Genomic DNA, 144,179 nt, shown 5'->3' with positions numbered 1-144,179 from the left:
AATGAATAGCATCAAAGGCCGAGATAACCAAGATTTTATTAAATTTGTTTCACCAGGAGAATTCAGTACATCATCAAAAGACTTAACATCAGGAAAGCCCGAGGTTTTGATGGAATAAACAATCGAGCCTTGAAAGCCCTCCCCCACAGATGTTTCGTATTACTTGCTAACATTTTTAATGCGTGCATAAGAAACTGCTACTTACCCTCTCAGTGGAAACACTCTATAATTATTACGATCTTAAAACCGGGGGAAAACCCATCGGAAGCTACCGGTTATCTTCCCATCAGCCTTTTACCGGCGATTGGCAAAGTATTCGAAAGAGCTCTTAACTCAAGAATCACAAGTCACCTAGAACGCCTTGATCTGATCGACCCAGCGCAGTTCGGCTTCAGAAAGCACCACAGCACGACTCACCATGTACTTAATGTTGTACAATTTATTTCCAGAGTTTTTTTCTACAAGACAGGAGTTGCGGCGTGTTTCCTAGACCTGGAGAAAGCGTGTCCCCATCAGTTTTGTGAAGCTCATGATTTCTTATCTGAAGAGAAGAACTTTTCAAGTTCGGGTTGGAGATACTCTGTCACAGAAGAAAGTAATACAAAGTCGGGTCCCGCAAGGCTCAGTTATCGCACCAAAGCTTTTTAATATTTTTATAAATGACTTACCTAATCCATTGGGGTCTAAACACCAAAATATGCAGATAACACAGTGATTTTGTTGCAATCAAGAAGCCCGCAATTAGCTCTAAACAACCTCCAACTCTACGTGAACGTTGTCGCCGCCTGGTGTCAGCTCTGGAAGGTAAAAATTAATACCTTAAACTGCAGTATTGTTCACTTTCGTCGTTACAGGAAAAATGAGAGAACAAATAGTGACATAAAAGTTGGAAATGATATCATTCCAGTCTCTTCGTCCGCTAAATATCTCGGAGTGATTCTTGATGAACGACTTAGCTTTAAAGACCATGTAATTAACCAAGTTACCAAAGCAAATAGAGCTTACATGTCCCTCTATAATCTCATAGTACGGAAATCTAAACTTAGCTTAAAAATTAAACGTACTCTGTATTTAGCACTTATTAGATCAATTTTGCTTTATGCAGCCCCGGCCTGGGCCACGGCGTTAAAGACTGAACAAAAGAAAGTTAACTTCCTGCAAAATTAAACACTAAAAGCGATGGTTAATGCGCCTTGGTATGTTAGAAATACGATCATTTATGAAGATTTAAAATTTAAACCAATACCGGAGCAGATCCTAATGGATGCTCACAACGTTTTTGAGAAAATGGAGAATTCGCCAGTCAATACTTTGAGAGAAATTACGAACTATGATCCCACTGTGAAAAGCGTCGTGAAACGACTTAGGTCAATTCACCACAATGTAAAGTGTTAGTTGTAAATATGTATATAGTTTTATCCAACTTATCTCATTTTATTGAAGTATTTAATCAAGCATTTAATCCTAGTATTTATCCAAGTATTTAACCAAGATTTATTTCGTGTTTGTGAATTTGTGTTTGTGTTTACTACTAAGAATATGGACTTAGTGCCTGGACAAGCAAACACTTTTAGTGTTATTTGTACAAAGTGTAAATAATTGCACTCACCACGCCTACCACTGTGGATCCAACCGTATTGGCTAGTACCGGTCACGTGATACTCATACCCTGAATTCTCAAGAATTAGATATTATTATCTCGACTCTCTCACTAAGCAGTTTTATGTTCTTCAGTCAGGACTCAGATGATTTTCATGACTTAAAAATTGAAATTTTCAAGTCATTTGAAATTTTATTATGCTAGTGTGCGCCACCTTGACTTGCCACCTTAAACCTCTGATTGCCTGATCTCTCAGACTCTTATTTTCGCCTTCGGGTGAGTGGCGTGATAGCGCCCTAAATTTTTCTACAACCGTGAACGGCCGTATGGCAAGTTAGAATAATCAGGTTTAAACTCTAAGTTGATGCCTTTAGTGAGCGTAAAGTATAAGCCATAAGAGAGACAATCTTTCCTGTTTAGAATTATGGGCATGTTGGCCTGCTAAAAACAATCCTCGTGTATAATGGCAATAGAGTATTTTTCCCGTAACAAAATTCTCAAATTACGGGACTAAATATATCCAAGTCCCATACTATCAAGATATGCAACCGTTGCGATTATCATCTTATTAAAATGCATGTTATTGTTAAAAATTGAGTTTGAAGTTCATTTCAACCCTATGTCCGAACTCAGGGTTTGCGTAGCGATTTTAGCCACTGCAGTAATATTAAAAACACAGCAGTAATATTAAAAATTGGTGGCAGCGATTGGATTGTTCCTGAGAGTTCCTTCCCAATATTGAAGAAGTTGTAGAAAAAGTCAGCGCAGCTCCATTTATCAAATCTAACCAAAGGATACTTCCAGATACCACTCACAGAGCGGGCACAGAGGTATGCTGAATTTGTGACGCCTTTTGGATCTTTCATCTCGAAGAAAATTATGTTTGGGCTTTTAAATGCGCCTTTCTATTTTTGTAAATTGATCGCTCAAGTTTTAGGAGGTTTGGACAATTTTGTTCTACCGTATATTGACGACATTGCAGTCTTTTCGCCGACTTTGGACAGGCATATGAAGGATTTGGATGTGGTTTTAGGTCGCTTTCAGGAGGCTAAATCGACTGTTAAGCCCTCGAATACAAATTAGCCCAAGACCATGTGAAATTTCTGTTCTGGGTCATGAAGTAGGGTCTGGGAAAAGGTCGCCTAGTGAAGCCAAGATTCAAGCAATCAGAAATTTTCCGACCCCCCTATTAAAACACAGATACGTAGCTACCTTGGTACTGTAGGCTACTACGCAAGGAACATAAAAGACTACGCGCGTATTGCGGTAACTCTGACAGACGCTTTAAAGGGAAAAAACAAACAAGAAAAATTGATTTGGACAAAAGGAGTGCGACGAGGCTTTCAATGTTTCAAATGTTTTCAAAATGTTTCCAATTATTCTTTGGCTATGTGCATTTGCGATACTTCCCTGATTAGTATTGAAACGTTCAGGCACATGATCAAGAAATCGAAACGTACCATTTTTCTGTCTTAAATATTTATAATTATTATTCATCAAAAGTGCCCGATCTGATTCAGAAATAAAACTAAAAGAATTCATTTTCCTTTATTCTTACTAAAACACAACGCTTTAAAATGGCCAGTTTTAACCATTATAATTAAAAGAGTTTACTACTGTGTACAATATATAAAATATACACTCGTGCTAAAACAATAAGCAACATACACTAAAAGAGAAGGTACAAATGTAAAAACGGCAATCATGTACAATTAATATGTGAGGTACAGGTTCTAACACCGAATGCAAATGGGCAACCGAAATTCCCATGAAACGTAATCCCGCAGTCACATCACTACGCCTTAAAAAGGGGCATGTCGGATCTAGCGTCACTTCACAAGCAGCGATATTTCCATATAATCCGAGACTGTCAAAGCGGAAAACACCATTTCCACGATGAAATTCGTTAGGGAGCTGTTGAGATGTTGCACACTAGAGCAAGACAATCAACCCGCTGTTGATTATTCTAAAGAATTTATTGTGCAGACAGATGCCAGCTTATATGGTGTAGATATTGTGTTGTCTCAAATTCAGGATGGGGAGGAACACAATATTCTGTACCTTAGCAAAAGGTTTTCTAAGGCTGAGCGAAATTATAGCACAATTGAAAGGGAACTTGCGGCCATTATTTATGGACTGAAAAAAACTAAATTATTTCTTAGACGGACAAAAATTCAAGATCCAGACGGATCATAACCCGTTGACTTTTTTAAACAAAATGATGGGATCAAATTCTCGGTTGACTTGCTTGGCTTTGTGTCTCCAACAGTGCAATTTTGAATTTGTTCATAGGCCAGGCAAATTACACGGTATTGCGGATGGCTTGAGTCTTGCTTTAGTCTAGTGACGGAATGTCACTAGTGGATACAATGTAACTGAAAATTTGTGGAAATTGGTGAAAATGATTTTTGTAGTGTTTTGGCTTTATATTTTTGTAGATTCAAAATTGTTTGCATTGTGTGTTTCATTTTCAAAATTGTTAGAATTAAATGTTTTATCTTAAGTATTAGCATTTTGTAAAATTTGAGGAGTGTACTTAGTATTCTGATGTAGATGAGAGGAATGCATTTTTGTTTTATTCTTGTTTTTATGTTTATCTGTCTCAAGGTGAGGTTATCTTATAAGGCATTTCTTCCACTTTTCCTAGCGTGCCTTCCTGATATAGTGGTTCTACTCGCTGGGTCGGTATTCCAGAGGTCCGTGGTGCGATTTCCGGCGAACGCGATTGCTAATTTTTTATCTATCCGGCCTTCAATAAAATACCTAATGTCACTACAGTGGCGCCCGAACTAAAGGGTGGCGGATGATGATTTCTCCCCACCCAGGATTTGGCGATTGGGTCCCCTAAAATCTCCAGTCGCCCTTTAAAAAAAGGAGGAGTACATAAAGTATTTCTCCCACTTTCCTAGCGTAACTTCATGGTGTAGTGGTTCTGTACGCTGGGCCGGTATTCCAGAGGTCCGTGGTTCGATTCCTGGCGAAGGCGGTTGCTAATTTTTCATCTTTCCTGCTTTCAAAAATACCTAATGTCTCTACATACTTGCTTGTAAAAAGAAAATGTTTCCAATTATTCTTTGGCTATGTGCATTTGCAATACTTCCCTGATTAGTATTGAAACGTTCAGGCACATGATCAAGAAATCGAAACGTACCATTTATAAAATATACACTCGTGCTAAAACAATAAGCAACATACACTAAAAGAGAAGGTACAAATGTAAAAACGGCAATCATGTACAATTAATATGTGAGGTACAGGTTCTAACACCGAATGCAAATGGGCAACCGAAATTCCCATGAAACGTAATCCCGCAGTCACATCACTACGCCTTAAAAAGGGGCATGTCGGATCTATGCGTCACTTCACAAGCAGCGATATTTCCATATAATCCGAGACTGTCAAAGCGGAAAACACCATTTCCACGATGAAATTCGTTAGGGAGCTGTTGAGATGTTGCACACTAGAGCAAGACAATCAACCCGCTGTTGCGAGAGAGCTGAATGTGCATCGTAGTGTCATCAGTCGGCTACGGAACCATTACCAAAGGGATTAAAACCCCTCAACAAGACGTGGGCCAGAATTAACACATCGGCCAGACGATCGCTTTCTGTTGCTATGTGCAAGACGCCGTAGATGACAAACAGTGCGACAGCTTGCGTTCCATCGCTCCGATGCTTCAAGACGGTACATATCCCGCCAAACCGCATCGCGTCAACGGAACTGCATGACAATGGATTGTACGCCCGACGACTTGTGGTTTTTGTTCTTTTGTCCCCATTGCATATCAGAATCCGGTTGAATTGGGCTCGTGACCATCGCAGTTGCTCACTAAAGCAATGTGGCCTCGTACTCTTTGCAGATGAGTCTCTAATTAACATCCAGAACGATTCCCGAAGGGCAGTGACATGGCGAGAGCAAATAACACACTCTCGGACTCCAAACATCGTCGAAAGACACTATTACATAGGAGACTTACTTGTATGGGCTGTGATAGCAACGAACGGGTGCACCAACTTTTATCTGATTCCTGGTGGTTCCGTGACAGCCGTCCGATGTCGCAACACCCTCTTGTGCGTCCTTTTATCGCTGCAATGGGTTCTGATGCGATATTAATGGACAATAACGCCCGCCCGCATAGAGTTTGGCTTGTGCGGAGTTATCTGGAGAGTGAAACCATTCCACATCTGCGTAGCCTACTAGGACACCGGACCTGAGTCTCATACAGCATGTTGTGGGATATGATGGGACAACGAATAGGAGGTCTCAGAGTGCCACCAGGCACTCTACACGAGTTCCGATATACATTACTACATTAATGGGGGCTACTATTACAACAAGTGATCAATGATACTATTTATAGCTTGCCCTCCCGTTCTCAAACACGCATTTCAGGTAGAGGGCATCATACCTCTTATTTGCGTCCATTGGACATTCTTCCGATCCATTTGGTGTTTCGTTATGTGATGATAGTAATACATATGTTTTTGTATATCTTTGCTTTATTGTTTTGCTGAGTGGTCTAGTAATGTCACACCGACCTCTTGGGTCGATTTCACGCGTATGCATACATATCCATATAGTTTTTCTTTTATTGCGTGTTTTGCCTTTGTTACTTACTTTTTGAGCACGAGTATATATTGAAACTTACACACCTATACTTGACCTAGCCATAAAAACTGGTCAAATTAGTCTAAAGAAAGAGATTATAAATCAAACCAAACATCATCGTAAGAAAGCTTCGACTAGCAATTCTTGCACAACAGGCCATAGCTGTACCCACGGCTATTTCTACTATTTAAAGCGTGAGACAGATACCCAGGTAGTATAGTGTTTAGATGAGCCTACTGCGGCACACATGGATGATTGTAAATATATAGTGTCTTTTCGGCATGAGGGCATTCTAAATATATGGCGAGCCGAAAGTTCTCTCGTGTGGTGTGATGGTAGGGAAGAGGGGAGGGACCCTGGCTCACTACACTGGATGCTTTCTCTCAAAATTAGGATGAAGTAGACGTCCAACCTTCTTGAGGCTCTGGCAACCAATCTTCCATGAAACATAGACTCGACAACAAAAACAAAGCGTGAAAGTAAGAAACGTTTCAAATATTTCACATTATAAACAACGCGATTACATTGCGCCTCCTCTAGCACCATCTATTAGTGAGATGCGAAATTCATAATAGCAAATTCCTGTTCAGAATGCGATTTCTAGTTTTTTTTTTTTTTTAATTTTACTTTTTGCTTCTTATTCTTTAATTAATGAATTTTAATTTATTTATTGTCCTGAAATGACGCCAAAGACCCTGGGAAGTTGACGCGAAATCCTTTGGGCTTCGTGGACACAGATTGAAAACTGTCGATTTAATTTGTTTCAACTATTGAGCTTGCGTTAACTAGCAAGTAGTTTCGTTTATGTGATTACTAATATGGTCACGCTACTTACAGAACAGGTAATGTGCATCGGAACAGCGCAAAGGAGAAATATGAAGTTCATTCAAAACATAATCTAATAGCTCTCTAATAATTTTCTGTCAGTATTACTTTTCTTGAAGCAGTTTCAGTGCGATAACTATTGGGAAATTAAATTTTGAGATAAATGAAAAATCCTATCTCTTTTAAAAACATCTAAAATTGACCTAATGGATAACATAACTGTTCACTGGGAATTTGGTTCCTGCCAAACAGGTTGGCTTTTTTCCCTGTGGACAACATGAATACAAGTTAATTTTGCTATAATTTTTTTCACGAAAAATGTAGGATCTAGTCTTCTTGGCTATCATAACAGGTAACTAGATCTACTTAAGTGTTGCACCTTGCGAATTATCACACAGTAGTGATGATGAACACAACCAGGGAAAGGGTGTAAAAGATCCTTTTATTTAATAATAAGCATATTATAATATTTCACATACATAGCACAATATATACTTATCATAAGATTTCATTTATTACATATTTAACAGTTAGCCCGGACTTACATGCTTACACAAAACACTGACAACTTGCAATGAGGATAATGTAATACTAAATTTAAAGGTAAAGAGTAGTCCGAGACTGCACAATTCATTTTAAACTAACAAGTTGACTCAAAACCTACACCGGCAGAATACTAACTGGATGGCCAGAACGCGTAGCCGCTGTTAAAATTAACAGCAGGTAGAATTTATCAAACGTGCGCTCGATATAGCGAACACATTGTTTAACCTTTTCGTGCCAACAGTTTAAATTATCTTGCTAACTTTACTTAGTTTACATGGTGGTGAGGAAATGCGAGGGTAAATAAGAGAATTCAGGAAAGGCTCACGAAATAAAATAACTATTAGTAAAAATAAGCAGAACCCTACAAGGATTCCTCGTAATACAGGTAGCTTTATATGATTTACTATAAGAAACTTATCAACTTATCTTCTCAGCATATGCAGGTTGACTTTTAATTTTTGAGGCTAATGTCTTTAAAAAGTCTAGCAGTAAAAATTCTTCAAAATAAACTTTTCATCGTTCATTCAAGACTCAATACATAATATAAATCATATATCTGGGAATACAAATATTTTCTATTTTATCTTTCAGCTTATCAGTATATGACGCTTATCAGTATATTTCAGCTTATCAGTATGTATTGGATATCAACACACTTCAACAGCAACAAGAGCGAATTCTTCTTACCTGTTGACATTCAGGAGCCACAGTTATATATCTGTTACAGAATATGTAAGTAAAAAACTGTTTCAAACATAAGTGCTGTTTTATTTAAATTACCAAATAAAAATTTTATATTATTATTCTTCCCCAAGCAAAAATTCATATAGTAAAAGGCCTATCGTTCACTTCATCGAAAGTTATGGAATGTGATATTACAGAAATATTACTTTAAGCAGTTTTGTTTCACTTGCTTTCTTTATCTGCTTCTTTGTGTCAAATCTTGAAATTAAATGTTGACCCCTCTTTAACCACATGATTTTCCAGGAACTTTTTATACGTACATATTTATGATAAGTGCCCAATATTCAAAAGTTTTTTTTTCTTTCCAAATTTGAAAATTGTACTCTTTACTTAAAATGAATTATCCTTGCATTTCCTTGTTAAACAATCCAACTAATCAGCATGGATTTGCAACCTTTGCTACGTGAGTATATTAAAAAGTAATCTTTCAAAAGAAAATTTTGTTTTCAAGAAGAGTTTGACTTTCTTTTCTCGTTCAGATCTATTTTTAACGTTGCTAACAAGGATGTATTTTTAAATCAAAAGATTAATATTTTCATTATCTCAGTAATTTAAATGACAAGGAAATCATGTTTCTAAATCAAACGAAAAGTAAAATGTTGAATGTAAATATACGCCATGAGATAATTTGTATTAAGACTTTTAGATGATCTAAGCACTTAAAACATTTTTGGTGCTCCCGTATAAATTTAAGCAAGTGTTATTTTCCTACCCGTTGATGCCGTAAACGCGTGCTTATTTTGCTTAATGGCTAATCCAGCTTTGCTTGGGACTGATCGGCAGACCTCCAGAAAAAATGACGTTTATTACGTTGATTAAAAGGAAGAATTTTCCTTCATTTAAATTAACTATTTTTTTAATTTTATTATAAAATAAATTGTATAAAATTCTTTTTAAAGCACATGATTTTAACTAAGTGCCCAAAGAAGTAAAAATAATTTTTTAGCTGAGAAAATATTTTTAATTACATGCGATAAAAAATTTTTTATACTCTAAGAGTTTCTCGAACCTTAACTTTTTATTGATTACTGATGAATAGCAATAACAATATATTAAAATGCATTATTGTTCAATAATTAAGATTCGAATTTAAATATGGGTATAAGTAGGAAATAATCAGCGTTCGTGGCAGCTTAATGGCTGTTCTTTAATATTTTATTATTCCATAAACTAGAAAGGTCATCTGTAAAAAAAGTGCATGTAAGTTTTTATACATTACATCATTTCACAGTGAAAACAATTGTCGAATGTCAACAAATTGTGGAAATATTATTCGTTCGACTTTGGGCCTAAATGTCACTTGTATTCTGGCCTGTTACAGGAACAGATATTCTCCAACTTACGCAGCGTGGTATGGTCTGTTAAAATGCGTACTTGAGCAAGGCTTTGACCCAATAAGGTCCGATTTTGCTTGTGGTAGCGCGGTCGTCAAAGCGATAAAAAAAGCGGTCTCATTTTCGATTAGTCTAAAATATACTGTTTTTTAAATGCTTAAAATTTTGTTTAAATCTCTCTGCTAATCCGTTGTTTTGATAACTGTATATGCTTTGAGCCATTCTGTGTAAAAGCTGTTAATATGTTTAACTATTGTGTCATAGACCACTCTCCATAACTTGGAACTGTAAACATACAGTTGCACGTTATCGGCGTGTTGCGCTTCATTCTTATTATCTTTCTCAAGAAAAATTATTATGCTAAGAAAAATGTTTGAAGATCTATGCATGAAATTGTTGTTGTCATTTGCAAGGAAGAAACTGCGGCCATTTCAATCACACATTTCCTTAATTGGAAACTGTGCATACGTAAAATTTCGAACAATTTAGAGTAAAAAAATGAAAGTTTTTTACTTTTGATTTTTCTCAAAATTTAAATTAGCGTTAAGTGTTTTTAGATTCAGAGGACATGAATGAAGCTAAGTTTTATGAGGTAGGTTAGAATTTCTATGAAACCTTTCTAGAGTATATCAGTAAGTGGAACAGCAATTTAGGAAACTGAGAAGTTAGTTTAACTGATGAGCTTACCTAAATGGAAAGAAGTGCCGGAGAGCATGACTGTAGATCTCATTGCTCTTATCGAAATAGGAAAAATTCGTGTATTCATGCAGTGGACCCTTAAAACAACTATCACTCTGTGCACAGCTGGATTAACACTTTTAGACTGTCTAAGCATTTAAAAGATTTTTGGTGACTCCACATATGTTTAAGCCAGTTATTTTTGCCATTCCTTCTGTCTCTCGGTTTTTGTTCAGCTGCATTATGCATTCTATGATAAAACCAGCAATGGGAATTATTTTACTGTCCTCTTTCCTAAGAACCTAAGGAATTTAGTAAACGTATTTTAATTCAGGAGCAGTTGTGCTGCAGTCACTCTTCAACTCTCTCCTTCCCTCACTGCTACGTCAGTGGACAAGTCGTTGGCCCATGTGTACACGCTCTTCTGCTAATATTAAGAATCTGTTTTGTGCTGTAAACCTAAATACTGCTTACAGAAATGAATTAGCCTTCATTCTGTAGCAGCTCATCTGTATCTAAAATCACAATATGGTCACCGGAACTGTAGGCCAACTTACCTTCATTTCTTATTCCGTGGAATTTTTAATTTTGTTTTAGACTTTCATTTTGAGTTGAGCAGTAAAAATTCCAGTCCTCATTAATGCTGATCATGCATTGTGGTTTCTCATATGTGAAGCTACTTTCGATTTGGCTTCTCGTAAGCTTATCATCGAATCGAATATAAAATATAACTATCGTATTTCTCATCTCCCACCTGATGCAGCGTTCATGGTTCGCACCGGGCCGAGTCGCGTACTATTGCCGACTTTGCTACCTTAGAGTTAATTTTTACAGGAATTACCTGCAAGCGATCAAGCGATTCTGGAAACCATTTCCCTACTATCACCACCACAAAAAGCCGTTGAGGTGCTGATCGAATTTTGGAAGTTATTTCATCCAAGGTAAGAGCAGTTTAGAATTCTTCCAATGTTAATATTACTAGTAATACGGAATCTCGACTTCTAGAGTTAAAAGAACTCTGTAAAGAAGTAAGTTCTTTAAGAAGGTCGAGAAGTCATTCTCGTAAACGATATTATCAACGTGCCTGTCATCGAAGTCATTCAGCCTCAGCTGCTTCGTATATTTTCTGGTATCATCAGCAGTTCAAAACGGAAGCAAAAAGCCATGTTCTGGCATTTCCTTGGAACGAACATGGCAAAAAAACACTGCCATGTTCGTTCCAAGGAAATGCCAGCGGGTAGGTGTAGTGGCGACATATATCTTACCAACGTCTCATCGCCTGTTTATACGAGACCGAAAATTAAAAGTGAATTTTTTTATCAATACATCTTCTGATGCAAGTTTAATTCCTGCTAATAAATATGAAAAAAGACAGATTCCAATCCAAACTTTTAATGCCACCAATGGCATACCCATTCAGATTTATGGTCAAATATTGTTATCACTTGATTCTGGTTTAAGAAGAAATTTTATTTTTCCCTTTTATGTTTGTAATATTTCTACTGCTGTAGTTTCTCCTGATTTCTTGCAATATTTTAATTTAAAACCTGATATTAGAAATCATCATTTAATTGCTGAATATACAATACTGAATTGCCATGATATTTTAAAACTGATATTTTTCTGTCGAAATTGTGGATGGTGATAATGATTTCTTTATAGTGTTAAATGAATTTTCTAATAATACGAAACTCCTATGTGCAAATGAACCTATAAAACATAATGTCTTTCATCGTATCAAAACTTCTGGTCCACCAGTATTTGCTAAAATATGTCCTCTTGCCCCCGACCGGTTAAAATTAGCAAAAACAGAAACTCAGTGTATGCTTGATTTAGGTCATATGCGCCATAGAACAGCAACTATTCCTCACCGCTTCATATGGTTCCTAAAATGGAAAGAAGCGACTGGCGTCATGTTGGCAATAATCGCGCCTTAAACGCTCAGACTGTAAAAATTCGGTACCCCATGCCCAGTATAGTTTACTTTACGAGTGAACTTCATGGTACTAAAATATTTTTTTACATAGACTTAGTAAAGGCTTTTCATCAGATTCTTTTTGCATCTGAAGATATCCGTAAAATAGCCATTTGTACTGTTTTTGGACTCTTCGAAAGTGCTCCAACGCAGTTTTGCCTGTGCAGTTCTTCCAGCACATTTCAACGATTCATTGATGAGGTTACTAGAGGTTTAGATGGTTTTCATGCCTTCATTCATGACATATTAATTGCACCCAAAATTTATAAGGAACATATTCATCATTAACGACTGTTATTTGAACGCCTTAATCATTATGGTCTTTCATTATAACATGGTAAATGCACTTTAGGAGAATCCTCCTTAGATATTCGTCATGTAAATGGCAAACAAAACATCCTTACTGATAGATTACCTATGATAGAGATCAATATTATCTCGCTACCGTCTGCTATTGATTATAAAAGACTTCCTGAACAAGACTTCACATTGCTGAAATGCAACAATTACTTCAGTCAAATTCATCACTGAAGTTGGAAAAACATTATTTTCCAGTTGAAGATATATACCTATTTTGTGAAATATTAACAACATCCTTGTGCTTTCATTCCTAAATCTTTAGACAAATAGTTTTCTGAAATTTGCACTATCTTGCGCATTCTGGAATTTCAGCTACCATTGATTTAATTTCCAAAAGACTCGTTTGGCCTTTTATGAGAAAAGGCATTAAAATGAAAGTTCGAAGTTGTGCCATTTGTTAGCAAGCTAAGGTCTTTAAGCATACTAAACCTCCGAGTCGCACATATGATCTACCTGACGCGCGTTTTTCTCACATCCACCTGGGCTTTATTGGACTTCTACCACTCTTGGACGGCAATTAACATTACCTGATTATTACTGAAGGGTAGCCTGACATTTTTCGTACGTCAGCTATATTTGCTGAGACCACTGCACATACCCTTTAGCACGGTTGCGTCTCTAAATTTGGAAAACCTGTCACAATTACAACAGATCAAGGACGAAATTTTGAATCATCATTGTTTTGAGAACTTACAAATAGGCTAGGCAGCCACAAAATTCATTCAACTTCGTATAACGCTCAAAACAATGGAATGATAGAAAGATAACACCGGCATCTCAGAAATGCTGTTACAGCTCATGAACATACTAAACTGAAATCCTACCAATTCTGTTATTAGGATTATGTGCAGCTATTCAAAATGATCTAAATGCAACAAGCTCTCAACTGTTATACGGCACTTCTTTGCGATTATCATCCGATCTTATTTTTACAGATTCTCTCAAACACCCTAGTGCCACTACTTAGGATTCTAATTTAATTGAAATGATGAGAAAACTTATAAGGTATTTCTTCCACTTCCCTAGCGTGCCTTCGTGGTGTAACTGTAGCACGCTGGGCCGGTATTCCAGAGGTCCGTGGTTCGATTCACGGCGAAGGCGGTTGCTAAATGTTCATCTCTCCGGCCTCCAACAAAAACCTAATGACTCTACAAACATAATCCTACTGTTTCTACCAGTTATGGCAACACCAAAACTTATGTCGATTCGTCATTATAAACATGCACACACGTATTCTTACGAATCAACAGAATTCGCCCTCCACTCAAACCCCCATATTCTGGACCAAATCCAGGAATAAAGCGAACAGACAAAATATTTGTAATAGATTTAAATGTGAAGCCAACTACAGTAATTATAGATAGAATCAAAGGGGTCTAGTCAGGACGGTTATTCTACGCTACGAGAGTCGACAGCAAGTTGTGGGCCGCCAGATGTCGCTGCTAGTGAAAAACAGGTCTGCCCGACATCCTATATTCTCTGAGTACGGAAGTTGTAGAAAGCGCGCAAAAAAGTGTTGCCGCGTCGTCGATCAGGGTTGTGCAGTTGACGTACTAAGTAGACAGTGGCTTTGTATATGTTTTCGCCGCTGATTTTTTTCATATTTAAACGAAGAATACGGTCGTAGATCTCTGAATCGGTGACGAATTTATAGAAAATATGTTGATGCTTTTGCTCTGCCAGAAGATGTTTTCATTGCGTATTTCAGATAGCCAAAATGTATAGTTATTTTAATTTGCGATGAACTGATAGAGTATTTGGAGCCACATTCAGAAAACAAGAACGCAGTTTCTACTGAAAGAAAGGTTATTTATACTATTCCTGAAATTATAGATATAAATTGTAATTATATGCTTTAAAAATGTAGAAGATAATAAGTTTATTAAGCACATATAGACATCCGATAAGCTTCTACTCCATTTATGTACAGCAAGAATTACGTTTATTTTAAAATCTAACAGTTGAATACCTTACGAACAATACTGTACACAAAAAGGAATGTCGTTCATTATTACGCGAAATTCACACTACTATAAAATAAAAATTAAAAAAAAATATTATAAAACAGCTTTATAATATTTTTTCAGTAGCAGTACTACTACTAGTGCGATACTTTTAAAAATAAGTTTTAGCCCAGAAGGGCTATTAACTTCGTTTTGCCATTTTGTAGCGTTTTACTTTTCAAATCGTTGCCACTAAATATCATCGCACTGTATTATATTTAAAGATATTAAATAATGAGAAATCTGCATAAATGTATGAATGTTTCTCGCACTGTAATAAAACAACGGTACCTAGAGCCACGAAATTTTGAATAACGTAATCCTCCATCCTAATATAGGCATCTTGGAGGCCAAAATTTGGAACTGGGAATTTGTTTTATTATCTATTTCATATTTTGTAAAGCATTTATGAGTGTTTGATAAAGAAACTGAATGATTTCAAAGCGAGCAATGGCAACATTGTACGGAAAAAAAAAAAGAGGAAAAAAACATTTTCATCTCTAGCGCGCGAAACTATGTATCGGAAATTCTAAAGATATGCGCTTTTTAAATTATATGATTTTGCTGTTGAATTGAATTTCATGGTTTAAATGCGAAGAACATGATATTTAATAAATAAAGGTAACATGCAAAAAATTTTAAAAAAACCGGTCTTTTGTGAGTAATATAAAATCTGAAAGCTTTCAGTTTTTTTTTTTTTTTTTTTTTTTTTTTTTTTTTTTTTTTTTTTTTTTTGTGTGTGTGTGTGTGTGTAATTTTATTACGCTTTAAAATTGGTTTCTAAGGGAGGACTTTCTGAGGGAAACTGGCTTGTATACACATTACATATGGGGAAAGCCACGAAAACGCCGATGCGTACAGCTCCTTCGTAGGATTCGAACCTAACTACCTGCGTTCAGCAACTCTACCGCTCGGCCACTGGTTGGCTTATTAGCAGCATTATACTGTATTATTATTTTATCATGCTACAAAGTAACAATGCTATAAAACTGAGACATACCTTTAGAATTTTCGATACAAAGTTTCGCGCGCTAGAGACGAAAATGTTTTTTTTTCCTCTTTTTTGTTCATGGAATAGTACTTTTGTAATCCATTAGTATTAAAAAATCATTGTTTCTTTGCAAACTTAAAAAAAAGATACTGTTCATAGTAGAGTTCTCATTTTTATATTGTAAAAGAGATATTGATTATTATTAGTTTTCTATTTAATGTGTCGAAACGCTGGTTTGACAAGGACTTCAACTGAAGAAAAATATTTAAAGAAACAGTGCGAATCTGGAAAAAAATCACCTTCAGTATATTTAAAAACACTGATAAATTTATAAAATAATCTGAATTAATATAAAAGATTTTCTTATATGAAATTATCTAAGTGCATTCAGTTACAATATTATTAACGCGAATATCGTTTTGTGTAAAGGTAAAGAAAATATTTTTTCGCGCTAAATTAATTAATGGATTATTTATTTTGAGAAAAAAAAAAAAAAAAAAAAAAAAGCACGAAAATCCGAGTTTAAATTATCGCGAAAAGTCAAAGAAACGTTTTTTTGTCAAAGAACGATTCATCTTAAACCCTGTTCCTCAATTTCCTATATACGTCGTACATTGATTATTTTTACTTTGGTACTTGCATTGTGAAAATAATATTACTATCTTCTAATTATTTTCACAGAATAAAATCTTTTGAGAAGGAAGAATATTTTAAATAAGCAGTTTATATATATATAAGAAATTAAAATAACAGCAATGTAATATTAAAAAAAAGTATTAGTAATTGTGTGACAAAAATTACAATACGAATTAATCACACATACAGGATAGATTAGTATAATTTTGGTATATATTTTATATTGAAAAAATATTTTTTTTCATGTTAATTATAGAATAAATTATTTAAAATAAAACATTTTGATGCGTGTGTGATAGCTGAATGCAGCAGCAATCGGCCGTACTGTAATAGCGAATGAATTTTAGTCCTTTTCCTGAAAGAAATAATTTTCATAGAAAAGAAAATAAAAAAAAAGGAAGAAATATTTTCTTTCTAATTTCTTATTTAAAGAAATATTTTTCTACTATTAACTGTAAAATAAAATGCGTGAAAACAGCTTAATGTAAGCATATTAAAAAAAAAAAAAAAAAAAAAAAAGAACTTAGTTTGCATTTAGATTGTAATGCAAGTTAATCATATTATAAATTTAAATGAATAGAATTGTTTATTTCTAAAAAGATTTGAAGTAAGCTTAATTCATTTACTCTTATCTTTTTACCGTTGCTTTCATGGTATCCCATATCACTCTACATTTCCTAGTCCTAAATTCCTGCATTAACTTTCCTCTTAAAAAACGGATAACATAGCAGCATATTCTGCTGCGTGTTGGTCATAATACTGTTTTGTGCCATTTTTTTCAAACTACAAATGCAGCATGTGAGTTAGTGAAATAATATGAGAATATTCCTAGAACTTCAGCCAGCGCGCGCTATAAATTTCGTCACTCGTCTGTACTGCGATTGGTCTAAAGCTCCTTGAAGCCTTGTCCCCTTTCAGTAAAGTCAAATGGACCCACCCGCCCACCAACTGAGGACCACAGAATGGCTTTCTCCGATAAGTTGTGATGGGTTGTCTATACCGGTTTTTTTGAGTCAATATTGTTCACTCAAGTTGTAGACAGATCCAGTGATCATAGAATAGGCGTCCTGGACACCGTTCGACATCGACGTAGGGAAACCAGTTGCGATTCTCTTTCCACTCGACAGCAGACGGGAGAGCGAGTCTAACCCCTTCAAGTTCCTTTGGCGGAAAATGAAGCATAAATTACGTGCGGAAGTGACGTGTATTGCATAACAACCAGTCTGTCTCACCTCTACGTTTCTCAAGGCTCAGAGAAAAGGGGTAGTTTGTTGTCAAAAGCCCTATTTCGCACATGCTTATCATTGAGGATGGCAGTAGCAAAAAAAAAAAAAAAAAAAAAACTACCAAGTTCGAGTTAATGGCGACATTTTCCGAAAAGTATCCGCAGCTGTTAAGCGGTCAAATTGACAGCGCATTTAATAAAGAGAACAGGAGAAAAGAAATGAGTTAATGGATATTTTAAAGGCAGAAGGGAACTGGCCTTTCCAAAACTGCAGATATGTGAAGAAAAGTGAGTATAATTTTACATATGATATTTTGCAAAATGGAAATTTTCTAAAAGCTTACATGTTTGTAAACTATTCGTTAACAGGAATTTCATGTTAAAAATAGTTTTTTGTCTTAAAAGGTTATGCAGCAATGTCATAAATCAAGTTGAAGTATAGCATCGTGTACGCGCGTTTAATATTCCTATTGAATTTAAATAAAAAAAAAAATTAAAGTTTTTAGCAACTGGTGAGTATATCAATGATTTTATATATTCAGGAATTGTACCTATCACGTAACAACAGGTAAACTATGCATTGTAGATATCAATAAGCAGCAACTTTTGGAATGATGTATTAAGAAATATTTACTAGTAAGAAAAAATATAAAATTTTTTTAACAAAGTAATAGAAAGGAAAATAAAAAAAATTACGTACCTGCAGGTTAAATCGCAAAACATATCATCTTGCGTGTAAATGCACACGCACATACACACACACACACACACACACACATATATATATATATTGTATAAAATGAAAATCAAAAAAGTTATATACCAACTGCACATTAAGCGAATGGAAGGATTTTCTGTTCATATAAATAAACCCTTGACGTTCTTCTATGACATTAGGTGCAATTATAGATACGTGGGTGCAATCTACAGCCAAGCCCATCAGTAGCCGAACGGTGGAGTCGCTGAACACTAGTGGTTCGATCTGAGGTTCGAATCCCGCGAACGGGCTGGCTGCATAGGCATTTTCATGTTTTTCCTCGTGTGTAACGTGTATACGAGCCAGTTTCCCTTATAAAGTATTTTACGAAAGCATTACGTTTTTTAGGCAGGGAGCCCTCAAACGCTTTGTCATAATCGAATAAACCAACCATCTACAGCGCCGATGACACCAGGAAATCCAAACTTTCGATTGAATCTTAATTTTTTTTTTTTTTGAAAACTATTTGCTGAAAATTTTATCATTTGAAGAAAATACCAGAACAAATAGCTTATATATATAACTGTAATACCTTTATTATATGCGGCTTAAGTGTCTGTTTGTCGCCGATAGTTTATTGGTTGCTTGCGTAACTGTACTAGCCAATGGGGTGATGTTTCCAGGGCATTCAAATAGTTTATATACACTAATACCATACATGCAGTTATCATTGTTTTAATTAAATTATCATGGTATTTAAGAACATTTAAATATTTTTAATTCATACAATTGTTGCTTATTATGCATTTAACTATATTTACATATGAATTACATGCAATGAATTGATGGTTCCTGGAGTTTTGTATATTATGTTCTGCATGAAACTGCAATTGAACACTTGTGTAACCGAAAAATGTGTGCATGGTTGCAAACGTTGAGAAATTAAAGGAGACGAAACCAACTAACGAGTTGTGCGTAGTACATCTCATCAGGTAAGTTTACCCAAATTCCTATGCTAAATATCCTTTTGCGTAAAGAGTTAAAATTTTGCCCGATTTTATTCCGACATTCTATTTTAAACTAAATTTTCAGCTGAACGCAAATTGAGCGTGTCAAGGGGAACGTGAGCATTTGTTTGCATTAGCAATCATCAGGTGTTGAAATGGTTTACAACTGAACGCAAATTCAGCGTGTCAGAGGGAACGTGAACATTTGTTTGCATTAGCAATCATCTGTTTTTGAAATGGTTGTCAAATTTTTCATTGGTGGGGTTCCTGAAGTTTTATTCTGTATGAAACTGTAATTGAACACTTGTGTAACCGAAAAATGTGTGCATGGTGGAAACCAGAAATGCTTACAGCGGAGCATAAAGGTGTGTTCCTTTACTGCTTTGACTTTCCTGAGCGTATACAATAACCTTTGCACAAATCATTTTAATTACAATTTATAATATCTAGAGCAGCGGTCATTTCGTATGACCGCCGAGCTTTCTAGTAAATATATAAACATATACAGTGAAAGAAACTGCAGTACATATTCCTATTTATGCCCTTTTTAAACCTGAATAAAAAGTACACAAAACTGGTATAATATCTAAAAGCAAACCATATAAACAATCTGGTAACTAATTACAAGTTATGCATTAAAATATTCACAAGAATTTAATTTAACTAAAAATTATGCAGAAATTTAAATTTAATTATACAGGAAATTCTGGAAATTGACATTGATATCAGTACAGTTAAAACTACTTAAATAATTTTTTTAACTCAAAGCAATTTAATATGAATGTTGAATTTAGAACATGCATAATGTGACTACATACCGCATATTCTTTAATGCATTTGTTTATGTATTACATTTTTATACACTGCAAATTAAAATAAAAGTAGAAGCAAATATATTTTAATTTCAAACATAAACTTTCAAAATTTTTAAATTACTCATCAAAACATGAAATTAAGTACGTTAATATAGATATTAGTTTAAAAATTACACTTTAAAATTAAAAGTATGGACTCCTACTTGTGAAACTGACAAACACCAAATAGGTTATTTTCACTAAAATTAAGGCAAGGAATTGCTTATCTGATAGATCAATAGCCAGGAACTTATATCATACAGATATAAAAACAAGCGAATTATTTCTTACCTTTAATTGCGTAGTTATTGCTGTCTTTGATGTGGATGATCCGGTAAAGCATGGCCTTAATTCATTGATTTTGAGAAATTAAAATTTCAACTCTTCCGAATTTGCAAGAGTTGAATTGCTCTTGAGATCGCTGCATACTCCCCTCCCAAGCATTTGTGATGCGATATGAAACGTTCTGTTTGTGGGCGTGATTGCCAGCCCAGTGTGAGGATATTATTGATCGTTGCGCTTGATGGCTGTGACTGCGACGTGTGGATGTGCGTAGTTGGGATCCGTTGATGGCTGGCGGAGCATGGTTGAGAAACTCCGTTTGTTGGCATGCGTGTCGCCGTTAGGTTGTTCGATGGAGCATGTGTGTGGAGGAGCGCCTTTGAATCCGTGATGTAGTTCGCCTTTGTCATCAATGGAGGGAAGTGTTTGTAGTTCTGCGGGTTGCCAGTGCAGAATTCACGTGGTGCGAGAGACCTCGGTGGCTTCTGGTATGTAGTTACGTATTCGTGTCGCCATCTATTATTACCAGTGAGAAGTGTTGCAGCGCACGAGTCTGGCATACGCTTAAAGATGGTAATGACCTTGGGTTTTGATTCTGGGTCTGCTTAATATGAGTCGAATTCTCTACCACTCGGGCAAAAGATCTCCCGAGAAGAATTTCAACTCTTCTGAATTCGCAAGCGTTGATTCGCTCTCGAGATCGATACAGGACATTTTTTTGGTGCTCTCTTTCCTTGATGCCTTTAGCACGCGCTTAGGTTGATTAATGATTAATGAAGTCCTGATTCTGATTCAAATGAATTCATAAAATAAAATCATTTATATTATTGGATAGGTGGGTACAGATTTTACTGGATTTTGAAATACTGTAGATTTCAATTTCATTTTCAGGAAGTACGGCACATTCAAAAATTAGTTTCAATTACGAACGGCATATAACAGCGATTCTCAACCTTTAGCACCATCACTACAAAGTACTACTACCACCACCACTCTTGAACAAAGCTCAGGTCGCATAAATTTACGAGTGTTAGAAAAAACTGAATCAGGATGTTAGGATTTTAATTTTTGAATTTAATAGTTAAAAATATTTTACTTTTTTGCGTACCATCTATTTTTCTCTTGCGTACCACCAGTGAGTTCCAGTGTAGAACCCCTGGCATATATGTCAAGAGAGAAAGCTAGGCTGAATTTTGAGACTGTAAAACCAATGGCACGCGTACCACCGGTGTAGAACCAACACCGACCCTACTACAAGCCAGATGGCGGTTTTGTGACGTCACAAGTTGTGGTCAACGGGGATCTGATGCGTCGTCCGTTGTAACCAACGAAGCGTGGTTGTTGCTATCGCTATTGGATTAGTGTTCTTTTGTTGACATATTTGTTGGTCGATTCCGACTTAATTTTAGAAGTAGAGTCTGTGTTGGTAGAACCCCTGGCATATAAGTCAAGAGAGAAAGCTAGGCTGAATTTTGAAACTATAAGACTTCTGTTAGTTACAAACAAAAGTGTTTCATAGAATATGATACGTTTCATGATAACATGGTGAAAGACTAGTGTTTGTTTGTGAAAGACTAGTGTTTGACTAGTGAAAGTTTGCTGTGAAATAGCATAGCCAGAAAAGCAGTCAAGATGAAATTGCTGAGAAATTCAATCTTTCCCTAAACGACCATTTACACTGGGGTTTATCTGAACTAGCGGAGTCAGTTCCATTAGATCCATTATACGTGATGCTCAAATTTAAGTCAGAAAAACTGATTTTACGTCGCTCAGGAGATATGTCGGCTGCACAGATATTTCCGTTAGCTCAGATAAACTCTAGTATGTTTGGGTCTTTAAGATATGCTCAAACATTTGTGAGTTTTATGCCTGAAGAACGATAAAAGCTGAACACACACACTCTAATATTTTTCTGTTTTCTTTCCCTACCTGTTTTTGTGCGACGAAAAAAAAAAAAAAATCAGCTTACGATAATTGAAGAAGGTAATAAATAAGATGTTACTTTTCGAAGTAATATTTAGGGTAATTCATTTATATAAAGCAGAAGTTTTTAATTCTTTTGTCTCAAGTTATTAATTTAGCTTTTAAGTTTAACAATCAAAGTGAAAATTTGTTTTTCATTTCAGATACGAATTTTATTCACGAATTTTAAGTTTCCAATAAATACGAAATTTGTTGGCAACTTCGGTAGCTATATGTTTCTGTCAAGGAGGTTAGAATAGAAGGAGTAAGGCTCCTATATACCAGGCTGAATCATCAGGCATTCGCGATCCCAAGTGGGAGATTTAATGGCGGCTGTGTAGTTACGGTGCAACAATTTTTTGTGTTTTTTTGTGTAAAATGGGCGGATGTGCAGCTATTAATTGTTCAAATCATTCACGGAAAGGTCATACATTGGTAAAATTTCCTAAAAATGAAGAAAGAAGAAAAATATGGGTAAATAATTGCCGAAGAGACAATTGGAAACCTGGTCCAGGCGCTGAACTTTGCTTAGTAAGTATAATGTTAATTACGCCTTCATTTAGAGTTTATATCTTCTCTGATGTTTATAATGTGCAAGTAAAGTGAAATTCTTGTGTACAATAACCTGAGTATCTGCTAATTTCTGTAATAATAGCTATAATTAAATTAGTCTAGGGTTAATGTACCCGTCGCCAAACATCGCCAATGTGGATGTTTTGAATGTGGAAAAGAAATTTCTCTTCTAATATAAAGCGCAGATTTTGTTTTCCTGTGCTAATTGTGGAATTTATACTAATGTAACATGAAAATCATTAGCATATTGAAATTTATTAAAAAATAAATAATAATTTGGAAAGTCAAGATAAAATCTGAATGTTTGCTAAAGATATATGTAACATTATACTATAGTTGCAATATCGTTGGAATGATATATAATTTTTTTCTTTATTTTATAATCACTGTTGTTAAAAAGTTAGATGAGTTGCTTATGCACGGTGCCCACTACTGTTTCTTGGTTAAAATAACTTCCAGAATTTTGACATTGACATCTGAAGTCAATAGAATAAATTGAATAGTATGAGACAAAATATATATAATCTGACTTCAATAATTGCAAGTACCATATATTTATAATCACAGTATTATACAATTTGGCAATTTTAAAAAGATAATAAGAGTAAAGATTTAGAAATGAATGCAGAACATTCAAATAAGCACAGAAAACTTGTGAAACTGCATGTGTACTTTTCAAAAATAATTGTAGTGTTTTTAATGCATGTGTAGTGTTTTTAATGCATGTGTAGTGTTTTTAATGCATGTGTAGTGTTTAATGCATGCATAACAATCAAATAAATCTGCCTGTAATGATGAATTTCAAAGGCCAAGCCAAAATTCTTTCATGAATTTGATACTTCTAAAGAATGTGATCTCCTCAAATTAAATCCTCATGACATTGATAAACAGTTATTACTGATCTGTGTTACAAAACAGATTTTTATACATGATAAATAATATTTTCTGAAGCATTATTTTGTGTTGTCATCTCTAAATAAAAAATTGCCTACAAATTCAGAAAGCTACTGAACTACGTTCTAGAGTTTTTAATAACGTTAATTGGATATGTCTGTGCCAATGTAATTTAAAAAATAGTCGTTTAAACTGGCCTTGATGCTTTTTAAAATGCATGTTGGCACTGTGCTCCGAAATTAGGGCTATGTTTTGAATGATTAGAGAATTAAAAATTAAATATTTCAGTTAGAGCAATAAACATTACTACAATTATAACAAGAATCATAGTCTGCTCTAATTATAAATGTATTTATCGGCCTAGTATCTTAAAAGTTGGGTGTAGTGAACTCTTATTTTCTTATCTATTGTAAGAGCACTATAGCAAGAAATATAAAGTTTTATTTTAGTTGTTTTTAATGTTATAGCAAAACACTATTTCATTTAATTTTTGGATAATGTTCTAAAGAACACCTTAAATTATAGGCAAAAAATAAATATTGGATAATTAAATTCTGTCCAAGCTTACAAGATGCTGCTGCTGATATGTTAGACATGGTTTGTTTATTGTTTCACTTTTTTATAATACTGGGCCTAATTTAATTACCTGCATATTTATTTATTGCCTATACTTACTTACAGTTCATGCTTGCTGCCTTTGGCACAACCTCACTGTGTGGTTTGTTTTTTTGTACTTTTATTTATTTTGTGTACTTTTTTTTTATTACTTTATGTATTTACAGGATCATTTTGAGGAATCTCAATTTGAGTCACTATGCAAAGATAGAAAAAAACTAAGAAAAACTGCAGTACCAGCACTCTTTAGCATTCCAAATCCACCACCATCTGTAACTGACAAGAGGATAAGAGAAGTAAGATGTCCTAAGCCAAATACTGAAGTGGTAAATTATTTAATATTCTCCAAAAAAATTGTTGAAAAAATCATTGTTATTACAAATATATTAATTCATCCAACCATTGTTTAAAAAAATAATCACAGCATAACATGTTTACTATTTCTTTTTGAATTTAGGAAACTCTACCTGCTTCAAATGAAGAGTTGTTAAAAAAAATAGAATTCCTTGAGCAACAGCTTCAAGAAAAAGATGCAAAATTGACATCATTTTTGTCCGATGAGCAAGTAGGAGCCCTTGCTGTGCAGTCAAAAAGGAACTGGTCAGAAAAGTCCATTATAAAAGGACTGAAGATGCGATTTGCTTTGGGCAAACATGGATATAATTACCTCAGAAGTACTGGATATCCAGCACCATCGTACAGTACCTTGAACAGGAGGATTAGGGAAATAAAAATAAATTTCGGCATTTTAGAAAATTTGTTTTTTTTCCTCAAGACAAAAGTTCATTCATTGGATGCTCTTGATAGGAATTGCTGCCTTTTAGTTGACGAAATGGAAATAGCTTCATATCAAGATTTTGATACATCGTCTAAGTCATTCATTGGAAATGTTACGTTAGGAAAACCTGCAGTTGCTAAGCATTACACTATTGTAATGCTTAGAGGCCTTAAAACATCATGGAAACAGATTGTTGCCAATGAATTAACAGGGCCTTCAACATCAGGTTCTGACATGAAAGATCTAATTCATAGAACTGTAGTAGCAGCTACAGAAATAGGTTTAACTGTAAGAGCCTCTGTTTCAGATATGGGAAGCAATAACAGAGCAATGTGGTCGTCATTGGATGTATCTGTCTCTAGGACAGATAGGAAGACAAATTACAATATTGGAGGACCTGATGTTTTCATTCACAGTATTGCAGATGTACCACATCTCATTAAAAACATGAGAAATGCATTTCTTTCAAGTATTATGATATTACCAGAGGAATTTCGCCAGCAGCATGCCTTGCCATCGAGGATAGTATCTTCAGTGTATGTGAAACGACTCTGGTCAAGTGAGATAGAATCAGATGCTGCCCTGAGATCTCTACATCACTTGAACAGAGTTCATCTCTTCCCAACACACTTTTCCTCGATGAATGTGGCATCTGCTGTGCAATTGTTTTCTGTAAAAACAGCTGCTGCTATTGAAAAAGCAGTTATTTTACACTAAGTTGCAAAAGAAGCATTAACTTCTGCATGGTGGCTGAGACTTGTAGCAGAATGGTTTACAATTATGACTGCAAGGCATCCAAAAAAAGGCATCACTATCAAAAATCAAGATGAGAAATTTAATATTTTATTGAAATTCATTCATGTGACTGAAACTGTTCAATTTGGAAAAGCATGGAAGCCATTTCAAACTGGCATTATTATGAGCACATTGAGTGTTGTGAAACTCTCAAAAGAATTATTTTCCGAGGGGTTTACATTTTTCTTACCAGGCAGGTTGACACAAGATGCGCTGGAAAATGCCTTTTCACAGATTAGACGAAAGTCGGGTGCAAAGCCTACTGCTTTGCAAGCCAAGAGAGCACTGAAATTAGTGTGCCTATCACAGTTCATTTCGGATATCAATAATCCAAATTATTGTTCTGAAAGTGACCACAGCCTCTTTGATGCTTCTGAATTAGAGGTTGCTATCAGAAAGGAGGTCTTGCATCCTATCTCCAATTCTGTAGTGCCATCTACCTCTTCTGCAGTGGCAGTGAAACGTCGCTTGCCCCCAGCTGTGGAAGAAAATGATATACATTACATCGCAGGAGCCATATATAATAAGATGTTGAAAAAAAAAAGCATATGTGAAAATTGTAAAACAGCTATGACCATTTCAGAGGACATGCTGGAACCTGACATACCCGAGCATCGCACAATTCTTACAAAACACAGCAATAAAGGTGGACTGAAGGTCATCTCTTCAGGAATGTATCGAATATGTAGGGAAGCTGAACGAGAATTTCAAAAATGTAAAGATGTACTCCTTCGTTTACAATCAGCCATCACAAAAGAATTAGTTGAAAGAATAATTGATAAATGTACGCATGTGGCCATGCCAAAATGCTGTAATCTTAAGAAAGTAATTATTGATAATTTTTTTATTACTAGATGCAAAGGCCTTACACAGCATCTTATCAACAAAAGAGCCCATAACGTTTCATATTCATCAGCATCGGCCAATAAGAAACAAAAAGTAAAATAATTTTAGAAGGTATGTATGTTTTATATTAAATAATTTATGTGTTTTATGTAATATGTATTACTTTTTCCTAGGCTACGAGTATATAAATTTCTGTGTTTGATGTTATATATGTTACTTTCTGCTAGGCTATGAGTATATTATTATGGTATTATTTTCTTGTTTCTAATATATAGAAATATAGCATATTTTCCAGTATAAAATTTCAGTTAAGTTTTACTTAAAAGTATGGGAAAGCAGATTTGTTTCATGCATGATCTTTATAATACTGGTATGAAATAAATGAATTTTAATCTGTAAACAATTTTTTGTTAATATTGAAATGTGTTTCTTTGGATACATTTTTAGGCACTTGTGGATCATGTCAGACAACATGCAATAGAGAAAAGTTGTCCATGTGCATAAATTTTCCCATTGTGTTACTTCATTTTATCTAAATTTCAAGGATAATTCTTTTCATTTTTATATGGCATGTTATCAGTATAAAGGCTAGTGAAAATAAATTGGTATGTGTATCTGTTTTTGAAGTGTAATGCTTAAATAAAAAGATGGTGTGTGTTTCTTCATTTAAACAAAATTTCAAGGATAGTATTTTTCAGCATTGTACTGTTTGTTATTTCTCAATGTAAAGGGTAACAAGGGGAAAAAAACTGGTATGGTACATCTGTTTTTTAAGCATGATAATTTTATTTATTTCTTTAGTGATGCATATATATAGAGAGAAGGTATTTGGTCCAACTGAAGTTATAATAAATCTAATTTTACTAGATCTCTTTCTCCCGTCAGGTGTAGAAAATTTTCAAATGCAGAAAGTTTGTTTGCAGAATTAATTCATTTCTGATAAACTTATTATCATTAATTTTTTATATAACATGTTATTAAGTTACACATTTGACTACTGTGTAATAAACTTGTATTTAGGGCAAAAAATTAACTATTTTGCAGCTGGTGACTAATATCATATGCTTCTAAGAATATTACTTTTAACTTTTTTCATAATTTTTGTATTTCAGGAACATGAAACTGTTATTTTGATATACTTAAATAATAAAAGTGTGTATCTGAATCAATTAATGGATACAAATATTTTACAGTTATTTTTAGAAGATATTTGCCATATCGCTTCTAATAATTCATAAAGTATGTTAAAATATAGGTAAATAATTTGGTGCAGAATTCAAATTTAGGGTTTGAAATATAGTGAATCATGAGACTAAATGATTTTTATTGTCATGATTTGCCTGGGCTTAAGAATGTACTTTTCGCCCGGTGGAAATTGTCATCAAACTGTCCTGAACAGGCTTTTTGTTGATAATAACTTCCAGGCTTATCAGTACCTCCATTTGAGTGGAGGGTATACAAATATAGTACCCAATTTAAATTACATTGTGATTATAATAATATTGTGGTATTAAATAAGTGATTATAATTACAATTTAGATAATTGCATTGTAATTATATTACATTGTATCTGTGAACTCTTAATTTCATTACTTTATGCAATTATGTTGTAAGTGCATAATCTAATTGCAATAATATAATCTATTCACAATTACAAAATAATTATAAATGCAGTTACATCTTAAATAGAGGCCATTTTAATACTTTTAAATTTTTGCAAGATAACTTCCCATTAAGGTTCATTTGGAGGAAACTATGCAAATACTAAAAGAGAAATTATGCTAAATTTACATATTTTGTACAGTAGTTTCTTGTTATAATGCTGTTCAATATATCTTCAATACTTTTGTAAATTTAACGACATTCATTGCAATCACTGTGGTGCTTTAAAAAGAAGTTTCTTAGTTATGCTTTCTAATAAGAATGTGTTAAAAATTAAGTATTATGTATAATAACTAGCAATTAAAAAACCTTGACTGCATGAAAATGCTGTTGCTGTGTAAAATAGAAAATAAACTTATGAAAGATAGAAATAAGCTATTTTATGACTATTAGAAATTTTGAATATTAGAAAATAAGCTATTTTATGCTTTGAAATGAATTACGTGGGGTTAAGTCGTCCTTTTACAATTTAAGAATGTGGTTAACACACATTCTTAAATTGGACAGGTTTTATCTAAATTATTAGTATAAAATATATAAACTAGGAATTATTTTGTAACATAACTCAAATTACAAAATTCATTCTATATACGTTCAAATTTATTATCTTTTATGGAATAACTGTTTTTTAATTTAGGTAAAAATTGGATTTTTAGAAGTATTACAAATACAATGCAACACAAAGGTGATCTGATTGGAGAGGAAGGACTTTTTATTACGGTTTCTAGTTCGTATTTATATTACATTTGGTGAAAATCATCCAAAACACAGAATGCTGTACTTTCTTCTTCCATATATGTTATGAAATATTTCACACATTTAAAAGAAAGTGTTTCTTCAGAGTCTTGCACAATTATTTCCATATACCTCAGACTAAAATGACAACATATTCTTAAGTTATTTTTTTAGTATGAATTTAGTGTTTTTATGGAAATTTTTGTTAAAATGTCATTAAGATAAATTTATTTGCACACTCTACGCTTTAACTATTTCCCCATTTGACACTATTGAAAGTTTTTATTCATATCTTATTTATTTTAGTCTGCTAACAAAACTGAAACATCTAAAGAATAAGTTATTTTGAATATGTTTACAAAATATACGCGAAATTTTTATTTAAGTGAAAACGTCTATATACTATTCGAGAATTAATAAATTATCCGAAAAGTTTATGTGCGCTGAATGCCGCGCGTCTATAAAATAAATCTTTAAAAAAACAGCAGACATTCAGCCAGCGTGTGCGATAAACGCGCCAAAATTGGTAGCGCGGTCCCTCCCTCGCCAAGAGAGAAAAGTTAGTGATTCAGCCTGGTTTAGAGGAGCCTTAAGAAGGAGGGAAGGTTCAACTCAAACGGTGAAGCTTCGCGGCCATCTTCCTGTTATCACCGTGACTTGTGCAAGGAAGTCTGTCATTGCAACATTTTTTTCTTTTCTTTTTGAAGCATGTCAGCTTGTATTGCATATGGATGCATAAATAGATTCTCGAAAAAAATTCCGAGCATTATTTTTCCCACGTAAGTATTAATTTTCTTTTTTTTATGTAATATGACAACTATGTCAAAAAATATCACAATGTCACGTGGTTTTCTTTCCAGATGTGAAAAAAAGGACTTAAAATAGGTTATTTAATATAACTATAATCAAAATATATTAAATACATTTTAATGTTTCTGTTTATAGCTGGTATCTTCGTTCCTTAAGATACAATGCTATATGGTAGGATTTAAATTGTATAATTTGAACGTTTTAGTTAATTCGTTTTATAACTTTCATGAAAAGTAAGAAATCAATTGTTACTATTTTTATTAATTGTAAAGGTGTTAAATAAAGCAATGCTTTTCTTTATATATTCATTATTATTCACTTTTTTAAGTTAAGATAAACTGTTCTGTTGTTAAAAATTTTTTGCATAAACTTACAAATTTCTGGGCAGTATAGTGATAAAATTAAGTAAAATATTTACACAATTGAACATGTGGAAAAATGTATCCAAAAACTTATATAGGTGTATTTCTGTAATTCAACTTAATTAAAGGCAGTTTCTTTGAGATTAATAAATATGAAATGCGCATAAACTGAAATCAATGAATTCTGTTTTATTTTATTAAGATTTATTTTCTAACCTAAGCGAATCCCTGAAATATGCAGAAACATCATTTTTTAAAGGCTTTAATGTTATGCGCATGCATTTAGATTTCGAACTATTTCTTAACAATTTGCTGTACATAGTAAATTATGGATATCATCTTTATTAATTTAAAACAAAAATTCAACAATAGCGGGGGATTTCATTATAAATTTAACATAATTTTACTGGAAAATAAATGCACGGAACAGCTTAGAAACACGTACATGTCCCTGCCGTAATGTAATGTTTTGAAGTCACAAACATGGACGCCGCTTGTTCGGCGGAGTTTCATTCCCCGCTAGTGGAGGAAACTGCGAACGCTCCCTCCTTATATTCTAACCTCCTTGGTTTCTGTTTGGAATTGAGTGAAAGATCAAAACATAATCGTGGCTTTGCTTTTGTGAGAAGATTGTTAAGTAGAGAATAAGATTAGATTTTAAATGCGGTGTATATTTTGGCAATTTTACTGTTTTGCCGTGCCGTTAATGTACGTTAATACAAGGCATTTCACGAACGATGTTAAATTTAAGGCTTGTGATTTCTACTATTGTAATGATAATTGAGCTTGGAATCTGTAAGCTATAGTAATTTAAACATTTTTATTAATTTTATGTGTTAATCATTTGACAGAAGTTTTAATAATGCTGCAAATAAGTGCCTTGTATCAGCCATTGTACCTTATTTATTTGCAGATGACTGATACATTGTGCAATCGTGTAAATTGTACATACAAATTTAGATAATCATTAGGAATGTATATATGTATTGACAGGATCCTTCCAAAATATTCAGACATATACGATCAGAAAGGTTTGAGTTTTTATATGTGCTGTCAAATCTTTGAGAAGTTCCTGTCTTCCTTATATCTAAACTGCGTACTTTTAATGACAAATCTAAAAATTAATGATATGCTGGCTATTTTTCTAATATACAGACTGTATTTTGAATTCATCCAAAAAAGTCTGAAAACCAATTAATCATTAATCCTCAAAAATATAGTATACTTTTTATCCATTGAAAGAATGTGTGCGGAGTTTCCTGCAGAAAATATCAACGTAAAATGTATTAAATACAGAGCACCATAAGGATAGCAATTAATTGAGCAAGTTGTTGAATCATGTGCTAAACATAAAAGGAAATAAATATGTTAAAATACGGATAACATTCTGTGTTATCCATATGCCCCATGTAAATGTTTTCTTGACTTTTGAGCGTGGATAATCAAAGTATCATTTTAGCTATATATTTTTGCAGATCAAGCTAGTGGCTTTCTCAACTATATTATGCCATATCTTTTCATTCGTATTTCTGTATCGAAACCTTTGTTCCCATCTTACTTTTTAAAAAAGTTTTTTGGTTTCCTTGCTAGCTTCTTTAGGGTGTACTGTGAAAATTCTATGTTGAATCTGTAATACATAATCATCCATAGCAGGTAAAACAAAATTACAATAAAATGCTTCAATTGGCTAATATGTAAAATGTGCTTTTACAGAATATATTATATCATTTCTTTCATAACATTTTAAATTGTCATTGTTTTTAGAAGGTGTTAGGGGCATGTTACTTCTTTGTTTAAAAATGTCAGGCAGTCAGAATCATAGCATGTTTTAGAGTCCGTATGTGTAGTTAATACTGTATTCACAATTTTTCATAATGCTGAGTGGGCGAAAAGCAAAATACATAACATTTTTTTGAAGTTGAAACTATTACTATTCTGGAATGATTTATAAGCTGTCAGACAGTGATAGAACAGTCAAATCAACATCTGTTGCTGTTCTTAATATGAGAGTGGATTGAAGAAAAGCTTAGAAGGGTTATTAAAAATTATTTATTAACAATAGTCAGAAAGTACAAAAGGAAATTAAGAGGCGTATTTGCCTATCATTTTCCCACAATAATCAAATCTACAGAGAATATTCACATATTTTTGTAACGACTTTGATTTTCTCCATGAATTTAAATATTAGTTTTAAAATACAAATAAGACTGGCTTCAAATTGGAACAAGGTTTAATTATCATCTGCAGCATTAAAAATATTCTTTTCTTAAAATTATTCTGTCTCTGAAAAATACACAATGGATCGAAGGCTATGTTTCTGTGGGTGAAAATATGTTTCAGGGTGCCACTTGGGGATTTTTGGCAATAGGCCAACAAGGCACAATTTGAAGATGACTGCTAGACAAAACCAAAATAAGAAGTCAAAGAATTGCACAAACTCGGTGATCATGTACGAATTGATCTATTTTCACTTAAAAAAAAATCAGAGAATTGCACAAACTCGGCATTGGCACTCCCTTGACTTGTCCATGTACACATTGATCTATTTTCATTTTAAAAAACTCAGGAGAATGATGACATCATATAATGTTAAAACAAAGTTACGCTTCAGCAAAATTTGTAGCCAACTGAAGCTTGGTAAACTGCATTTTAAATCGCACGATGAAATAACCTAAAAAAGGAAATGCATGTTATTGCATATACATACTACAAAAAGGAAATATCGACTTTCCATATTTAGAAATTTCTGTGTCTTCAGTCTGTGACACACAAAATTCCTTAACAGCATCCATAGACTTTCTAAAATTATCTCAACTAGAATATACATATTGCTTTCACAAAAATAAGTGTAAAAAATATCCTCCCTAGTGCCAGACTGTTCGTTGCATTTCCTGCATGAACCTTTCTTGTGACAAACCCATTCAAAGCCATCTGAACGATCTATATGTTCGACCATATGCATTTCCTTCGCATAAACAGGACACTTGTAGTGACTACTAAGTAAATCTTTGTTTACACACCAATCAATTAATGCTTTTTTTCCTTTTCATTCCAAATTGTACAGAAACCTCATATTAATCTCATCACGTCTAGCCATTCTATGGTGTACAGCACAAAATAAGACATCTAACACAAAAATAAGCGGTTAATCTTTGGATTATGGTAACTTGGCGATTTTTTGGCGAAACTTTGGCGACCAACCCTGCTACAGCAACCTGCTAGTTTTTGTTTGGATGCCATTTTGTTTTCACAAAGTAAAGACATGGTTTTTTTTTTTAAACCTCAAAATTTTTTTCCAACTATCTGCTAGCCGAATTACGCTTATGCTAGAAATTTTATGGAACAAAAGTGCTTAATCATGACGAAGATTAGGTGCAAAATTGGGAGAAAGTGCAGAATTGCCCACTGTTTGCCGCGTTTTTAAGAATTGCACATACAGGGTATCGTCCATGTACACGTCAACCTATTTTCACTTACAAAAACATCCCAGAATCGCACAAAAATGCCATTGCGCACACTCTTGACTTTATCCATGTACACTGCTAAAATCCTAGCTAGTAACTTTTATCACCTTGCCAAAATGTCGCCAAACTACCTGTTACCATATTCCAAAGATTAGCCAAATAAGCCCTTACAAATATTTTTCCGTCAGTCAAACTCGCTGCAATCACGTCATAACAGGGTTCGCATAACATTCAACTACTCAGGTTACCATAAATGAAATAACAGTTTTGCAATAAATGAAACAACAACTTGGCAATAATCTAAGGGGCATCATAAAATATAGACTAATCATTTTTGCGCTGTCTGAATAGAAATATGTTCTTTCAATTATTAAAAAAAGATGTGGAAAGCATGGTTTTAATGTTCTACACGTAAAATAAGTGACATAATTTATATGAAAAGAAAGAAACATTAAAGTTTACATATGACTTGGAAAAAGGCAAAAAATTCATACCCAACAAATGTACATACAGCTCTAATTAAATAAGAAGCATCTCATCTTTAAAGCAAGATCCGACCTCTCCCCCCCCCAAACAGCTATTAAAAATTTTTTAACTATCTCTGTAGGAACTGTGAACAGAATTATAAAATCTGATTTAAAGTTAATCAAAACCAAAAAAATGATGTTCATCGCTTAACCGCTTGCCCGAGTATCCCGAGGTATCTCGGGTTCGTATATATTGCAGTTAATTATCATCCCGAGAAAACTCGGGGAAGCAGAATTTGTTGGTACGATTTGTTTTATCACAGTTTTACTCGGCCTGGAGGAAATGAAAGGAAATATTCAGCTTTGATTCGCAGTTTGCCAAGTTTTGTTGGTTGCGTGGTGCTTTTGACGGGACTGGTCATGTGTTTCCCTATTGTATAGTATACGTCGGCTTGTGGATTAGTAATGTATAAAAAAGGTTACTTGCACTGAAAAAAAGTAAGATAATGACAATGATGCAAGATAGCGAAAGCGATGATTTTTCAGATAGTGATTATGAAGAGGTGAAAAAAATATTTTTTTTTTTTTTTAAATCAAATCCAAAGAGACTGTGTACTCTGTTCTCCCGTAAAAGAGATTCCAGCGGTAATTCAGTAAGAAAAGAGACCAGATGCCAGTGTACAGAATGTCAGGTATCACTTTGTGTCCTCCATTGTTTCAAAAACTATCATAAAAAGACTAACAGGTATTTTTCCGTTTTGCCGGTGCAAGCGATAAAGTCACCAGTAATGGTACGACCGATGCCAAATGAAATATCCTCACTGGTAACCTTTTACATTTTCAAAACAAGTCACAGCCATTTCTATTCAGATTGACTGTTTCTTTCAATACTGGCGTACAATTACATATAATTTTTACCAGATAGTTCAATTTTTTGCCCTAAGGCCATTCGCGGGTGGTAATTAAGTCAATTATGATGCAATTACATTGCTCATCCGATGGCGAAAATATAGAAAAGGCAATGTCAAGGGTTAAAATCATCAATTCTAATGAGAATGCACTAGCGAAGTAAAGCACTGTGGCTTTAATTTCTGAGTAAGCTATTCGTACGAATTGAAATAGTTCTTGCATTTAAACTTGTATTCCAAATTAAGATTTAACTTGAAATAATGTAGATAAGTACTGAGAGAATTAGATTTTTGTAGTGTAGTTTACGTGAGATGAGATCACTTGGGGGTCACGGGATATGAACCGGCGAATCAGGATGTTGTACAATGAAAGCATAGTAAATTCTTAAATTAATGTCTTTTTACAAATTTATTGTCTTTATTTATTGGCTTTTTTACAAAATTTTAAACGACATTAAAATATTTATACCTTCAAAATAAAAAATTCTTAGGACTAACTTTTGTCAACACTTTTTATGTGTATACTGTGTGTTTCTGCCAATAAAGTTTACTTGGCGAGATTTGAGGCGGCGAAGCGGAAAAGTACCGACTAATATTTAACTTTTTTTTGTTTGCCTTAGATAACTTGGGATAGTAAACCAATATTAAAACTAAATTCTTTTACACCTTCAAAAAATTAAAAATTCAACTTAAAACCTACATATTTTGATTTATTTCGTTTTGTTGTATTTAATAATAAAATTAAAATGTAATGATTTTTTGCAACTTTTTTCAAAAAAAATTGGTAAGGAAGCGGTTAATGCCAAAACATATTTCTCAGTCTTAGACAATGTATAGATATCTGTATGAAAATTATTTGGCAGGTGGGAAATGGAAATATATAGTTACAATTTATGACGCTTGGATATACTTATCTGATTGCAGTAGAAAAAAAGATCGATTTGCTACCAAAAAAGAGGAGAAAAAAACTTAATATGTTGGTTCGGAGAAAATGAGGAACATTTTTTTAAAGGTTTTTTGGCTATTGCTGGATTTTTTTATAGCGAAAAACTTGAAATAAGGAAAGTAGAAAAATATTAAATTATGAATTAAATGTCAAAATTAATTCCGATTTCTATCAGAAGTATGTTTCAACTGTTTTTATAAAAGAAATTCCATCTCATTATCCAAACAATCTTCACTGTATTAAGTTTCATCAGGATAAGGCTCCAAACGATACCTCTAAATCTACTGCTCTATTTTTTGAAAAAATGAGAAATGAAGCTGGTATTGAAGCTATTCGCTTTAAATGCATACCGCCCTATTTCCCTGATGTGTCTCCTATTGGTTACTGTGCATTTGGACTTTTAAAACAAACTATTTATAAGTGGCATCCCAAAACATTGAATGGACTGTGGAAGATTGTGAAGGAGTAGCTTAAAAAAAAAAATCAACCTTGAAGGAAAAGGAAAATGACATTTATCTTGGAAATCAAGATGTAATAGGATAGTTCAACAAAAGAGCTGTCAGATTGAATATATTAGGAAATAAAATTCTGAGGTTTATTTATATACAAATCTTTGTAAAATCAATACAAAAATTTTTAAACACCTTCTGTATTTAGGCATTTATCTGAATGCAGGACCAACTTGTTTAACCTGGCGTGGAAGAAATCACAACTCTGCCAGTTGTTGGTGGCTGTTTTCACATCACTATCTGAAGAAAATCTCATTCTAGATAAATGTGTTTTCAGTTTTGGAAAAAGTAAATATTCACTGGATGCTAAATCTGGGCTGTATGGGGAAGTGACTTCAGACTTCCCACTTAAACATTTGCAGCAGTTCTTGAGTTTGGCTAGCTGTATGCGACCAGGCATTGTAATGCAAGAGGATGATATTGTCATCCAACATGACAGGGCGCTTTCATCTTGTAACCTTGTCAAAGTGGCGTACTAATGATTGGCAGCAACAGTTTTTCCACACTCCAGATACTTGATCAGGATAAGGAATCACGGCTCACACCTCCAAGTAAAACCTCTTTCCTAAACATCTTACCATTTCAGTCACTCTGAAGCATCTGCGAACTTAACTCTACGTACTGTAACAACCACTGCTAGACAAGTAGTGCCATTTGTCAATAATCTGAGGGAAAAGTATTCCCTCCACAATAATTACTTTCCAAATGCTGATGCTTGTAACCTCTTCCTTTTGATCCACATATGTATAAATGTCTGTTAACTTGGATTTAAATATATTTCTTTCTGAAATTTTATATGCTACATATATGACTAATTTTCTGAGAAATTATATAATCTCATCCTCAGAATTCAAACACTTCAGATGGTGGAAAGGGGATAAACTTTATCCGTAATCAGTCTGATTGTTGGTTTGGTTCTAGAGTTAAAAAATGTTGTTTGAATTTTATCTAGGTGTTAAAAGTGATGTTCCTTAAATTTTCTTTAACTATTTATTGTTAATTTAGGTTAAAATAAAATAACGTACAAAATAATGATTATTGGAGAAGTAAAACAACAAAAATCAGTATTATATTTGTAAACCTCCAGGACTAGTTTTGATGGGTTAACTACAGAACCATCTTCGTCAGCTGCCAAAGTGCAAATATAATGCTTTGTTTTACTTCTCCAATAATATTTATTGTCAGCTTGTTTTAGGATTTACTTTTTTTATTAAAATAATTTTCATTTTTTATAGCTTCGACACACTATCAGCTGAAATACTATGAAATTTTAAGAGCATCTGATTTTGGACATAGTATTGCAAAACGAGGAATACATCCAAGCTCACACCATTTTAACACAGTTAAAGAGTTGTCTTTTAAAGCTTTGGGGAGGTAATGTATTAAGAAATACTTTTATGTCTGTGGTATTTTTTCTCCATACAATTTATGGGAACGTTAATTCCTTTTAACAGTCCTATAGCTATCACTTTACCTTTCCATAATTTCAGTGAAATTTTGATTTCCCTATTCATCATTTAGTACAGATGTATTTTTGTGTACTTAACATTTTGTAAAGTAAGACAAAATATGAGAAGCTGTCATATCTTTTTAAAGAAGTAATTTGGTAAAAATATATTTACGGGTGCCCGTTGGCAATAATGGCGATTTTTGGCGCCAATTATTGCCAAGGGGCACCAAGTTTGTGCAATTCTTTCACTTTTTCCCGCTACACAAATCCAAAATCAAAAGTCAAAGAATCGCACAAACTTGGTATCCATGTACACATCGACCTATTTCCACTTAAAAATGCATCAGAGAATTGCACAAACTAGGCATTGTGCACTCCCTTGACTTTGTCCATATACACATCGATCTATATTCACTTAAAAAGTGAAAGGAGCAGCCAACAAAAAATATATAATCTCAATAAACTACATTTTAAATTAAACAGTGAAGCAACATAAAAAAGGAAATTCATCTCAGCAGTACACAAAGGAAATATCGACTTACCTTATTTATAAATTTCTGAGTTTTCAGTCAAACAAAATTCCTTAACAGCATCCAAAAACTTCCTAAAATTATCTGAACTAGAATGTGTGTATACCACATAAAATCACAAAAATAAGAGCAAAAAATATCCTCTGTCGTGCCAGTATCAGCCGACATTCGACCATACGTATTTCCTTCCTACAAACAGGACACTTGCAATGGCTACTAAGTAAACTTTCATTTACACACTAGTCAATTAATGCTTTTTTTCCCCATTCATTCCACATCATGCAGAAACTTCAAATTAATCTTATACCATATTCAGCCATTTTACCATGTAAACCACGAAATAATCACTGTACTTCCTAAGCTACATCTAACACACAAACAAGCCCTTAATTTTTCCCCATCATTCAAATTCACCGCAATCACGAAACCAATTTCGTCAAAATAAAGTTTCCATAGCATTTAACTACTCAGGTTACTATAAATGAAACAACAACTTGGCGATAATCCAAGGACCACCCTTAAATCTACTCTAACCAATAATTTTTATAAGAATGGTAGTCAGATAATTTTATTTTTGATGATATTTTAATCCAAGGGCCACCCTTAAATCTACTCTAACCAATAATTTTAATAAGCATGATAGTCAGATAATTATATTTTTGATGATATTTTACTTTCTTTCCTGTGTAAAAAAATAGAGATTCCTAATACATATTGAAATTAGATGCATTCAGAGTTATAGTCATATATTTTCTAAATATATGCTAATTAATGTGAGTTTATTTATTTTAAAATCTAGCTTATGAGTTATATGTAATGTAACTGTCTGTTCCTAAGGTACATGGTTTCATGTATTGAAATTTTAATAATGTTCTCAAAATCCTTTTGGCCTGCAAAAGAAAATTTTATAATCGCACTTTACTGACATTTAAATTTTACTGTAAATATTTTAAAATACTGAAACTTCAAGAAAGTACCAAAAAAATATATTGCGCTTGAATTGCAAGCAAATAAATGCATATAAAAAATTCAGTCAGCTATATATAACTTAATACAATTAAAGATACTTGCTTAAAAATTATTTTTTATGGCAGCAGTTATCTACCATTTCTCTTTTGCATACGACGTTGTAATATAGGCTACTTCTAACATGTTCATTTTTTAAATATCCAAAATTTCATCCATTACTACTTGTATAAATAAGTAACCTTTAGTTTTACATGTATGATAGCTTAGTTTTAAAAGTTTAAAAATTCTAAAATCAGATTCTGCGGGAATATCAGGATTCGGACATATTTTAATATTCCAGAAGATATTTTAATCCTGATGACTAGCAAAGATCTTTCGTAATTATTTTTAATGACAGTTTGCTGTAATTTGGTGAAATTCCTTAAATGGTTAAGATTTGCATGCTTGCTTTGATACCTGTGTTTTATTAATTTTTTCTTTTAAGGGTTGTGTTCTGTAGCACTTTGGTAAAAAAGCAGAGTAAATGGTAATTATCATACGATCTGAGAAATACATTTTATCACTTTTTAGAAAGAATAACTGCAGCAAATAGTATGAATTGTAACATCAGTATTCAGGAAGACATAACTGCCAACTCTTCCAGTTTTTCATCATATCTTCCACTATCATGGTACATAGAATCTCCTTTTTTTTTTTTTTTTTTTTTTTTTTTTTTTTTAATTTTTAGACTTTACTAAGGAAAATGTTTACCAGCAGAAAATGAAATTACATTCCCCCACCTCTAATGATTTTTAAAATAATTTTTCTTATTAAATTTTATTTCATCTGAATTTTATTTTTTGCTTATTACATTTTATTGATCTTATTAAATTTCATTTGATCTGAATTGTCTTAATCTGCCAGAGAGATTTTAATAATGACGATTCAAGCAATGTTTAATCAGTTCACATTTGTATTTAATTTTGTTTAATTCAAGATATGGTATATTACTGAGTTTATCCACTCAAATTATTATGTACATTAATTATTAATTTTATTTTCATCATATTTCAACAAGTAAAAGTTTTCCTTCACTACTTCAGATTTTCTGAATATAAAAGTGTAAGAAAATTAGATGAAATTCAAATTAAATGTTAATAATACATTTAACATCAGAATTAATTTGCAAATAGTTTAGTAACTTAAATCTTGCATTGAAAAGTGAATAAAAGTCATTTTGGAGGTTCCATTGAAAAAGTGTCACCATGCAGTGTGCCCTACTAGTTTCTCCCAGTTTTTAAGATTTTAAATTTGGCAGCTATGGGAAAGATATTGTAAAATACTTCTGTTTTTTCAGTTTCAGTACATTATTTCTTGTTGACAGTTCCCTTTCTCAAATATAATTTAAGCACTAGTTGGCTGTAACAAATTAGTATTTAGTGAGATTCTATAGTAAAGGATTTATTTATTTGCTATTTTTATGATTTACAAGGATGTAAAAAAAAGTCAGTAGTAAGAGCAGTACAAAGTAAAACTTGCTTTAGAATTTGCTAGATGCTGTAGTTACTGAGTAATAAAACTATTCTGTTCTTAAAAGTACTACCCATAATTTATATTGCTATCCAGTCTTGTAGTTGTTCATTGTATTTAATGAAATTGTGCCTAAATGTAGTCATTGTGATAGTTGAAAGCTTTATAAAATAATGCAACTATAATATGTATTATTATTAACTTTTATAGAAAGTTTCGTCTGATATTAAATCCTGCTCAAGGGCTGTTGTCTCCCCGATTTAAAGCATTTACAGTGGATAAAACTGGTCGTAAGCAATCTCTCTGGGTGGATAAAGATACATTCTTTGAAGGAAGAGTATTTGGTAAGAAATATGTGAATGAGTTATTTAAAATCCATTAGATGCATATATTAGCATTTTTAATATATCATTAGGATAGAAATGCAGTGAAAATTCTGTTAAAAGACCATCCTTGAATGATTATTATTTATTTATTTATTTATTTATTTTTCTGTAGAGATGGTCTTTCTAAAGAACATGATTATGTTACTATCAAAAATATTTTAAGTACTGTTCTGTTATCAAGACTGAATTCAGAAGTATGTGTATATATTGCATCTATGTATGGATGGATGTTTTCATGTATGCATGTAATTATGTATGTACGGATGTATTTGTGTGTGTACATATTCACATATATGCACATGCATCCATACATACACGCATACATATATACATTTTTGAATCTGGTCCCGATAACAGAAGAGTACCATATTTTATCATTATTTAATTATATTCTCAGAAATCGTGGTTATTTTCAAAGGGTTTGCCATGAAGGTATAGCTGTTCATGTAGTGTAAATGATATTTTAAGATCTTCATAATGTGGTATGTCATTTCTTTGTTAAACTAGGAGTAGTCCAATAGGATCCTGAGTCACTCCAAGCTACAAATACGTTCTATCATAAAAACTAATTGGCCATTATCAGTTAATTACCTATTTAATAGTGTTATTCTCTTAGTCCTTTCAGTCAGTATCACATTTCAGAAAGTATTTTTCTTTTTTCTTTCTTCTATTATGAACCAGTCATTTATTGAGGTCAAAGGGAATAATATGGGAATCTTCACATGTCATTAACGCTCCAAAACGTCTCAGTTTACTTCTCAGATCTCATGGATAATGAATGTGTGATTATTTGGAATTTCTTAAAAATATTGTACAAGTGAAAAATGACCAATTATGAAAAAGAAATTGTGCAGTCCAGAGTATTATTGGGTTCTGTAAAGAACATCAGATGAAGTAGCTTCACTTTATAAAGATAAAAGTGATTTTCATTTTTTGTTTGTTAACATGTTCATTTACAACTTCACAGTTATGATAGTAAATTTAAAGTTTAACCTTAATAATAGTAATAAACAAGTTAAGCGAATGAATAAATAAATAAATAAAAACTTTAAAAGAAGAAGTGACACTTACATCAGGATTTGTACGGTCCTTAAAAGTCCTTAGATTTTTTGGAATTGATTTTTGGTCCTTAAGGTCCTTAATTTTAGCCAAACTCGGCAGAAGGTCCTTAATTTTAATCATCTGAAATTTCTGTCTGGTTTTACGACTGCCATTTTGAGTGTGAATTAGCATTTTGGAGGAATATTTTTGGCAATTCACTGACATATATGATTATCTTTTGAATGGGTTCATGGGTTATAATTTGTTTCTATTTCTAATATAAATGATAGGATACTTGAGTTTCTAGGCAAGAAATGAAATATAAGCATCTCGAAATTTGTTTTTCGCTTTTGGGGATGTGAATTCTTTTATTAAACGGTTCTAAATTTGGCGATTTATCAACATTTTGGTGATTTTGAGATCAGTTTCTATAGAACATTTTTAATTCCGAGATCTGAGAAATTTTCGATGATTTTTTTTAGAACATTATAACATTGATAAATATCATTAAAATAATGGTAATATATTGTAATTATTTTTAAGAAATAACATTAAAGTAAAGCATTTTTATTTTTCGCTGCCATATTATAAATTCCGTTTTGGCCACTTATGCAATATCTTGAATCTGAAAAAATAAACAAGTTATAATGTTATAAAGCACAATTTACAAAACATTTCTTAGCAAAAGCAAAATAGCTATGTAATTAATTTAAAATATTTTCTTTTTAATTTTTTTATGGTAAGAGTCTTCCCATGTTATTGGCTCATATGCATCAGTTTTCTCTGAAATTAATTTTACATTTTCCCCCTCTGATTTTTTTTCTCAAAATATTTCTGGCTTTTTGCTGTTATAGAATTCGTAGGAGTAATTTTTCTTTAGGATTTTAGTCATTGCAGCTTGGAAGGTTTAGAAGAAAGCAAGATTTATAGACCTACGATTCTAGTAGATTCGAGAAATATGTGACAAAATTTGAAATGTCTGTATGGTATCAACACGTAATGGATGCATTTTACAGAAAGTTTGCAATGAATTTCTTACTTTTTGGAGAACATCTGGAAGAACTATGAAAACATAATATTTGAATGTTTTACTTCTGATACTAGAATCTTTCAACATGTTTATCTTCCCTTTATATTCTCTACTTTTCACTAGACTCAAGCATGGAAAATATTAAAAATGCTTCTAATCTTAGCACATGGGCAGGAATTATAAAAAGGGATTTTTTTATTAATAAAGAAATTGAAAACTTACAATTTAAAAGATTCATCTAATATGTCCTAATGCATCATACATATAGCTGGCTGGCATTAGGCATTTTTCCCACCTGATGCAATCTCTGTGGATCCTAAATTCTGCTGCCTAGTGTCTTTGTAAATTCTGCTTCCAGTGCCTCCTCTAAATTCTAAAAGTTCTGCCATTTCTAGATTTTGTTGTTTGGTGTGCCACTAAATTCTAAAAATTTTGCCACATCAGCTCTGTAATCGCCCTTTACCGTATATATTTCATATTTCTTCTAAATGTTCATATTACTGAAGAAATAAAATTAGCCACTTTTTCTATACATTCTAAATGCATTTAGTGTTTTTTAGAATAACAGAAATCCTTAATTAAATCCAAAAATTCTAAAATGAAAAGGAAACATGTTGAAGAAAGAAACGGTATACATAAAGAAAATTATTCTTCAAAGATATGTGCAGTTATTATTATTATTTAAATTACCCAATTGTTTATGATCTCAGCCTTTACTATATTTTCCCGTTTCTGTTTCCTTATATGATAGAGTTACTGAGCCAGATTAAATTAAATTGTATTGTCTTTGACCACTACTCCACATTATTAGTTTGAATTTGACTGTCCTTGTTTAATTACGTCACCATGAGCTGTACTTGATTTTGTTAGCATCAGAACGTGCCTTTATGTTCTAAGTTCTTTTTAAATAAGCCTCTTATTTAAACCGTTGTCTGATATTATAGTTACTTTCAGACATAGCGATAATATGCTTCACGTCTGTCAGAGGTTTTGGACTATTTAACTTTTAGCAGATAAAGTAAACCCTCGTAGGTGGGACATGTTAGGAGAATGGAGAGGTTGACATGTTAGGAGATAAAGCATGCAGAAACTAGTGAGGGCAGTGGTTTGCATATTAAGACAAATCTGTGATTGTTAGAAAAGATGCTTAAAGAGAAGGAAATTGATATAAACTAGCCAAAATGTTTGGGAAGGCTTAAAATTAAAATGATGGATAAATATTTTGTTGAGTGTTTTTGTTACAAAACATAAATGTTTTGTAGCTTTTAATGTGTAATAATCCTAATATCGTTTAAGAATCAATGCCATAAATTACATGTATTTTAAACTATGAAATTTTATTAAATTTTGATTTTAATAGGGCTTTTTTAATAAATTTTGTTAAAAAATAAAATTTAATAGTAGTCATGTAAATCCATAATGACTAAGGATATCAAACTACCTAATTTAATCATTTATAACTAACTGCTTACCCTTAAAAATTATCTCTACACATTAAAGCGAGTTATTGCTTTTCATTAATACCCACTGTGGTCACAAGATAAAATACAAAAATGTAAAAATTTGAGTAAAACTTATTCTTTGCATCTATGAGACTTAAAATAATACAAAATAACTTATCACCTCTGGTGCTTTAATGGCTTATTGGAACCTTAAAGTATATTAACTGGGTTATAATCCCTGGAACTCTACACGAACCTATGACACTAACTGCATTAAACAGAGCCTGACTAACTTTCAACACTTGCTAACCATGCCTACATCAGGCCTGTCAAGTTTGTTCTAATCAACAGGTCTCTCTCTAAACAAGCAGCAGCGGTGACAACATTCAGTCTTTCGTTATGAATCATGCTGATTATGATCTTACTTCTCATTTTAACCTATGCCATTTGACATAAAATCTACCTGCTATTTACTAAACCTCTAGACTGACCAAGTATGTGACATAATGAGACATTAAAAAAAATCAACATAAAGCTAACTGTTAGTAAAACCTAAATGTCACTTCTTTCAAATATATCCAATAAGTGTAAAATATTAAATGCTACTTGATCAATTCTTAAAGTTTATTTTATTTTCAAACTTATTAATAATTATGTTAATTCATGTTTAGTAATAATGCATGCTACTTAGGGATCTACTTTATTTTTAGGATGGTATTACAAATGTGAAATGCAGGTATCGATAGCTTGTATTTTTAATTGAATTTGTTCAGTTTGCATTTGCTCATGGATCCTTAATTTTTTTCATTAATTGTCCTTAAAAGTCCTTAAAAGTACTTAATTTCCATGTGCAGAAATGTGTACGAACTCTGTTACATGCAAAAGTGGAAAAAAATTAATCTAACCGAAAAATAAAGATTAGTGCATGTAACATTCTCACTTCTTTATCAAGGTTGAAGTTTCTTACTCTGGACATATGAAGCCATTTAATAGAATTGGTTAAGTGGTACAGAAAACTAAAAATGATTTTCCTTTTGAATTTATTGTAAAATATTAGTTTATAGCTTCACAAGCATGATAGTAAATTTTAACTATAAAATAATTTAAAAAAAAAAACCTTTTAAATTCAAAAGAATGATATTTATGTGGGGGAAAAGATAAATCTAACCCAAAGGAAAACATACATGCATCTTATTTCGATACATGGAGCCATTCAACAGAATTGAAATCTCTTATTCTGGATGTACGGAACCTTTCAACAAGAATTTTTTATTGACTTTAACATTAAAGCTAATATGGTGAAATGCATTAGCACTTAAGGAAATGTCTCCAAATTATCAATTAAAAATTTTGGTAGAAGATAAAATGCTAAAAATACAGATGAAATGGAGACGAGATCATTTTTTCCCCCTTATCTGCATAAGTTATCTCATGCTAATGCAGATATTTGTGGGCCAATGATGTCACCAGAATTGTATTATCGTAAAGTATGTTGGCTTACAGAGAGGTGTACCATGAACAACTGACAAAGTGAATAAAGCTTGATAAAAGAAGGTGAATGTTTTGTGTTTGAGCAATGGACAGGGACCTAAAATTCATTGTTTTTTAATGTAAACATTTCATTTATGAGGATAATTCAGATTACACCTATGAAAAACGCATTTGAATTTGAATGAAGATATTTTAAGTTGTTTTTCAAGTGGCATTAAGTTGAAATCAGTGGTAATATGGTGGAACATTTTGGGAAAAAAACCAAAATAATTATATATCTAATATACACTTCAAACTATGTCTAAAATACATTTCATTTATTTTTTATATTTTCATTTGTCTAATTTTCATGAAAATAATGGTGTATTGGTGTCATACAGGCACACAGTGTATCCTCATGTTTTTGCCATTTTTTTATGCATGCCTTCCACCTGGTTAAGCAGTGAAAAATTCTCTGTATGCAGTTCTTCCTGCATATTCCTTAATCATCATAAAATGAAAGTTAATACTTCTTTTAAAAGTTTTGTTAAAAAATAAAATTTAATGTTTTATGTATGATTTTTTTATGGCTTTTGTGTAAAGTGTGATTGTTGTAGTAGTAAAAGGAAACATATTCTTAAAATGCTACTTCTGAATTATTGAAATCTGCTGACAAAAAAAAAAATTGAAATTTCATGTATTATGTCTAAAAAATATAACATATTATTAATATAATATCACCTTTCAATACATCTAGAAGAGTAAAATGCATACTAAGTGAATACATGTAAAAAAAAATTGTTAATGTTCATGAAAGCGTGCAATTTTTCTACCAAAAATTATTTTAACTAAAATTAATATTAACATCAAAATAAAACATATTAACAGAAAAATCATACATTACCCTTTTGCACAGCAATTCATATATGATTCAATGCTATGTTATAATGCTCAGTCTTTCTAACTAAATGCTTGAATCAAATACTGACCAGTCACATGTTGCCTTAAAGCTAAGTTGCAAGTTATTCTTTAAAGCTTAAACTGACTTTGAAACATCATCAATGCACAAGTCTTTTGTCTCATTACTTGCGAGTTCCAAATTAAATAACCAAATTTACAAAAATGTATACTGTCTGATGAATATCTTCATTTGACAGAAAATTTTCAACATTTACTTTGTAGTGAATGTAAGCATTGAAATGAAATACAAAATTCAATACCATGACCGGCGCATATAATGATATTAATTTAGAAGTCAAACAACAAAAATCAGCATTATATTTTCAAATTTTCACAGGACTAGTTTTGATGGTTTTACCGAACCATTATCCTCAGCTGCAAAAGCGCAGGTGAACGAGATAAGGTATAATGATTAGATACGATAAGAAAGCCTGGACAGGAGACAAGCTACTGCCACCATCTGTTGATGAAACCAGAACGAAAACATAATTTCTTTAAAGGCAAAAATGGATGGGAATTAGGGTTGTTAACTAGAACAGAAAGATTTTTTGTGAAATGCCTCTAAAAAATCCAGTTCACGAATGGAAGATGTTTTTTGAATAATTTTGGCAGCAGAATAATTGAAAGTGTGATTTTTGGACCAACAATGTTGGGTAACAGAAGACTTCTGTGTTTCCTTTTTTCTAACATATGCCTCATGTTCCTTAATACAAAATTTCAAGGCTTAGTTTAGCCAATGTAAATTAAGCCAAACTGGCAAGGAATCCTGTAAATACCCCAGTAATTCATATCTGGAATGGGGTTCTTGAGTATGGAACTCGGAATTTTATTGATGGGAGAATAAACGACCCAAAAGTTAAATTTCTGCAAAATACGTGCAACTTTAATTGATGGAAAGAAGGGAATGGCAACAGAATTTTTATAATCTCCTAAAACAAGAGTGTGCCTTTTGGTGTGTTGAGTGACTTCTAAATTAATAATTGTTCGGCATGTTATTGTATCTTAATTATTGTATGATGATAGTTCACTTCCTCACATCCTCGTACATACTAATTGAAAGAAAGGGCCCCCAAATGTTAAAAATTCCTAACTTTCTTAGTTGCATGTGAGACGGGATAGAATCATTTCATGCTTCATTATTGCTTCCTGATATGTAACAAATTTTGGTTGTTTTTGTTTAGAATGTTTTCCTAAAGCAGACAGTTCTCATGTACATTACCATATTTTTAAATGTTATGATTTTTTAGAGCTGTGAAATAATCCAAGAAAACCTAAGAAATATATTGACCTAGATCAGCTTATTCTCATCTTGATTTTAAATTTCTATTGTTGTTGTTGTTATCTTGTCCATGTGTTTCATGTAAGAATAGTTGCCAGAGCCTGAAGGAGGTTGAATTTCTCTACTCCAATTTTGAGGGAGATCACCCCAGGAGGTCTAAGAGTCTCCTACCCCTCTCCTCTACCACCAAACCACCCAAGACGACTTTTGGCTTGCCATATGTTTAGAGTGGTTGCAAAGACACTGTACATTTACAAGCATCCATGCCTGCTCTGGGACACAAACTCGGGCTACCACAATAGGCTCCCCTAACCACTGTATCATCTGGGCAGCAAACTTCTATTACCCTGGCAATAAAAATGCTTATGTTTTAATGTAATATATAAATCAAGCTCACTTCAGAAATCCTCTTCTTAATTAAATATTTTTCATTAAGCTGGTTTTGAAGGATTCAATGAAGATAATAATCTGATGATGGCAGTTTGAAGAATGCAACAAACAGTTCTTCAAATTCAGGTCTTATAATTCAGTTCAGTCTCATTCATATTTAAATAATATTTTCAGCATTTCTGATGCCATGCAGGGTCATGTTATTATGTTTGAGGAAAAGAAAGCTCTGTCATAAAGCAGGTCAAAGCTGATAACTCCTTCTGTAACCCCTGAAGTCTTCCACGAAGGCATCCCTCCCCTTAGACAGATAACCATAGTGTTCTTTGCCATAATCAAGTAAACCAAGCTTCTGTAACCCTTTAGAAAACAGCATCTTCATTTGTAGATTAAAGCCTCTTTTCAGCAGATGCATTCTCTTTTATAATTTTTTAAAGCTCAGTTTTGACCAAATCACTATTCAGTTGAGAAAGGGCTTTTTTTTTTTTTTTTTTTTTTTTTCTAACTTAGAGGAATGAGAAGCACATTTTTTCTTTTATTGTTTCAAATTTATATCTGACATGGGTAGAATGCTGTTTAGCCCACTTCACACCAAGTTGCGATAACCATGCCAAGATTGGCAGCCTTTCTCGAATGGGGCCAGGGATAGCTTTTTGATGATGATGTCACATGAGACATCAGGCATGTGTGTTATGCCACTGATCATACACCTGTTATATACTAGACCGAGCATCGCCACTCAAAACCCGGAGAAAAAGTGGCACAGGAATGAGCTGCAGGAGTTTGGGCATAAAATGGAACTGAACCCAGACTTTGGCATACTATCGCCACAGCTGGAGATATTTTCTCCATCTTTTTCTCAATTCGAAATGCGAAGCTGCCGTTGAATTTGCAGAAGAGGTTAAATCGATAAACACCAGCCAAAATTAATAATTTTCCTAAAATTGGACACTTTATTTTAAAATTTAACAAGATAATTTTCACGCTGTAGCATAACATTTTGTAATATAATGTCCATCAGCATCTACAAAATTAAAAATAAAATAAAAAAAACTGGAGAGAACAAACTAAATTAATAATAATCTGTACTAATCTGAAATTAAAAATACAAAAATTTCAGTGATAGATTCAAATGCAGAACGATTCTTGTCAAATTTAGTATTAAAATATAAATTTTATACAAGAAGAACTTTTTATTGTAATTAACTATAATTTTAAGGAATTTTATTTCAATCACAATGCATATATTATACTGAATATAACTAAAAAAACTTGCATTTTTTAAATAAATAACATCTAATCATAATTGCATATAACTTTCTTTATAATACAGTAAATTGCATAAAAATAATTAATTAATAATAAAATATAATTAATACATTACATAGACACTAAAAAATCAGAGGATTTTAGCCTCAAGAAGATTATAAGCCTAAAAAGTGGCTTGGGAAAAAATAAATAAATAAAAATAAAAAATAGAAGGTTTTTTAGTATTTAGGACAGTAAAAAAATAAATAAATAAATAAAAAATAAAATAAGAAAAATGAGTGAAAACAGAAAATAATACAAAAAGGAAATTTAATGTTAATACAGTGTACTACAGAGTAGGCAAATCAAAGTGAGAAAGATATTAAATTAAGTGAACTAAAAATGAATGTCAATATAGCAGATATAAGTTAAAAGGAAGAGAGAGAGGTAAATTAATAAATTATGAAACAAAAAAGTGGTAAATTAAGACTTCCTTTTACTAGCAAAAATAAATATATTATGCACGTTGCACAATGTAGTCGCACTTATTTTAAATAATTTTAGAAGGTCAAATTTAAATAATGTTCATTATTTTTAAAAAGAAACTTAAAACTATTAAGGTTTTGAAATTTAACTGCTATATAATGACTATTTTCTTAATACTTAACAAATTCTTAATATTAAAATAAATGCCAGAAACATGATATAACAAAGAAAATACATGATTGAAAGTAAACATATTTGTTATATTTGGATGCAAGAAAAAGGGATAAAATAAGGACTTTCATGTAAAAAAAAAAAATCATATTTTTATTCAGTTCTTACACAGTGTATTACATCGACATAGTATTAATTTAATACTTATTATTACTATTTTGTACATGTCTGCATAAGCAGACGCATACAAAGAATATATAAACAAATGCACATAAAGCAAAGTCTGATGGCGTATAAGAAATGTCGCCAAAGCAGAATACTAGACTAATTAAAATTATATCATATCACTAAAATTTTAACATTTTTTTCAGAACACAGTTATTAAAAACATACATATATATTAAGATATTTTTATTTAAATGTTATTTCAAGTATGCATATATTCTATAAAATTAGAAAATCTATTTTTATTAGAAAACGGAAAGTAGAGTGGATAAAAAAACCTCTACATTTTATAAAAAAATAGGTTTTAAAACATTAGAAAAAGCTCATTTGTGGTTCTCTCATCCATAAATCATATGCCAATTGTCATCTATGTATTGAAAATGTTTGCATTTATCATGTGGAAAGTCAGGCATCAAAGTCAAAAGTTGGTATTCTTTCGAAAGCCATGACCAATAAGCACGATCAAAGTGCTGGAAGTCTGCAGATTACTTGGACTTGTGTATCACAATTAAAACTGCTTTTGTAAGTAAAACAAGATTTGCCCTAAGTTCCACAAATTGCTATAGAAGTATTGGCATCTATCTATTGAAAATGATGGCATTTTTTTTAGTCAAAACTTTCAATATTTACATATGTATTAAATAAAAATAATGCTGAGGTTTAATTTTATGGTAGTCTTGTGAATACACATTTAAAAAAAATTATCAAAATTTATTATTATTCTGAATTATATTCTGAGAATCTCTTATATTATCATTTAGAGTTATTATGATATTTGATACTGGATTTGTGGTTTATAGGATAATGTGTTACAGTATTTTTTGTATGTATCCTTTCCTGAAAAATGCCTGCATTAAAATTTTTTTTAATTGAGCATATTCTTTTCACAGTACCTTGTATTTTATTTCATTAGTAGAGAGAAATATATAAGGGACATACACACAGCTCTTTGAATACAATTTGAAGTATTTTTCTTTTATTGAGCTTATAAAACCTTAGATTAATAATTGTGGTGCTGCTGTGGATTTTTGGATCTTAAAGCATCATAATGTACTGCTGAATTTTCTTGAAAATAAAACCAGGTCTTACATTAATTATTTGTTTGAAATGACATAATATGGTTTATTTTCAGAGGATGTCTTATTTTTCATGATGAATAGTTTACATATGTTCATTTACGACAATCTCTTAATATATTTATTGTCAAGAATGTTCATTTTCTCATATATTCAGGTAAAAATTGCTTTTGTTTGAGTACAGTGATACCATTATCATTTGAAACATTGCCTTAAAGCTTTAAATCCCAAGTTCCAGCCTCAAATTCATGCGACTGCATTTCGTATAAAACCATTGCCCCTGGTCTCATAGATTTCTTTTGATTGTATTTCAGCGAGACAGTTTTATGTCAGTTTATTTCATAAAATTTGATGAGTCATTAATTTAATTCAATGAGTCATTTTATTTCAGTTTTATATCATTGGTTTCCATATGCTGATGGTTTTGGAATGGTTTGCGATTCTAATATGAGTTTGGAGACAGGCAGTCATTCCTATGGAAATCATTATTTGATCAATTGATTGTTTCTGCAGGGGTAATCGTCATACCTTTAGTGTATTGAATGCTAGCATAATAGAAGACCTCTTTGGTACTTTGCAAAATAAGTGGTAGCATGAAATCAATCACCTTGTATATGCATCAAGAATTTTCATTTTTAAGAACTATAAATGATTGAAATGGGTTGAGCTTTATTTTTTCTCTGTACTGATGTTTAGAGGTGCGGCTTTTTTTCTATCTAGTTCAATTGTCAAAATTCAGGCATTTTTGTAACCAGTGGAGGGAATATAGATTGGTGAGCATCTTTTTGATATGTTGCCATCTGTTGTCGTAGACTCATAAGTGTTGCTGTTTCATTCATAGCAATCATGTTGGAGAGTTGATATTTAGGAAAATGCCATCAATAAAAGACTCAAGTAATGCAAGTTCATGTTTCATGACTTCAGTATTTTCAGGCTTGAATATCTTCTTAGAGATGGTTTGTATCACAGAAAGAAGGCATTCATCCAGCATTATAATGCTGTGAATTCTGTAAATATGTCTAACTGTGGTGTCATTTGCCTTTTGAACAACCAAAATTGTTGCTGTTTTGTTAGCAATTCATTCACAGATTATGTGTTTCAGCTCAGGAAATAATGGTTTCCAGCTCAGGAAATAATGGTTGCTGACTTGATCTGCACTTGTGCTACTTAGCAATTTTTTTTTTTTTTTTTTTTTTTTTTTTTTTTTTTTTTTTTGCCTCCTGTGAGCTGAGATATGTCACCATTTTCAGACCATTAAGAGATACAACTTCTCTTTGCCAAAAGCTTGGGATTCTTGCTCTGGGATTGCCTTACAGTTTTCTTGTTTTCTGCATAATAGCTCTTTTTGTACTTGTCTTTTGTCTTTTTGTCCTTTATAGATATAAAGGAGATCAAAGTAATCCCTTTATATCTATTATTAAATCAAGTGTTAATTTAAAACTTACGAGACAGGAGTGGCAACAGACACTGTTAGGAATGATGCATTACACAAAATTGAAGAAAAACTGCAGACAAAAAAATGTGGGACATTTTACCTATTTTACACAAGCATGTTAATTTGATCCATTACAGCATGCAACATATTGAATTGTGAAGATACTGATTATTCATATTACATTCATTTGTTACCCAAATATGTACATATGTTATGTCTGCACTCTGCTTGGTCATTTGACAATAAATATGCTCACTTTCTTAATAGGCATTATTTCTGGAGTAATGTGTCTGCTAAATGCATCCTAAAAACATGCTAGGGCTTATTTTCAAGTGAATGCAGTTGCTGCCATATATATATATATATATATATATAACATGTTTACGCATGCACGTTTAATGTATAACAGACAGTATAAGCTAGGCTAAAATTACCTAATTATCTATTTCAGTTAATGTTGCAGATTGCATTGTTCCTTAATCTTCTAATTGGATCCGGCTTATTATTTTTTGCTGACTGTTACAGCAATTTTATAAAAAGTAAGCTTGAACTTTCGGTTAAGTCAAAAAGAGTTTCTGATTCTGGAGCTGCCAAAGGATCTACAAAGCGAAAGCATGTTTTGATGTCCATCAAACAAAAAGTGCAATTGCTGCAAAAAATGGATAAAGGCATGAAGAAAGTGACAGAGAGGTTAGTGAAAACGAAAAAATTTCGATTGACAAGTTAGTCGGTATTCTCGGCACAGCAATTACAGAACTTGAACAGCAGAACTTTGTAACTGAACAAGAAATTATGTCTGTTTATAGAATTAAAGAGAAAGTATTAGCACATAAAACAAAGCAACTTAATTGAAAGAAATGCTTAATAATAAAGTAAACAAATAAACATTAAGCTTTTTTTTTTTTTTTTTTTTTTTTTTTTTTTTTTTTTTTTTGTAAATTTTGATACCCTTTAGATCATAATTGCTCTTTATTTCATAAATTACAGTTTCATATTTTTAATTTTATAATTTCTTCATGCCATCTTACCAGATTTAAATTGATGATCTCTAATCTGGAATCGCCGAAGTTCCGACGAGTCCGGATTAAAGACTTTGTACTGTACATATTTGGCTGGCATACTTTTATTTCTATTGTTGTTCTACTTTTTATTTCTATTTCTGGTAGTTTACTTCTAAATAGAAATACTTTGTGTTTTCTTTAACTACAGGGGAAAAATTCACTCATGTTAGCGCTCATATTGATGATGGTGTTGTGACTGCAGCTATTCGAACAGCTGAAGATACATATTTGATTGAACCGTCCTGGAGGCATATACCTGGGGAAGATAACTCTAGTATGATAGTTTACAAAGAATCAGATGTAAAATACAGTTGGGAAAGTATGCAGAAGGAAAAGCAACGGTATGTTTTCAGAGTAAATTAAGATGCGATGTCGTATTATTTTCTTACATAAAAATTAATTGGATATTATTTTTAGAACAAAGTTCTGCACTTATGTAAAAGAGGAGGCTAATGTTAGTGTGAACACAGATGAAGAAACTGGAAGTAATAGTCATGAAAAGGTGATTAATAAAAGGCAGGCAATTGATCCTTATAACTGGGAGCCAGTTCAAACACGATGTTCTCTTCTTCTTGTGGCTGACTTTAGGTTTTATGAAAATATGGGTGGTAGCAACTTAAAAGGAACAATAAATTTTTTAGTAAGTACCTTTCACCTGTGGAATTTTCTCTTTCTGTCTGTTCTGCCTTTCTTTTATCATTCTTTTCTAAAGCAACAGCTGAATCTTTTCCCTTTTTTCTTTAGATTTATAACTTGCTTAAATTAAGATTTTGTGAATGCACTCTCAAGTAAAGAAGTCTAACTTAATTATTTTTGTAATTAAAGTTTCATGCTAATGAATTAGCTTTTTATTTAATCTTTTCCAGCCAATTGTACATGTAACTGTTGGAAAAGAAATTGCTACACTAAATGATGCTGAAATTTCGAAACAAACTAATAATAATGTTAATAATATTATTATAGAATTCTGTTTATATTAAATAAGGGGTATAGAACCACTTCAGATAACACATGATGATCATTTTCAGATGTTAAATGATAGAAATAAATAGTTGTATAAAATATTTTTTTTGGCAGTTCATTTATATATTTATTCAGTTAAATCAAATTTTCCTCTGAATTTTTCCTCTTGCAATACTAGGAGCTATGTCATACCACCATTTGATGAGCAGTACATCAATATAGACTTACTGCTTTATTCAAAAAACTATAAAGCAGCTTGAAACAAAGATTCCCCCCTTTTTTATGTACCTGTTGTATAGTATTATAATAAGGAACCAGCTGACATGTGAAATTCCTCAACTGCTTAAAAGGGTGTTTGCCGTAATCACTGTTACTGGGAGGGGGGGTGTATAGTGTCTCTTCAGTCAATTCGATTTACTGTGTCATCACTAAGTTTCTGATTAAACTGAGTTAAAAAAGAGTGGCAACGTTATCCTTTGAAACTAAAAAAACAATGGTAAAGTTTTCTTTTGTTTGCAAGATTCAGTGTGAATAAACATAAATAAATGCAAATAAAATATTTATCAGATTCAAAGAAATGTTATTAGCATATACCTGCATAACAGACACTTCAGTCATGAACTTCAGAAACATTGTCAATAATAGTGTATTTTTTATGTTGTCCTTGTTTTTTTTGGGGGGGGGGTCAGGGGGATTAAATTTGAAGTATACAGATTGAGATGAAAGCATTAAATAATAAAATCTGCAGCCCATACTTAAGATACTATATTCTGAATAATAAATGCATTATTAAAAAAAATATATATATCCTCCATCAGTATATCCCCTGTTTAAAGTGAATGATAGAACAGCATGAAAAATGTGAAGAACTGATTATCATACATGTCTTTACTGAGGTTGATCACAGTAATAATGGACATGTATGTGACAATTATTAATTTGAAAATGTAATGACTAGCTGAAAGAGAGGATTGTGCATTTTTTAAATGGAAATATAGCCTGAGAATCCAGCAATCTGATAATAACTCTTTTCTGTATCTCAAAAGATCTCACAGAAGTAATAAATTCAAACATTTTAACAATATATTTTGTTATTTTGAGATATGTATATTTTCTCATGTTTAAAAATACTTATATGAATTCTCTTTTGAAGATATCATTGATTGATAGAGTAAATAAGATATTTTTGGAAACGGAATGGAAAGACAGTGAAAAGCAGTCAGGATTTAGTGGAATGGGTTTTGTTATCCAAGAAGTGATGGTCCATACTGAGCCTACTCCTGTGACTCGTGGTGAAACTCATTACAACATGGCTGGAGCTTCTTGGAATGTTCGGGATTTGCTAGAAGTAAGTAGTAATTTAAAAAAAAGTTTATGCTTTTATGTGTTTTATGAAACTTTAAATTTTTGGTGGCTGAATTTGTAAATTTTGAAGGAATTATTAAAATATGCGTTAATTACATACATTTTATTTTTCACCAGAATTTTTATCATGGTTAAACTGTAAAATGTCACTATCTTTATTAGGTAAAGTACAGGGAAGAATATTGTCTGATTGTATATTATTTTCCATTTGCAAAATGCTACCTTGATTTTTCAGAAAGGTAGTTGATACAAAATAAATTTGAAACTTGATTTCTGGGATAAACCTTTTCTTGTTATCAATTGATTTAATGAATATGCTTTCTGTTTCTATGTAAAAGCAGCATTACATATTTACTTCTGTCATAATTCTAATTTTCTTCTGTGGCAATACAAATGCTGACACTCTCTTCAAAAATTCTTTCATGAAGTCATCCTAGACAGATCTTGAGTACTTTTCCAATATTAATTGACCAAACAAATATTAATAACTACTTTTTTCCCTTTTATGATTGAAATATTTATGCAGTTGATGTTCCCTTGGTGCTTCAAGCAGCATTTTAGCATAAACCATTTTGTAACATACAGTGAAAGAAAGATTTGACCCTTTAAATGAGGATATGTTTATAGGCTAAAAGCTGTTCATGAGATTTCTTGTTTAGGCATCTCATTGAAACAATTCCTGAATGCTAAGAGCTAATATGTAAGCATTGTGCTGTCCTGAAGTTTGGTGAAATTTATCCAGATTTCTTTTTCCTCTGAGGCCAAGTAACTTGTTTTCAAACTGAGTTGTTTTGAATTTTCATACGTGAGGTAAATATAAAAACAATATTTTCTTAAAAAGCTGCTAAATTAAATTGGAGGAATTGTGTTTAGTACTTATATTGGCCTAAGTGCTTAGAAAATGGAAACATTAATAAGGATAAAATTACTATTGGATATAGGCTGTTACTATATGCAATATTAATTTGATAATATTAATGTTTGATAATATTAATTTGATCATATTCATGGAGTAAGCAGCATTGCATATAGGCTGTTTACTCCATGAACCATTGTGTAACTACAGCAATTGCTCCTACAGAATATCAATTCTATCTGCAATTAAGTAATTCCTTATAAAGTGCAGCGTAATTATGGACAATTACTTGTAGACTGTGCTTTCTATATGTATGGATCTTTCCTTATGGGTAAGGTATAATTTTTGTCTGCTGCATAAAGTAGTATACTTTGATTTATTGTTTGCATTATATAATTATCATGTTAATAATTATGTTATTATTTAATCATATCATTATGTTAATAACTTGCATCACAGTACAGCATTAGCATATTTAAGCTTTCCCAACTGAGAAGGCTCTGGAAGGTATTCTGCTCAAAATAAGATGAAATTTGGATAAGCATGTCCTTTTGTTGTTGCACTCATACTGTATTAAAAAGATTATGAAAATTCACAGACAGACAGTGCTGTAAATGTAATATTTTTAATTTTCATAAACTGAATAATTGACAGTAGATGCAAGTGACTTTTCAGATAGAAGGAGAGTGGTATACTGTGCTTGAATATTAGTTACGTATCTACATGTATGCTTACATTGCAGAGTAAAGCTCTGAACGTAAGTATACATGAAGCTGTGATTCCAAAAGTTAAAATGGGCTGTAGTGCTTAAAAGAAAATTTGCCATCGGATTTAAAATGAGAACCTGTGTCATCACATGCTTTATGCAGCATGTTGGAGCAATTTAAGAAAACTTGGTATCCTAACATTATCTACTAGAGGGGGGGGGACAATGACTGCTTAAAGGAACAGTGGTGATTATGGCAATTATGGAAAAGACCACTTTGTAAGTATTGTAAGTCTGCGAGTTATTGCCTGTATCAAGAAAATCCATAATTCAGTGTGTGATAAAAATGTGGAAGTCGGAATGTTATCCGATATCAATTCTATTATAGAGGCTGTTTGCACATTTTCTAGATTTTGCTTTGCTGTTAAAAAAAAAAAGAAAAGAAAAAAAGAAAGAAAACAACCTTCTGCTTGGAACTTTTTTTAACTGCGCTATTTAAGTATAAATTATCGTCTCCTAATTGACAATTTTGTTTTCATGCAAACTCTCGCTTTTAAAGAAGCAATGGATTGAAGGCTATGTTTGTGCTCTTTCCAAAGAAAATTATTAGTATCAGGTTATTAAAAAATATTGTGAAAGCCATGGTTTTGTGATATCTAAAGCTGTGATAGGTAATGTTGTCAGCAACAAAATAAACACACTTCAAAATTTACCTTCATATGGAAAAATTGTTCCAAATATATATCCAACAAAAAAACGAATGCTACAAAAACAAGATCTTTAATGTTAAAAGACAATCCACCGAATCAAAGGACAGTTGAAAAATCATTAAAGGGATAAGTGTCAGCTGTAAACAAAGTGATTAATGCTGATTTGAATCTTAAAAAAGGAAAAAAAGCATAATGTCATCATCTTTCTCCATGACACTTCACCCAATGCAGAATTCTCCATGAGAAACATTTATCCTGACAAAAATAGAAAAATGTCACAATAGATGAATCTTTATCACCAAAAAGGAGAAAAAATTCTTAAAACATGTTTCAAGGACTCTAAAGAAAGTTTTTCTAAGGAATTTCTGCTTGTTGCTGATTTTTCATATAACAGCAAATTAAAAATAAAAAGAATGGAGGAAAATGTTAAGATCACCTCGACATATTATCAAAAAAATATTTTATACCCATTTTTCAAATATGAAATTCTGATGTTTTGATGAAAATTTTGAAATATTCATTATGTTATGCAAAAAGGAAGTAGTGAATCTTATAAGCTTTGGGTTCTACAGTTATCTTATCTTTTAGAAATGAAATTTTAATTTTTATTGGTGTGTTTTGTTTGACTATAAGTGTTCTCCAAGTTCTATCCTCCGAATGGGGTTTTGCATTCTTTAGATCTTTGAAAAGACATAGGATTTTCTTAATAAAGGTTATTGAAACTTTGCAACTTTACTTATCTTGGAGGAAATAATTTTGTTTCCTTTGGGAATCTGATGGGACAAATTGGTGGCAAAATTATTTTCCTTTTTCATATAAGCGCAAAACGCTTATGTATTCTTTAACCAAACTGTGTGCAGTGTTTCTGTCAAAAATTCATCCTTATGGTAAGTTGTGAACATTCTATACTGAAGAAAAGGTGAACATTATTAAAAAGTATAAAATTGTTGCAACAAATCAATATCTGCCATAAATTCAGTTTATACAAATCTGTAAATGGCACAATATGAAAAAGTAGACTATAATTTCTGCCGATGGTAAAAATTTGGATCAAGGAAAAAGTTGAGGTAAGCTGAGCAGCAGGATGCTAAAGAAGCCTTGCTAAGATGGGTTCATGATCTAAAAAAGCCATAATCTATTAGTACCTGGACAAATGCTTCAGACAAAGGCCAATCAATGAATTGGCTGAATGCTTTTGAGAGCCTGCCTTTTTAAGCTTAAATGTCTAGTTAGATAGTTTTAAGAAACAAAACATTTCTTCGGGGGAATTTGTTAAAGAATTATTCATCATGTCAAGATTAAATGTGGGAAAATAGGGAGGGTCAGCATTTAGACTGATATCCATGACTAGTGCCAAGAAAAAAGCATTTTCAGCTCTGATGAAGCTAGACTGTTCTACAAGATAATGCCAAACCAGACATTAAAATTTGAAATCTGAAGATGCACTTATAATTTTGAAAACAAGCTTCTCCTGAAATGATTTCTATCATTTCTCATCTAAAAGATTTTGACTGGAGATGCAGCATTTAACCTGAATGTAAGTTGCCTGCTTATATTTCCTGCGAGTGGATTTGTTTGAGGGCAGCCTATCTAAGTTATTTCTGAATATCCCTTGTGTAAAAGCCCACCAGCGGCTGAGTTTTAAAGTCACCGAACACTGATAGTTCAGTTCGAGGTTCGAATCATGCGAATGGGCTGGCTGCATGGGTGTTTGTATGGTTTTCCTCATGTGTAACATGTATATGGGTCAGTTTGCTTTAGAAAGTCAGTCTTCTACAAAAGGATCCCTCGTCTTAGGCAGATAGCTCTCAAGGCTTTGCTGTAATCAAATAAACCAAACCTCTGCATAAAATATAAGCTGGATCACTGCTTACATTTTCTGTAAGTGAATTTATTTCTTTGAAACGTTTACCTTCCTTAATTCAGTGACAGCAGTCATAAATTTAAACTTGTAGCAGAAATATAATTATGATATCTCAGATTTTTTTTACAATGATGTAAATGTAAAGAGACTATATATACAAAATATAACTTACTAGTATGGATTCACTCTTTTAAAATAATTCTACTTTAATTAAACTTAGGAGATAATATAATCAATTAATTGTTTAGGAAATAAATTATTATATATATATATATACGAGGGCCATCCAGGAAGTAGATTACGTTTCCGTCTGTGCGCCCCTAGCGGACACAGGTCAGAGCGTTGCGCAGCTCAGTCTGCATCTAGCCGTGCTGTGCTGCATCTAGCCGTGTGTGTGAGAGGTTCGTGCTGTGCTCCGTTCAGATACTGTGACGGTTTGAAATGTCTGCGTTAATTGAAAATCCCGCGAGCTGCGAGGTGCGCTCAGTAGTAAGGTTTCTGACTGCAAAAAACTGTAAACCGATAGAAATCTATCGGCAGCTTCGTGAAGTGTATGGGGACAACATTATCACTGAAGGTGGAGTGCGTCAGTGGGTCATAAGATTTCAAAATGGCCGAACCAATGTTCACGACGAAGATCGAAGTGGGAGACCCAGCATAGTGACCGCCGAACTTCTCGAAAAAGTCGATGCTAAAGTCCGTGAAAATCGAAATTTCGCAATAACGGAACTTTCTTTGAGTTTTCCACAAATTTCGCGAAGTTTGTTGCACGAAATCATCAGCGAAAAGCTTGGTTACCACAAGTTTTGTGCAAGATGGAAGGCAAGAAGAGGTAACGAAGTGGTTGAAGGCGCAGGCGGCCGAATTTTTCGACGAAGGAATTTCCAAGCTCGTACATCGCTACGATAAATGCCTTAATTTGTATGGTGACTATGTAGAAAAGTAGTATTTGAGTGTGGCTTTCATCTGTATATAATAAAATTTGTTTCCTATACTTTGTTTATTTTTTTATTCCAAAACGTAATCTACTTTCTGGATAGCCCTCGTATATATATATATATACATACACGGAGAGAGAGAGATATATCTTCTATATTGAAGAAAGTATGTAAAAAGTTAAGAAAAGTCTCTTCAAGTAGACGCAACAAATCTCTGTGATATATGTAATTTTTAGTTGCTGTAGGTCATCTCTTTATTAATATATGTAAAATGTCATTTTTATCAAGAAGCTAACTTGTTGAATTTTTTTTTCTTTGAATAAAGTGGCCTGTTTTACTTTTAGGTTTTTTCTCGAAATTTGAATCATCGTTGGTTTTGTCTTGCACACCTTTTCACAGATCAGAAATTTGATGGTGGAATACTAGGTCTCGCATACGTTGGCTCTCCTCGTAGAAATTCAGTTGGTGGCATATGCAGTCCAGGTAAATTTTACAAATTATTAACCATTTCAGAATTATTCATTATCATATATAATTTCAGAATTTTTTTAGTAAGTGCAGAAATCTTAAATACAGTGGTACCTCAGTATGCAGCATAAATTCATTCCAGATTTTTAAACATGTACCAGACTGGATGTATACCAAATGGATTTTTGTAATACGAAATAAAAAAAAATAATAAATGCATTTGTATAGAAAAGTCCCATTGTTATCATAACCCCTGAGTGAAATATATACTGTACATAAATGAAGCACTGCATGATACTATACATAAGTGTTTTTTTCCTATTCAGATCAAGATTAATTTTTTGATATGCTTTGTCTCTGATCTTTGTGTATCGATTTCACCCCTTTACAACATTAGGTGGTTTAATAGTATCTTTGTTTTTCATAATTATAGACACCATCATGTTCAACATGCAGCCAACTGTTATCAGAACATTCAGAAAACATTCAATGCATTTATTTCATGAACATGTTGGGAGCGTTCATATGAATCACTTCACTATGTTGCAGTTCTAAAATGGACTATAGCATGTCCAATACCGGTGTTAATGGAATTGTTGTGCAACGTGTAAAGAATGTTTCGGTAAAATGTTCTATCAGAATGTTTTAAATCACATCTATGAATTGCGGTTTTAAAACGGAGAACAGCACATGCAGTACCCGTGTTAATGGTACTCTCATGTAATGTGTAAAGAACATTTTATAAAAATGTCCATACAGCATTCTATTAGAACGTTTTAAATCACATCTATATATTGTAATTTTAAAACGGACAATAGCATGTCTGATATCTGTGTTAATGGCATTGTTATGTAACGTGTAAAGAATGTTGTATAAAGAACATCCATTCAACTTTCTACCAGAACGTTTTAAATCATGTCTATATGTTAGTTCTATAACATGCAAAAGCATGTGAAATACCTGTTTTACTGGCACTCTTGCATAATGTATAAAGAATGTTCTGTTATAAGTAGATCTTCATGAAAATGTTCTTGTCCTTTTATGCATTTATATATAATATTCGTAAATATCTTTCAAACTTTTTTTAACATAAATGCATTTTTAACACATAATAAAATAAATAATAAAATCTTTATTTTTAGATCATATGCAATATTTATTCTTATTTTAAATAGCAGCATTGTGTTCAAACAAATAAAAATGCCTATTTTTAATATTCTGAAAGGTAATAAGAAAGCAAACTGAAAATGAGTAACTTTTTTTCACCCTTGTCTTTCATGTACTTGAGGAAAAAGGATGATTAGTATAATTAATTTCTAGAATTCAAATTTCCTATATGTCTTAAATACTAAGATCTATAAATTCTTTTTTCAGGAGCTTTTGTTTAATAGTCAATAAAAATATGTGATTAGTCTGTATTATGGTATATTACTTTCTACATTACTTTAAACAGAAAGCAGTTTTTTTAATAAAAAAATATCATAGTAGAAAACTAGCATATCCTAAAATGCAGAAAAGATATATATTTTATTTGACTACTAAATAAAAGGTACTGGAAAAGGACAATAGCGCAGAATATTTGGAGTGTTAGGAAGAGTTGCATCCTAACACTCCAAATTGCAAATTAATCATCATTCTCTCCAAGTAGATCAAGGAATGATAAAAATTCTTAAAACAACTTATATAAAAAATTTTAGGTGTCCTTGTCCTGATTTTTTTTTTATTTTATTTTATTTATTTATTTATTTTTTTTTTTTAAGGGAGGGGACAGCATTTGGATGTCTAAGGATTTAACATTTGCACTTTCAGTTTTCTTTTTCCATTATATTATAAAATAGACACCCTTTATCTGCTACATCAAAATGCCATTTAAAACAATACTAATATTCCAGATGATAAATAGACCTGTTATGGGTTTATTTAATAAGTATGTTAAACAATTTGCATTCACGTTGAAAAATATTTCTGAGAAATATTTAAAAGAATTCATACATAAATATATAAAAATAAATAAACACATTTTTATGAAAATATGGAGTTCTACATGACATGCCTTATGTACATCTTTTATAATATATTTATATATTGCACAGAAATATTATCAATTTCAATATTTGATATGCTGTTTTAGGTTAATGAAATGTCACATGAAGATGTAATTAAAATGTTCTCTTAGAATATGCAGTGGCTCCCAAAAGTGTTCATACACTTATTATTTTCATTGAAATAGGGCTCTATCCATTAATTAAAAGTAAACTTTCTGAATGAGATTTTAATAATAAGATCTATAATCTATTCATAACAAAATTACATGAAATATTTTTAAAGGTGGTGTCTTTTTCCAGAGATAGGACATGAAACTTTTGATTTGCAGTTATTAACAGAATGATTTAATGCTAGGCAATTAAAGCACAATTCGTTACTTTTAATTATTTTAACTCAATCATTCACCGATTGTTTCATGTAATTCGGGCATTCTGCCAAAAAATGATTTTCCTCACAAAGAACACACTTTAAGCCTTTCACATCAGCAAATAATACCTTTGAAAGATTCTTTGACGTTTTATAATTGTTGTGAGATTTTTTAAAACTGTTTACACTTTCGGTAAGGGATTTTCCGCTAGATGTGAAAAATAAATCTGCTTTTTTTGCCATTTGTTGAGACAGAAACCAACTTTCACTTTGTCTTACAGAAATATGGGCTGACGTTTCTCAATATTAATGCCTGATGTTAACTGCTTCAAAGTTTCGAAACCAGACACTTTCTTCAATTTTAAGTAATATTCAAAATTTGTCGTTAATCGTGACACAAACTGCACATGGGGCTCATTTCATTGAGCCTTTTTATAATTCTTTAAAGTAATTTGTAGTGTAGGTTCGAATTATTTTAGAACAATAGCTTTTACTTTTATAACCTCATCTCTATTATACACGATAATGTTCGAAGCCTGTTCCCCTAACAAGTTTAACAATATTTCTGCTTTATATTTCTCAGGCACATTTTTTGTCGTGAAAGCTCTTAGGAAAAAATAACTCCAGTTTTCAGGTTTACTTGGAATATTCAATGTCAGTGTTCTTAGCTCTTAATAAGGGAATATAAGGAATCGTAACTTTCTCCTTTTGTTTTGTTCATTATTATCAATTTTGCTTTCTGCTCGTAACTGAGCAATTTCCAGTTCTGTTTTACGTCTGTCCAATTTAATTTGTTCTAACTGTAATACTTTAGCTTCTTCAGATTTACGATGCTGTACTCTGGAATTACCCAACTCTATGACCGAAGCTGGATCGGATTTAGAAGCTTCACTACTTTTAATCACTAGATTTAAATCTGCACCAGTTATCTTTTCACTTAATTCTATATTTTGTTCTAAAGCTAGTAGCTTTAAAACTTCCTTGAGTGCACCTTTTATCAACATTATACTCTTAATAAAATAACTCAAGATAATAAATTGTTCTCAAAATAGTCTTATTACATAAATACTATAAATATTTTCTCAAAATTGTCAACCAGTATCTCTACAATAAAATAGCAGTTTATTTTTAAATTGAAACTGCTGACTTAATCGTTACTTGTAATTAACTCACAATCCATAGGTCTCTGGCCTAGGACGCACCACGAATGATATACACATACACTTACACTATAATAAACTCGGGAATAGTAGACTGTAGTAATATGACACTTTATTCTCATTAATTTACACTGTTCATGGACACTCGAAGCAACAGATTCTCTCAGAGGCTCTTAGTTAACATTCTCACATAACAAAAACTCCAAGAGCTCAAGGTCCCTCAGGGGGCTCACTTTTGTGAGTACGGGTGTGGCAATCCCGAGGTACCCTAGCCCTTCAGGGGATCATCTTCTTGATGAGACGGGTGTCACGATCCTGGAGCCCCAGTGATCTATCCTCTTTTCCGTCTCCTCTCCTCTTGGCTGGAACTTTTCCCTTTCCTTCTCCCTTGTGGTTTCTCTCTACGGAGTTTGGGGCTCGTCACGAGAAGCTGGAACAGACCTCGTTTCTAGTTTTCGAGTGGCGAGAAAACTGCCCACGTGTTTGCCATGCGTGGAGACCCTGTCGCTGGAAAGGAGAGTCCTGGTAGTTGAGGGGCGAGGTACTGTCCCCAACACACTGCTTTGGCCTCTGCTTCAGCTAAATGGGAGGCACCTTAGTCATCCTCACGGGTGTCAATCGGCTGGTCACTAGTCCTTGTGTCAGTGGCTTGGGGTCAAGCTCTCGGGAGTACCTGCTTTCGGGAAAGCCGACTGTGGGGCTTCAGTTTGCATATAGGTCCGGCTAGCCCTAACACAGGAATCTGTGTTCCCTTGTTGGGCTCCGTGGTGGGCGGGGCCGTCGGACCCGAATCTTTTCTTTCTTAAATATGGCTTCTATGTTTCTTCTCAAATCAAATGAAAACGACCAAAGTATTGAAATAATTGATAAATCTCTTACTAAGAAAATACGTACCGATGCAAATGCCAAAGTAATCACTGATAATCCACGCTTCCTTGTAGTCTCGAGTCCCTCTGGTGAACTGCAAAAGATGTCCCCTTTCGTTGTAAGCAAATATATCTGTTCTTGCATAGGTGAACCAAAGAACATAAAGTGTCTCCGTTCTGGAGACCTGCTTATAGATACTGTCTCGCCAACCCAATCTGCTTCTTTTTTGTCACAAACCAAACTTGGAAATGTAGCTATAACTGTGTCAGCGCATAAAACTCTGAATTATTGTAGAGGTGTGATCTCGGAAATCGACCTTCTGTGTGTTTCAGAAGAAGAGTTCGTTTCCGAGTTAGCTGACCAAAAAGTCTGTGGTGCTATTCGGATCAAGATGCGTAAGGAAGGTCAGTTGACTGACACTAAACACGTGATCCTGACCTTCAACTCGCCTGATCTGCCGAAAAATATTAAGGCTGGATATCTAAACTGCCCCGTAAGGCCTTATATTCCAAACCCCATGCGATGCTTCCAGTGCCAGCGTTTTGGCCATTCCAAGATGTCCTGTCGTGGGACCCTGACGTGCGCTCGATGCTCATCGGTTGGCCACGATAGCGAAAATTACACCGCTGCAGCACTGTGTATAAATTGCAAGGGCAACCATCCAGCATTTTCTCGTTCCTGTCCGAAATGGAAATTAGAAAAGGAAGTGCAGACCATAAAAGTTTCCAGGAACATTTCGTATGCCGAAGCCAGAAGACAAGTTCAAAGCACACAGCCTATATCAAACAAATCATATGCCAATGCCATGAAATCAACCCGCACAATAGCCACCCAAACTTCCATAAGTACACAGACTCCACCAAATAAAAACCAGCAGCCTGCAAGCAAGAACAAAGAAAATCCAACACATATCATACAAAATAAAGAAATAGCAATCCCGAGCAAACCCAAAACTGTGCCTTCAAAAATAGTAACCAAAAATAGAAGTCCCAGCAATAGTTCTGCAAATGAAATGATTTCTGAATCTGCAGATTCAGACAGTATGGAAGTGGAAGACGGTCTAGAAGTTCCCGAACATCTGCTTGCGCGCAAAACTAAAAAGGAACTCAGGAAGGACAAACATCAGTCATAATGGCCACCCTCGTCTCATGGAACTGTCGCGGTTTCCACCGAAATGTCCTTGACATCAAAGCTATGATGAATGCTTATCATCCTGTGTGCTTGGCAATACAAGAGACGAATCTGAAACCTGATCAACATGCAAAACTTCGGAGGTTTTCTCTCGTCAGGAAGGATAACCTTGCAGGCGAGCGGGCCAGTGGAGGTGTATGTCTCCTCACCTCACTGGATTATCCCTCAAGTTCCTTTCCTTTGACGACTTCTCTCCAAGTTGTCGCTGTACAAGTAAATTTTCACATTGTAGTTTCAGTCGTTTCTCTTTATTTGCCTCCTAATGAGCACATTGATCAGGAAGATTTAAATGGTCTTATAGAGCAGCTGCCTGAGCCTTTTATAATAATAGGAGATTTTAACGGCCATAAGTCCACTCTGGGGTAGTAAAGATACAAATTGCCGAGGAAGACAAATTAAGCGAATGATTGAATATCATAGCCTTTGTCTCCTGAATAATGGACAGGAAACTTACTTCCATGAGCCTTCAAGGACTTTCCACGCTCTCGACCTTGCCATTTGTTCACCATTTCTGTTGCCATACTGCACCTTTAGTGTCGGAAATGACCTGTACAACAGCGATCATTATCCCATTTTTCTGTCTCTTGCACGAAGAGGAGCAAACCCCATGTCGAGAGTCCCTCGGTTTATACTGGACAGGGCAGACTGGGAACTCATCTCTTCCTCCGCAGAGCTCACAGAGGAAATGGTAGAAGATGTGCATATCGATGATGCTGTTGAAGCTGTTACTAATACTATTATTCAGGCAGCTATGCTGTCCATTCCTAGAACATCAGGAAAAATGCTCAAATATACGAAACCATGGTGGAATCGCGACTGTCATAAAGCACTGAAAAAACAGAAAAAAGCATGGGGAATTTTTCGTAGATATCCTACCCTGCGAAACCTCATAGCATTTAAAAGAGCCAAAGCAAATGCACGAAAAGTAAGAAGGCAGAGCCAGAGGGATTCCTGGATTTCATATGTGTCCTCAATAACATCCTCTACGCCTAGTAAGCGGGTTTGGGAAAGAGTTCGAAAAGCATGCGGAATGTATAAAGATCACTCACTTTCCTTTCTGGAAAAAGATGGCCGAGTGATTAGCTCCATAGAAGAAATTGCAAATACTATTGGTGAGACATTTGCTGCCGTATCTTCAAGCAGAAACTATTCACCTGCATTTCTCTCTATCAAGCAACACTCTGAAATAAATCCCATCGCATTCAACTCTTCCAAATCTGAGCCGTACAATAGAGACTTTACTATTGTTGAATTAAGGAGAGCTTTGTTGCAGACACATAGGTCTTGCCCGGGTCTGGATGGCGTGTATTATGAAATGCTAAAGCATCTGTCCTATAAGTCACTGAGTGCCCTTCTCACACTTTACAATAGAGTGTGGAAGGAGCGTACATTTCCCAGTGCATGGAGGAGAGCTGTAGTAATTCCTATTGCGAAGCCAGGGAAAGACCCGAGGAATCCCTCGAACTATCGGCCAATTGCCCTTACCAGTTGTGTTTGCAAACTGTTTGAAAAGATGGTAAACAGCCACCTAGTCTACTTCTTGGAAAAGAATAATATTATATCGCCTTATCAAAGTGGTTTTCGAAAGGGGAGAACAACCGTAGATAGCATGCTCCTCTTAGAGACTTCCATTCACAAAGCATTTGTAAGAAGAAGCCACCTTGTCTCGGTATTCTTCGACATTGAGAAAGCTTATGATAAGGCATGGAGATACGGTATACTTCGCGATCTTCACGAGAGTGGCTTGTGCGGCAACCTACCAATTTTCATTCAGAATTTCCTGAACGCTAGAACTTTTCAAGTAAGAATTGGCTCTGTTTTTTCGGATGTTTTTCAACAGGAAGAGGGTGTGCCTCAAGGCTGTGTGCTTAGTGTAACCCTGTTTAGTTTAAAAATAAACTCAGTACTAAAAGAACTTTCTTGCACCATCTTGGGATCTCTATATGTTGATGATCTGCAGATTAGCTGTCGAGGGGCAGACATGACATACGTAGAGCGGCAACTGCAGATGGCTCTGAATAAGGTCAAAGAATGGTCAAACAAACAGGGATTTACATTTTCGAAATAGAAAACTGTGTGCGTGCACTTTTGTAGGAAGCATGGTCTCCATCCTGAACCTGAGTTATATCTGAATGGTACAATTATTCCAGTTGCGCCTGAAGTAAAATTTTTAGGAGTGACGTTCGACCGAAAATTGACTTTCTCATGTTTTCAACCTGAGAAAGAAGTGTCTAAAAACACTAAATATTTTAAAAGTGTTGGCGAACACCTCCTGGGGTGCAGAGCGTTGCTCCATGCTTCGCATTTACAGAGCGCTTATACGCTCTAGACTGGACTATGGCTCAGTTGTTTATGGATCCGCTCGGTCATCTGTTTTCTTAAAACTGGATCCTGTTCACCATCAAGCTCTGTGGATTTGTTCAGGAGCTTTCAGGACTTCTCCTGTACAGAGCCTATATGTTGACTCTAATGAACCATCACTTTATCTGAGGCGTGAGCAATTGTCCCTTTTGCAATATTTTAGTATTTTATCCCAACCTGAACATCCCAATAAGCTGTGCTTACTTGATAATGAGTGTAACACATTATTTGAAACACGTCCATCCTGTGTTCCTACTTTTCCTTTAAGAGTTCGCCCGGTCATTGAGGAACTTTCCCTCTCTGATATGCACCCCCAAGCAGTACAGAATTTTGAAATTCCACCTTGGGAAAATTCACAGATTCAGCTCCTTCATGTTTTCAAACATCACGTGAAGGCGAGCACTAACGAGATCGTTTACAGACAACTCTTCGCTGAGCACAGGCACAGATATAGCAGTTATTATCCGATATACACAGATGGATCAAAGTCAAATGATCATGTGGGGATGGCTTTTGTATGTGAAGATTACATTGAGGGCAGATGCCTGCACCATGCTTGCTCAGTCATAACATCTGAACTAACTGCAATATATTATGGTCTTTTGTACATCTCAAAGCTCTGCCACAGAAAGTTCATAGTTTATACAGACTCGTATAGTGCTCTTAAATCCTTGGAAGCTTTTCCCAACACTCAGAATCCTGTGGTAGTGGATGTTCTCAAAATTCATATAAATTTAACAATTCGGGTATATGAAGTTCTGTACTGCTGGGTTCCTGGACATGCTGGAATAAAGGGAAATGAGCTTGCAGACATCGCAGCCAAATCTGCTATTGAACCGTCCAGTCGCCTTATCGCTTTTAGAGACATCTGCTGTGTCATCAAGGGAAAGGTCCGAAAAAAATGGCAGCAATTTTGGGATGTTCAGCATCACAACAAGTTGAGAAACGTCAAGCCTAGAATTGAGCATTGGAATTTTGCTGGAAATCGTAAGGATGACGTTCTTTTGACTCGCCTCAGAATTGGTCACACTAGAGTCACACATAACTATCTTCTCAAAGCTGAAAATGAGCCTGTTTGTTTTAATTGTAATGTTTGTTTATCTGTTCGTCATATTTTAATTGAGTGTCCATGTTTTAATAGTCTTCGCCAGAAATATTTTAATAGCTGTGACTTACCTCTCGACCGTTTAATCGGAAGAGAGGTCAATTGTAATTTATTTTATTATTTAAAAGAGACTGGCTTTTATTACCTAATGTAATTTGTTTTGAAGACTATGTCTTGAATTTTAATGCGTGTTTTTAACTTGTGTTTATATGACTTCATCCTCTGGATTTGGTACATTTATATACTTGTTTTTATTTATTGAATTTTAATGTCATCAATTGTAATCATCCCATCTTGTGTTTGGCTCATTATAATCATCCCTGGTTTTTGCGCCATAATCACTCACTCACTCACCCCCAAGAGCTCAAGGTGCATGTGCAGACACAAGTATTGAGATGCAGACGCAACTCTGTGTATTAAAAAAACATTGAAAAATTTTAACGCTGTGATTGTTAAGTGATTTACATATATGTAATATATCAAGATTAATTTATCAGTTTTGCAGAATCATTATTAAAACATTAAAATAAAACTTTAAACTTCTTTTGAAATAAATACAGTATGACATTGAAATTCTGAGAAAAAAGTGCTTTTTTTTAAATATATATATAATGGCCAGACACTTTATTTAATAGCCATTAGCTACTACAAGCTTGCGCCACTACAAGGGCCAGAAGTGGTGGCCATTTCATTATGGAAGCCCCTAATTGGTGGCCATCGTTGCCTCCTATTAAGGGGATGGACAATTACAACCATGCCTTCTCCGGGATTCGAACCCAGACCCATCGCTATGGAGTCAGGGTCATTAACCGCTATACTGGCTGAAGAAAAAAGAATAATAAAAGTTAAATGGAAAGCATTCATTAGATATTTTAAAGTCATAATATTTTTCAAAGTTTTTAGAATTTGCGTAATATTTGTAAAAAACATAGAAAATATGATAAAGTGCTGATAGTATCTTCAGCTTTTTTATTCATATAGTTTTCGTAAAGACAGTGTGCAAAAAATACTCTTTTTCACCAAAATTATACATATATTTTTAGAGGCATGCTGTCTGGGTTGTTTTAAATGAGACATTTTAGATAAATAATAGCACAAACTTATTGAAAGTGGTTATGTCAGCTGTGCATCTGAAAGTAAATTTTTCATTTTTTCATTTTATCCATTAATCTGTTTTCTTTTCATATTTAATGAAATTATTGAAAATGAGTATTTGAGGTACATAATCCAGTTTTCAAAGTTAAGGATTTGATATCGAGTTCTGGAAAGATTTCATGTAGTCAAATAAGACTTATTGATTTTATTTTAAGAGAAGATAGGTTTTAAAAGTTTTTGAAATCTTGGCACTTTGATGTTATTAATTTAATTCTGTTAACAGTTTTAGTGACCATTTTATTATTTTTAATAATAAGTAATCTGTACATAATCTATGAGTAAGCTATACAAGTTATATTTCATTAGAAAATCTTTCCATTGACTAACTCCCTAGGCAGATTGACCATTCTTGGTAAAAAAAAAAAGAAAAAGAAAAAAAAAAAAAGAAAGAAAGAAAAGAAAGATTGAATAAACAGTTTTTTAATATGTATTTATTTTAATTATGAAAACTTTTTTAAACTTTCAGCATATAACTTTCTTCCAGGTTATGTGAAAAATGGGTATACACTCTATCTGAATTCTGGTTTGAGTACATCCAGGAACCATTATGGGCAAAGAGTTATAACAAGGGAAGCAGATTTAGTCACAGCACATGGTGAATATTCTTTTCAGAGTATTGGAATGTTCTTTCATGTGCCTATATTTGCAAATTTATAAACATCTATTTGTGTCATAAAACAAAGTTTTTTCTTTTCTTTTTTTTTTTTTTAAATCAGTGTTACCCTGCTAATTCAGGGCATTAGAACATTTTAAATGTGTATAATGTCTTTTAGGTCTCATATTTTTCTTTTCTTCCCATCATGCATAATGCTGTTGCAGAATTTGGTAAGTAAACATTAAAATGTTTTTTATCTTTGGTTTTATTAAGATAAGATAGGGAGAGTTAACATATTTTTATTATTCCTTCAGAAATTTTTATTCCTATAACTGACTGCAATAAGATTAATGCTGTGAGTGACATTGCTTTTTACACTCATTGGTGAAATTCCGTCTGTACAAGTGTTATTACCTTGATTTATTCTGAAACTTTACCACTTAATTTTTTGGGCTACAATGAATGATTTCTAGGTAACTGAAGAAGTTTTTTTTAAACAGCAATATAATGCATATAAATCAGTTTTCTTTACCTAATAGAAACAGTTACATAATTGATTTAAGTTTAAAATATTTTCTTCAAATTATGATTTCCCCTCCTCCTGTTTGAGACGTTAGTCATTATTTTTTTTAATTGTTGTATGGTGTACCTTTCAAGAACATTTTTGTTATTTCTACTGTTTTTCATTTCTGGAGGAAATTAACATGATACTTTCAATTCCAGCAAATTGTTTCTTTTCATACTTCTGTTTAAAAATTTGGTATTTGTCTTTATATCTGCTGACTGGCTCTTGCTTCTTTGGATACTGCAATTTATAGACTTGCCCAAAGCAATCATAATAATCAGGTTCTGTCTACAAGAGAAAACAAAAATCCTACATGTAAAGAGAATTCAACTGTACTTAACAGGAAGATCCATGAGGATACTCTGGGATCCTCCTAATAAGCTGTGCCAAATAAGTTGTCCATGTCTCTTGAAAATTTGATCTAGCTGAACTCCTATTTTTCTACTGGAATGTTTTTACAGCTTCAGTTGTTTTCCATGAGGCTTCTTTTGTTTTTGATGAAATTATGTTTATGACTTAACTTAATATTCAAGTCTAACATGTAATACAATTTCTTGAAAACCAAGAAATGTTAAGAATAATTTTAATGCCTTCTTTTAAAGGATTTATGGAAGCTTTCTGTTAGTCTTGGCATTTGCCACCCAGGCAGAAAATGTATACAATAGTCCTGATTAACTGAAAATGCAAGTCTTTTCATTTCATTTTGTAGGCTTGAGTATATGCTCATAATTGCAGCATGAGCAGTGTCTTCTGCTTGATTGATGTGAAATTTAAAAATTAACTTTTTATCAAAGCTAACCCTCAGATATTTGATCTGAGTATCTTGAGGAAAACTTTGCTGTTAAAGTAATGCCCTAAAGTTTTTATTATTTTTAAATGGATGAAATCTTGAGGAAAACTTTGCTGTTAAAGTAATGCCCTAAAGTTTTTATTATTTTTAAATGGATGAAACAATACTACACTGCTTTAGAAAGTATTTATCTGTAGTGGTTAACTTTTTTGAATTTGGGAGAACCTATTTTTAGATAGCTATCAAATGCATGACGTAGGTACGTTTAGTTTTTTCTGTTTCATTGTTGTGCACACCTCTCCCTCCAATGCCAAAAAATATATTTTTTAGATCTGTATGGATTTTTTTTTTCCTTATGTCACTGCCATCAGCAAATTGAAGAATTTCTGCAGAGTTATTGCAGATATTTCCATTAATATTGAAATATTTATTTAGTTCAAATTATGTTTTATTTCTATTTTGCAGGTTAGAGTTTGAAATATAATCATGGAAGATACATATTTAATATATTGTATGTGTGTGTGTGTGTGTGTGTGTATTTTGATTTCTGAAATTATATGAAATAGCAAAATATGTTAATGGAAAAGCATGTAAAATTTAATTGGAGCATATGTATTGTATATAACTTACTTGTTATGAATGTAGCAAAATTAAGAATTAGGAATTGTTCTCTATTACATTATTATAATACTATGTAAAAAGGGTTGTTATTTGCTTATTGAAAGCTGGGCTCCCAATAGCTGAGTGGTCAGTTGCCAGTGAGTTAACTGTCTATATGTTTAAAATTTCATATCTCCCCCCCTTTCTGTAATTTAAATTGAAGAATAATTCTGTAATCGTAATGAAGGTATCCCCCTTGAACAGCTGGCCTTCAAGTGGTTGTAATGTATAACTAATCAGCCAGCCTTCTGTAAAATAAAAGAAATATCAAAACATCCATACACGAAATGGTCAAAAATAATTACATAGTAGAAAGCAAAAACATTAAACAAATTATAATTTTTGTATTCCTGGCTGTTTTTGTCTTGGAAGTAAGCTTTCATGCTTCCAATTGTGCTGATTCTAAGCTCTGTTTCATTGTAATAATTATTTCAAGAATTCTTTCATTAAAATCCTACCTTTGTTAGTCTGTGTTATTCTTGAAAGCAATTATAATGGTGAAAAAAAATTGCTTCATGATTTTCCATTCTGAAGCTCTGAAACTCTGGAGTACATTACAGTAAGCTATAAATTAGTTTTTAGGATATTGAATATCTGTATTTAGGGACCAAACTAATGAGTTATGTAGACAAAGAGCCCAGGATTGTGTGGGCCCCAGGGTCCCGAAAAGTTAAAAAAAAAATATTCTTTCAAAATTTCAATTTTCCCTGTGTACTTTGCCATGCAATTTGTGTCTTTGATACCAGTAAAGTGTGTCGCAATAATTGCATAAGATGACAATAATTATCCAGTCTTTTCATAATTTCTGTTGTGTATAATATTATTAGAAATATAATTCTAGTATATGGTTGAGTGCAATATTATTAGAATTCTGATAAATCAATGAATGTTTCTAAATTTAATTTTAAGAAGTGCACTAAATAATTGTAAGTATTTATTTATGTGAAAGGGGATAATTTTCTGTGATTCTTATGTCGGCATAAATATATTGAGCAATTGTTAAGTGTTGTGTATGTTGTATTATTCTCACACTAAATAGGCCCCCAAAACAAAATTTTGTACAGTGCTCATGAAAGGTAATCATGGCACAATCCATATTTATTTTGATATCAGCATAAGCTAATCTCTGAGTTCTAGGCATTGCTTCAAATCATAACAGAGGCTGTTTGGTGATTTACAATTTATACAATATTTTCTGGGTAAAACATGAGGCAATATTTTCTCCAATCTTCCCCCTTCTGTTCCCACTTTTTTAAGCAAGATCTTAATTCTGCTATAAATAACATTCTTTTCTAAATTTTTCGTAATTCTTGCATACTGCTTTGTGAATTTCAACGTTTTGATTGTAGTTGCTTTAAAAACATTTCACTTTTATTGTTTTGTACTTGGTATATAATCTTTGTTCACTACTATGAGATTTCTTCATGGTCTTTGCTCCTACTCACAAATTTTCTTTCCTCTAATAGCTTTAATATCAGTTTATAAACAGAGATTTTTTGAGATACTTTCCGTTTGTGGTGAAACCTTATGCTTTGTCTGTCCTAGAACTTTACAATTTAGGAAACATGAAATTTATAACATTTTAACAGCTCAGGAACAAAGTGATAGCTTGATTTATTATATATATATATATATATATATATATGTATGAATTTTAATTTATTATATATATGCAATATTTGCAGTAGATAGGCATTCCAAATGATGAAGCTTAGCTGTCTAGCACATCAGAGTCTGGCTGTGGTCGTTGCGAAGTGGAAGGCAGCCAAATTAAAGACAGAAGAATTTCACTTTTAAAAACTCCATATCTTTATTCACTTGAAAAGGCAGATCACTCTTCTTTTAAATTCTCCAAAATTACATATACAATAATGATTTAAATTAAAATAAGGTTAAATTTAGACTTTCAACATCATATACTAACAAAGGGAAGAAGAGACAGAGCAGCGAAGGTTCTTATAGCAGTTAGGGCAGGGAGCATTCTGATGAAAAATGGCACGAACTCTGCATTTATAGTAGTGATTACATAACATGCCAGAATGTTCTTGAAAGTACTGGCCTAGGGGAAGGTCCTGAAATTATGGAATGTTAATTAGAGGTTGCCTGTTTGCATAGAGTAAAATCATTGTATTTTTTATATTTCACATCCCCCCCCTCAAAACGAAAGGCTGGAAGAGCAAAGCATTAGTACATCAGTGAAGCAAGAAAAATTTTAGAGTATGAGGAATGACATGAAGAAAAACATCCAGGACATAGCTTACAAGCTTTAGCTATGCCTTATCATAACTTATGATCTTTCTCATATAATTAGAAAATGCTTATTGTGTAATTGTTACCTTGGAACCTATGATGCATGAATAACATATGATTTATAAGTAAACATCCAATTTAGAACTACAGGGTGTGGCAGCGTTCATAGCACAATGATGTACTGCATGAATGCGTGCCAGCTCGTGCCGCATTCATGTACTAATGAGCTGCCAGTTCGAGTGTGGCAGTGATATGCATCATGCCTTTGGTGTTGAAAGTTATTTCGAGAATAACTACTCTGTTATTGCTACCCAGCGTCTATTTCGGCAACATTTCAACTTAAGATGTTATGGGAAAGTTCCAGATGGACAGACCATTGCGACAGACATTTCCAGGTAGATTAATTTCCCGTGTTGGTGACATTTCCTGGCCGCCTCGCTTACCTGATCTTTCATGTGCTGACTTTGGGGGCACCTGAAGCAAGAAGTTTTCCGAACACGTTGTGCCACCATTCCTGAGTTGAAGGATCGCATCTGAACTGCCGTCGGCAATGTCCCAGGGAATACATTACGTGCGAGTTACGGCAAGCTTCCAACGCTGCCTAGATGAATGTCTTGTGCAGAGGGGGCATCATATTCAAAAAGTAATCCATGCAATGGACAATGACTTACACATTAGTAAATGGCATACCTTTAACTATTAATTGACATAAGAGGTAATAAATAAACTATAGTTACTGCCTTATGGTGTGCTTTTTAATATCCTACTATGAATGCTGCCACACCCTATATAAGATAATAATATATGCAATAATATTAAATAATAAATTCTAATCATAAAAGTCCTCAATTTTCCTCAAAATGTTCATTGAAAAGTTAAATTTTTGTTTTAAAGTCCCTTCCAATGAAATGTTTTTTTTTAAATCTCTTGATGCCATTAAGTCCACAATATAAAAATAAGTCCACAGCACTTTTATCAATGAAGATGGTTCCATAGTAAGTTTTGAACAGCAGATTTATATTATTATACTTTTTTTATTAGGGAATGTATTAGTGCAGTTCTCAAAGGCTAGTAACCTTATGTAAGGAACAAAGGCCTTTATATGTAACATGCCTAACAGAAGGATATATTTGTTTCGAAATACTGCGAGGCCTTCAGTTTGGTAAAATCAGAAATTACAAATGACAAATAATAATGGTGACTCCATAATTTCACAAAATGTTACTCCTATTATATTTATAGTGTTAAAATGCAATTTATCTTTATGGAAATAAGTATCATCAATATTTATTATGTTACATGTAATTATTAGTAAGGATTATCTAAAAGGTTTTATTTGTGATATTCTGTGATAACAAGAACCTTCCCTGAAGAATTATGATTATGTGAACTCTTAAACAAACAACTTTCGGACGGAAATGAAAAATTCAATAGGGCTCTAAAAATAAAATTTATTTTTAAAAATTGATATTTATAAATTATACTTTACTATTATATACTTAATTATTGCTGATCAAAATTTCATGATTTACATTTTTCTTCATTTCTGGGGCTTTAACGCTTTTCCTTTAGAAAGGCTTCTTTGTCACTACGCTTTTTTCTCCTTGAAGGGAGGATATGTAAGAAAAATAAAGAATATGAAAAAAATTATATTAGTAACATAAATTTCCCTTCTCAATTCTAAAAATAGTAACATCTCTCTGCACTGCATCATTTCTAGATTAATCTATGCCATATGACACATACATAATCCTAGTGTTAGAACTAAAACTCAAGCAGCCAATAGTAATTTTACAGCTATATTAACTATCCAATCAAAATGCAGTGAGTACCAAAACGAACTCAATGTGCATAAAGATTTCATCCTGAACATAACGGCCTTGCTTTCTATGCTTTGGCCTAGCTGAACTTCTGTATGTGTGCTTCTTCTATCTTACTGCAAATTTATCTAAAATGTAAAACTTTTTGGTACAAGCACAATTAATGTGCTAACTTGATTGTGGACACAACATATTTGCTGAAATAAAAAAATGATGATTTAAACTGCCTTCGCCTCCAATTTTCTATTCATTATGGATCAACTCTTCTATGCCATCAAGACTTCTGCTCGTCATTACTAAGTTTGTTTTTATCACACACACATACACACACGCATATATATATATGAAAATTATCTGATTTGTTGCGCATGAAAACTCTATAAAGGCTTTGGTAATATAGACATTATATTGTTTGGAGATGCAGGGGAAATCATGCATTTGGTGCTAAGCAAGTTAAAAGAAAGGTGTCAGTCAAAGCCTGTGATGTAATGTACACTACTAATTTACAACTGATGCATTTTTTGTTTTAAATATTTCTTATTCAATTAATAGTATTTTCTGAATTTTGCATGCCACAGGCTTTTCTGAGATGCTTTCTAAACACTATTCTATGCATGCAGAGTTTAATTTATATCTTTATGAACTCAAACATTTAGTGAAGTTATTTTACTCAGGTATTAACACACTTCAGATTGTAATTGTATTTTATTTAGAACTGTTAAAAATTTATTAGTTTTCATATTTTAATTCTTTGGAACTGTTATTCTTCAACAATTCATTTGAATATAAAATGAGCCATGCCAAAATTCAAAGTAGCAGAGTATATAAAACTACAGAACTGGTTTTAAAAACCAATACTTAAAGAGTGCTAAGTGGGGACATATATTTGAAATCATTGCATGACACAAATATCTTAATTGTTTATTTTGGTTCATAGGTCATAACTGGGGTAGTGAACATGATCCAGATTTACCAGAATGCTCTCCAGATGGAAGACATGGTGGTTCCTTTTTGATGTATACATATTCTGTCAGTGGGTACGATCCAAACAATAAGGTATGGGCTTAATGCCTGAGTATTTTGATCACATTCTAAATTCATGCTTAAAATAGCGAAATAAGAATTAATTTTGTTTTGCAGAAATTTTCACCTTGTAGTATTCGTTCTGTTCGTGCCGTTTTACTGGAGAAAGCTAGCAAGTGCTTCTCAAGTAAGTTACTTCATTAAATGCCCATTTTTAGCTTTTTTTTTTTTTTTTTTAAGTCTTGAATATTTTATTTAAATTATAATAAAGTAATAATGGTTTGCAGGCATACATAAGCCAGCGAAGTATTTCTGAAGTTTCCAAATAAAACATTTGACCTCAGAAAAGGATAAATAATTTATCTTTTATTATTGATTTATTGTCATGACTTAGGTAAAAAAGTTTCATAAAGGCAAAACTTCTATGAAAAGATGCACCAGCATTTTCATTTGATGCTTCAGAAAATGTCTTAGGCAGACAGTCCTTGAGAATTGTGCTTTGATAAATGACTTGAAAACTTAAAGAAAAATCACACAGAAAACAATTGCAATTTTATATGCTGATATGAATCTTTAAAAGAAGAATCTTAAGTTGTTCTATATATCTAGAAAATGCTTTAAGGTTATCTTTTAATTTTTTTTTGTAATCGCCAATAATATTTGTCATTACTTAAATTTTGAGCTCCTGCATTTTAGTTCTAAAAAGTGAGCACTTAAATTACATCTGAAGGGTTAATTTGTGAGTGAATAAACAGTGATAAACAAAGCAAGTACCTAAGAATAAAAAGCATAAGAGTTTCAAAAGAGTTATTTTTTTTTTTTTTTTTTCAAAATTTCAGTCACATAATTTTAAAAAAATCTTGTTAAGTCCTTTACTTTTGTAAGAAAAAAATACCGGGGTTGGACAAAAATATGGAAACACCTTTAAAAAAACATGTTTCTTTGCTTAATATGGTGTAGGAAACCCGTTGGCATCCAAAACAGCTTGCAGTCTTCTCGGAATGGATAAATACAGTTCCTGTATGTTTGCCAAGGGAATATTATACCATTCTTCCTGCAAAACAGTGGCAAGTTCAGATAACGATGTTGGCAGTGGACAACGAGAACACACTTTCCGTTCCATTGTAGACCACAAAGGCTCGATAATATTCAGGTCTGGTGACTGTGGTGGCCAGGGGAGATGGGACAACCCATCCTCGTGCTCAGAAAACCAGTCCTGGACAATGTGAGCTGTGTGAACAGGGGCTTTGTCGTCTTGGAAGACACCATCACCATCGGGGAACAAAGTTTGTACCATGGGATGAACTTGATCGGCCAAAATGTTCACATAAGTCTTGGCACTCATGCGCCCTCACACAGTTATCATGGGGCTAGCAGAGAACCACGATATGGCTGCCCAAACCATAACAGAACTCCCGCCATGTTTCACTCTTGGCAACAAGCAGTCTGTATTATAGGCTTGAGATGGCGTTCTCCAGACGTAAACTCGGCCAGAAGTGGGAAACAATGTGAAGGAAGACTCGTCAGACCATATTACTCGCTTCCACTGCTCTATAGTCCAGGCTTTATGACTTAAACACCACCTTTTCCTGTTACAGGCATTAGCATCACTGATGAGTGGCTTCTCAATTGCAGCACGGCCAGCAATTCCCTGTTTATGAAGCTCCCTTCTAATTGTTTTGGTACTCACAGGTTTCGGTAACACAACATTCATTTCAGCAGTAAACTTTTGCAGCTGTGGTCTTCTTATTTTTCGTCACAAATGCCCTTAATTATCGTCTGTCACGATCACTCAGGACACACTTTCGTCCGTGCTGTGATTTAGCAGATGATGTTTTTCCGCTTTTCAAATATGCGGAATAAATCTTCGATACAGTACCTCTTGAAACACTAAACACCTCAGCTACCTTGCTTACGGAAGCACCTACCATACGTGCTCCAACAATTTGCCCACGTTCGAAGTCTGTTAACTCTGACATAATGCAGTGACAACCTCACGTAACAGTACTCCGACAACAACTGAACTGTTTAGCACATTTATGAAGTTGTATAGGTGGCGTCAGTAGTCAAAAACGCCAGCGCCACCTACATATTTCATTAAAATCAATCTGTCTTTTCAAACATGCATTTCACAAGGTGTTTCCATATTTTTGTCCATCCACTGTAAATGCTGGTGGTAATTAAGAAATATTCAGAAATTATTCAAATTATGCCCAAGGTTTCCCAAACTTTTCCTTTTGTGACCTGTTGTCAAAAAATTTTAATGTAACAAAAATGCATTAAAAAATGTAAAAGAATAAAAATGTTCTGATGGCAAATGTGATGTTGTTTCTTGCTAACTAGAACTGACAAACAAAAGGCATTAGAAACTTAATTTAATTGCCTTTTGTGCTAACAGAAAATTTTATCCTTTTGATGAGAGGATAGCCAAACATCTATCGATGGAATCTTGTCAAAGCATTGTATCACAAGGCAATTCAATTATGGGTTCAGTATCTGAATCCAGTAATTGCACCTCTGATTCTGTATTAATTATGAAAAGGTTTATTATGCATGCTTTGTTGCTATGAATTGGAAGAAAATATTCTTTCAGATTAGTCTGGAGTCCTATCAGATATTCCTTAATAGCAACTGAAATTTAAAACCCCTGTTACATCTAGTGACACGTATGCCTATGCAGGGCATTTCCAAGAAATGAGATTCTGTTAGCATTGATTTAAATGGGATGATTCCAAGAAAAACCAGCACCAGTGGAGGCGATGTTCCGTAGTCAGGAAAGCAATGTTGCGGCAATGAGGAAAATTTTGAAACTTTGCCGAAAATGTTTCATTTGCAGTTCTGTTCCACATAGAGATAAAACAATCAGATGAAAGTTCTGCTTCTGGAGGATCACGTGTAATTTTCAATATGGCAATGGCTGCAACTGTAAGATCCTGGACGGTGGAAATAGAAGTCCATTTAATTGAAGAAATGCGGGCAGTGGCTCCCAAAAGCGTTCGTACACTTATGATTTTCATTGAAATACGACTCTCATTAATTAAAGGTAAACTTTCTGAATGAGATTTTAATAATAAGATCTATAATCTATTTGTAACAAAATTACATGAAATATTTTTAAAATATAACGAAACTTTATTTTTAAGAAATTAATAATCAAAAAATGACAAAACATTTTATCTCACAAAAGTCTTCGTACACTTCAAAAAAATCTTGACATATTAGTAAAATTTTCATTTTTCGTTAAATTAATATTTAGTAGGATATCCTTAAGCATCCACAACAGCTTTTAAACGTATGGCAATAGATTTTACTAGTTTTTTTGTAATTTCTGTATCAATGTTCATCCATTCTTCCATCATGACTATTTTGAGTTCGCTTTTCGTTTTGATGTCGTGTTTTTGTACTTTAACCCCCAGTTCTTTCCAAATGTGTTCTATGGGGTTTAAATCTGGTGACTGAGATGGTGTATTCAAAACCTGTGGACAATTATAGAGACACCAGGGGAGAACGTTCAGAGCCATGTGCTTGGGATCGTTATCATGATTAAAAATAAAGTTGTTTCCAATAGCCAAATTTTGGGCTGATAATTTTAAATTGTCTCTTAAAATATTTAAATAAAGAGCATGATTCATTATGCCATCAATAAATGCCAAATTGCCATACACATTGATTTTGCTAATGAAAGCTTTTCTGTTTTTTTTCACTTTTTACGGGCGGAACGCCCATGTAATCCAGCTCCTCTGAGAACTCATTGAATAGTTTCAGGTGAAATTAAAGTAGAAAATTTTGCATTGAGTTCTGCAGAAACTTTTACAGCACTCAAATGTAGGGTTTTTCACAAATTTTCTAATAATAAGTCACTCATTACGTTTAGTTAACTTTCTCGGTCGACCTTTTCTTACCTTGTATTCAATCCTGTCTGAATAATTTTCATTTAGCCGGACTCAACTTTAGATTTGCTTCCTTTAGTTTTTGAAGCACCTTTCTAAGATTTTTTAGATGTTCTTCGAAACTCTTCCCGATGGTAATGTTGTCATCCAGATAGGCTTTGTAGGAAAGACCTTTCGAAACAGTTTCCATGAGATGTTACCGGCACATTACACAGTCCAAACGGCATCACCTTGAACTGTCAAAGTCCTTGTCCCGTAGTAAATGCCGTTTTTTCTTGGTCATCAGGATGTATTTCTACCTGCAAATACCCACTTTTTAAATCAAGTATTGATAAATACTTGCTTCCAGAAAGCATGTTCAGAATGTCGTCAATACTAGGAAGAGGGTAACTGTCTTTCTTCGTAACCTCATTCAGCCGGCGATAGTCGACTCATTTAGCCGTCTTTCATTCTGAGGAGGACGATGAGAGATGCCCATGGTCTTGCTGAATGCTCGATGATATCACCTTCTTCCATACCCTTTAAAAGTGTTCGTACCTCTTCCTGTTTAGCAATCGGTAGAAATCTTGGATGTTACTTGATTGGTGAATGATCACCAGTATCGATTCTATATCGCATCAAACTGGTTCGACCCACATCAAAAGACGAGCGGGAGAAAACAATTTGAAGATCTTGAATGACACAATCAGCAGCATTCCTCTCTTCATTGTTTAATTGCAGATTCTGCAATAACTCGGATGTAATGGTCTCTGAAGACAGGGATTCTGGAGTGATATTGTGTCATTTAATGCTGGTCACTGGAGTACATGCTGCCACCACTTCACTTTTCTTAATAATTCTCGCCTTTTCAGTTACATTGGCAACTCTCACTGGGATAACAATTTGTGATAGGTCGATGTGTGCTGAGGCTACTAGTACTTCATTTGGGCTGTTACAGTTCTTGGGATATTCTATGATGCCGTAGTGGAAATTTCTATTTTTGGCTAGCGATCCAGGAAGTAAAAATTCTGTTCTTGTGGGTATTGTAATATTGTCTTGAACTATGATTTTGTGGATAGATTTCACTCTTTTGTCATTAATTCCGAATAAGGTTATGTCCTCAGAGGCAGAATGCAGTTTGTAATTTTTAAAGTCCAAGGAAAAATTTATATCCTTAGATAGTCCAATCCGAGTATGCAAGGATTTGTAATCTCTGCTACATATGCTGTATGATGATAGGCGGCACTTGCAAACATGATGTTAACGTTTAATTTTCCATCAATGTCGATTTTATCCCTGGACTTGGTCTGGAGAGTAATGCAGGGCGGCGTCCAGATGAGATTACCTTTTAGTTGTTGAGCCAAATCTTTTCGAATGATGGTAACATTAACTCCTGTGTCAGTGGTCGTATTACAAGGAACTCCATTGGTATGTTCCATTATGAAAAGTCTGTTACTGCTGTCACTCACTGCAAATATCTGAAGCTTTTTAAACTGTGGCTTTTCATTATCTGGCAACCTCTGTCAAGTCCTTGACATCCGTTATTCATAGAGCCTTCTGTATTCGGGATCTCGAACGCCAGCGATAAAGTACTGCAGAGACAGGATTTCCCTTGTTTCTCATGGGCGCTCTAAAGGTGAGGTGAAGCCTTTCAATGTTCGTGGCAAGTTCCTGGAGCGTTTCTGTGGTCTTCTGTTGACGCAATTTTAATTGAAGCCGACTGTAGTCTTTCAAACATTTTTCGCTGAAGCACAGCTCCAAAGCACCGGATAAAGCTTCAAAATCTATCCTTTGGTTTTCTGGAAGAGTCTAAAGGATATCCGCAGCATCTGTTCTCAAAGAAGTGGCGAGATGACAGGCCTTAGCTTGGGAATTCCATCCATTTGCTTCCACCACTATAGAGAATTGTGCCTTATATACTTGCCAGGAGGTCTTCCCATTATAAGTGGACAGCTTCAGAGAGAGGCGAGCAGGCATAGGTAAAAATTTGAAACCATCAGAATTGCTCCCTGCCGTCGCTGCGAACTTCTTTCGCAACTGCTGAAACCCTATCATCAATTTATTATTCGATTTAGTGTTGGATGGTAAAAACCCTTCCTTTGATTCGTTGTTCCACAGCAGAAACCCTCTCTTCTATTTGTCCTTTGATAGAAGAAACTCTTTCTTCTATTTGTCCTTTTACCAAAGAAACTCTTTCTTTAATTTGTCCAACTTTATTTTCAACCGCATCTGTTCAGCCTTCCACAGCCTCAGATTTGTTTTCTATTAAGCAAGTAATTTCCTTTTTCACTTCTTCTTGACCTGCTTGAACAGCTTTCATCTCGTCCTTAACAGATTCTTGGCCCCTTTTCATCTCCTCTTTAACAGAGTTGACGTCCCCTTCTATCTTTTCTTGGAAAGCAGCAAATGCAGTCATCAAATGCCTGAATTGTTCTTCCATCACTCTTGTAATTAATATTCAAAAGCCCACTCCTGACACCAAAGTGTTGCGTGCGAACGGGTTTATAATAAATCAAATGCACAAGTCCAATGGAAAAGTGAATAAAATTTACACAACAAATAAAACAAATGCTTAAATTTCCTCAGCTATTCGTGCAATATTGAAATATCTCGCAATAGTTATCTTTTAAACTACTGAAGCGTTCAACAGAACTTAATTCAAAACAGAAAAACATAGTGAAAGCTAATCCAATCTCGCCACGAATTCACTACAGTAAACAACAACAGTTTTCTAAAAGAACTCGGCTGAGATGTTCTCTCTCTGGTTTTTATAGCTTTTTAAATCAGCTGCACGCGATTGTTCTAGCAATTCCTCGAAAGCAAAAAAGAGTAGAATTACTGTTACGGCTAGTCAATTAACATTTATTCAAATTAAATATCAATAAAAAGATATTTATTTATTAAATGTTAAATGCAAGTGCTCTTGTATTTTTAATTTTCCATCTTAGCTTTCTCTTAAAATAAGTCTCATGCTGCATTGCATGGGAATATAAAACAGTTATAATTAATTCTATTTAAAAATGGCTAAATCAATGCAAAAACCATAACAATATGAAAGCTAGAGCTAATTTGTAAATTTCAATGTCATTTTCAAATTCAATAACCTATAATTTATGAAATTTAACCCATCTTTTTTTTTTTTTTTTTTTCGTAATTTCTTTTTTCCATTGAACCACGTAATAAGTATAGAGATTGATTTGCTTGTATGTATCACTTTGCTTTTTGCTTGTATCTTGATCAGGAATAAAAGCTTTCAGATTGTAAGTCTGATATTGAGTATTTTGCAGCTCCTTCATTAACTCTATAGATTCATCTTGAGAATTCACAATAAATAGAAGGAAGCATTGAGAACTAGTAGTTAATCTTCTATTAAAAGTGTAACATATTTTGATAATATTATGGTGCCTCTGATGTATCACAAAATAAAGGGAAATTCTGTTTTTGATAGTGTGATAACTAATGTGCAGAAAGTTTGACGAGGAATGAAATTTTTGAAGTAAAATTGATATATGGATGTATAATGGTGTTTGCATACCTTTTGTTATAAATCACTTTCTGAAGACTTAACATGGTAATTTATTTCCGTTTTGGCACTGAGTATTTTGAATACACAAAGACTTATAAAAGGTGATTTCACAATGTGTTCATATTAATGTTTTAGAATTTGAATGTAGTCAAACTTAAGTAAACGAAAGTTGAAAAGGATAAGGAAAGGTTTTGCAGAATCGAAAATGAGTTAACAAGACTCAATAAAGTATGCCTTTTAAAATATGATAAAAATTCTAGGTGGATATGCATATGTGTATTTAACAAAAGGAGCAAAATTAATTTTTTTGCATTACTTATGAAAACTATGTTTTATGTACATGATATTTTAAAATGAAATTCATATCAACACTTGAGTGAAAAATAGGCATGGAAAAAATTCGAATTTTCCTGTTTATATTGTTAAGTAATTCCGTGAGCAGGCTAAATGACTCATAAAAAGAGGAAAAATTCCTTTGAATTCAAGAACTCAGCAGGCATTTAAGACATTATTTTCATATTTTGTGGTAATATTCAATATTATTTTATCAAGAAAGAAATGTAAAGGAATCCTTTCAGTAAGGCTTTAGAGAAAAGTTAATAGTAGTTTTTAGTCAATTTTGTCTGATAGAAGGCATTTAGTTTAATCTGTTTTGAAGTTTCAGATTATATATGTCTGCAAATTAAATATGCCCAAATTAGTATGCTCTGCATACCCGATCATTTAAAAGACAAAACTAAGTGAAGTGTATTCTGATAAATAATGAAAGTACTTGTAAAGTCTTGTGATATAGCTGTATCTGTACATTCAGAAATTAAATGTGAATAGCAGTTTTCATTGTTTTCATTTAATGTAGAACCAGAAGAATCATTTTGTGGTAATTCACTTGTTGAAGAGGGTGAAGAATGTGATGCTGGATTCATTGGAAGTGAGGACAATGATCCTTGTTGTGACAGTGCATGCAAATTGAAAGTTGGAGCTATATGCAGGTAATTATTGGGTCATTTCTTTCAGTTTGTATAGTAGAACCCCTCCATAATGAATTTCAAGGGGACCAAAAGTATGGTTTGCTATATCTGATCTGAGAAAAAAATGGATTATATTGTAGACACATTAGGTTATTTTAAAGCAGGAGATATGAAAAATGAGCAATGCCCTCGCCGTGACTCAAACCACGAATCTCTCGAATTCACGTCAAGCGTGCTGACCACTACACAACAAAGGCATGCTAAGAAGGATGGGAGAAATACCTTATAATGTTATGTATAAAAATTTAATGATGAATCACAAAGGAAAAAAAAAAGATTATTATAATAACATTTACCTGAAGAAGTGAATGGGAAATCTAATATTAAGGAAATAAGGTTTAATTACAATTATTATTACATAAAACTGTTCTAGTTTCACATCTAAGTTTATTTAAAGAGCAGTAAATTTACAAAATTATTTACTTAGCATGAATGTCATTGTTCTGATCCTCTCCTTGAGATACACACGTATAACCATAAGCAGCTATTTTATCTTTATAAAGCACTAAAAATTTATAACAAAAGAATATCTACAAATTTACCTTTATGTGAGCAGAAAGATAATCTAACTTTCTGCTGGCATGATGTAGATTGCAGGAAAATTTTATTTGTATTTTTATCTAAATACATAAAAATATAGTTTTTGTTCTGCAATTTGTATGAATAAAAATGTGCAAAGATGGTGCTTTGCAGTCTTGGCATCCACTATAGTGGAGGGAGTTCATTTTCCATGTGTTCCTTACCATTTTTATTAGCAGAAAAAAAAGTCTTCTATATCAATGTTTCTTATTTAAAATTTTATTGCAGTATTTTCATTACTCAGATCTTTGCCCTCGTGTGCTTTGCCATAATTGAATAATCCAATCCTTCAATAACTTTTTCCTGAAGAAATTTTGTGCTTCTCAAATGTATCCAACCAGCCATTTGGCAACCAAGTGGTCCCTCCTAAATGTCTAGCTAACTCATATACCTTTATCTGAAGCATTTGCTCAAGTATTTGCAGATTTTTTTGGGGGAGGATCATGAGAACCATCTTAGTAATGCTTTATATAACATCTTTGTCCTCATCCTTTTTTGCATTTGTCCTCATATCTAAATTTTTGTAATCAGCAGGCACTGAGGTTCAGTTTTTCCATGTAGTACCAGCTATGGCTGTTGATAAATGATATTCCCAGTTGATAGTAGATGGCTGTATCTATTTCATGTTTTTCGAATAATGTTCACAATATCTTTAAAGCAGAATCCTCTTTATTTACATCCTGGCATGCAGGTAGATTTTTGACACAGACAAGTCTGATCAAAGAATATGTGAGAACTTCACTCTTCTGAAAAAGATGAAAAAAGTAAATAATTTCATCTGATCCAATATGGGAAAGCAATTACTCAGTAACTTTTATAAAGAATGTCCTATGTATTGAAAAAGGCTTAATGAAGCAAAATCCCATTCAAAGAACAAAACTGAAACAACTCAAATGTTGGATTAAGTTTGAGCAGTTTTTGCACAAAGGGTATTTTTATACTGTTTTTTTATATATATGGCGCTAATTAATGTTACAGTTTCTTTAGTAATTTATGAAATAAAATTGTAGTAAAATAATTCCTGTTCTTCTTCAGTTGTTATTTGGCGTTTTATATGTGTTAATTTTTTTTAAATACCTCTCTGTAAAATTGTATTCAAAGGAATATTTTAATCATATTAAAATTTATTTACACGTATTGTGTAATTTTCTTTTGTATCTTTATATACAGTAGGGAACAAAAGAACTGAAAATTATTATTTGTGTCTGTTTAAAAATCATAATACATTAAGTTATTTATTTTCGTTTGTGCTGCTAGATATTTATCTAACTGAGCGAATATTAAAAGAGCAATGTATAAACTTAGATCCAGTAGCATAAAGAAAGGTTTGCAGATTTATACATTCAAAATAAAACCGTGGATCAGGAATACAGATCGTTCATTTCTGTTATGAGTGTATATTATGTTAGGCGGAGCACTCTTTCTTGATCTCAGATTTAAAGCTAAAACCTTTAAATGCCGAAAATTTTTAAGTCTTAGTTTTAATTATGTTACCTGTAAAAGGTAAATAAAAGCTGCAGATGAAATTATTGAAATAAAATGTCTTGATAATTTTTTAACGTTTAGAGAGCAGTTTCTTGTGCATTTATTATAATTTTTGTAACCATTTGTTTAGTAAAGTAAGTTACTGTTATATTTCTAATCATAAATAATACCAGCCCCTTAGGCAGGTAGCCCTTGAGGCTTTGCCGTAATTGAATAACCTAAAGTAAACGCTAATAATATCGTAATTGTTAAACATTGAATTGCAAATTCATTATGTGTATTTTTCATTAAAGTGGTGTTTTATTTAAATGTAAAAAGTATTTTCATTACCATTTGAAATAAAAACTATCTGGTTTGAAATAAAATATTTAAAAATAACTATAAAATAGGTTTTATTTTAAAATTTAGAACTTTATAGAACCTGAAATTGCATGTAAATATTTTAATGCATCATGTCACTGGGAAAAAATGCGTTTAACTCTTGCTACAAAATTTAAATCATTAAAAAGATAAGTTCTTTCAAATACATTGTGAGACAAAAGTGCAGTTTAGCTTCTGTAAATCATCTAATATGAAAAATCATTAAGGAGAGAAAAATAGAATTATAGAATTTATTTGACTCCCATTTGTTTTTATTTCCATTCATTATGCAATGTGATGGAAAAACTCATCTCCTAAAGACATCACTTGTGATTTAACATTTAAGAGAATAATGTAAGTATGTACCAATCAGTGGCATAGCGAGCATAACTGTCGCCTGAATCAAAATACCTTTTTCGCACCCCCCCCAAAAAAACGCAGTAATATAGTGTATAGAATATATTCGTAATAAGAAAATAATGCAAATATTAACAAAATGCGGAATCTGCCATAAAAATACTCTAAAACATGTTAAGAATAGTCACTATCTAACTACACTAGCCTTGGATTCGGAAATGTATCTGTGTCGGCTGAAAAATCAAACATACGATGATCTCGAATTAGTTAAAAAGGTATTATTTATTTTGTATATTTATATAATTGTTTTTAAAAAAGTACAATTTTTAAACAACTAAAAGTTTTATATATATTAAAAATAAGTAGATATATTTATTAATAATAATATAATATTATTATACATTAATACAATTAATAACTATGTATACATTTTTCTTGCCTAAGATGAAGGAAATTTATCAATTACTACATCAAAGTCGATCCTTTCAAATTTTTCACTTTCCACATTTAAAAATGCTAGATGACTTAGGGGATCTTGTCCCACCGTTAATTGTAAATAGTCAAAATTTATTTTAATTTGCTGAACGAACGTACATAGATAATGAAATAGTAAGGAGTATTTGAAGTGCAACTCTTAAGTTTGGAAAAACATTTTCTCCATAGATCTGTAATGGAGTTTTAAGTTCAATTTCTTTTCTACTGCTGAGTAATATCTTGTAGTTACATTCACTACTCAAAACAATTAGGGGATATTGTGAGTTTGGTATGAAATAACCATATAATGGACAACCATTTTAACAAAAAGAAATAGAAGAGATTATAAAGGAAAATTATAACCATTACAAAATATGCAAATTTAGTCTTCTACGTTCAAAACTATGCACATTAGATAAGGAGTAAGGAGCGACTTGCAGCATTCCTTTGTAGTAGGAGATTAAAAACAATTGACACACATTGAATGCTTTGTAGCAGTGAATATACGATGTCTCAGCAAGATGACTTAGTTGAATCGGTAGTCAGGAAGGCCATCAGTCGTTTACGGGAGTCAAACGAAATCCATTGTAGCAGAAGTGTTAGGAGATTCCAAAAATGTCATTTCCAGACTATGGAATTGTTTTTGGAAACTTTATATGCTTGAGAAATTCGGGACAAGGTTGTGTTATCATTTTAAAATAAAAAGCAGGAGCTATATGTGCATTTCGTTTAAAAAAAACTAAAAGATATATCTCTATTTTAGAGAAATAAAGTGGTCAGAAAGAACGTTTTGTAGGCGGAGATATTTGGTTGATATACTGCAAACCTTTTATTACACATTTTATCAGACAAATCAAGAAAATAAATAATTATATTACAATGATTATTAATTTTAAATATATTTTCCAGAAGTCGATCAAAATAAAAACTTAAATTTCTGGAAAATCCTGTTTGGGAGACCATTTAGTGCCCCTCTGAGAGCGGCATCCGGGGCATCATACACTCCCTTGCCCCCCCTTGCTACGCCACTGGTACCAATATTTGGAATAAGTGGGAGTTTAATAAATAAAATTAGGAAAAGAAGGGACAAGGACACCAGCAGTGCCTCAAAGTACCTAGCCATCTTCTGTGGCATCAGACTTTTGGTCTTTAATTAGAGATGATATTGGTTGAGTGCACATGGTCATATTTGATCTGAAAATCAGTTCAAAACTATCCTGCAGCTGGGTGTGTCTGGGGGAAAGAAATCACCAGTGACCAAAAAAAAAATAGGATTATCAATGCCGTATTACCTCAGAAAAATTATAAGAATTAAGAGCTTTGCAAAATGTACTTGCTTATTGGATTACTATGTTAACTTATGTATGTATTTATTTTGCACATCCCCCCCCAAATAAAAGTAATGTGCAGACTGCATATTAGTTAACACTGTAAATTTTTGAAAATTATATCTGAACCAAAAATGTAAGTGAACTGTTTACGGCAAATAAAGTAAAGCAAATCATGCTTTGAAAAAAGGTCATAACTTTTACAAGTATTTGGTCTAATTTTTTTATATATATACAGTGGCTCCCAAAAGTGCTCATACACTTATGATTTTCATTAAAATAGGGCTCTATCCATTAATTAAAAGTAAACTTTCTGAATGAGATTTTAATAATAAGATCTGTAATCTATTCCTAACAAAATTACATGAAATATTTTTTAAATATAGCGAAACTTTATTTTTAAGAGATTAATAATCAAAAAATTATAAACATATTAATCTCACAAAAGTTTTGTACACTGAAATATTTTTGGATAAAATCAAAATTAGAATTATCGTTTGCCGCTTTTTTGCATTGTGGTGGGATTTAAAAAATCGTTTACTTTAATTTTTTATTATTTACTTCATAATTTTCTATTTATTATTGAAAAATGGGTCGCAGTCATAAAGAAATTACAAACAGCATTTGAAAATTGATAATTTTTCACCGTTGTAGTGGTAAATTAATTCAAAATATCACTAAATCAGTTAATTTATCCCATTCTACAGTGCAGTATGTGATAAAACGCTTTAAAGAAGAAAATCGGATTGAAAACGAGGTAAGAAAAAGTCGACCGAGAAAGTTAACATGATAAGAGATTTATTATTGGAAAATTTGTGTAAAACCCACGTTTGAGTGCTGTAAAAGTTTCTGCAGAATTTAATGCAAAGTTTTCTACTTCAATTTCACCTTAAACTGTTCAACGAGTTCTCAGAGAAGCTGGATTACATGGGCGTTATGCCCATAAAAAAATTTTTGTTACTGAGAAAAACAGAAAACTTACGCTTTCATTCTCAAAATCAAAGATAAATACACCCGAAACGTACTGAAATAATGTCCTATTTGCTGACGAAAGCAAATTTAACATTTTTGGTTCCGATGGTCGAATAACTGTATGGAGGGGAAAAAATGGGAAACTTCATTCTAAGAACTTAGTAGGAGGTGTTTTTGTGTGGGGAAGGGGCATGACAGCATCAGGACTAGGTAATTTGGTATTTATTGATGGTGTAATGAATCATTCTCTTTATTTAAATATTTTAAGAGATAATTTAAAATTATCAGCCCAAAATTCGGGTATTGAAAACAACTTTATTTTTAATCATGATAGCGATCCTAAGTATACGCCTCTCAACGTTTGCCTTTAGTGTCTCTATAATAAAACACCACCTCGGTCACCAGATTTAAAACCCATAGAACACATTTGGAAAGAGCTGGAGGTTAGAATACGAAAACACAACATCAAAACGAAAAGCAAACTCAAAACAGCCATGATGGAAGAATAGATGAACATTGATACAGAAAATACAAAAAAATAAATAAATAAAAATAAATAAATAAATAAATAAAATAGTAAAATCTATTCCCAGATGTTTAAAAGCTGTTGTGAATGTTAAAGGATATCCTACTAATATTAATTTAACGAAAAATGAAAACATTTACTAATATTAATTCAGAAGTCAAACAACAAAAATCAGCGTTAATTTACAAAATTTTGTAAATTTTGTAAATTAACGCTGATTTTTGTTGTTTGACTTCTGAATTAGTATTTATTCGGCGTGTTATTGTGTCTTAATTTACTAATATATCAAGATTTTTTTGAAGTGTACGAAGACTTCCGCTATACTTTAAAAATGTTTCATGTAATTTTGTTACGAATAGATTATAGATCTTATTATTAAAATCTCATTCAAAAAGTTTACTTTTAATTAATGGATAGACCCCTATTTCAATGAAAATCAAAAGTGTACGAACACTTTTGGGAGCCACTGTATATCTATATTTATTTTACTCTAAAACATTCCCTATATATTTCTTTTGAAATTTATATTTAATTACTTTGTTGAAATTATTGTCGTCCCTTAATCTGTTAATATTTATGTAAAATTTCATATACATTATTACACAGTGTTATTTATGTGTCAAATATTTGCTCAATGTTACAGAATTTTTTAATTCCTAATTTCAGTGACAAAAATGCACCTTGCTGCCGTAATTGTCAGTTGGTTCATCGAGGAACAATCTGTAGAGAATCTCAACCAAGTGCTTGCAAAAAAGAAGCTTTTTGCTCATATCCTTTGATTAGTTTTTTATGCCTTTCAAATTATTAAGTATTTCTTTTAACGACACTGCTGAGTTGTATAAAATTGCTGAAAATATTCTCTTCTTGTAACATATTTATTAAGTAATAGCCAAAAATTATTTGTTTAAATTTGTGACTCATGTATTAAAAGAACTGACTCATTTGCCGATGAGTCATCAAATATAATGTAATATTAAAAAAAAAGAAGGAAAAGAAAAAAGAAAAATTGGAATCTTGCTGAGAGCTTTTGATCCATATAGTGAATTCAGATTTGCTTACCAGATTCTGCAGTTTCCAAGGTGGAATATAAAAGTTGGTACTTTCATATTGAAAACTTGTTATTTTCATATTCATTTTTTATGAAGAGCTATTCATGGCATGCACCATAAAAAGCTGAAGGATAATGGGGAAAATGTTAGTTTAGTGTTATATTAGGAGTAGTATTTTGAAAACTGAAATTTTGGTAGCATCAAAATTTGTACATTTAATGATTAACTGAAATTGAATTAATTTTGTATAATTTTTGAATGTTTGATATATATGTTAGCATGTTAAAAACATATTGTTGATTGATGGAAAGATAGCATTAAACAAACTGTTATTTTCTTACCTGTTTTTCTTCCAATTCAGGACAGATGAGATAAAAGCTGGATAATTCCAATTCTGAATATTTTAACGAAATTATACTAAGCAGTTATTGTGCTATTTTTGTTTCTGCTGGAGTTTTTTGGTGCCAGATAGCATATGGCCGTTTATCAAAATTTTTAGAAATTCAGGCTTTTAGCCAGTTTGTAGTCATTTTGTCAATTTCAGTAACTTTATGCTTATTTATACTTTTTAACTTATTTCTGTAACTTATTATTGAATCTGAGCTTATTGGTTTTCCACCGGGTGCTGACTAACCTTTATAGTTTTATTATGCAACACACTGACATCTTTCATAAGAAGATTTAAAATCTGTTATGAAATACTTTTGCATGAAAATAATACATATGCTCTATAATGTTTTGTTATTTAATGTTAGCTCTGATTGGAGTAAGATAATGTTTGGGTTATTGCTAGCTGATAATGACTAAGTTTATTTTTCTGTGACATTATTTACTTTACTGTGAAATCAAGAACATGATCATTAATCTGTCTGGAGTGTGTACATTCCCAGTAATCTGTTTGTTGGGTATGTTCTGATTATTTATACAAGAGCAGTCAGTCAATAAAAATTGAAAAACCAAGAAGCACTGGTAATAGAACTCGTACCTTTTTCGAGAAGTTTTTTTCTTTGGTACTATTGTTCTCCCCATGTACATGACTACCTGTTTTCACTTAAAAAGAAAGAAAATTCCACATTTTGGTATCGTACAATCTCAATGCTGCTGACCAGCTGAAACAGACATGCTATGTGCATATCTGGCTTGCTCCGTTAATACTTTTGCTGAATTCGTTCATGAGTTGATAACAATTTTGGCGATATTCTGATTTTCTTTGCAAATGAACTTTTCTGTGCAGATGTGAGTAATCGGAAAGTACCATTTGTTGCAATAATTTATCATTTTCCTTTATTCTTAATTTTTTTAAATAAGATAGAGTAATTTTTATGTGGCAGTGATTTTATAGAAAAATATTTTCATTTCTGTTAAACTCTGTAGTGCTCAATAAGACAGTTTCTAATGTCTAAGACTCCTGGCTTCATCTGTTCTCATACTTTTGAGTTTAATATTGAAGCTCGCTAGATTAATTTTTAATTGTTCATTATGATGTTCCTGTTTTTTACACTGTTGGTCTTGCTGGATCTGTGCTACGAGACACATTTGTAGTATCATCTGATTTGATGTTTTCAAATATGAAGCCCTGAATAATATCTTTTAAGCTTGAGAATGTGCAAAACTAGAATTTGGTATGAAATAACCATAGTATTTGCAGTGTGGTGTACATTTTTAAAGTTAGTTTTAATGGTAAAGAAATGTTTATGCAAAATATGCACTCTATTTTATGCGAATGTCAGTTCAGTAGCTTGCACAATAGCTCTGAAGAAATTTACATAAATATATCTAGTTTTTTCCCCTTCTCATTTTGATATGTGTTTACTTGTGCTTTGTGAGATTTATTATTTTATATTTATGTTAAAGTTTTTGTTATCTTTTTACCTATTAGTGATATGTTTTTAATACATTTATAGATACTGATCTATCAGCAGCTCTAAGTTGTAAGCGTAATAATGCACTTAGATTAGATTATTTAATGTAGCTAAACCACTGGCAGTAATTTTGTTATGTTTGCTGTAAGGCTCGTTTCAATGGAAAGCTGCCAAATTGTAAAACTTGATATTAGGATATTAAAAAATAATAGACCTTGTTTTCAAAACATTTATTTCACTTAACAACCGACTGTAGGTAACCTTACTTGTAAAATTTGTTGTATGTAGAACTACATTTGATCCTCAATTTATAAATGATTATTCAACTCTTTATTTTTATGTGAATGCCATGAATGTGTTACTCATTGTTGAAGTTAGAAATTTATAAATAGGGGCGGTAAAATAGGTATTTGGTGGTTGTCCTTAAAATTACATATTACATGAAAACTCATGAAAAAAAAATGAGATGGGTGTAGTGCAGATCAAGAATATATGTGTGCTTTGTACAAACTTAAATATTGTAATTAAAAGTGGAAAATGAAAAAAAAAAGTTAATTGAAAGGATTTCTGTTACTGTTTAAAAAGTGGGTAGATGATATAATTATTTTTTAAAATAGATATTGATTTTTGCTTTGGGCAATGAATAATTGATGCAACTCATTAAATGTTTTGCTCTAAGGAGTGCAAAGTTTTTCAATGCCTGTCATAAAGTGTTCTCTTCTTTCTTCATTTGGATCAGTCTCCATTACAAACTTAGATAGTTCATGTGTCTTTTCTGGCAATTCATTTACTGTCTGTCTATCACGAGAGCTCCTCATGTCAGTATATCTAACTGGAAGTAGTCGCCATAGTAACAGGCCTTTTACGTTTCAAGCAGGGGGGAGTTCAGGAAAGAATTACATTGCTGTTTTTGTTTGGTGAATATTGGTCACAGAAGAGATAAAATAATGTTACAAAGAAGATTTTATTTTAAGCAATAATCAAAAAGTATATATATCACCAATTCGTCATTATGGCAAACGTAAATACATTTTTTCGAAACACATCTATGAAAAATGAGTTAGAACTCATTTCTATGGCAGCAGACAGCTGTACACATTCTGTTGAAAGATGTTCTTGTGGTAGACAGACAGTAACTTCTTGTCCATTAAAGGCTCTTTATCATCTTCACTATCGCTGCTTTCTGTATTGGCTGGTGTTATAAGCTTATCCTATTCTTCATTTGTCATTTTATGATCTTGATTCTCAACTAATTCTTTAATTTTTCCATCTTCCATATCTGAAAAATCCTTTGTTGCCTATTGCTTTTGTAATTTGTATGATTTCCTTGGCTTCATTTTCAATTGACGGCAACCCTTTAAAATTAATGACAATTTCTGACCAATGCTGAAGCTAGGAAACATTCATTGCTCATAAATTCACTTGTTCCCATATGAATTTCATCATTGTGCAGTGTCTTACGTTGAATTGCTTCCAAAATATCATTTGTGTGTTTGCTTTCCTTCATTTAGTGCTTTATTTGCAGAGTGACATTTTGTAAACATGGCTGACATAATAAGCTTTGAATGCTTTTGATTCCTTGATCCACTGGTAGGATGAAATAAGTGGTGTTCAGTGAAAAATTATTCCTTATTCACCACTGAATCAAGTTATTCCTTGATCCATTGGTGGATTAAGCAAATATCTACATTAGAGTGCAATGTTGTAACAGCTTCAGTACTGTGTCCTGGAGCATTGTCGAGAATAAGGAGAGCTTTAAAGCTCAAGTTTTGCTGTTCTAAGTAATGGCTTTTCAAACCTGTTGGTAGAGAGGTCTGTTGCATCTTAGCCAATATTCCTCACATTGTGTATAATTGAAATTTTTACATTAGGCAAATTAAGTGCAAACATTGAAGAAAACATGTATACCAAAATCACATTCTGCAATCTGCATTTGGCAAGGGTTTATGGTACTGCAATCTGATTGTCCAAAATTTTTGGCTTGGTCTTGTCAAAGCATGCATTGTCTTGTGGTCTCTTTCTTCTTCATGTTTGTGTCAACTTTCTTATTACCTTGTGCAATACATGGTAAGCCATAGAATTTGTCAGATTATGGTCTTATTTTTTATGCCATTTTATTTTTTTCCTGAAAGATTAGCATAAAGAGAATTTTAAACTACAGGTGATCGATCGCATTTGCTGAAAATTTTAACCACAGTATGGCTGCTCAGCATTTCTCATAACTGAAAGTACTTTTGTTGTCTCTTGGAAAGAGGCAGCAGAAATAAAGGAGCTAGTTTCACGACTTGCCCTAGCAATCCCCTGCAGAATAGGAAGATAATGAGCAGGACGCTTGCCAGAGTTACTCATAGCATCATTTTCCCTTTCAACTTATAACATCATTTTCCCTTTCAACTTCCAGCTTCATTTTCCCTATCAACTTCCAGCAAATTTTGCCTACATCAGATCTTTCATTTTGGCAACGATGCAACAAATGAGCATTTTAAACAGTTTCAAAAATAAAAGCAACTCATTTTCATAAAACAAATAGCTCACTTCATTAAAAATATTTAAATATAAACTACACAAAAAAGTGTTATTTACTGCTTGCACCTTGTTAATGGATAAGTATCTTATGTTTTTTTGTGAGATTAGCAGATCCATATTTCAGTCAACCCTCATAATTTAGCTTGAGAAAAAGTTCCAAAAATTCTCAGCTTAAACACGGAAATATATACCTTTTATTTTCCTATAATGCTTATGCCAAAGTTGACATGATATATATTTTGCTTTAGTAATTTATTGGAATGTGATTCTTTAACATAAATCACTGGAGAATCTCAAGATTGCCCATCATCATTTCCTCAACCTGATGGCTCTCCTTGCTTAGACAGGTATATGAAAAATTATGTTAATATTATCAAATAATTTTTTTGAAATTTTAGATAAGACCATGACATGTAGACTATTTCTACGTATGTACTATGTCCATGTTCATCTAAACTTTCTTTGTATATAGGGGCAAGTGCAGAGGTGGAGAGTGTGTTCCTTTTTGTGAAACTCTTGGTTTGCATTCTTGTCTGTGTGATAGAGGTATGGAAAAATTCTTTTCTTTCCCTGATAACAAAAGAGTAAACATATTAAAGCTGCAGTATTTAGAAGTTTTTATGTGATGCAGTCTGTGTATTTAATACTACATTCAAATTCTGTTTAAAGTGCACCTGATTTATAATGAACTTCTCACTATAATAAGCATTTTAGTCCTGTACAGTTAGTTGCCTTTACTCTTAATGTTATTTTATATGGCTATAGCAAGTTTCCAAATGTATGAAGTAGGTTGCATTGAACTTTATGGATAATTTTGACTGAAAATGTTTTTGATTTTCATAATTTGTATTGGAATATTGAAGCGACTTAAAAATATTTGAATTAGCAATAGTAATTACCAGTAAATTAAAATATTAAACCATAAACATTTGTATTAATTGGCTAAATATCTGTGACCTGTTAAACATAGGTTTTCTGCAGAGATTTGGAATTGTATGACATTATATCAAAAGTGGTGTCTGCAAGGGATTTGTGTACAACTTAAGTAAATGTTTGCTGAAATAACAAAGTAATAATTAATTGTTCACTTTTGCAGAGTTGCTTGTAAAAGAAGATATTTGAATTCAATGAATATTGGGCAATTATTTTTTAACTGATTTTATTAAATTAAATTTACTTTTTATAGAAGAGGATGCATGTAAGCGATGTTGCAGACCAACTCAAAATTCCACATGTCGCCCAATCGAACCTACTGAAATTCTGAGAGATGGTACTCCTTGTATACATGGCTACTGTGAAAATGTAAGTTTTTCAGTAAGAAAGTAAATGTGCAAATTTAATCATAATTCAGTCTTCTTTACCTTTTTGTTAAAGGTAGAATTAATGTGTAAAAGTCTGAGATCTCATAAATTCTTAAATTGACTTTTTTTTTAAAGTTTCATTCAGTTTCTTTTAAAAAATTATGAAGTGATAGAAAAATATAGGTACATCTTTGTTTTTCTTGTAAGTGAAAAATATAAAATATATAGCTTTAGGGCATTTTTGTTTTTGAATTCATCAGCATACTTAGCACTAAATGAGTGTGCTTTAAGTTTAAATTCTACATATTTAAAATTTTGTTAAAACATTATTTTTATTCTGGTTTGGTCTGTGCTTACTGACTACTTTTGTTAGTCTGTGTGGATTGCTTGAGTCTCATCTGAGTAAGGTTGTGGCCCTGGAAAGCTGTGAAGGAATTTTTATAAATGTAACAGTTTTAAATATATAGACATTTAATTATCTCTCCGTACAAAAATATATGCACTTTTCATGAGTTATTTATTTCTAGTATTGCTATTATCTTTAGCAAGTAATTTCGATACACTCTGCATAATTAATATCACAATTGTATCATCTTTCACTCTGTTTGATTGTTTCTCATTTCTGTTATGGTAAATCATGTTACCTCATTTTACCCAATATGTCTTTGAGATAGCAGGTTTCATGATATGCAGAAGAATAGGTTATCAAGTTTTTGTAAAGCAGTAGCAGTTGATAGCTAGTGAAAATGTAGGAGGACATATCAGTTTTTGTCAAACTGTTTAAAATGTACTTCTGTACATCAAAAATTGCTTAAGTGTGTCTTGAGAATTATTAAAGATTTTTTTGTACAAAATTACACCATTGCTTGTATGTGCAAAAATTATTACCAATTTAGCATGACGCTATGTAGCGCGTACAAGCTAAGTGTTACATATTCTAGAATGATGATTCTAAACCTTTTTTCAAGATGGTATTGTTATGTTTGGGAAAAACTGAAAGTATAATGGATTTTTTAAAACAGTTTAAAAAACACTGTCTGCTTGATTAGTCTGTTGAGAAAACTTATCTGTAATGTCAGTAGTTGTGAATTAGAACTGTGTTATTGATTTTGCATTAATCACAAAAAGCTTCAAATTCAAGTTTAAAACTATTCTGCAGAATAAGTAATCTAGCATATTTGTTTCTTTCAAGGGAGAGTGCAAGAAAACTGTTCAGGATATTGTGGAGAGATTTTGGGATATCATTGAGGACATTAACATTAATACCGTCAGTAAGTAGTTGATTTTATTTTGTATGCAGTATATTATGATTTTATTGTAGGGATATTCTTTAGAAAGTGTTATAATGAATTCAAGCATCGTTAGAATTTTTAATAAAATGGATGTGCAAGTCAAATACTTATCATAAATCATCAGATTATATATACTGTAATCGTCCTTTTCAGGTTTATAGATTTCATGTGCATCAAAAATATTTGTATTTGTTATCAAATAGAAAAAATCTGATGTGTACACCACATGACTTCCTTGTACGGAATATTAAATTATATGCATTTTTTCTTGCATTTCGTTTAAACTTATTGGATTGAATTAAACCTACTTCGGCGACAGCGCATAAACCACAATAGAATAAATGCATTCTTTAAAATTCACTCTATTTGTTTACCATAGTGACACTCTGGCGCTAGGTTCACTTAACAGTATTATATTTCGTTCATATTATAACTCAGAATGCACAAAATTTATATCATTTAAAGAATTATCTAATCATTTCCACATGTTCCATTCAAATACTATAATAAAGCTAGAACTATGTATAAAAGAAATTAAGCAAACATAACAAAAAAGAAACAGTTTTTCACAGATGATTTAGTATTTCTCATTCAGTTAATTTAGTTCTCACTCCGCGACAAGGCAAAAATACATAAAAACTCAAAATATCTGTATTAAAAATCACGAAGTAAATCTTAAACACTCATTTCCTCGAAAAAATTCCAGAAAGGATTAAGCATGATTTAATTCACAATAATAAATGAAGGCGTTATCTTTTTTGTTGCGAAGCTACATTTCTCTAGATTAGCAACAAATCCACTACTCTGCTGTTTCAAATGTAAACAAGCAATGGCCGCCATCAAAAGCATTATTAGGCTTAGCGGCACTTAAACAGCTTTAAAACTGTTGATAATTCTAAAAATATTGCATGCAGATTTACTAAAGGCCTAAAAACTTCAACCGGAAGATAAGAACAATATAATTCAATCATTTTAAAGCAAAAAATGTACAATTTACAAACATATAAGAGTAAAGAAGCTTAGATCACTGAGCCGGGTAACAGAGTGGATATATATAAATATATTTATATACATTTGGTGCAGCCGATTTCAACCAAAATACGAGGTGCACATCAACATATTATAGCAGTCCTGTATACAAAATTTCAACATTCTGAGGCTACTCGTTTTTGAGTTATACGAGATACGTACGTACAGACGTTCGTACAGACGCCACGAAAAATTCTCTGTATACAAAATTTCAACGTTCTGAGGCTACTCATTTTTGAGTTATGCGAGATACGTTCGTACAGACGCCACGAAAAATTCTCTTCAGAATTCATTTGAAAGCACTTTTATAATTTTTTTGGAGGAAAAGAGTCTTTTATTCTGTCCTTACGTACAGATATCACACAAATATATCATTAAATTGCATTTGAAAGCGGTCAAAATGGATATTTTTTTGAAATATGCTGCGTGAAACTTTTCGCGATTACAATACTTCCTTTTTACTTCGCACAAGGAAGTGAAAAGGGGTGAGAAAAAGAGTTTTGGTGCTAAATTATCCTGTATGCTACTAAGTCTTTCCTTTTAGAATATATTCGTAGAATTGTCTCTGTGTTCTGAGGTTCATAATGCCATTTGAAAGACAGCATGTTGCCATTGGGAGGAATATAAATATTTGAACTGTCCATTAACAGCAAAGTTTACTGTACAGAAAATTCAGCATTTTGAAATTTCTTACTTTCGATGCTTCTAACATTTTAGCTGTATTTTTATTAGCGTAACATGTTCGCTACCATCTACGAGAATACTCATAGTTGCCAAACTGAGTTTACTTGCAAGCGACAAGATTACTTGTTATTCATTGCCCTACCTAAAAGACTGAGTACAAGTGCTGTTGTAGTAAATGTACACTATGTTTAGGTGTTTGGTATGCAGAAAGGGACTAAATAATACACTTGGCATACTGAAATGGATCATTTATTTCTTGAAATGTAGTTGTCAAATCGTTTATTTCATAAATTATAATTAAATACAGATCTCTTTTAGAATACAAAATCTATTTATTTATTTATTCACTTGGGAAATGTTATAAGCCAATTGCTCAAAGTCTTGTTCAGTAACAGATGTAAGACTATTGGAAAGTAATGTATCACATGTGAGGAATTTTGCATGAGTGTGCAGAAAAAGTGAGTATTGTTTATCTAGTTCCAAGTTATCTCGTAGTTATCACAAGGGGAAAAATATCATATGGCAGATACAAGTGTGCTTTTGTGAATTTAGTTACAACTAAAAATGATTTCGTATATCTACATTTAAATAATAAAAATAAAGATGCAGATAGGATTTTTGGCACATACGAACAGACACACTTAACCCTCTGAGCAGCGCAGAATTTTGGATCTTTCACAAAGACCTGTATTTAAACAGCATTTATTAGCAAAATTTGTATATTTACTTGTTTTAGTCTCTATTTTCATTAACCTACACTCATTAAGATGATATTTACAGTATTGAAGAAAATAAGAAAGCAAAATATCTTAAATTACAAACTAATATATACAAAGTGATAAAAAAAAAATCTCTTTACCAGACAAAGCTAGTCATGCCATTCAGACAGTTAATAAACTTCAGCTGTGAGTGTGTTGTCTTAGCTGTATATTACTGATGGTTAAGGCATGTTATTTGAATGGTCAGGAGTAGAAAACAAGTCTCCATATACACTGGTGTCTATATTAAGGTAGACAACTGTTTCAAAATATCTACCAGTAAAAAATCTGGAAACTGGAAGCTATATACTGTTTTAAATGAAGAATACGGTACAAAGTCCAAAATCAGGATGTGTAATATCCAGAATGATCCAAGATCTGGAACTTTGTGTCACCAGCCTAAAATATAAAATGTAAATAAGTAATTAAAATTTAAAAAAAACCCTCCCGTAGAGACTCAGAGAATGGAGAATACATAAAAAAAAAAAAAAAAAAAAGGAAGGTGTGCTGTAAATAGGATTTTTCTCCATACTAACTGAGAATCCTGCACTTCCTTTCAAACACCTGCTGGCTAGGAAGTTTGCATTGTGACAAATAACAATGCATTGATAGACATTGTGTTAATGTTGTCTTGGATTGCACTTTTGGACCTTGAGTAGTTGTGGAAGGACAAGGCTGGTGCTAAACATTTTGCAGTCTGTGCATGTTCAGAAGTCTGCTGCCAAGTACCTCCCCTAAATTCTAAGAATTCTATTGGCCTGAATTCTGCTGTCCAATACCTCTCCAAAATAGTCCCAATAGTTTGATGCTTCTCTGGATTCTAAAATTTTTGCCTTCCCTAAATTCTGACATCCATTGCGGTTGCACCTGCTGTAGTGCCAACCCTGTGAGGGATTAGGATTTTTGTTTTTCTATCTGAACCAAACAATAAGTGAAGCCAAAATGTTGCCATGTCTACATATATTTATACTAGATTTAAATTGATGAACAAAAATCTGGAGTCGCCGAAGTCCTGGGGAATGCAGATCTTGTGCTTTGCACTGCATAATCCACTTGATTTGAAAATGGAAACTACCAAAAATCCATAAAACAGATGGAAAAGTTTTAATTAGGTAATAAGATGAAGGGCCATCAGCAGAGTGAAGAATATAGTGAGCAATTTCAACTGGCCAACCCAAAACTGAAGTTCCGTGACAACAGGTTTCTGTGCATAATGTGTAAAGAATTTTTTAAAAAATTGGTATTGTCATAAGTTAAGATTTTGTATGCATAACAGCATCTCATCAAAACTGTAACCTGGCACTAAATGGACTTTTGAATAGGCAGATAACAATCAAAGAGACTGTTGAGTTTGCCACTACTTGTGGAATAAAAGTGTTAAAGCAAATTATGCAGTTCAGCAGTAAAAGGACTTTATACAGATAACAAATTCTGTTTCTCTTCAGCTCCTATAATTGAAATTTAAGTTTTACTTGAATATGGCAAATCACATGAGGGCTATCCACATAAGAAAAGGGATGCCTTCATGGAAGACTTTTTAAACAAAACTGATTTTACATTTTTCCAATGCTACACATGGAGAAAACTGTGAAAACTGGCCATGCAGTCAGCCCATTTGCCTGGGATCTAATCTAGGTCGACCTCCCAATATTCAGTGGCTTTAACTGAACTCACCACTGGTGAGGCCTCTCAGTAGAACTGTCGGTCTTTTTAAGTTATCAACATTATTGAGTGCTGCAGATAGCAATCTCTAAACATGCAGTCATGTACCCATAATGTGTTATCACAACTCATAGTTTCTTGACTTGATCTTTCTGACTTGCACTAATGAGCTGTGCATAGACAGCCTTCATCCTAAAACTTTGCATGCCACTTCTTGATGCTGTTTTGGAAACAGGGATTGCCTCTGTTATTTTGATTAAAATCATTGCTGCACAATCAAAACAGGTGACCTTTTTTAAATTGCAAATTGATTGCTTGTATTTATTGAACTGCATACTGCTCTGTATCTCTTATCCATAAACTGCAGCTGCTATGTTCACAAGCTTTTTATTAAAAAAAAGTCTTAAAGAATAGCTACTTTAGTTAACATAAGAATGATATGATACATTGCATAGGGTATTTGATATGAATATTTAAATCTTTCAGTGAATTATGGATAACCCTATATGAAAATAAATTGCTTTTAAACTTTGTTTACTTTGTAAATTGATTTTCATTCTCTGCTTCCATTAGTAACTGCATTTACTCATCATGTATCAAATAACTGGCCATATTCTAATTTCAACCTTTCAACTAAAATCTCTCAAATGAGTTCAAAATGATAAGCATGTTCTGGATAACTAGTATACTGTGCTAGATTATCTGTGATTAGTCATTTTAAATATATCTTTAGTTTTTATCCATTTTGGTAACTTTTATTCTGATTAAGAAATATACATTTGTGTGCAAAATTATGAGAATTTGCACATTATATCCAATTTCTGAAAATCTAATATAGATTTTAATAAAAATTTGGTATAAATATACATTTGTAGCAGAGAAAGATATGTATCATTCAAAAATCATTTTATGAACTATGATTTTCAATAAAGCTCATAGTGCAGGGATGTTCAAAGTGTACATTTTGATATTGAACTAGAAATAAGTTGTTTGTTCCCCTCTGATGTCCAGATAAATCGATCAGAGTGATGGCATACTGGACAGGGGGCAGTTGAGAAAGAAGTCTCTGTGGCAGTCGATCTCACTCCTGCAGCAAGGCGGTTTTCAACTCCAGAATGGTTCTCCAGAAGAATTGCACATACTCAGTATCCATGCACACATCGACCTATTTTCAATTTTAAAAAAAAACCTAAAATTGCACAAAGATGGCACTGTGCATACTCTTGACTTTATCTATGTACACATCGACCTATTTTCACTTAAAAAGTAAAAGAAAATGGACAAAAATCCAATTGTTTTTACTGTCGTAAAAAGCGGCAAACAAATAAGTGGGCAATTCTGCACTTTATCGAGAATTTTTTTAAAGAAAAGGCATCATTCATTATAGGGGATTGCAAGATGAAATTGCTTTCCCAAGAGTACCCCTGACATGTTATTTAGTGTTAGGTCAGGAGATCTAACCAGACAATCCCTTCGGAGAATATCTGCTCTTTCCAGGTAATCAACAGTGAAAGAGCGTTGTCATCCATTAACAGGAACCCAAGACGAGCAGTGCCCTTGAAAGGTCAAACATAGGGCTGTAAGATCTTGTCTCTACACCTCATGGCTGTCAGGAAGCTTTTGTGAAACACATATAAGGGTGTGCAGCTATCCACATAATGCCTGCCTTTTTGCTAATGAGGGAAGGATAATGTTGTTTTCCAAGTTTTCTTCAGGTGCATGTATGTATGCTGAGCATCATTGTAAAGGCTGAATTTTGTCTCATCTGTAAAACACACGGTGCTCCACTGAAGTATGGTCCAAGGCTCTGTTGTATGTACCATGCTATCTGTTGTGTGCTGTAGTAAATGTGACACAAATAAAATGGGTCTTTTGGTGTACAGCCGTATCTCATGACGTTTTCGAGCAACTGTACACTGTAAAACTTAGGTTCCAGTGACAGCATATGGCTCATGTGAGAGCTGTGATGCTGTAGTGGTCATGTATTGTCATGCTGAAAGTACCAAATAATGATCTTCATTCGTTGTTGGGATCTTGGTCGACCTTGTCCAAATCTTCAAGATACCCACTATCCTGAAACTGCTTCCGTAAACAGCAGACAACATTGGGCATTAAATTAAGTTCTGTAGCCACCTGTGCTTCCAATTCTCCTGCCTCCAATTTGCAGATAATCCATACATTTGTGGCTACTCATTTTACCCGATACCTTTTAAAATTTACCCAACTCTGGGAGGAAAACTGAATGTCCGGAAGGAGTAGGAGCACACAATTGCTGAAAACCTCATGTGCTTATATCCTACAGAGTCACATCTCCACAGTCACAAACATGTGTACTTACATATTTGACTCTGAATATTGGCATAATTAGTATCTTTGGTTCAGTATGTTTTGTAAAAATAGACATAATTTTTAAAGGTACTATTCTGTTTTGGAGGAACGTAAAAAATTTGCAGCGAAAATGTATGCACAAAAGCGCCAAATCTAGCGTACACGCTGATTTCAGATTGCATAAGTTTATATAGTTCTTTATTTCTTAAGACGCCTTTGAAATACTAGTTTAATTTTTAAATCCTTTCTTGATATCCTCTATGGATTTAACAATTTGCGAATTGCCCATGACGAGAAGTCGGCAATAGAATTTTGGGTAAAGTGCAGAACCACCCACTGCTTGACGCGTTTTTAAGAATTGCACATACTCAGTATCCGTGAACACATCGACCTATTTTCAATTTAAAAAAAAAAAAACCTAAAATTGTACAAAGATAGCACTGTGCACACTCCTGACTATATCTATGTACACATCGACCTATTTTCACTTAAAAAGTAAAAGAAAATGGACAAAAATCCAATTGTTTTTACCGTTGTAAAAAGCGGCAAACAAATAAGTGAGCAATTCTGCACTTTATCGAGAATTTTTTTTTAAAGAAAAGGCATCATTCATTATAGAAAATTATGTTTGAACAACCAACGAGATGAAATTATGCCTTAGCGATAACTCGGTAGCGAAATAGCGATGCAGGCATCCATTCAGTTATGTCTAGCAATTTTTATATAAATTATAATAATGATCTGAAATAGTTATTTACTCTTATGCTTCCATTCAGTCATTTTTAGCCTTTTTTTAGATAAATTATAATAATAAAAATGTATTATATGGAATTAACTTTTGATCTAAATTAAAACATCAATCTTTGATAATTATTTACTATTATACTTCCTTCCTTGTGTTAGATTTGCCACAATTATTTTTGGCAGCACTGGCATCAACAGTAGATTGGCGATTTTTTACGGCCCTCAAAACCGAATAGTACCTTTTTAAATTCCCCTAATTTTGAACACAAGTATGCATTTTATATAATTAATTCAATAAAATTGTTTGGATTAAAGAGCAATTTTTTTATTGCAAATAGTATTACAAGCATTTTTTTTTTAGTGAAATTTCTAAATGACAACATTGTTGGAACAGTGGTCCTAGTTTCTCTTGTGGTTTGGATTCCTTGTAGTTGTCTTATCAGCTATGTTGTAAGTATTATAAATAAAACTCAATATCGTATTAAAGATTTTAAAATTGTGCATGATTCTTAAAGTTTTGTTATCCCCCCTTTTTTAAGTGTATTAATGTTTACATATTGCTAAAGCAGTGGTTCTCAACTTTTTTAGCCCCATGCACCCATTTCACAATTACTAGACGATTCCCTCTCTCTATTCCAAAACTCGAAAAATACATACAATAAATCACTTAAATTTAGACTATTTTTTAACTTGTTTTATAAACTAAATGAAAAGTTTTAGAAAATGTTGATAAATACTAAAACTTGAATAAAAGTTGTATTTCATATTCATAAACTAAAACTAAATACTTAACAGATAAATAAAAGGCTCACTGCATTCCCACTGCCTAAAGTTATGAAATTTTCCCCTGTTGAGAACTTCTTGCTAGAGTATTTCTGTGGATTTTTTGTTTACTCCCATTTATTATGAATGTTCACCTATGCTTTCATAGCCATTAAATGTTATATGGATCATATCTTGTTATGAATAGTTGATGTTGCCAGTATGGGGCAACATCGCTCTAGCATTCTGACTCTTTGTAATGCATTTTGAGTTTTACACGTGAGAAATACAGTTAAAGAATAAAAGCAATTTACTTAATAGTTCTTATTGTTAAATGCTGTATTAACTGTGTAAATAAAATGTGCGAGCCTAAACTTACTTTTGCTTTAACCCTTTGCGGCGCACTATATGTTAACGTCGGAATTTCAACAAAAAAGTTGTATGCAGTCTATTTAGTCCTAAAGGAGTATACAGGTAAAATTTTGTAAAAATTGCACTTACCATTTTAATTCAGTGGGTGTTCCATGAGGTGGAACACTGTGCCGCCAGAGCTTTTAAAAGTGCCACTCAGTGAGCATTGCAGTGAAGCACGAAAATGAGTAGAAGCGTTTGTATAAGAAAGAAAACAAACACTATGTATTATGGCTGTATACATGGTTTCCTGGATATACACAATATTCTTGAATATATACGGATAAATGAGATAAATATCTATATACATAAGTCCTATATACAAAAATATTTACAAATTTTCGGAAAGAGTTAGACCTCTCTGTGCCATTTATGGAAAATTAATAATAAGAAAATTAACTACGATTAATGTTAACAATAAAGAAAAATAAACCTATAATATAATTAAGACACAATAACACGCTGAATAAATACTAATTCAGAAGTCAAACAACAAAAATCAGCGTTATACCTACAAAATTTTCACAGGACTAGTTTCGATGGTTTTACCGAACCATCATCTTCAGCTGCAAAACCGCAAATGAACAAGATAGGAAATAATGATTAGATAAGATAAGAAAGCCTGGACAAGAATAAGCAAGTGGTGCCATCTGTTGGCGAAACCAGAACTAAAACATAATTTCTCTAAAAGCCGAAGGCAAATTTGGATTGGAATTAGGATCGTTAACTAGAACAGAAAGATTTTTATGAATGTGAAATGCCTCTAGAAAATCCAGTTCTCCAATGGAAGATGTTTTTTGAATAATTTTGGTAGCAGAAAAATTGAAAGTGTGATTTTCGGACCAACAATGTTGAGCAACAGAAGACTTCTGTGTTTCCTTTTTTCTAACATATGCCTCATGTTCTTTGACGCGAAATTTTAAGGCTCTCTTAGTTTGGCCAATGTAAATTAAACCACACTGGCAAGGAATCCTATAAATACCCCAGGAATTCATATCCGGAATGGGGTCCTTGAGTATAGAAGTTGGAATTTTATTGATGGGAGAATAAACAACCCGAAAGTTAAATTTCTGCAAAATATGTGCAACTTTATAGCTAATTGATGGAAAGAAGGGAAAAAAACATCTTCCATTGGAGAACTGGATTTTCTAGAGGCATTTCACATTCATAAAAATCTTTCTGTTCTAGTTAACGATCCTAATTCCAATCCAAATTTGCCTTCGGCTTTTAGAGAAATTATGTTTTAGTTCTGGTTTCGCCAACAGATGGCGCCACTTGCTTATTCTTGTTCAGGCTTTCTTATCTTATCTAATCATTATTTCCTATCTTGTTCATTTGCGGTTTTGCAGCTGAAGATGATGGTTCGGTAAAACCATCGAAACTAGTCCTGTGAAAATTTTGTAGGTATAACGCTGATTTTTGTTGTTTGACTTCTGAATTAGAAACCTATAATATATATATACATGAAAAATATCTATACAATTATTGAAAATAAATGGAAATGAGACTAAAATGCGACAGCAAAAAATTCGCGCAAGTGTCAGAGTGTCGGGCAGGTGTAAAGATGAGTCAAGCTACTAATAAAATTCCCACCTAAACACTACTCCCAAAAATTCGAGATGCCAATATTAGGGCTTTCATAACACAAAACACACCTCACCCCTCAATACTGGTTTGTTTAAATTCATCCCCCCCAAAACAACGGAAACAGAAAACGTAAACAACAGATGTTCTCTCCTAAGCACAGATGTTCTGATTCCTAACAGCTTGAGATTGCTAAAGGCGCAGTGTTCCTGCTAATGGAACACCTGGTTTCATTCAATGATTCTGCGTATGGTTTTTGTATGAAAGATTAAAAAAAAATATAGAACAAAAATTTGGAGTACAGCCAGCAAAATTATGCCTAATTTTTTTTCCAAATAAAATTTTTTATATCATTAAAAAAATAGAGAAAATTACTTGAAAAAAAGTGGATTTTAATAACACATAATAAATGAAAATTCTGTGTATCCTTGTGATATGCTGCTATCTACTGTTTAAAAAGAAAAGTTCAAAGTATATGATAAAGGCATTTTTATCTATATACGGTTGAATTTAAAGGTTTCAGAAGCGATTCAGTTTGGGTGTTCCATGTAGTGGAACACTGAGCCGCAAAGGGTTAAAGAAACTCAGACTGTCATTACAAATTATCAGAATTTAAAATGTTCAAATTTACCATGTACTGTAGTATTTCTACCCATGTTCTGTAAGTGGGTGGAATAATATGCATACTCTTTAATTTTTCAAATCTAGCTATACCTGTAAAAAGGCTTTCATTAAAACATTTTTCTCTGTTGCTGTGAAATTTCCATGCTCTAAGCAGAAATTATGTTGTTTTCTAGGACCGCAAGCGAAGAGAAGAATATGATAGAGTTATAAGAGGGAAGACAAAAAGAGAGGTTAAACAAATTTCATTACTTTGTGCATCTTTCGTTTTAAGAATATGTAAATATGCAAGTGAACTAAACTATAACTCTGTTTGCTACTAAACACAGTGTGTGAAATTTCTCAAAAGATCAGACTTCATAAGCTGTCTCTTCTTTTCCCCCCCCCCTTTAGATTTCTCACCTAAGATATTAAGAAATGAATATTTTGATACATGTTTCCCAGCTGCCACCTTTCATTGTCTCTTAGTACCTTTGAATAATTCTGTTATTCAATGGCCCTTTTTCTAAATTCAAAAGTGTGTTACAAAGTGATGGACTGTGTAGGTACTATGTATATTGAATCAAAATGCTGATGACACTTCGATGAAGTTTTTAGCAGTAGTTAAATCCAGTATTGATACCATTGCCAGTATTTCATCGATTTATTAATTGTCAGAGCACATCAATACCATGAATTTACATCTTTTGCTGTTTATTTTCATTTCGATTTTCTTTTTAGTATTTTGCTTTCTGGAAACAGTAGTTTTCCAGATTCATATTTTACCATGGTACTGACAAAATGTTAAATCTTAGTTTTTAAAAATGCCAGTGTAATACTTATATAGTTGCATGCTAGTGCTTGCATTACTGCTTGATATCTGGTAGCATTCTTCCTTGAAATACTGATTACATCCAGGCCATGAAATTTCACTGCTTTCCTCAGTATCGCCCCATAAGCATGCCATTCTTTTTCATGATAAAATTACAATCCATATTCATACAATACATACATTGGTACAAACTGAAAAAAATCAAATATAAGTGCATGTAATGCAAAACTGCATTATAAGGGGGAAAAGTCTGATTATTAACAGGATTTGAGAAAAGAAATTCCAAAATTCCATCATTTTGAATAGGCATTTAGTAGCTATCCGCCATGTCTTTGTTTTGATGTTTTCATGTGTAAATCTGAAACCGAATACAGTGAAATATCAAATAACATCTGCAGAAAGTATTACAGATATGTAGGACAACCTGTATGTTTTAACAGGATAATTCCATTTCATGTTTGCTGCATTTACTGTTTCTATCTAACAGTATTTTTATATTAATGTGAGTCATCATTTAGCCCAGATTAAGCAAATTTGTGGGAACATATTATTAAAATGATATATGCTTGTGGTGAGCACTATAGCTCCATCAAAGACTCATTGTCCAAAGAAATTAGCTCCTACCTCTAAAAATAGTATCACTTCCAAGCTTGGTGCAATTCATCTAAATTTATCACTCATAGGTAGGGTAGTAATTCTATCACCAAATATATAGCAAAGTATGCAGAAGAAAATAGTGAATTTCATAAATTCAAATTTATGGTAACAATAAAAAAGTGTGGCTGTGAATCTACTGTATTTTAATGGTGAAGAAAATTTTGTGCATAGTGAAGCAGTAATATAAATAATTAGCATATAATTAAATAAATCTTACATTCTACTTTTTCAAAATTGAAACTTATGTTTTTGCCGTACTGAAACCAAGGGTACAGAATCACCGCTTTTATGAGCATCACAATTTAAAATTTTGGTATATCCTTGGTTTTGAGACAAAATGAGTTCTGCATTCATATACAGTCAAAAGTCATTAATGCGGACACCCATAATCCAGAATGATCTATAATTCGGACCTCAAAGCTACAAACTTTCTGCGCATGCGTCAACGTACGCGCGTAATACTTTTACGCATGCGCATAATACATTTACGCATGGGCGTTTAATGTATAACGGACGGTATAAGCTAAGCTAAAATTATCTATTTCAGTTAATGTTTCAGATTGCGTTGTTCTTAATCTTCGAATTGGATCCAGCTTATTATTTTTTGGAGACTTAGAGCAATTTTATAAAAGTAAGCTTGAACTTTCGATTATGTCAAATATAATTTCCGATGCTGGAGCTGCCAGAGCGAAAGTATGTTTCGAAAGCGAAAGTATCTACAAAGCAAAAGTATGTTTCATTGTTCATCAAACAAAAAGTGGAATTGCTGCAAAAAATGGATAAAGGCATATCCTTTGTTTCTCTAACCATTCCGAAATCTGTTTATGAATTTCACGCTACTCTGCGGGGGGGGGGGACGTCGCGCCGCGCAATGAACTGGAAGTTGATCTGTCAGCACTATCCTTATCTTCAGGGCAGATGTTTTTATTTTATTCAGCTTATAATTCCTTAGTAAATGTAGTATTTCATTTCGATGTATTCCGTCTTTGATATGATTTAAATCAAATTCCTCGTCATTATAAATATCACAAGTACACATCAAATAGTTTTCTGGTTGCAATTTTCTAATTTTGACTGTGCGTAATGTATGCTTTATGCATGCGGGCGTTGAAAGAAATGTTTAATAAAGTAAACAAATAAATATTAAGCTTTTTTTTTTTTTTTTTTTTTTTTTTTGTAAATTTTGATACCCTTTAGATCATAATTGCTCTTTATTTCATAAATTACGGTTTAATATTTTTAATTTTATAATTTCTGCATGCCTTCTTACCAGATTTAAACTGATGATCTACAATCCGGAAAAATTAATAATCCAGAATCGACGAAGTCCCGACGAGTCCGAATTAAAGACTTTTGACTGTATATTTATCTCATAGACTATCATCTCTTTCTTTTCACATAATGTATAATTGGCATAAATAGTAAAAAATATAAGTTCGTGATTGTGATGTGGTACTGACAATTTATCAGTCAGTGAGATTGTAGCAATGTAATCAGTACAGTTGTATGAAATGAAGATTTTCATGTAAGAGGATGGGATTTAATACATTATATTCTAAACTAGTAATTTTTAATTTATTTATTTATTAGCATGTTTTTAAAATTCTTGAAATCTGAAATCAAATTTATATCACTCTGCATTAAATTTTTTCCTCGTGATCTGTAAGTCTGTCAAAACGTTCAAAAGTTCTAGTTTGAATTTTGAAATATATTTTTATCTATTTCCAGTGTACTTTTTGCATAAATTCTAATAAAAAAGTAATTTAGATATGAAAATTAATCCATCTTTTGAAGCAAAAATTCAAAAATATAGAGGAAAATGTGTGATATTTGCAGATTTATTCAGCGTTTATGTAAAATATTAAATGGTAACTTTATCAAATCAGTTAGTGAGAATAATTTCAAAAGTTAGCAGAGTCTCTGCATTTTGTTTTGAGGATTTCATATAATAGCAGATATATTCATATAAATTTACTGATCAGTATCAAGACAAAATTTCTGAAGTGTCTGGGGAAAAGTTCACCTTTTTCCAGACTCTTCAGAAATTTTGGTGAAAGGTGAAATCACCTTAGTTCTCCAAATCCATTTGTTTGTTAAAAAGTGATTACAAAACAATTTTCTAAAAGTTTTTATTTCAGATTGTCATAATAGTTCTGGTTCTGACTAATAAATAACTAAAAAGTTACTTATTAACTTTATTATAAAGTTAATTTTTTATATCAGAGATAATTCATTCTTTTTGCAAATAGTCCTTCAGTTCTTGTTTCATTTTATTGCCACACGTATGTTTGCAAATTCATAGTACTGCAATTTTTAATTTGCCTAAACTCATAGACACTAATTCAAGTTGAATAGACATTTGTCTGTGACTAACTTAGTATCCAAATGCTGTGAAATGTTCAATATTTTAAATATAGCATGTTTTGTGATTTAACCATTGTGATTAATGGCCTCTAAAAAGCAAATATTATACTGCAGAATTTCCTGAAGGTCTAATCAAAATGGCTTAAAATTTTTATTGAAGTTTGCTATTCCCCAAATGATGTTTTTCATAAGAAAACCATATATACGTATGAAATGTAAATTTTCATACATTATTAGTGTTGTGCAGCCGGGGCAACAGAAATGAGACAAATTTTGGAATATAAAGTGATACATTTATTTTAGCATGCATCTCTCAAGCATTCCTCCTGTCCATCGAGGAGAAACCCTATTTATAGATAAATATGTGTGTGTCATGGTGCTCCTCCAATCAGCGGTATTGAGATCCTGAGGTAACACTATCTTCTCATCAGGAGTGTTCTTAAGGACTATATGTAATATGACAGATTTATGAGTTTGGCAATCTGGCAGGTGCCAAGAGGTTAATATAATTTATAAGAAAGAAAGGACTTCGCCAAAAAATTAGGAACAGGGATTCAATTTAGATAGAGAATCGCTAACACATTGTTAAGGATTATGATTAGAATTTAATTGAATTAACTGAATTAAAAATATCATTAAAAATTATTATACAATATGAGGCCAATTATATTGAGGTGTGATTAAGCATAATTTGAACTACTGGGTGACAAAAATTTTCATGGGTTTTTCTCAATTTTAATCATAAAGATTTAGGTACTACAATTTTATAAAAAAATTTTTTCTTAATTTCCATCATATCATTTATCTCTTGGTAATTTTTTCCACAGATATTATCAGTTTTTTTGTTGTTGGATTATTTCATTGCTATCAAGTAAATGTACACGATGTTGGAGATGCTGTGAAACAGGATGTCTAGAAAGCATGTCAGCTTTAATATTTGTAGAGCTATTTTGTTATTTTACTTCATAATTGATCATACTTAGTTTGAGTTACCAATGGAAGAGTCTACCTTTTAAATTTTTAACATTTTTTAGCCAAACAAGGGGCGCACGGTCAGTTTTCTTAAAGTTTGGGAATGATATGATACAGAAAGAAGGACATCATTTTCTTCTGGTTGTTTCAAAAGAGCTCCAACAGCAGTTTGAGAAGCGTCTACAAAAATATGACAAGGCCTACTAGAATCATACAATTGTAAAACAGGTTTGGAAATCAGTATTCTTTTCAATTCATCAAAAGTTTTTTGACATTAGTCATCCCATTCCCACTTGGCATCTTTTTTCAACAGTCTATTTAATGGAGCTCCAATTGTTGCATAATTCGAAATGAATCTGTGATGGACATTCACACTTCCCAAAACTCTTTGTAACTCTGTGGTGTTACTGGGGTTTTAAAGTTTCTTAATAACTTCGATGTTATTGTTAGCGGCAATTATTCTACCATTTTTTATTTCATAGGCAAGAAAAGTGATTTGATCTCTGGTGAACGCACATTTGTTTTGATTCAGTTTAATATGCTCCTCTTTAAATACCTCAAATAAAAATTTTAAATGTTTTAAATGTTCCTTCTCAGAGGAAGAGTAAGTGATTATATCATCAAAGTAACTGCAAGCAAAATTAATTTTATTTGTTGTTAATATTCATTTAATTGTTCTGTTAAAAATTGCAGGAGCATTTTTTGAAACCAAAAGGGAGTCTTAACCATTCGAATAAGCCAAAATTCGTGCAAGAAGCTAATTTCTCAATATCTGTTAGGTGAATAGGGATATGCCTGAAACCAGATCTCAAATCAATTGTAGAAAATACTTTTGCTTTACTTAATATGTCTAACAAAGTGTCAATACAAGTCAAAGTGTCACGTTTAAGTACTAAAGTCATGGGCAACGAATATGGGCTACAACTTTCTTCAATTATACCTGTTTGTAATAATTGATCAATTTGGGTCTTAATTGCCTCTTCTTCCATAGGGAAAGTTCTATGAGGTCTTAATGATATGGGCAAATCAGAAGTTAAATTAATTCGTTGAGGTTCAATATTAATTTTTCCTACATCATACTTATTTTTAGAAAACACAGATGAATAATCATTTAACAGTTTTTCTAAGTTATACTCTTTATTATCGACATTATTAGAAACAGCACTTTTCGCATAAATGTTAAACTGAGAAACTGATTCTTTTGGATTTGTAGTCAGAGATTTACTGGTTGGAAAATTTCTTACATTATCATCATTATTAACACATGGATAAACATTTATTGTAGAGAGTCCACCCTGAAGTTGGAGGTGTAAAGATATGGGTCGGTTGTCAACATGACTGTCATAATTAAGTACAATAGATCTCTGTTTAATTTTTAAATTAGTACAATCAATATTCAACTCAAATAATTTGCATTCATTAAGTCCTTAAATTATATAATTCAAATTATCAAGAACAAACAAGGTAATTGGGCTAGTAATCTGTCCGATTTTCATTTGTATCCAACATATTTTGTTGAAGATTATTTGTCCCTTAGTTTGGGTTACTGAACATGATCTGACTCTTTGTACTTTTAAATGTAATTGTCTAGCTGTTTTAGAAGAAATTATTGATATGGTGGCACCACTGTCCACAATACACTTTAGACGTTTTTTGTTGGACAAATATCCTGACACCTTTAATAGTCAAATACTGTGAGAGTTTTCTGGGGTTGGTTCCATTGCAGAGGGTGTAACATTAGGTGTATCAAATCTCTCCCCTCTGAAAGGATAAACCTGAAACCATTGAAAAGCATTTGAGATTCCGTTCCGAGTGCAAAGTCGACAGAGACTGGGTGGCAATGGCAATCTATTTTGAGAACTATAATTGTGATGGCTTGTAAATCGGGGACCACTGAACTGATTATAAAAATTACTGGGTCTCTGAAAATGTTGGAAATTGTTGGGTCTAGAAGAATCTTGTCTCACAGTAGTTTCATAGCTTGCAGCTGAAATTCTACTTCTATTAAATTTGTGGTTGCTTGCTAAGTTCTTTTTATAATAATTTAAATAACAAAAATCAAAAAGCAAGAATTAATATTTTCCATATATAACATCTTTTTTATTCTTTGTAGCCTCGCTAACTCCTTACTGATTTTATGGCATGACAACCTTAGAAACTAAACTGAAACTAAAGGTGAAGTGAAAGTAGTAGTCATTATCTAGTAGAAGTAGTTGTAGTTATTATGACCAATAATAATTGTTGCCTACATCACTCCCCTACCAGTAACAAAGTTACGTTACTCTGAAAACATGGTGGGAGAGAAGATACAAATATCTATACAAATAACACTGATACAAATATATAAATTGAAATTATGTACACAAAAAAAAAACATAATTAAGTTTTAAATTAATATGAAAGAGTTATAAGTTCAAGAAGAGTCAATAACATCATTGAAACGAACTGGAAGTTTTACTTGTCTTCCACATCGTGTTAATTTTTTAGGTTGTTCTAGTTGCTGACTTGGCACTAATGTTTGCTTACTTGGCACAGATGTATGATCACTTTTTGAAGTTGGAGACAAAAGTTCATTAGGTTGTAACATATAAGCTGGTTTTAACCTATCCACAGAGATACTAACTTGTTTATTTTTAATTGATAGAAGAAAATATTTCGGGGTTCTTTGCAGTACCAAAAAGGGTCCTTCATATGGGGGCTTCAAAGGATTTTTTACTCTGTCAACCCGCAGAAACACGTGCGAGCATGTGTACAAATCTTTTGGGATGAAAATCTTTTGTTTACATTTGGATTTGGATTGATGGGGCTTTAAAAGGGCCATCTGATTTCGAAGATTACTTACAAAATTATTAGATATTGGCATGTTTGATTCTTCAAAGAATTTGCCAAGTAATTTAATAGTTTTGCCATAAACCATTTCAGCTATTGTATACTTACAGTCCTCATGTAGAGCAGCTCGCAAACCCATAAGAACTGTTGGTAATGTTTCTGTCCAATGAAGAGAATTATGACATCTAATAGCTGCTTTTAAAGTACGGTGTAGAAGTTCAATTTTCCCATTATTCTGAGGATGGTAAGAAGTTGTATGGTTTACTTTTACTCCACATAGCGAAGCCAAATTTCGAAACAGTTCCGAAATGAATGGAGTTCCTCTGTCAGTAATAACACAAGAAGGTACACCAAATCGTGTTATCCAATGTTCATAAAAGGCTCTTGCTATATTTTCTGCTGTGATATTTGATAACGGTACCACTTCCATCCAAGAGGTAAACCGATCAATACACGTCAAACAATAAGTGTATCCATTAGAAGGTGAATAAGGCCCAATTAAATCAATGTGCACAACACTAAATCTTTCGTCTGGTGCTTGATATTGAGAATATTCTGATTTTGTATGTTTAGTTACTTTATTTTTCTGACAATCGATACAAGTTTGAGCCCACTGTTTAACATCTTTTTTTATATCCGGCCAAATGAATCTTTTAGTAATCTCTTTTACAGTACTTCGGATTCCAGGGTGAGCTAAACCATGAATTGCATTAAGTATTTTCATCCGAAAAGTTTGAGGTATGAATGGTCTGATATTAGAAGTAGAGGTATCCAATATAAGAGTTTTCCTGGTGGTAATTGGTGCTGTTTAATATGCAATGATTTGGAATGTAATTTCAACTGTTGCAGTCCATCATCATTAATTTGTGCATCTGCTATCAGGTCAAAATCAACAACAGGTGAGTCAATGTCCTCAATCCTAGATAGGCTGTCTGCAACCACATTGTTTTGACCACTAATATGGCATAGGTTAGTAGAGAATTGTGAGATATATTGTAACTGTCTGAGTTGTCTGGGAGATGCTTTGTTATGATTCTGCTTAAAAGCAAACGTTAAGGGCTTATGATCCGTATAAATAGTAAAATCGCGGCCTTCAAGTAAATGTTTAAAGTGTTTAATGGATAAATATATACCCAAAAGCTTGCAATTGTAAGCGCTCTAATTTTTCTGGGCATCATTAAGCTTTTTTGAAAAAAATGCAATAGGTTTCCATCCATTTGGTTCTTTTTGTTGAATAACTGACCCAATAGCCAAATCGGATGCATCTGTGAGAAGTGCCAGAGGGTAATCCAAACTGGGGTAGGCCATCAACGCTACTTGAGCAATATCTTGTTTACATTTTTCAAAACTTTTTCTGGTTTCATTGGTCCATAGTATTTTACATCGATCTTTTTTTTTGTAGATCCTTTCAAAAGTTCATGGAGAGGAGCTTGAGTTTCTGCGGCATTTTTAATGTAATTACGATAGAAATTGATCAGTCCTAAGAAGGAACGAAGTTGGTGTATAGTTTCTGGAAACGGATATTCTGTGATAGCTTTAATTTTTTCAGGTAGAGGTTTTGAACCTTCAGCAGATATTTGATAGCCCAAAAAGTCTGTTACAGGTACTCCCAAAACTGATTTGCTAATATTAATTCGGAGACCATATTTATCTAAACGCTGGAAAATTGTTTTAAGATGTAAACGATGTTCTTCCTCGCAAGAAGAGGCAATCAACACATCATCCAAATATGGAAACACAAAGTCTAGGCCATAAAAAACTTCATTGATGAACCTCTGAAAGGTCGCGGGGGGCATTTTTGAGACCAAAACTCATGACATTGAATTGGTAAAGACCAAAAGGTGTGATAATAGCAGTTTTTTCTTTATCTTCATCTGCTACTGGAATGTGAAAATACACTTTAAAGAGATCAATTTTAGAAAATATAGTTTTATGAGTTAAAATATGTTGAAAATCTTGAATTCGAGGAATGGGATAACGATCAGGTACAGTTAAATCATTCAGTCTTCTGTAATCCCCACGTGGGCGGAAAGAACCGTCTTTCTTTGTCACTATGTATAGGGGACTTGCCCATTTTGAACTGGACGGACTAATGATGTTATTGTCCAGCATATATTTGAATTCTCCTTTAGCTATTTCCAACCGTTTAGAGTCTAATGGTCTTGCTTTACAACTTACAGGTTGTCCTTTAGTTATAATATGATGTTTCACATTATGCTTTACAGTAGAAATAAGAAAATTTGGTTTTGTTATACTAGGATACATAGCAAATAAATCAGAATATTTACATAAGCTGCCCGTTGTATTTACAGTTTCATGAATAGAGATGGGTGCGATGTCACCATAAACTGCAAGGTTCGTCACACCATCAATTAGCCTTTTATGCTTTATATCAATCAATAAATTGAACTTATTTAAAAAATCTGCACCTAATATGGGTTTACTAATTTTTGCTACAATAAATGGGAATTGAAATTCTCGGCGTAAACCAAGATCAAGAATTAAAACTTCTGTACCAAAAGTATCAATTTCTGTATTATTTGCAGCATATAATTTATAGTCGCTAATAAGTTTGTGTTTAGAAGTACGAGGAATAAGGCTTACCTCTGCTTCACCGTCAACCAGAAAATGTAAACCTGTTTTTTTGTCCGTTATAAATAAGCGGAATTTACGGCAATATTCTTTATTTACAGCAGCAGAGTCTGCCGCTAATTCTACTGCTGATTTTCGTTTTCCGGGGAGCTGTTTTTCCATGCACAGGGGGGTTTGCATCTATCAGGAAAACACTTTTCTCGAAAACGAAAGTGGAAATAACAGTACTTGCCATTAGGGTTATAATGGCTCCGAGATTTACTTCGATTATTAGATGATCGACTGCTATTTCTTGAGCGAGAACGCGAATTTCTTGTGACAGTTAGTTTTTCGAATTTATTATCCAAAGCTGCAATTTGTTGTCGTAATTCAGCAATAGCATCTGTTCCTGGAGAACAATACTGCTGGCACAGTATAGTTCTTGTTTTGGTTGCATTTCGATGATACGATCCGCCATCAGAGCTAGTTTTTCGATATCTTCATCACTAACGATTAAAATATTGCACACAGCATCTGGCATTTTCTGCAGAAATAGTGTTTTAAGAACTTTATCCGAAATGTCATCGGTAGCAAGATTTCACATTTTTTGTAAAAGTTGACTAGGTTTACTGTCTCCCAAGTCTATGCCTGTTAGCAGTCTCTGTAAACGTTTATTTTCACTTTCTTTAAAAGTGTTCAAGAGACGTTCTTTAGCAGCAGTATATTTGGTTTTGCTATTGTCACTTATAATATCCCATAAACTTTCAACAAATTTTGCTTCCAATTGCGATACTAAGTAGTTGAATTTAGTTTCCTCGGCAGTTATTCCACAAATAGAAAACTGTGCTTCTACTTGATAAAACCATATCTCTTTCTTTTCAGCCCGAAAGGGAGGTATTTTAACACTTACCCGTGCTATTTCTTCTTTAATCACCGATTCTTCACTTTCTGACATCTTTATCAATAATTCCGAGGTCACCAAGTATGTGGTTGCTTGCTAAGTTCTTTTTATAATAATTTAAATAACAAAAATCAAAAAGCAAGAATCAATATTTTCCATATATAACATCTTTTTTATTCTTTGTAGCCCTCACTAACTCCTTACTGATTTTATGGCATGACAACCTTAGAAACTAAACTGAAACTAAAGGTGAAGTGAAAGTAGTAGTCATTATCTAGTAGAAGTAGTTGTAGTTATTATGACCAATAATAATTGTTGCCTACAAATTCATTGCAATCTTGGGGGTTGTCCACAATCGGAGTAAAAAATCTGGGGGAGGAATTTTTGATTTCTTGATTTTCTCGAATCTTAATAAGCTTATGGGCCTAAGTAAGCCAAGAGATGGGGTCAGAGGGAGCGTTGATCATCATTAAGGATTTTGATTCTATAGGAAGGCCATCCGTCAGACCCTCCAAGATCATTTAATTTTTTTCCAATATATAATTTTTTGCAAAAATATTGTGTTATGTCCTCTTTGTTATTGTACTTGAAATTGGCAAAATCACCAAACGTAGTTAAAGTGGGGTCGAAAAATTTTCTTTTAAAATTTTGACTTGTTCCACATATTTAGTAATTTGATGGCAGTTTTTGACATATACGCTAAGTGCATCACCTCTTAAATATTGAATATGAATTTATATTCATATCATTCTGTGCATCAAATGGAATTATACTTGTTTCAGGTTCAGCACTGGCTGCCCTTAATGAATCATCAGGATCAGAGATATTTTCATTAGCCATTATTCCCTTAATAGTACTTTCATAAATAAAACTAAATCAAAATAATACTCTTTAAATTTTTCCAAAACAATATTAAACCCAAAATATATCCTTTAAATACCAAATTAATATATTTTAAAATTTTCAAAATGAAACACAGTTGTTAAATCGGTAATTGTACTTCAATAATGATAATATCATTTGCATCACCAGTCTTTTTACTAATTGTTTCGGTTTCACTAGAAAACGAGTGATGAAATCGACACGAAAATACACATATTTGTGCACTCTTGATTAGATTTCCATAAAACACGATCAATCTACACACAACCACACAGCTCTCAAGAGCGACACTTTGAATGGCGCAAACATAGCGAGGAAGATTCCCAGCCTCAAAACTAGGTCAACGGCAAGATTACATTTGATGAAAGACGAACTTTCGATGTAAACACAGATCACGCATCACAAGTGGCAGAAGGATGATTATCTGGACGTAAAAAAATCTGGAGAATACCGGAACATATAGGTAACAGAAGGATGATTCTCCGGAAGCGAGAATGCCTGGAGAAAAATCTAGGAACATAGAACACTGGCATATTCTTCTAAAGTGCATAACATTTTATCCATATAGTCCTTGGGGTATCTTCTTTTTTAGATAATCCCTTTGAAGGTGATATCCTACTGGTTTTCTGAAATGTAGATTCTCATACATTATTGGTGTTTTGCTGCCAGGGCAACAGGAATGAGACAAATTTTGGAATATAAAGTGATATGTTTATTTTAGCATCCATCTCCCAAGTGTTCCTCCTGTCCATCGAGAAGAGGCCCTATTTATAGATAAATATGTGTGTGTCATGGTGCTCCTCCAATCAGCGGTATTAATTGAGATCACGAGGTGACGCTATCTTCTCATCAGGAGTGTTCTTAAGGACTTTATGTAATATGACAGATTTATGAGTTTGGTGATCTGACGGGTGCCAGGAGGTTAATATAAATTTATAACAAAGAAAGAACTTCGCCAAAAAATTAGGAACAGGGATGCAATTTAGATAGAGAATTGCCAACACATTATTAAGGAATATGATTAGAATTTGATTTAATTAATTGAATTAAAAATATTTCATGTATTAAAATATTTCTTTGGCAGTGGAAATATCATGTATTTCCCCGAATTGGATTTTACGTCAAATGCAGTTGTTTTAATAGTTGTATTAAAAAAGAATAGTAATTGAATATCTGTGAGATATGTCAAATAGGTTTAAATTTTCTTTTCATTTCTTTGGGGACAGATTTATTACTGTGCAAATTTTAAATATAATCACAATTACTGTAATATTTTAAAGCTTCTGGAATGTAATTTACTTCTGAATATGACTTTAAATACTCAAGTTCATTTGCTAACGTTTTAATATTTAGCTCATTAAAGCATGTTTTTTCTTTTACAGAGCACTAAGCCATTTAGATTACCAACTGAAAAAGGAACTCGTGTGATTCATATTAAACGGCAAAATCGCTTTCGACCTGAAACATCAGCTCGTAATTCTCAACCTTCCAAAGAATGTTACCGCTATTATGGTGATCACAATGATCGTCTTTTTCCGAGAGCAACATACAGACCAGAGCCTTCACCTCAGCATCATTATGCTCATTCAGATTCTGAGTATTATACTCGACAGAGACATTTCCCACATATAAGGAGTACACATGGAGCTGAAGACTCTCATTCTCCTCGTCCTAGACCACCCAGTGTAGTCACAGAAGCCTTTACAGCATTGTGACACATGAGACAGTGTGTAGATAGGGCTGCTGCAAGAATAGCTCAGGTACAAGCCAAAAATTGAGTGCTCAGTATGAAGCACATAAAAAGGCTGTTTTCTTGAGTGAGTAATGAATTTGCAGTATTACCTATCTACACACCACTTTTTCTCTGTGATATTGATTTTAATTTCTTTGAAACACAAAGTAACTAGCAATTGAATTTAAAATGTTACTAGATAAATGTTGGTAGGGGCTGTTTTCTACTTAAAATTCTTTTATAAGCTCTATGTACAAATTGTTTATTCATTTGATTTGTATGCAAACTCTTAATTCACATGAGCATTGTGAAAAGATAATATCTTTCTGTATTACTGTGAGGCATTTAACTTTAATGTGTTTACTACTAGTTAAAGGTTTTATATGATGTTAACGTAATTGCTGATATAATGTAGATTCTTATGAGATTGTACATTCTAGAGCTAGTTAGGCCAGTATCTTTTTAAATAGTGCCATAAGATAATAAATATGTAATGTATGCTTCTTTTTTATTGTGGGTGAACTCTGCAAATGTGATTTAACATTTTCATTGAAATTTAAAAGTTACCCATGTTGTTCCTAGTTTATTATTGATTTTGAATGAAAGGAATCACTGTGCAACGAAATCACTGAATGAAAGGAATCAATTTGTGATGCAGGCTGAGTGCTAGAAGTTGTGCAAGTTTGTGTCTCAAAATGTATTCATACTTTTCATTTTAAATTCAGCACAAAACTGTCATGTGTGAGAGGCTTTAGTTTAATATTTTTGTAATTCTTTGACAGTGGACACTTCTGTATCTTTTACTTAAAGTAATTACTAATAAATATTTTCATTTAAAATATTTAAGCTACTTAAGCTGAAAGTAAATGAAATACTTCACTAACTTTAGAATTCATAGGTGTTATTCTTTTATTTCTTTCATAACAAATTCTTTCATTGCATTTGAACAAAAGTTTGTATAGTTTTCATTGTCATTGTCATGGTCTACATAATTCTTCAAAGTAAAAACATTTAATGAAAAAAACTGATAATCAAACTGAGGTAAATTGAAGTGGGAAATACTTAATTCCTTATATTATGCAAATTTATGACTGTTAGAAAGATCATTAAATGAAAAAAGGAACAGGAATCAAAAATTTAAATGCAAAATATATGTAAAACATTTTGAATTTGCCCTTAAGAATAAGGCCAAAGTAACCGGGTTTTTCCCAACCCAGTGTGGGACAAAACATTATTAAACTAAATTAGGGTTATTGGAGCTTTACTTGGTGTCTGTAATTTTTTATTATTATTATTATTATTATTATTTCATGCTCGGAATCTTAAGTTTGATTTACTGAGCGAATTTGTATTTTGAGAACTGATGACTGATTTATTAAGTGTTGTTAATTCTTCTCTGGAGTCTTGATCTATGAGTATTATGAAATTCTAGGAATATGGCATAATGATATCTTGGAAATTAGGCTTAGGCTACTTCTAATATTGAAAAATATTGTATGTTGATATTTTCTGTTTTCAGGTAAATGAGGTGTTGAGATTTTTCATAAGGTAAAAAAGATACCCATTTTAGATATGAGTTCAAATGAAGTTTCATAATTATTCAAAATGTATTTTGATTTAATACGAGGCACTAGAGAAGAATAATAGTTTATCTTACTCTCCAAATATCAAAATTCACTGTGTTTTAATATGGATCACTTGTTAAAGATTTTAACTGTCCTGCACCAATTAGTCCAACTTAGGTAATAGCTAAAAGTTTCTTGTATTAAATTTTGAGCATAACACCTTGCAGGTTCCCTGAAGCTGTGTAAAAAGCACATTTGATAAATGTATTTCTAATCCCACAAAAGCATTTTCATGACTGTATTGAGTGACTGTAAAAAATTGATGTTAGTTATATATTTGTCAAATCCAAGAATGTTTGAAGAATATGGAATGTTTTCATATATGTGTTCTGAAGCGAGACATTGCATTGAAATGAGGCATTGCCCCACAATTTGGGGCACATGGTCCTCTTAACTCAAATGTATTTGATATATGATTATATTTTTTTTAAGTTAAACATTTGGTGAAATTCGTAATGATGCAGTTTGAATATGCCAATCCCTGTTTTGCTAGCGTCTGATAAATTGTACACCAGCCTGTAGCTTCAAATTCTATTATATCTCCAGTAGTACTGATAAAAAGCCCACTCTAGAGTTTGGAATTTTATTAAAATTAATGCTGCCATATAATTTAAACTATGAACTGTGGTGCCTGATAATACTAAGCAACTAACAGCAGTTACAAATAGATGGTGTAATAGTTTAGTAATCATATAACAATATGAATAATTGCAATTATTTTGAAATATAAAAAGATTTTAGGAGTTTTCAAAAAAAAAATTCTGCAGACTTTGAATATATTTGGAAATTTTAAGTATCAATTCCCCCCTCCAGTTTTACTGTTAGATTATTCTTCATATTGAGATAACTATAATATACCTGCTACTAGAGTATTTGCAAAAAATGCACTGCAAAGTAATTCTGTTCTAAAATTCAAACTAGAACTTTGGATTGTAAATTATTATCCTTCAATTTTACTTAATAAATAAAATATGGACTACGATTTATCACACATCAACTAGCAGCCCAAAAATAATCCTGTTCAAATATTTCATTTCATTTGTATAAAGCAGCTGCTTTTAATTTTTACTTGAAATGTGCCTAAGATTTCTGTGCTGCACCAGGATTTTATGAAAATGTTAATAATGCATACTGAAAATTGCAGAAAGCAATACATGTCTTCAAAGTTTTGTGAAAAAAGTTGACAATAAAAATCAATAGAAATGCTGCTGCAGTAATTTACAAAGTAAAGTTTAAGTTATACAAAACCAAATAAAAGTAAACTCATTGGAACTTTTCCTTTCCACCCAGTCACCCTGGACACCAGTTCTGTGTTTAATAGATTTGATTATAAACTTGCATTACCCAAGCCTCATCCAGCTGGAAATTGTTAAAATCAGTCATCACAACAGATACTTCAGGTGTGTACACTATTCAATGTGCAGCAAAGATACAAGCACAGAAACTCAGTATATTGAATCAATATCTAGAAAACTATTAGTAAGAATTGCTGACAACCAGTTCATCAATGTAAATAGCACATCTTTAAGATTAAATGCTTCTGAGAATACCCGTACTCTGAACATTATTAAGCATAACAAATTGCTTAATTATCTAAATAAACTGTTGTTATTCAGAATAGCAAGAGATGATGAATTTACTTCAGAGTAATGTCTATGGAGAAATGAAAGTTAATAATTAGTAATCATATAATAATTAGTTTTATGTATGACATATTTTTTGAATGTATATTTACTTTAAAAATGTACACTAATGTATTCTGGTCAGTAATCTGTTTTCAAGCATTGAATTGTCAGCCTGCATGTGAGCAGGTTTATAATGACATATTATTATTAATATAGTTTCATTGTGACTTCAAGCAAAAGATCTTGTAAAAAGGAAGGACAAGAGAAAGTGAATTTTTTTAATGTTATAGAAATTATGAGATATCTATATAAGGAAAATATAATTCTCTGTAGTATTACTGTCTAAATTATTTGCTTATGCTATATTAGCTTATTTTATGCTCTCCTCTCAAAGCTGACTGACTTTGATTGCTTTCACCAACTTCAAAAATTTTGCAGGAAAAGTCCATAATAAATTTGTGCAAAATAAATGTTTTTCTTCTGCAAAAGAAATATATTAGCAAATTCATTTTGTTGGTTAGCTTCATGCTAAAAAGTGCAGCACAGGCCATGTTGGTCTTAATTCAGTGTTGTGTGGCAGCAATATTATTTTGTACTCATAGTGGTTGTATTCATTAACCACTTGCTTTAATGCAGTGGATTGTGCACTATAGTAGATATTTTTAAATAAATAAAAATGTATATATATATAATAACTCACGCACTTTTAAATGCTCTGTTTTCTGCTGAGTAACTTGTATTTTAATATGTCTGTATTTGTTGATGCTCTGAAGTTCATGAGATCCATGTGCATAAAAGTATTTTTGTTGATTGACTGTCTTTTGCAACATGTGTTCTGTAATGATTACTGTACATTTCCTCAGCAAAAGAACAAAATTAAAACTCTGTGCTGATATAAGAATATTTTAAATGTTGCAGTTTAAAATCCTGTTTAATGTGAAAAATGTTTGTTTTGATGTTATATATCTTTCTGTAGTATTTGAAGAAATATATTTGAGCTTTAATATATTAATGTATAATAAACAAGAATTTTTACATTTTTAAAATGTTTTCGTTTTATTTAAAGATTTTATATAATGTTATAAATATTTCTTAAGAAGTTCATGTGTTTAAAATGTTAACACAAGTTGTTTCAAGATATTAGCATCAAGATTCAGTTCAGAAATATATTTTGCAACATATAAAGTAACGAAAACCTAAATTAAAATCTTTAATAAAAATTGCAGCTCATTTGGCAGAAAATGCAGATTTGTAGGTGTTTTCTAGTCAAGATGAGGGGAAGTTGCTGTGTATACTTCATAAACCTATGAGATAAAACTTTGCACAAATGTTGTTGAAAATATGACCTATTGTAACCCTTTTTCTGCATCATCTCTCCTCCTTCAAATAATTCTAACATTAACATAAGGTTTAGTTCTTATTTTAAAGGGATAAAACAATTACTTTTACATCTTTTCCACTGCCACTGTTTGTATTAAGAACGGACTGTTCCAGCCTAATTAAGATGCAAAAACGAACTCGATGTTACGTCATCTGGAAAGCTGAGTCGTGCTAACAGCTGATTGGCTGCCGTGAGATGACGTCATATCTACTTCAGGTATAAGTATCTCGCATCGCTTTGGCTTAGTCCAAAATACTCCCCCAAAAACAGAAGACCAGTCCAATGCTACAAATGTCAAAATTATGGACACTCACAAAATAACTGTTTTAAAAAAGATATCTGTTGCAAATGTTCAAAGAATCATCGTACAAATACCTGTACATTAAAAAATGATGACAAACCTACTTGCTATTTTTGCCAAGGCGAGCACGTCTCGTCCTATCGTGGATGTCCTATGTATAAAAAGAGATTCCAAACTAAATCAACAGAAAAACCTCAAGAAATTCCAAAACTTAGACTTTCCAGCCCTTTCAAAAAATTAAACAACTAATAAAGAAACTCCAAGAAATATCTCATACAGTGCAATCCTAAAAGGACAAAAAATTTCAACAGAAGATGATAACCCTCTAACAGAAGTCTTTTCAAATCCAAAAATATTTAAATTCATTCAGGACATGACTGCCATCGCAAAAAATATTAAAACACAATTTGGGAAGCAAAATCTGAAAGCAAAATCAAACACTGAAAAACTCGCAATAGCATTCCAAGCAGTAAAAATAGCCTTACAATTCGCTGAAGATGAAAACTAAATTCTTACGCAGACCAACCAACAGATGGCGACACCTATGAAGAAGCTAAGCCTAAATCGAGATCTTATGCCTATTTTTCACCGGTGCCAAAGGATGGCGCCACTCTCCAATAGAAGCGAATGCTTCTGGAGTACTTCTAAATTTGGAATCCCTTTCAAGGGTACGTAGCTGCCTGGTTAAAGACCGTTTCAGGTCTGTGTACCAGTTTCCAGGCTCAGGATGTGGATGTGGCTTAGTCCACGTGATTCTGAGTTTAGCTCGGAGCATAAAGGAGCTTCAGGCCCTCGCTCTGATTTTCCCTGCACTTGATTTTGCGTACTTCCTTTTGCTGTTAAGGGCTAATAGTAGGTTGGTGCTTTGGCCCCGGCTACGAGCACCGTAAAAAGGCCTAGCGAACATAAAAGCACGAACACGTGTCTGTTGTTTCTACGACCTCTGCCCGACTGAACAATGATGGAAAAGCTCTTTGACTTTCTCGGAGTGCTAATCACAGAGTACGAAGTGAGACCTGATGACAAGCCACTCACTTATAAAAGAGAGTATGGAACTACGAGTACTTCGCAGTTTCAGAGCCACACTCCACAAAATGACTCTCCAAGGATCTGAAGACACTGACGTTAAGAAAAATATACCTGCTAGGGGCCAACTGGAACCTGGGCAATCTATGACAAACTTGGCTGCGGAATCTATGATAGTGGATGAGATGCGGACTAGCAGTAAACGCCCGTTCAGTCCCACCATTGAATTCAATATTCCAGTCGCCAACAGATTTACCTTCGCTGAAGAAGGAACTCCACTGGACATGGACAGTTCGGATGATGGAAATTACACAGAAATTAAGAAATCTCTCCGGAAAACTAGGCGAACGCACGGGAAACACCGTACCCCGGCTATAAACCCAAAAGGTAAAGAAAAATCTCTGAATCCTGTTCCTCAGGAAGAGAAACTTCTGAATCCCGCCGCTCAGGAAGAAGAACCACACGATTCGTCTGCCATGATCGACACTGCCTTTCATCAACCAATCAGTGCGGATGGCCCTAACACTCGAACACACGAGGTTGCTGCCAGTAGTCATGATAATGTGGCACCATCTATTGGGGCTGCTGAAAAGTCAGCTCACGCGAGTATGTCTTTGGCAGAAAACATAGCTCGGCCAATCAACATTTTGGATGAGGTCACGTGCCCGGCTGGGCCAATGGATAGTGATGCTCATGAAACTCGGATTGGAGCAACCCGAACTGAGGGTCAGTTCACTTTCCCGCACAGGACGGTGAAAATGCCGCCGATTTGCATACGAGAATGCAAGTACAACTGGAAATCTTTTACTGAACTGCTTGAAAAGGAACAACTGACCGATTTCACCGGGAAAAAGAAAGCTGAAGGCAACTATGAGATACACACAAAAAATTCGGATAACCTTCCGAAGCATGACTGCCCTTTTCGACAAAAAAGAACTTTCTTATTACTTTTAAATCACTCGTTCCTTCTCCCTGAGGAGAAGAATCTTAAAGTCGTGATAAGAAATCTTCCCATTGATGCGAAACCCATGGACATTCAGGAGAAGCTCCGTGAAAAAGATTTCACTGCGCTCTAAGTGGAACAACTGATGAAGGACAGAGGAAAAGATAGGGCTAAAATGCTCCTATTTCTGTTACTCTCTCTAAGAACCCTAGGAACAATGAGATATACCATCTGAAATATCTAATGTATTTGCACATTAAAGTCGAAAGATATCGTGGCCGGCGCGGGCTCACACAATGCTTTCGATGGCAAAGATATTATAACGCGCAGGCGGCGTGTCACCACCCGCCTCGCTTCTGTAAGTGTGCAGTCCCTCATGAAAGCCGAGATTGCCCAGAACCTAAAGATTCTGAACCGAAATGTTGTAACTGTCTCGGGAAGCATACCAGCAACTGGAGGGGATGTGAGGCCTTCCCAAAGCAGAAACCCAATGTCCCCAAGTTTGATGAAAGGGTCATTGTCAATAAATCCTACGCCCAGGCTATTCAATCTGATATTTTAGCGGGGAAAATTCAGAAAGCTGTAGCGGACGCTCAGCAGGTCATGAAGAACCTCGCTGATCTTATAGCGCTTCTACACAATGCAACTGCCATGGCTGGAAAGCAAAAAAACAGTGAGGCCCGATAGTGAGATAAATTATGGATCGTAGGTCCTTAGTAAAAATGGCCCCAGTGACGATCATGACATGGAATGCGCAGAACATTATCACCAAAATTAGCGAACTGCATGACTTTCTCATACACTACAACATTGACAATCCACTAATCACTGAGACACACGCTACGCCAGCGCACTCCCTTATTGCTAACTATCGCAGTTATCGTTGCGATAGGATCACACATAGAGGTGGAGGTGCCGTAATCTATGTTAAGCAGAGTTTGGATTCCTGCTTCTACACTTCTGACAATTCTCACGGGTTTGAAGAAGTAAGGGTAGTCGTTCGGATCCCGAATTGGGGAAATATGTATTGTATGCGCCCTTTACAACACTCATCTCAGGCTGCAAGATCCAACACTTACAGAATTTGCTAAATAACCCCTTTCCCACCATAATCGGAGGTGATCTTAATGCTAAACATGTTAGCTGGGGGTGCCGCAAAACAAATAAAAACGGTGATATCCTTCAAAACTTCCTGTTCAATTACCCATACTACATTTACCCCCCCCCAGAAGATTTTACTTTCCGGCCTACTCACCCAAGAGAGTATCCAGACATACTGGATCTTTTCCTCACATCTGATAACTTACCGATCACTACGGAAGTAATCAATGACCCTTCTTCAGATCACGTGCCAGTTCTGGCACACCTGGATATTAGCAGGCCTGAAGCCAACACCACTTACAAAATTACTGATTGGGGCAAATTCAAATCTGAAATTAACAATCACCTCCCCAAAACAGAGCAACTTAAAAATACGCATTATACCGACCAGGCTATCACAAGCATCACCGCCTGCATTGATAAGGCATTGCAAAATTCCAGTACAGAAATTATTAATAAAAAAATATCCCTTCAAACTTCCGCAAGAAATTAAATTAATTAGCCAAACACGAAATAGACTCCGTAAGATCTTCGCCCACTCACGTGACCCGACAATTAAATCGCAAATTAATAAACTTAATCGCAACATTAGGTTAATTGACTCCCACCAGACTAAACTTTGGAATAACAAAATTGCAAAATTAAATGCGGAAGACGGAGAATTCTGTAAGTCCCTCCGTTTAATGAAGTAGACAAAAACAAGCAACAAACCTTTACAGAACGACAGTGGATTCAAATACAGCAACGAAGACAAAGCAAAAGCCTTTGCCATCTACTTCGCCACCAGTTCACTTCAAATGAGACCCCTTCAGGCCGAAATTTCATTAGTCACATTAACATGTTTGTCGATAATTGGATTAACCAGCTCAGTGTCAAAAATCTCCCTGTTTTTACCTCTCCCACAGAAGTTAGCTCTATTAAAGCTAAACTTCATAACAGAAAGGCACCTGGGAAGGACAAAATCTCTAATTCAATGATTAAACATTTGCCTGGTAATTTCATTAACAAACTCTGTAGCATTTACAACGCCTGCCTGTACCTATGCTATTTCATAGCTGAGTGGAAACAAGCGGTTGTCATCTTAATCCCCAACTCGGAAAAGATAATACAAGAGTGAATGGGTTTTGCCCAATCAGATTGCTTCCTGCACCGGGAAAGATCCTAGAGAGGATTATCTACAGAAGACTACAGCCAGCCCTAAACGCGCTTCCAAACCAGCAGTTTGGTTTCCGTAAAGGGTTGTCTACCACCATGCAGCTTGTCAGAATTGTTGAATTTTTAAGCGCAGCTGTTCATAAGCACCAGACAACTGCTTTCCTTATGCTGGACGTGGTAAAAGCCTTTGACGGCGTGTGGCATAACGGACTTATCTACAAGCTTGCTTCCCTCGATCTCTCCAGGGAAACGATTTTGATTCTTCACTCCTTTCTAAGTGATCGATCCTTCTATGTCAGTCAGGGCGATATTTATTCTGAAAACACATTAATTAAAGCCGGCGTCCCCCAGGAAAGCATTCTTGGGCCTATTCTATATCTTATATATATTCAGGACTTCCCTATGATTGGAAATACAAACTGCATCACCGCCTGCTACGCGGACGACACCACCATTCTTTCTAGTTCACTTAATCCACGACATGCCATGATCAGAATACAAAACCACACACACGAGATAGAGGAATGGTGTCGCAAAAGGAGGACGTAAATTAATGCCACAAAATTCAAATTATTACTGATAGGACGGCGTAGAAGAAAAAACATTGATACTGATCTGACCCTCTTTAATGATACAGTGCCCAAAGTCAGAGAGGCTACATACTTGGGAGTTCGTTTTAACGGCTCGCTTGCATGGGGTTCTCACATTTCCCTGACCATCGGGAAAGCCATAGAAGTCTCTAGGAAGCTCCGAAACTTTCTTGACGCCTCCTCACCACTGGATCTTGCTTGCAAGAAGCACATTTACACATCAATATTAAGACCCATCCTTACATATGCCTCCCCTCCTTGGTGCTCTGTTCCCCCCTCCGTATTAAATAAATTGCAGGTTTTCTAAAACAACTACTTACGAAAAATCACATGAGCCCTCTGGTTCGCTCGCAATGAACAGCTACACAGAGACCTTAAACTCCAAAATCTGGCGTTATTCCTCAATAAATTAAATAAAACATTTTCAAGGAAGCCATCACCAATGCGGAGGTAAATTATTCAGACAATTTTAAGTACGAGCTCCTAGAAATTGACATCAATTTAAGGCCCTATGCAACCCACATTTATCAGAATCCCCCATAAATAATCCTAACTTCTACCAGCCAATTTTGAAGTTTCAAAGTATGACTTTTTCATTTACACTGGCCTGGACCACATCTACACAATCTTCCTGCAGTCCCTTATCAAGGTATTTCTGCGAAGCACTGTATGTTATGTCTCCCCTAACTGGGATTATTTGAGGTGCCTGTAATAGCGGGATATAATTCCTGCTGAAACAGGCATATAAAAAGTATCAAAGTATCAGGCTTAGTCCTTCTGGTTCCTGTTTCATTGCTCCTTGGTGTGCCGTTCCAGCGCTCATTGGAAGACGTTATTGCGATCCGTGCCGTCCAGCGATAAGTACCGTGGTTCCAGTCCATGATGATTTTTCCTGGATTCTGCAAAACAGCGACGACGTGAGCAACAGCCGTGGGCGGTAACCTGTTCTATGGTTCGGCGGCGATAAATTCCAAGCTCTGATTTCCGGTGAGCAATTCCCGTGGGCGGCATCCTGTTTCATGAAGGCGGCATCTTTAATACAGGTGTTTTTCCAGGTTTAGCGGGGATGTTGTTCCAAGTTGTGATTTCTCGTGAGCAACTACAGTGAGCGGCTTTTGCCTGTTCAAGTGCACTCAAGGTTTAGTTTAATTTTTCAGGTGCCTTCTTGGCCAAAAGCATGAACCTATTTATAGTGAAGTGAAATTCATATTAATCACGTAGTTTTTGTTCTGTGATATACTTTTTCGCGTATTGAATGCCAGTATTCAAAGATCAGGTAATATATTTACTGTATCATTAATAGTGTAATATTCTTTAAAGGAAAAGCCCTTGGGGTTAATGAATAGTTAACTAAGTGTAATTTTTGATAATGATTATGTTACACTCTTTAAGTTTCTGGTATTGATCAACCTTATTTATTGCGTTTTTATTTTTATATATATTATTATTAAATTGGGTAAGTTTAAAAGTTTTGTCTTATATGTCTGCACAGTATATAAACTTAGGGAGCTTCTATTGCTATTTCTGCTAAATGTTTTTATAACTTTAAACTTTGCTTTTGCGTCAAATGTGAGCATGTTAAAACAAACATGAGAATATGGCACATATATGGAACTGTATAAATCGAATTTCCTAATAAACTTTTTTCGTCAACACAATTCTTTAGCTAGAAGTATTGTAAGCTTAAATGAGTTAAACAAAAATCATTGTATGGTATCTGAACATTTATTTCTAAGGCAGCGAAAATATGATCTTTGTCAGCCATTATAGTAACTTCAAAAAATGATCGAGAGGAGGTGAATAAAAACAATAATTGATAGCTTGGAGTGGACTGCCAAGTGGTTCATTGACAGCAGAAATGAACAAAAGTCTAGCATGAGGCACCAGAAAGGTTTGTTTTATTTAATTATGGCAAAGCTCTTGAGAGATATTTTCCTATGAGCTTTCTGTGGGAAACTGAATCGTATGTACATTACACATGAGGAAAACCACGAAAATGGCCATGCAGTCAGCCCATTCGCCTGAAGTCGAACCGAAGTCAAACTACCAGTGTTCAGGGATTTTACCTCTCGGCCGCCAATGGAAAGGTTACTGTGATGAACGTTGCTGATAATTTTGACACTAGTGACGAAAGTAATGTAGTTTAACATGTACTGCATCTCACTGTTTGAGGAATGAGACTGTGTAAACATCTAGGGATTGAAACAGACTGAATGACATGTAAAATGTGAAGTTTAGTTAAATTAAGGCACATCAAAGATGGGTATCTGTGTGCATTCATGCAGGACTTTACTAGGTAAATCCCCCGTATTCATATTACATATAAGCAAAATATCCATGCCATAAAGTTGTAGTACTGCTGATAAGATTATATACCCACAAGGAAAGAAGTCTTGCAGCATTTATGTCTCAAGCTATTTGGGGCAGCAACATATTAGCAAATCATTACACAGTTTGTTTAAAAGATGATTACTAGCTTTGTTTCTTTAAATATCGATTGTACTGTAAAAAGGAGAGTTCTACAACAGAGGGTATAGCCAGTCAGTCCCTGATAGCCAGTGATGTCACGAGTAGAAAAGTAAATTGCTTCAGGCTGCTGGTTGCGAAGAAGTGGATGATTCCTGCTGCTACTAATTTCCATTTCACCTTAGGCAAGCAATAAGAAATTCCCTGTCGCGCATCTTAATTTTGAGAAGTGCTTTTGAGAATGCTCATCATGCCTTCTATTAATGAAAAAGAAAATTATATATTTTAGAACTTAGAAATTAAATTTAAAAAAAAAATTCTGTCGTCCAAAGCACAGGTTTGAACCCTCGCACATCTTTTAAACAAACTGTGTAATGATTTGCTAATATGTTGCTGATGGGATGCATACAGATGTAAGTTAAAAAGATGTATAAAAGGAAAATATTAGAACCGAATAATCAATTGTAATTATGTCTGTTGACAGAGGATGTCACCATTGTATTCTGTATATACTCTCTTTTATGTATCATTTAATCTTTTACAGAATTTCATAAATTTCCTATTTCACTCTACGTCTTAACGACAGTGGGAATTTAACATTTTCACTGTGATGTGGAGACCTTTATGCATAATGAAGAATATTTTAATGCATTATAATGAATCCATACATTACGTTGTTATACGTATCAGGATCCAGTTCATGTTGCAGGTTTTGGTGATGTAGCTTCCTTCCATTCGTGTTGCAGAAGGTAAAGTTTATCGGAAAAAAATTCAAAAAATATTGGAGGCAGGCATTGTCGTGCAAATGTCTAGTGAGCGCTTTTATGCAGTGACGATATTAGAGGGAAATTACTTATGGTTAACACTTAAAACAGGGTTCGTCCGGTCCTTAAAAGTCCTTATGTTTTTTGTAATCGATTTTTATTCCTTAAAAGTCCTTAATTTCGGCCAAAATCGGCAGGAGGTACTTAATTTTAATAATCTGAAATTTCTGTCTGCATTTTACGAGTGCCACTTTGAGTGTGAATTTTGGAGGAATATTTTTGTCGATAAACTGATAAATATGGCTATTTTGTGATGGGTTATAAATTTTTCCTATTTCTGATACAAAATGTTTTACTCGAGTTTCTGGGCGAGAAATAAAACATAAGCATTTCGAAATTATTTCATTTCTTTTCTGATGAAGAGCTCTTAAACAAATTTCCCCTTTTGGGAATGTGAATTTTTTTATTAAAAGGTTCTAAATGTGGCGACTTATCCACATTTTGGCGGTTTTAAAATCAATTTCTTTAGAAAATATTAAATTCGGAGATTGGGAATTTTTCTATGATTTTTTTTAAAGCATTTTATAACACTGATAAATTTCATTAAAATAATGGCAGTATATTGAAATTATATTTAAGAAATAGCATGAAAATAAAACATTTTTTACCCTGTCATATTATAAAGTGACATTTCTGTCAATTTTGGCGACTTATTATGAATCTGAAAAATAAACAAGGTAATAAATTCTATAAAGCACAGTTTATGAAACAATTCTTTTAGCAAAAGCAAAATACCTATGTAATTAATTAAAAATGTCTCCGCTTTTATTATTTTGGGTAAGAGTTTTTCTTGTGTAATTGTCTCAATATGCATCAGTTTTCTGTATAAAATTAATTTTACACTTTTTTCCTATAATTTTCTTTTTCAAAATATTTTTGCCGTTACAGAATTGGTAGGAGTAATTTTCTTTTGGATATTAATACATTGCAACTTGGAAAGTTAAGAAGGATTTGAATGCAAGATTTATAGGATTCTAGAAGATTCTAGGCTTCCAGGATTCTAGATGATTCCAGAAAAATGTGATAAAATAAAAAATGTCTTCATAGTATTAACATGCAACATGGTATTAACATGTAATGGATGTATTTTACTGTTTATTTTATTACGGAAACATTGTTATGAATTTCTTACTTTTTGGAAGAACAATGAAAACATAATGTTACGAATGCCCAGCTGCGGTAAGATAGCTTCCTCACAAAGTTGTATTATGGTTGCCAGAAAGTGGTAAGGAAAGGCAGAGTTTCCACATTTGGCGCGAAATTGTCCAGTTGGTGACAAAATTAGCGATAATCCATAAACAGAGCAATAATATTCTAGAACGAATATTCATCGGTTTTTCCCGTGAATGTTCTCTAAGGCAGGTCAAAAGCTACATACATTCTGCCTGTAAGTGAAGTCGAGAATATCTAGAATATGTTGAGTTTAGTAGTAGTGTCTCGAATTCTGAGATTAGCTCGAGAACGATCGACCCATCGACCGAGTCGAAAGGTGTACTTTAGTACTTTGCCGTGAAGCTCTCTCGACCATTATACGGCGATGGCTGTGTTGCTGATTGTTTCAGTGTGTTTGTCGTAGTTTTTCGACGACTGTAACGCGTCTTTGGAACTGTCCTGTGTAATACTGACGAATAAATTGTGTTTTGATGCTTCATCAAGTGTTGTCATCAATGACTCCAAATCCACAAACCCGTAGAACGCAACAATAATATTTGAATGTTTTACTTCTGTTACTAAAAAGTCTTTTTCTTAACATGTTTATCCTCCCTTTATTTTCTCTTCTTTTGACGAGGTACAAGCATGAAAAGTATCAAAAATGCTTCTAATCTTAACACATATGGACAGGCATCTCGTGATAAGATTAGGAGGAAGGATTACAAGGAATTAGAAGGAAGATTTTAAAGAATTTTCGGATTAATAAAGAAATTGAAAACTAACAATTTAAAGGATTCATCTTATATATCTCAAAGTTATATATACAGGGTTAGCGTTGGGTATTTTCCCATCTGATGCAATCTCTGTGGGTCCCCGTGCCCGTTCTGCACCCCGTGCCTGTTCTAAAAGTTTCGCCCTTTCCATATTTTGTTGCTCGGACCATCACTAAATTCTAAATATTCTGCCACACCGGTTCTATAACCAGCCCTGACTATATATCATTTCATATTTATTCTGAATGTTAAGTAAAATTAGCAGCTTCTTCTATACATTCTAAATGCACTTTTAGAATAACAGAAATCCTTAATTAAATCCAAAAATTCTAAACTGAAGAGCAAACGTATTCAAGAAAGAAACTGAATACATGAGGAGAAATAAAATTACTCTTCAATAATATGTACAGTTATTATTATGTAAATAACCAGTTGTTATTATATAATTTCAGCCTTTATTATAACTTCTCCTATCCGTTTTACCACCGGAATGCAAACCAATTAGATAGTATTTAAATTGAGTTTTTGGGATTGTAAGTTGTGTTCCTGGCCTCCGCTTGCATGCTGCATTAGTTCGTGCCAGCTCTGATAATTTGTAATTATTCATCTTAGCGTTATCGCTGCCGACATTTGAATTTGTTATGACGGTAGATGAAATTGTGTAGTCTTTGACTATTAGTCCACATTTTTAGTTTGAATTTGACTGTTTCTGTTTAGTTACATCACCACGAGCTATAGCTGATTTTATTAGCATAAGAATATACCTTTATGTTCTAAGTTTTGTTTAAATAAAGAAGTATATTTAAAACTTTATCTGACTTTGTACTAACTTTCAGATATGGCGATAATTTGCTTCACGTCTGTTAGGGGTTTTGGACTGTTTAAGTTTTACCAGATCAATTAAAATCTCATAGGCACATTGTCGAGAGATTGAATATACATTATTATTATTATCTACGTTTTCCGCCCTAAGACACTCACTACACGGGAGGGAGGGATGCCTTCGTGGAGGACTTTCTTAGTGCAACTGGCTCGTACTAACATGTTACACATGGGGAAAACCACGAAAACACCCATGCAGTCAGCTCGTTCGCGGGATTTAAACCTCGCACCGAACTACCAGTGTTCAGAGACTTTACGGCTCGGTCATTGGTGGACTTTATGAGTAAACGTTGATATAGAATCATAGATAGGTATAGGTAAAGGAAGCAGAAACTATTGGGAACATTGGTTTTGCGTATTGAAACAGATTTCTAATTATTGGAAAAGATGCTTAAAGGGAAGGAAATTGTCATAAATTAGTCAAAATGTCTGAGATGGCTTCAAATTAAAATGACGCATAAATATTTTGTTGTGTGTTGTTGCTACAAAACATACAAACATATGTATGTTTTGTAGGTTTTAATGTGTAATTATCCTGATATTGTTTAAGAATCAATGTCATAAATTATATATATTTTAAACTGTGAAATGTTATTAGACTGAGATTTAAATAATGCTTATTTAACAAATATTTAAAAAATAATTAAAATTTAATAGTGACAATGTAAATCTATAATGACTAAGAGGATCTAACTACCTAATTTAATTATTTGTAACTAACTGCTCACCCTTAAAAGTTATCTCTGCATGATGAAGCGAGTTATTGCCTTTCATTAATCTTTACCGTGGTCACAAGATACAGCACAAAACTGTAAAATATAATGTAAAA

General features: G+C 33.0%; 2 protein-coding genes across 2 annotated transcripts; both read left to right on the top strand.

Moving 5' to 3' along the window:
- Positions 1-25,967: 25,967 nt before the first annotated feature.
- LOC146992772 (uncharacterized) lies at positions 25,968-28,198 on the top strand. The gene is made up of 2 exons (XM_085809068.1): positions 25,968-26,939; positions 27,276-28,198. The coding sequence occupies exon 1, from the start codon at positions 25,968-25,970 to the stop codon at positions 26,928-26,930; it is 963 nt and encodes a 320-aa protein (XP_085665194.1). The 3' UTR covers positions 26,931-26,939; positions 27,276-28,198.
- A 2,694-nt stretch (positions 28,199-30,892) lies between these two features.
- On the top strand, positions 30,893-131,793 carry Tace (ADAM 17-like protease Tace). Its single transcript, XM_085809821.1, has 20 exons — positions 30,893-31,192; positions 37,927-38,065; positions 41,360-41,493; positions 54,995-55,187; positions 55,264-55,486; positions 56,963-57,157; positions 62,593-62,731; positions 73,452-73,562; positions 73,787-73,792; positions 80,585-80,703; positions 80,788-80,857; positions 88,922-89,054; positions 95,841-95,942; positions 100,896-100,958; positions 101,084-101,157; positions 101,798-101,913; positions 103,105-103,183; positions 110,771-110,859; positions 113,964-114,020; positions 127,157-131,793. The coding sequence occupies exons 1-20, from the start codon at positions 31,135-31,137 to the stop codon at positions 127,487-127,489; spliced, it is 2,433 nt and encodes an 810-aa protein (XP_085665947.1). The 5' UTR covers positions 30,893-31,134; the 3' UTR covers positions 127,490-131,793.
- The last annotated feature ends 12,386 nt before the right edge of the window (positions 131,794-144,179 follow it).

This window comes from Stegodyphus dumicola, chromosome X2, assembly GCF_044657685.1.
Source record: "Stegodyphus dumicola isolate Sdum_Otavi_A_Nest chromosome X2, ASM4465768v1".
Taxonomy (NCBI): Eukaryota; Metazoa; Arthropoda; class Arachnida; order Araneae; family Eresidae; genus Stegodyphus; species Stegodyphus dumicola.
Note: the sequence above shows the minus strand (reverse complement) of the source record. Positions and strands in the feature narration are given on the sequence as shown.

Bases quoted from the DNA above. Each gene is read 5' to 3' on its own strand.
- Tace (XM_085809821.1), top strand. From the start codon at position 31,135: ATGTTAAATTTAAGGCTTGTGATTTCTACTATTGTAATGATAATTGAG. The intron at 55,188-55,263 runs GTATGTTTTCAG...TATTATTTTTAG, and splicing joins ATGCAGAAGGAAAAGCAACG to AACAAAGTTCTGCACTTATG. The intron at 114,021-127,156 runs GTTAAACAAATT...TTTCTTTTACAG, and splicing joins GAGGGAAGACAAAAAGAGAG to AGCACTAAGCCATTTAGATT.
- LOC146992772 (XM_085809068.1), top strand. From the start codon at position 25,968: ATGACTGCAAGGCATCCAAAAAAAGGCATCACTATCAAAAATCAAGAT.